Source organism: Semicossyphus pulcher, unplaced genomic scaffold (assembly GCF_022749685.1).
Source record: "Semicossyphus pulcher isolate SPU_LCO1_2020_fin unplaced genomic scaffold, fSemPul1.0.p SCAF_17, whole genome shotgun sequence".
Classification (NCBI taxonomy): domain Eukaryota; kingdom Metazoa; phylum Chordata; class Actinopteri; order Labriformes; family Labridae; genus Semicossyphus; species Semicossyphus pulcher.
Window position 1 is genome coordinate 24,965,719 of NW_027211681.1, and position 144,179 is coordinate 25,109,897.

The following is a 144,179-nucleotide window of genomic DNA, read 5'->3' on the forward strand; positions in this document are numbered from 1 at the left end:
CTCCACAACACTGGTGGGATTAAGAGCCTGTGTTGTTGTTGTCATGGAAACAGCTGTGCCTAATGCTGTTTGCCTCTGCCCAGTTCACTGTCACATTGTTAGCATAACAAAGAGCTGTGAAGGTTAAACTGCGTCTGTCATTCTTGTTATTAGGCTGCAGAATTACAGATTATGGGCTGTAAACGAGGCGATGCAACGACAGGGAAATTCTGTAAAGAGGGGAAATTCTGTAATGTGTAACAAGTTGCAAAGGGGGTCTAATTTAAGGTAACGCTAAATAAATCTAACACATTACTTTTCTCAGTTGGTAACACAGTAAAGTAACAAGTTACTTTTAAAAAGAACATTACCAAACACTGTTAATAAGACTTGAAACTAGTAATTCAGACCATAAACTAACTGACAAATTAACACTTTATCGTTTGTTTTTTTAATCTGCAAAAAAAAAAGTAGGTGTAGAATTGAAAGTTGTCTTGTCAGCACTGTAAAGTTGACAGGCAACCAAAGGTGAGTCCAAACTTCAAAGCCTTCTCCTGCTGTTGTCACACTGTTCAAACCAAGCAGTTACATTTGTATGAAGAAGTCCCACTCCAGCGAGTGTTACTTCCTTCTTTGGAGAAATTTCACAATACCAAAGCGGATTTCCTGCAGAATTCGGCTCCTCCCTCACTCTCACCCCTGTTGAGGTCTCTTGCTGTAGGCACTGACTGATACGTAACCTCCTCTCACGCTTCCCGCCTCTCTCGTCCCTGCCTGAACTCACTCTGTCTTTGTCGAATCACATGAAATACTCCGGCCAAGTGCCTTCTTGTGTAATGACCTAATAGTTACATCAGGTCATGAGAGTGCACCTGCACAAGCTCGGAGGAGGACATACGACTTGCAGCTTCTACTAAAGTCGTAGATTCCATTTTAACAACAGCTCATTTTTTCCTGCTAAAAATACACCCCATTATGTTTCCAAGGACATTTGTGAGCCTCAGATGTGTCACATTAACGCTCCACGGGATTCGGATCGATCTCATATCTGTGTCTTAACTGCTCAGAAGAGACTCAAAGCTGAGTGCCTGTTTGTCTGAAAGCTGTGAGATCCATAGACTGAAGCAGCGGCAGCGGTACATAATGTTCCACTCAGCCGCTCAATAAGAGAACATCATGTCCTTGTGCAGCACATGCACGCTCAAATCAAACAGTAAAAAACAGGTGTGATAAAAAGAGGCTCTCTGGGTGATTCTTTCAACATACTAAAAGGAGCTCAGAGAAAAGCTGTTTTTATTTTGTGTATCTATTTGCGCTGTTTTGTTGAAGGTGTGTTAATGGAGCCAGACGGGCAGACGAAGGTGTGTTTGTTTTGTTGCTTTTATCTCAGTGTTTTGCAGCTTTACCAGAAAAGAAAAGAGACCATTGATTATCTGCTCCGCCTTATTATACTGTTAATATCCTTGCTCTATTATATGTATGAATGCATGATGTTTAGCAGGTATAACGGTCACAACATCGACATCTTAGTTGAGTAAGCATTATGTGTTACTGAGTTTAATTAACACCAAACACATAATGCAGCTTAGGCTCTTGGAAATGTCGTCCGTGTTGCAGCTATTAGGTTAAAAACCAAAGTACCGGACCAAAGAAATGATGTCCTGATGATGGCGCTACATGCGAAGAAAAGGAATCAAAGCATTGATTACAATTTATCTTAAAGGGGGATGCATGAATCGAATAGTCGACTGTCTGTGACGCATATGAAGCGTGTGCAGAAGCTAATTACAGCTCATATTTAAGCTTCTAGATCGGCGGGGTACTTAAGTGGCCGTAGAAGTTATTATGGAAGAAAAGGTGTCCAAAAAAGTCGTGGAGTTTTTCACAGAGCGATAAAGTCCGTTTGGTGTGTCCGTGGAGGTGATGGATGGGTCAGACAAACAGGAGATCTGAGCTGAGAGACATTTGCTTCTTTAAAGTTTTGTTTGTAACATCCTGCACGTAATTTAGTTTTGTACACCTAGCCGAGAACTTTTTGTGGCTAAACCGAACCGTTTCACAACGTTAACCAGGTGTTTTATGTTTTCGCCCGATACAAATGTGTCTGAACTGCAAGCAACCGTTGGGGCACAAGGAAAAGTCAGGGGATGACTGAAGTCGTCAGGCAGGTCGGTGTCGTGTTCACCAGAGAATATAACAGACCGTCAGAGAGAGAAGAAGGGGGACAATTAAAGATGACCTGAAGGGGTGTATCCAGGTGACCACCTGTCCTCTCCATTTGCAAACGATGCCCCGACAACCCCCGCAAGGTTCTCCAAAATGACGAAAAACTGAAGGGTATCCACCGACAGCGGGTTGCAAACTGGAATCGCTCGCACAATTTGTCTCTCCAAAGTCAGAGAATTCCTCAACTGATGCGCAAATGCGCCTTATCGCATTAAATACTGACGGACTCGATACAAACAGGCGATGGACACGATACAGCTTGCGGATGTTTGGTGGGTTCCCGGTGGGGTTAGCGCTAGAAGGTTCTTGGTTCAAACTCCAGTTTGGACCTAGGAGGCCTTTCTGTGTGGAGTTTGCATGTTCTCTGTTCTCCCCGTGCATGCTTGGGTGCCCTCCGGGTATTCCAGTTTCCTCCCACAGTCCAAAGACTTGTTAGGTTCATTGGTGACTCTAAATTGCCTGTAGGTGTGTGTGTGAGTGTGAATGGTTGTCTGTCTCTGTGTGTCAGCCCTGTGATTGGCTGGCCAGGGTGTAACCACGCCTTTCCTCCAATGACAGCTGGGATAGGCTCCAGCTTCCTGCGACCCTGAACAGGATAAGAGATATACATAACGGATGGATGGACAAACGTGCCGGTAACAGAATGTGTTGCCTGCCAGCAGTAAAACCTCCTGTTATATCAGTGGGTAGGAACAATAGGAACCTATTTGGGTTGGAGGACTGCAAGCGACTGTTGGAGCAAGAGGAAAAGTCGAGGGATGACCAAAGTCATTAGGCTTCATCCTCTCGGGACCATGAATGTCTCATAGATGTTGAGATACTTCAAGTTAAGACTTAATTCCACCACCTGACATTAACATTAACATCACACAAACACAGCAAACACTTCCTGGTTCCGGCTTTTCAACCGACGTAGGGATTGTGAAAAACAACACCTGTTTTTTGAATTTGGAGCTGCCCCAAGTTGGCATGAATTTTACTACTTATAGTCATTTAAAGGATCTATTAGATGTTTCCCTGAAAGACCAAAACAAAAATGATAGAAACAGTAGTGGTGTATTTCCTCCAGTGAGGGTTTCAGCAGCAGGACGGTGAATGTGGGACTGGAAATAAACCAAAGTGTGTCTTCATGGTGATAAAGGAACGTGCCGTGCAGTGAAACAGAGCGGCTGATTGATGTGTTTTTTAGAGAACAATGCGGCTCTATGACAGAGGAAGAAGATAGTTGTTTGGAAGATCAGCTCCTTGTCTTGTGATGTTTTTGACAATAAAATAATCACTCCTCTCTCCTCTAAAATATAGTGGATTAAAAAACATAAAACACTCATACATATTTAAACAGCAGCTGCGTTCTCACTGATGGATTCCTGGTGGATTCGTGCACAGCGACAGCCGCACACTGTATATGCTGTTAGCCTGATTAAGATGCAGGGAGCAGAGGGCAGACAGTCACAGTGACGTGCAGCTCTAACAGCTCGCAGCTAAAAAAAGAACAGCAGAGCGAAACGTCTTCACACAGGATGCAGGCATGCATCGACCGCCGCTGCTGCTCCCTGTGATGGAGGCAGATAACACGGTGTGACCAATCAGGGGGAGGGAGACGTGTGCAGATGTGCGGGGGCCGATACGGGGTCCCTGATCATTGATTGCATGATGTGCGCGTCAATAATGATGAATGTACGTGGTTTAATGACATGTTTCTTTGAGATGTGACACTGTGAGTAATCACTGGCTGTTTTATTTAAATGAACTACTGTATATTTCTTTCTTTTTAAGATTATTTTTTAGTGTCTGTACTTGGATGGAAACCTGAAAAATTCAGAGCAGAAGCAGGATTGTTGTCCTCTGTCAACACGTCATGCTCACAGCGGTTCGTATGATGAGAGCAGACAGAGACACCCACCCTGCAAGAAGGACCGGCTACTGCAGGTCCTACATACCCGCTGCTTCAGACTCTTTAACACCAGCATCACATATTCTTTTTATATGACATATATAGTTTAATCGTGCTGTGCAATATTACACAACATTTTATCTCATTCTGGTAAATCATGATGAGCGTGTTGTGTGTTTAAAGTAATAATCTCAAAGATTTTCATGTAAATAAATGTCTGGTAAGTCTCTATCGCTGAATAAGGTAACACAATGGTGATTGAACCTGTGGCCCACTGCACTCATTATTATCATTATTTGCTACTGTTATGGTTTATATTGCTACCCTTTTTTCCTTTTATTGCCCACTTTATTTTTGTCTCTCTTTATCACTTGTTACTTGGTTATGTAATCTGTCTCTTTTTATGAGCTGCTGTAACAAGAACATTTCCCCTGTGGGGTTCAATAAAGCTGATCTCATCTTATAAAACATTACGCAGTAGATCTTGTGCATCTGTTTAGACTCAGGTACAAAAAGGACTTGGTAGCATTTAGTAAACACATTAAGGGCTGGGTTTGAATGTGGCCTTTATATCTCACACTGGACTCAGACTCTGGTCTCTGAAAGTCCTGCATTGTTTGAACGATGACTCTAAACCCCGACACTGAGCAGACTGTAACGGCCTTCCTATACGTCACCTGACTTCCCTCATGCTGGAGGAATGGAGAAGCTGCTCTGAAGGGTTTAATATTACAGCTCAAATATTTATTACAAATATTCCTCTTTTCTGCCCCAACACCCACGCGTATCATTTTCACACAGTCCCTAAGTGATGACCATTTGTTCATTGATTAAAGAACAAAATATTCCTCTGACAAAAACTAAATAATTTCAATTTAAAGCACAAATTACAAAAAAACAAACATTTAAAATTTATATCAAAGAAGATAAAAATCAATATTAGCGTGTGAGTGTTTGTTCCTGCGAACAGGAAGTAAGGCTCTGTCGAAATCTGCTCAGAAAGTACCTCATGTGTTTCTCTAGAAATGAAAGGGGGAAGTAATTATGTGTTATGTATCAGTGTGTGTGTGTGTGTGTGTGTGTGTTAGTGTGTGTGTGTGTGTGCGCATGCGCATGCAATCACTTGATGATCACATGTCAAGAAGCTGTAAACTCATGATGCCGTTCATCTCTCGGCGCTGACTGTGTGACTGACTGAGACGTCTGATTACAGCAGAGGACTGACTAACTAAGAGTGTGTGAGAATGCCTGCATTCATTACTGTGTGTGTGAGAGTGTGTGTGTGTGTGTGTGTGTGTCTGGCAGCAGCAGCAGTAGAGCTGGCAGAGACAGGAAGTGATGCGTCGATGCCGGCGGGCGACAGAATGTGTAGGAGGGGTCTATTTTTAGACTCAGCTGCAGGAGGACAGAGCACTCTGATACATCTGGCCTTGTGTGTGTGCAGCCTGTGTGTGTGTGCGTGTGTGTGTGTGTGCATGTGTGTTAATGATGCAGTAGGCAGACTAATGGCCAGAGGCGATGCTTTGAGTGTTTTTAAATGTCCTTATAGCACACAGATAATTGCATCTTCTTGCAAAAATCAAATTGGGACATCATTTTCTTGTGTTTTTAGCCTCTCTATGATTCAGACGAATGCCACCCAGTGTGTGTGTGTGTGTGCGTGTGTGTGTGTGTGTGTGTGCGTGTGTGTGTGTGTGTGGGAACCAGACAGACAGCGAGAAAGGGGAAGGACAGATGTGAGGAGAGGAAGGGCTGCAGGAAGAGCGGAAGATGGAGAGAAGAAAAAAAGAAAAAAGAGGAAGGATGTCAATAAAACGTGACTACACGGGGAGGGGGCCGTGTAGGACACAGCAAAGGGCTGCGTGTGTGTGTGTGTGTGTGTGTGTGTGTGTGTGTGTGTCTTCCACAGCCCACGGCAGTGACGTAGTGCCAGACGTAGACAGAGAGGAGGAGGAGGAAGACGAAGAGGAGGGGGAGGAGGGAGACGGTCTGAGGACACTCAATGAGGGGGCGTTTCATTTCAACACGTTTTAAATGCTGGAACAGAAAAAGAAGCAGCTGGTGTTCTGCAGGAGCGCCTCACCTGTGGTGTGTCGGCCGCCTCCGAGGGTTTCTAACTCTGCAATTCACTGCTTCTCGTTTCCATTCAGGCAGACGTGCTCATCTGAGAGGGAAAGAACTGTTGCAGGGTACAAGTTGAGAAAGTGTGTTCCACGCAACGATGAAAAAAAGACACAACAAAACAACCACTGTCTGCATCCTCATTCTCATCCTCATCCTTTGCATCATAAATCAGGAAATTCTGACCAGTTTTAAGATGAAATTTCAAAAGAGATGCACGCTCACATTTGATGTTCTCCTTTAATCTAAGATTTTAAACGATTCATGTCAAGCTTTGTTGTCGTCTTAATTTGATATGAACAGACTTTATGAAGATATTTCATGCTGATTTTAGCTGAGAGTTTCCTGTAGAATCAAAGACTTATTTACAGACTACAGCTTGTCAATCACATCATTACCTGAGTATGTCGTTAGATGTTACATTCAATGGATTAATGCACAGAATAGTCTTTAAGTTTTTACTGTCATCTGCACCTGCACCAAACACACACTGCTGTTGTACTTCGGGTATCACGCTGTTATCTTTAATAGTTGTATTAATGAAATCCTATTTTGAAAGTTTCCACTGCATTTAACAGCAGTAATTATCAATAAATTATACTTTTTTCGTCCTTGTTGCGCGTCTGAAAACTGTCAAAAATAAAAACAGTAATCTGCATCAAGTGTTCACATTCAACTCTCTGATTAGTGAAAGTTATACTTAAATAATCTGTTTAAAGTTTAATCTGAAAGAATAAATCTGGCTTTATGTCCATACTATGAAATGACTTTGTGTGTAAAAGTTGAAAGTTATTAATACAAAGAGATGTCACATTATTGTTGTTTATCTCCGACCATTTGTACTACTGTTGCACTGAAAACTTTAAGGCATCCGTGTGAATAAAGGAGAGTATTATTCACCTCTGGTGTTCCAACTACTCAAACCACAAGGCTGCGGGAGTTATGTCGTTCCTTAATCTCCACAGATTCCATGAAATTTCATTTTAAGACAACGTTGGGTTTTGTCTTTTCTTGGGATCTAAAGAAATAAAAATCTAGAATATCATAATCCCAACAATCACATATTTAAAACCATCAGTATAACCAACCCTCTCATCCGTGTTGCCTGGTTAGCAGCTGATTCTGCTTCTAAAAAGACCTCACTGCTGACTTTGGCATGAAAGTAATAGGCAAGTCTTTTCACAATAAAGCAACTGATATAACATTGTATCATGCTTAACAAACCTCTTGTGATAAGTTCTGTTTTTCAGTTCCTGCTGTGATTGATTAAATGTTAAATTCTGCACAATGTTGTACAGATGTTATCCACTTTATTTGTTGCTTCTTGCAGACTTGAAGCTACTGCTCGGCAAAGACTTTATGTAATATATTGAGTTAGACTCTTAAAATGAAGCCAAAGTTGAAATGCCTTCACCCTGCATCCCCTCTGCTGCTCCGAAAAAGTCTGGAGGTGGAGGTCTATGAGAGAATTTCCCTACTTCTGAGTTGATTTATCACCTCATTAAACATTTTTCTAATGAGTTCAATGTCTCGATCACTAGTTTAAAGTCTTCTTCAATTTAACATGATGTTCATTTTGTAAAGTAGTGTTTAATTTTAGAGCAAAATAGACGATAAAGCAGGGTACACTTAAAGGTGTGGCTACCTTGTGATTGACAAGTCGCGACACGGTGATATCTCAACCAGGATGGAAGTGAAGCAATGTTCCCCTGTCTCGTCCAAATATTGTTTATAATACATTGTCCACTTCTTAGCCCAGTGCTAGGAGAGAGAGTTAGCTTAGCATAAAGACTAGGAAGCAGTAAGTCTGACTCTGTCTGAAACCTAGAAAAACTTCCTAATTACCCCTCTAAAGCTCAATTATAAACATGCTTTTTATGTAATCTAAGTTAAGTCGTCACTGTGTGGCAGCCAGCAGAGACTCCAAACATAACAGCCTACTTTATGGACACACGAGAGTGGTATCAGTCCATAGACTTTATAAAAGATGGCCGACACGACAGCTCCCTACAAGTGAAGCCAAACCCTCTCTATCGCCCCCTGCTGACTGGCTGCAGTACAGCTCAAAAAGCCCGCCTCCTCCATGTTAACAGATGGGACATGAGTCAAACTATAAAATCAAAATACACGTCAAATACATTTTTCTCAAACATGGTTTCTGTCATTATAGTTAGTTCTTATCATGCTGATTTACGTCCAAGTGTTCATTTTTATGACAAGTTTACTTATAATTAGTTATTTAATGCTGTAAAAAGGGGGTGTGGCCTCATGATTGACAGCTCTGTTGACAAATGGGGCTCCTGCAGCGTTCTGTTCCCAAGTGGCAGAGTAGAGGATTATTAACATTAACACTACAGTCATCGAACCTTCCATAAGCGTGAATATCTGCTAACGTGATGGCTCCAACACGTTTTGCCTGGAGATTAAATATGTTTTGGGCAGAGGAAGGGGCGGGGCTTCTGTACTGCAGCTCCATCGGCCGATCTCTACTGCACAGACTCTGGAAACATATGAGCAAGATGGCAGCGCCCGCTCGGGGGGGGATAGGGGTTGTCTCAAAAATGTTGTAAACAATTTTACGCCGGAAATCAGACTATTAATATCTGTTCATTCTTAATGTGAATACTATAATACAGTGTGTTACTGTGTGTGTTGATGGATTCAGGATCAATAAAGCAGACAGGAAAATGGGTAGAATGCATTCTCTCTGGTTTATTCAGGTTCTTTAGGAAGAGTTCTGTTTGAAATTACAAAATGCACTGGTAGAAACAGCAGAGATAGATAGAGAAAGGAACAGAGGGAGAGAAAGAGATGGTCGGGTAAAGAGAGAGGGAGAGAGGGAGAGAGAAAGAAGGGATTTCATAGCCGGAATAAACGGGAATAACATCACCAGATTCAGGTTCAGGCAGCTCTTTACTCTCAAAGGGATTGTTTTTCATCAAGGAAAAGTTTCGTATTCCTTCTCCCCCTTTTTAAAATCATTTTTTCTTTTTTTTTTGTTATGTTAGTTAAAGTGTTATCTATCCTTGTTCCCCCACGGTTTATCCCCCCGTGAAATAACTGGCAAATATAACAAACAAACATTCTTTGATTTCATCACCAAAGTCATTTCCATTTTTTTTTTTTTAATCAGGATGATTTTTTTTTTTTTTCATTTTTGTTATTATTTTTTTTTGGTCAGGTTTTTTGGAATTTTTTGTTTTTAAAAATAGAAGAAAAAAAGAAACACATTGCTCTTAAAAACATCTATCTATATATATTTTTACATATATATACTTTTTTCTTTATATTTATTTTTTTTTTAATTCCTGAAGTTGACTTGTTACCCCACATAGTGGCATGCACATTGCACATGCAAATCTGTAATTAAATACTTCTCTTTTATCTTAAATTGCCATGTATGTTTATTTTTTCTCTTTTTTCCCCAACTTGCTGAGTGAATCCTGTATGGTTTTCTACTGTGGCACTGGTTCGGTTTCTACTGGGTCGAATGTTTCGATGGTTTGCATGGTGATGGGCGGTATGGATGGTAGTTGCTTCAGAGATATTCCCCAATGCATCTCTGCAATGACAACACTTTCATTCCTCTTATGAATGGATCCTTTGAAATATTTAACCCTTTGTAGCTACTTTTTTTTTTACCCCTAGATTGTGGCTGGTTCAGCTATCATTTTTTCAGCGGGAGGGTTTTGTTGCCGTTTATGTTCCAAACATTTTATGTTTTGGGATGCTTGCCCAGATTAAGCTACGCGAAAGTAGCAGATACTGATTACTGTAACTGTTAACTGACTTAAATGTTAGGTACAATTGGTTATAAATGAATACCAGTTTTAATACCAAAGAAGAAGAGACAAAAAATGGCCGCAATCTTTCACTAATGTTTTAAGAAATTGATCAATTTGGCTTTTGCTAACCTAAACCAATCGAGCAAAATAAACAAAATGTGTCTGTTTTCTTTGCCATGTTTGGTTCAAAGACCCAAAAATCTTCTGATTATTATCAATCATTAAAATAAATGGCTTGAGAATGATGATATCAGTGCTACAAAGGGTTAAAAAAAAGGACCCCACTTATTTAATCTCATTTGGCACCGCAAGATGATTTGGGAGGGGATCGGCCTCTGCATCGAGACATAAGGACAGATCTTCAGGAAGCAACTTGTCTCTATGGATGGAGATGGAAACTAACGGAGAGAGGGAGACGGTAAGCGAGAAATCAAAGAGTGATTGATGGAAACAGAGAGAGAGGGGCCTTGAGGTTTGCTATGGCGACAGCAGGAGACACTACACTCATGTCTCAGAGGAGTCAAGTTAAGCACAAAAGGACGAGCACGGCAAGTATCAGAGATTTAAGTTTTGATAACGTGCACAAAAACCATAGAGTCACATTAATGGTGTTAGCACAGGGCAGGGAGTGTTAGCTTCAGGTTAGCAGCTTTGTTTTACTAATTACTAAATTAGGCTAGGCTATTTAAGTTAGTACGTTGCTAGTAAACATCTATCAGCATGGGAACCTTCAATTTACTGTGGCAGGTGGGCACAAACACAGCTTCAAATTGATGTTGCATTGTCTGCTCTGTTAGTAGCTAACAGTTAGCTGGTTAACACCTTAGCAATCATCCCTCTGTAGCTAACAATAAGCTGATAAACTCTTTAGCTATCATGCGCCAGAGGCTAACAGTTAGCTGGTTAATACTGTAGCAATCATCCCTCTGTAGCTAATAGCTGATAAACTCTTTAGCTATCATGCACCAGTGGCTAACAGTAAACTGGTTAAAACTTTAGCCATCATGTCAGTAGTTTACTGTTAGCTGGTCAACACTGTAGCAATCATCCCTCTAGCTAACAGGGAGCTGATGCACTCTTAGCTCTCATGCGTCAGTGCCTAAAGGTTAGCTGGTTTAGCTATCATGCCTCGAAGCTAAAACTAAACTGGTTAACTCTTTCGCCATCATACTTCAAAAGTTAGCTAACACTCTAGCCATCAGCACTTTGTAAGGTAATAGTATATGGTTATTTTTCTCTGTTCTCTTGCAGTTGATCAGTGCACAGTTTAACATGCTTTATTAATAACCTGTTGTTAGTTTGGACACACTCTTTATACAGAAAAAAACAAGTATTTGAGATCAATCAAGTGAGTTCAAGTGATCTTAATTTTATGGAATAACAGTTTCTCTACTCTTTTTAAATAACCTTTCACTGAAAATGTTTAATGATTGAGATAAATGCTCCATTAAGATCAATTTAATGACAATTAAACAAGCTAACAGTTAGATGTTTAACAAATTAGCCATCAGCACTTTTTAAAGTGGCAATTATCGTCTTTTCTGGTGCCCTGGTTGTAGATTAGTGCAACTTTTAACTACTTTATTATATGGAAATGGAACGGTTAATTCTGTAGGATTGAACACAATCTTTCTCTTTCTCTGAAAAAAGAAAGGTAATTTCTGCTAACATATCAATTGAGGTGAATGAATTATAGATTTATGTGCAGAAATCATCAAAAATTCCACCCATAATACTTGCTGGATTCATAAAGAACTGAATGTGCGCACAATGACACACAAACGGTAGATTTCAGACTGATGCTTTCAGACAAAACACACCCACACAGCCTGGCATGAACTCATTCAACCTACACAGAGACATACAGTACACCTTGTATAAAGAGTGATAATGGTGAAAGCGCAATCCCACCACCTTGTGTTTATGAATGGTATTACATGAGGGAATGAGTGGAGAGAAGAAGAATGAAACACTGCTAGTCGAGACAGAATTAATGAAGATGAACACCGTGAGTTTTTCAGAAAGTTTATGGATTATATACACAAGAATTACAGAGCCAAAATATACAATAGACGGCACGGGAGAGAATGGGTGAGAGAAATGACATAAATATCTACCTGCCCTTCCACCCTCCACCCCAAACCTCACCCGTCCAGGCTCGATTTAATGATCCCAGAGGACGGCGAGGAGTGGGTGGGAGAAGGAGGGAGGAAGAAGATGGTGATGAGGACATTAAAATCGTAAGTGTGCGCGCTTTGATCCTCTCAGAGGGAGAAGTCATTGTGTCCTGTACAGTTTAAGGCACTGAGGGTTACCTACTGTAGCTGATGGTGTCAGGACATGTGCACACACACACACACACACACACACACACACACACGGCCACAAAATGAGCGCTGAAAAGATACAATGATTAATCGGCGGCTGGAAAATATTGCAATATTGATAAATCATTGAAGGTCATTTATTGATTAAAAATGCTGTGTTTTCAGAAGGATTTACTACTTCTGTCTTTATATCATTACAAATAATTAAATATATTCTAAGTATTCCTAAGGTCACCTTTCTTTGCAGCATTCCAACCTGCACTGTCATTTATACTTATTTTAAACTATAAACCATGTTTTTTCTTTATAATCTTGGGTACTTAAATTTCCTCCAAGATAAATTAAAATTTTATAGAAATTAAAAAACATTATTTGAATTATTTTGAACCATAAATGTGCAGGGTTGCAGCAACTAATGTGCACTAAAATTGAAACACAAAATGTTAAATTCATATGACTACTGGCATTTCTAAAACAACTGTTTATAAACTATTAGACTAAGTGCTTAATCATAATCACACGTGCCAAATTAATCAATAATAGCATCAGCCCTACATACACGCACACACCACTCAAACACTTGCAAACAAACGCACACGTAGTGAGTGTTTCCCTGTCGCAGCAGTAGCCCCGCCCCCCTCAAAGTGGGACCAAGCGTAGGTGACAGTGACAGAATGTCTTCTGAGCATGAGGATGAGCCTGAAAAGTGGTCCAGTGCCATTGTGAAATTGTGTGTTAACATCACTACAACCTCTGCTGCCCACCCTCCCAAGAAAATCCCCCCGTCCACCCGAAGCAGGACCCTCAACTTATTAAAATCTCTTTCATTGCCTTTTGCCCCGAACGCCCGCCCCCTCCCTCCCTCCTTGCTCCGCTCTTGACTCCCTACACACACACGCATGCACACATCTAGTGCTGTACAAAGGGGAGACCACAGCGTGGCTTCAGCTACATAAGCACAACTTTTGGCAGCACTACTGTACATTAAAACCCACTGTGTACTTTTTTTTAAAGAGAGCCCTTATTCGTGTTTTAGTCGACACATTGCCTCACGTCTGACCCACTGACACAATTTCACAGCCGACTGAGTGGATGGGTTGGTGCGTTGTGTTAGTTTTTCCTTCACCCCATAACAAAGAAGAAAAGAGAACAAAGGTTTGTCAGAGGTTAAGACTGATGGGTGAAGACGCAGAAAGCAGATGCAAAGTAAGAAAGATCAGATGTTCCCTTTTTTCCCCAAAGAATGGGATTTTTTTTCTCAGAAAAGCACACACAACATGTTTTCACACAAGTGCAGTGTTGTGTGTCGGCCATTTTGGATCTGCTGTTACAATTCTGGACGAGCGAGTGGTGTCGTGGAGCCCAAAATGGAGGTGGGGTTTTCCTGCCTGTCTGTCAACACGCGAGGCGTCGAGTGTTGGTGCGTCAGGAGGCTGCTCGTGGGGAGGTGGAGGGGGTTCGAGTGTGTGATGTGGGTTAGTGACAGGAGGCGGGAGGTAACGTCTGACGCCATGCCAGGTAAAACCATACAATTACTCAATCTGAGGCCTGCTAGATTTGTAGCTGACTCTTCCCTACCTTTCGCTAACTAGCTAGCTATCTAACTCTAGAGGGACCTGAGAAGTAAGCAAACCACTTTGCACCTCTGTAAACCTCTCACTACACCGCCTGAAACTGGACCAACGTTTTCTCTGGTGTGCACACAAAATGCCACACCTAACACCACCACCTAACTTTCAGCGAGCGATCGAATTACAACAGATGGAGTGCAAAAGATTGCCAGGATATACTGCAGCGATGCGACACTGCTGCAGAGGGGATGAGATTGCATTTTTTGTGTCGCTTGTGGATTTTCAAACAAGCAACACGTCAAATGGACTGTTCTCTGACAACCTCCTTGACTTGAGCTAGTTTGCTCGTTCACATCGCTTCCAGTTAGGGGTTGGTGTACTAGAGGGGAAGCCAAGAGGGCTAGCTTGCTAGCAGCATCCTTAATATCATCTATGACCTTTTCAGTCCGACCTATTCTGATTTAAAGTATTCAGATCTTTTTCTACCAAAAATCTACCACAAAAATCTGTGTACGCTTGCATGGGAGTTTTAACGATTTCAATCTAATACCGATTGCGATATTAATTCCCTACGTCAAGTCTAGCCTCTTGGCTATTACCTGAATGTGGCCCAGTCTCAAAGTCACTGCTCTGCTTGTTTCTATGCTAGCATGTGAGCTGGCGGGACTTGACTTTTAAGGCGTAGTTTGGTTGATCTCAACTACTACAGAGGGTACAGGGGGGACAGGCGGGAGCGGCCAGGGGCGAGGAGATTCGGGTAGTGATGAGCATGACTCTGATACAGAAGGCACTGTGGCTCTGTAGGGGGAAGCATCCCCACCTGCCATAACCTTTTTTTAATGGAGGTACGGGCAGAAGGGTTTTGGGTGTTCGCCCCCACGACTCCCGCCAAACGAATAAACAAAAGGCAAAAATAAACCCCCATTTCCCATTTTTACTACGCTATGCCTAACTGCTTCCTGGAGGCAACACATTTCAGGAGAGGAGAGAAATATGGAGAAGGAAACGGGATCAGCTGGAGGTACATGAAAGAAAAAGTTTCACCATGGGCGTGATGTCAAGTGACGTGTGCAAACGTGGTGTCGATCTTCACATTTTCACAGATCTGCGTGCTCCTGTATTATTATTCCCTTTTACAGCGTTGCAGTTTGTCCTCCGAAATAATACTGTGAGGATGCTTATGAGGTCTGCATAGAGTCAAAACACGTGGACTGGGGTTTGTTTTCTGGCTTCTGCGACTGCGAAGAAAACAGTGCGAGGTTTTCAAGAGTAGCTAGATCTTTGACCGTGTCATGAGCATGAACGGTATGCAAAATAAATAAATCTCTGAAACTCTAATTATTAAAAACTCTGTTATCTATAACTACATCTACTGTATCATATCTAGATTTATATGTAGTTTATCATCTATAGTTATCTATACTTTATCTCTGTGTCCTAGAGTTATTGAATATTCAATAATTGTTGTCCCTCATAACAATAAGGATGAAGTTATTATTCCTAAGTGTTTCTGTCCTGTAATGCCTTTTGAGTCTTTAGTGTCGCTTTCTGGCAAGCTGAAAGAACGGATGTCAAAGCAAATGGACAGAAAAAGAATAAGATAGATGAGGAGAGAGCGGTTGAATGGTGGATACTGGAGGTGGGTTTTGGCAGAGAAGGTTTCAGCTTTGCTACAACCTCATATGATTAGATCAGTGATTTGGTGACTGTTCTCTGGTTATCCAGACCTGAGAGAAGGGGCTGGAGGGGGGCAGGGGTGTCAGCATTGGCACAGACAGGCAGACAAAGGACAAACGGACAGATATGGCGTCTCCAAGGCTACATCCAGGCTTCCCGTCTAGGACTGGACTTCCATCTTACAAAGATATTCGAGACCCATATAAGCAGAGATTTCACTCCAGGTCTAGAAACCAGGATGTGGCCCAGAGGCTGTCCTGTCGAGGGGGGGAAGGCAGGCCGGATAATGTGTGCTGATAACTGCCCCCTGGTGGCAAAAGAAGAGAACAAAACCACCTAACACTGACTGACACCAACACTGTACCACCAATACTGTGCCGTCACTGTCGGCAAGCGATCTCACTACAAAGCTACAGAGCCCGACAGAGGGGAACATTGAGATTTGTTGTTTTTTTGGCTGCGAGTGGAAGAATTTCTTGGTAGAGCTTAAACCTCAGTCAAACAGGCTTCTGCCTTTTAAAACTCTTCCACATTCTCAATGCTCTGGTCTGCTCCTGCCTCTTGGCCTGAATTCTTGATCTTTGGGTTGGCTTGACAAGAGAACTGACCCCACGAATCCTTGCAAGTCAGGTACCAAAGCTCCCCTGACCTCCAACCTTCTGACTAGAGAGTGTATCTTAAGAGTTGCGTTACAACACGCAACACTGCTCAATGATTGTTCCCAAGCATTCATTGCCCCGAAAAGTTGCAAGAAGGCATCAGGAACCCGGTAAACGTCATCGAACGGAGGGGGAATCAAAACATAATGGATGTAAACAAGATGGACATAGCATACTTAAACTCCAAATAACATGACAACAAATCTACAACAACAGTTCTATCAATCAGTCAATCAATCAATCATCAGTATCATCATTGTCATCGTCATTTTGCATTGACATTGATATCATTATTCATAAGACTATCATCATTAACAATAATAAATCGAGTGTGGTAGAAGTCCGTCTTTCTCCTCACTCTTTCTCCCTCTTGTCTCTCAAGCACAACAGGAAACGTTAAAGTGGTCCTGCAGTGTTTCCTGTCTCAACAGGTTGTAGAAACTTTTGAACCGCGTCGGCAGAAAACAGACAAACAAAACAGCCGACAGTCGGAACCTGTTCAAGGTAAAAAGTTAAAGAAAATTTCATTTGAGATGTAAGAGAGAGAGAGAGTCTGAAAGAAGAGAACTTCTTTTGTAAACCTAAATTCAGAGTTTTCTATAAAGCCCCCAGGTCCCACCCACACCAGTTAGATTTCCTCTCTTCTAGTATGTATTTAATCAATCATGCAGGTTTCCATCAAATTTTGGACTCCGAAAAAGATCAAAGGAGGCTGAGCGAATGCAACAGAAGAACCAAGCTCCAATGTCCGAAGAAGAACAAGAAGGAGAAGTAATCAATAGAAGAAATACTGAAGAAATTAGTCTTTTTCCCCATCCCTCCTTTCCTCTCCTCCGCCCCATTCAACCTGTGTGATGTCATTTCCTGTCAGGTCATCCCTTGCCTTGCGCCGGGGTTGAGTAACCAAGCAGGAAGGAGCTTGACGTAGTGTCCGACTTCTTCTGTCTCAAGTCACCTTCATAGCGCAATGAACAGGAAGTAAAACCACACTGTGCCCCGCCCCTTCCACTACCACCACCATCCATGCCGGACAGGAAGTGATGCCACACCAGTTCCGTCAGCATTAAGTGAGTCTTTAACAGTAAACAGAGATGATAAAACTCATCAAATATCAGCCAGCGCTGTGATTGGCTGGTTTTTGCAGTATAGGCGGAGCTTCCTGGTTCTGTCCCTTGGAAAGGAAAAAGATTAAAGATAAAGTGGTTGTTCTCCCTTTTTTTTCTTTTCATTGTTTGTCATGTAAAGTTTCATTTTTGTTCTTCATTGTTCAAGTTTGATTTTCTGGAGGCATAGCTTGGCATGTAAGGGTTAGGGGGTCCTGGCTTTTTGTTAATTTATTTTCTTTAAACATATCTGTTAAAGGAGCTGAGTCCAAGCATTGGACTCCGTGTTCCAGCTCATTTTCAGGCTTTTACATTAGTAGACCGGCCAGCGACAGATAGCTCACATCTGACGGGGGCTAACTGGTCACAACGCAACAGTCTGAGAGAAGCGCTTTTAGGCCTCGTAAACTACGATCATCCCTGGCCGTTTAACATGCGCCTCCCTCACTTTTCCGTTCCCACACCTCTCTCTTCCCTCCTGCAGCCCGGCCTTGCTGGTCAAGCATAGAATTCTAAGAAGGTGTAGTTCTGAGACTGAGAGAGGCAGAGGTAAACTGGGCCCTGGCCCGCGCCCTGGTTGTCTTGGCTTTGTCTTTTTTCATTTTATCCATGTGCTGCACTGTCACTAATTTGAGTCTTACACAAAATCTGTAAAATTTGCAGCACCTTCACCCCCTCTCCCCTTTGCCCTTCCTCTAATTTAGAGTCTGAGGGGGGGAGGGTAGAGGGTTCAGGAGGGCATTCGATCACCCCCAACAAATTTCCCATCACTGCTTTATTAAAAGTCTACATATCCAAGGCCAGAGCACCGGAGGCTGCTATTCTTCTTCTCTTCTCCTGCCTGTATCCCTCGCTTCCTGTGGTTGCTAGCACCAGTCATCCTCGTCCGTCTCACTGTAAGGTTCATGCAGGCCCTTGCGAGGCCCACGGGCATGGGGAGGGCGGTGATGCGGATGGGGAGGTACCCCAGGTGGCCCCCGCCGATGTGGGGAAGGTGAGGATGAGCGGTAGCCATTGGGCACCCTACGTGGATGCGGGTGAGGGGGCGGAGGGGGCCCGTGGCGGGCAGTCCTAGGTGAGCGTGGGTGGGGGTGAGGATTTCCCCCATGGGGATGTGGGTTGCCATGGGAGAGGCTTTGCTCATAGGCCGGGGGCTCATGGTGCCGCTCGTACTCGTAGTCTCGTTCGTAGAAGGGTCCGTCACCCTCCAGGCTGTCCCCAGGCGGAGGCCCGCTCCAGCGTCCTCGGTGAGGGGACCTGGGAGAGCCGTGGAGGGGCGAGCGCGGGGACTGGTGCCTCGGGGAGCGCGGCGAACCGTGCCGGGAAGAGGAGCCCCCGTGGTGTGGAGAAGCTTGACGTGACGGGGGTCGGTGGTGGTAGCCTCTGTCGTGGTCTGGTGGGGAGAAGTGCCGGGGAGAGGGTGAGCGCAGTCGGCCCGGCCCAGGGGGGGCGTAACTGGGCTTGCGAACGGCGGGGGAGTAGGTGACATGTGGACGGGGCACAGCAGGGGTCTGGGGCAGCTGGCGACGGCCTCTCCTTGGAGTGCTGGTCCCCGAGGTGGAGGGGACCGGGCTGCCGCTCACCGAACTACTGCCCTACAGCAAAATGTAAACAAGGAAAATCAAACCGCACCACAACAACAACAACAGAGACCAGAGTAGAGCAGAGAGGTGGTGAACAGACAGAGATAGAGAACAGAGAGAGGAAGATAGAGAAGAGATTGATAGAAACACCATTGAAAATTATTTGAAAACATAGTGATGAGGCAAAAAATTTACACCAAGAAGCCACATGTCACATTGAAGAAAAATGGACAGAGAGAAACAGTGATAAAGGAAAAAGCATAAAACAAAAAAGAAAGATTGAAATCCATAAGTAGGAGTATGAATCTGTGTAAATTCCTACTGGGTAAAAGAACAGTAGTTGTGGAGGGGAAAAAAAGACATGGGTTATGGATCACTTCATAAGTAATGAACCAGTCCTTTACCTCTGTGAAAGCAGTCAAATATCTGGAATAATACCCGACAAAGCCTACTCCGCCGTGATTGAAAGATTGAGTATAATGTAGCTAGGTATGGTGTAAAGTACCATCGTCAGCACTGAAGTACCCATAATGACAGTAAAGAACACGGTCAAGTGTGATTTCCAGCCTGTATTCATCATATTCACATGGCGGCCATTTTCCTCTGACGTTATGCTCAGAGAGGATCAAATGTTAAAACAATGTTCTGCTGTATATCAGGTTTAAACCTCGTACAAACATCTGAATTACTGCCGGCCGTATTTTAAGATTAACAACATATTTGAAAACTTATTGGCGACTGAAGAACTTTAGTGTTCAGCTAACATAACCATTCCATTATGCTTTGACATCAAGAGAAAATAGCCACAGTGTGAAAATGTTGAATTGAGTAAAAGACTACATAATTGAAAATGAACAAAAGAAGGACAGGAAAGACAGTGCCTCTGTGTCTCTGAAGCCCACCTGTCTGTGTCCTCGCCCGTCAGGCCCCTCGCTAGGTGAGCGGGACCACTGGCGGTCCTGTGGATGCCTGTGGGAGTAGTCGTGGCGCTCAGGGCCGTAGCGCTCCTTGTCCATGGAGCTGTGATGGTGGTGGTGGTGATGGTGGTGACGACGGTCCTTGGTCCTGCCACGGTCCCGCTCACGCTCCTTAGGTGGAAGGTCGCCCGACTGCGTAGTGGTGCTGAGGTCTGTGCCCAGGCCTAGCAAGGAGATGTCTCAGTTTACATTTGTAGATGCAAGATGTCTCTTTATTATCTGAGGATTTAATCTACCCACGGTAAGGACGTACAAGTTAAGTCAAAAATCGACTACACCTGTGCAGTCAAACGTAGAGAAAAGAAAAGTAATTTAAAACACGGTCTTTACTACAGAGTCCGAGAAGCAGACAAGAGTCTTCTCAATCAGATAAGAGAGCTCTCCAATTATAAAGAGGATTTAGAGTTTAACTGTGCCAGCCTTGTTGCATTAGTTTAACAGCTGAAGCATGCAATTTGCACTCGCAATTAGTGATGAAGTGGGCTATCTGTTGGCACAATATCCTTTTGAAGGACTTCTCTGTGCCAAGACTCGACTCGTCGGGAATGAAGTGGATATGTTGATGCTCTGTTCACTCAAAAAAAGAACAGATTGTTCTTAATTGCCTCAACAACTGTTACGGTGTTACCCATGGCGATCATTAAAAGCTTGGATAATAGACTTGGTCACATCATCATCACATGCAAGATCTGAGAAGACGTGTCATCACCGAGTCTGCATTTGCCCCCAAATTGTGGCTATCAAACATATGCCAAGCTCAGGTACAGCTGCTGTATTCTTTAATTTCTTTAATGTTGAGTATTTCCCTTCAGACTAATGCTACAAAAAAATGAACAGGAACTTGTGTTTAGTGTGCAAATACAGCTCATTGTAAACGAGGACAAACTGTTCCTAACAGCAGCTGAAAGGCTTGCACCAAAACACGTTTTACTCACTGAACAAGAAACAAAGAAAACGGCATACAGATGTAAACTTAATGACGATGAGAATTACAGGTAACATGACACTATGAGTGACTCACCCGTGTCTGCGTCTGTGTATCTGGTCAGGGAGCGCTGCGAGGTACGGTGGCTCCTGTCCCTGTGTCTGCGTCCTCCTCCGTGTCTCCCCTCCTCGGACACCACCCTCTCCAGGGAGTAATCGTCCAGCCTCACGCCCCGGCCCGTCCGGCCGTGGACCAGGCTGGAGGTGGAGCGACGCATCGGACTGGTGTCGGTGATGGTCTGCGAGGTGGAAGGAGGGAGCAGACAAGGAAGTACAGAAAGGGAAGATGAGGAGAAAAGAGATAAAAAATAGAGGGGAAAAAGGGAGGAAAGAGAGAAGACAGGAAGTGAGATTTAATGCACTCACTTCACTGACTGTAGAGTGTGTGACACTATTACAGAGCTGCGAATGATAAATCAGATTGTGTTTTTTTGTGAGTGTATGCGCCTACTGAATGACAACACCTCACTTGGGTCAAACAGCAGATCATTCATGTGCTTTTTGTTTTAACAATCTGTAAATTTTGATAAAGCTTGACCCATAGCGCCTTAAATCCAAACTACTAAGCCGTTGACAAGCAAATGTCATACCATGCTTCTTCACCAAAACATGGAGGAATGAAACAGACAGAGATATAAACAGGTCACCGGCAGAAAGGAGAAGAAGAAGGGCAGAGAGACAGAGAGCAAGCATGAAGGAGGGTTATAGAAACCATGCCTCACATGCACAAGGCACAAGAGTCTACTGGCCTTTTCTAAATGGCAGCCATATTTAATTTAGGTCATACTCAGGTTGGAAAGCCACTTTAGTTCACCGCTTTAAATTTAAAACCGACGATTTTTGTTGGGAGAGTGACAAATGGATAAAGACCCTGACATGACTCATCGTATTTTTGTCTTTTTTTCTGACATTTTTTGTGGGTATAAAAATAATTTCATAATGTGTTGATGTAAAAAAACAAAAAGTAATAATGTAATGAGTTGTAACACACAACATTAACTTTAGAGTAAGTAGCTATTATTTAAATGAGGAATAAGAATAAGCTCATTGTTGCCCATTTGTACTGTGAAGTTTGTAATATAGAAGACATAACAATCATTGATTTGGGGGTAACATCAGGCTTAACTTTTTCTTAAAATATTAAGAAGTTTTAGTTCTTAATTTTTTTCTTCTGATCGTCTCGGTCATTTACATCTCAATACTGAAATTGTGTACCAACACGGAGTATTCTCCAGCATATGTATAGTGTTGGAATAATTAGAAAAGTTCAGACACAAAAAATTGGAGAACATGTTTGTACTAACGTACACTGACAGTTGGTGGACGGAAGTAAGAGTTAGTTTGAGGGTCAAAAACTTCTGAAACTGTGTGGCGTCCATTTTTATCCAAATTACCACTTAAAAACTCTCAGAGAAGAGGAACCACTTCCCAGCTTGGGAAACAGAACCATCTGAGGAGCACTCGAATGCAGGGTAAGACAAAAATCAAATATGGCCGCCATATGGAAAAGCTAAACATTCAGTAACCTTAGAGCCTGGTCAGAATGCTCTGCAGGAACCCAACAGAAAAATCCAGCTGGATTATGTTATTAGATACAATCTTTATGAACTGTAGGGATGTAATATTTCCACTTTTTAATTAAATTAATTAAATGAGGTCATTTTGATTAGTCTACATAATATCAGTGCAGGGAGGTCTTCACTGTTCCTCCTCCTGAGCTCCTCAGGGAAGTTTCTAAATAAGGTATTTATAATCAGTTTAAAGACAAAGCAGAATTTGTTATTTTGAGGCAAATTACTTTTGAAAGATCTGCTGTTGGCAATTAATTAAATGGCAGTTAGCCACTTCCGACTACTAGCGTATTGCTACTTCTGCTCTCAATAAATTACACCCATAATAGTTTATACAGTTGCATATAAGGTGGATAAAGTAATTGGCTCCAGTTAAAGAAGATACAAATACATTATTTGAAATTTTCTTGCTGGGTTCATTATATTGCTCTTCTGACCAGGACTGCAACCCGCTGACACTCCTACCCACAGAAACATCACCATGATAATAAAGCACACATCAGTCAGCAAGCAGCCGGCCGAAGAACACCAAGGATTCACCAACCTGAGAGAAGCTGTACCATAAACACAGACAGCCGTCTGTACACTCTCCAAGCAGCTAAACACAAGCCATGCACGCCCTCTGGGTAGCCGACAGCACGATGCTACATGTGTGCATACACTTAATATGCTCTCACACACATACGACTTTCTTTCCATCTTTCAGGCGACTACTAAGGCAAAACTTTCCCTTGTTGGTACACCACTTCCCCTCCATCAAATCCATGGCAAGTCTCAGCTCTGCCACGTCATGCATGACTAATGACATGCCGAAAACGCCGCCAACCCCCCTGTACAGGCCAACAGATGCACATCAGGGTGATCCATGCTTTCGTCATACACTGCTGACTCGGTCTGCAGCAATGCAACAGACTGAAATGCACATTAAACACACACAGGAACACACACGCACACGCAGACTGCATACAAGCTGAACTCCAAGGGAAAGTCGTCACAGAGAACAAACAATGAAGAGCAGAGCGACCTCAACACGAGCAGATACGAGAGGGAGGGAGAGAGAAGGAGGGGCTGACAGGATAGAGAGAGAGGGGAGAGGCGATCAAAGGTGATTTGAATTTTGATTTTAAAAAGCTCGGAGTACCAGGTGGGTGGGGTTAACTGCAGTTTCTCTTTTAAGTTGCAGAAGAGTACAGTAAGTTGACTTCAAAGGTATTTTATGTGACTGTCAAAACAAAAGTCCTCACAATGTTTTCTCTTCTTCCCTTGGGTCAAGTAGTTGTAAAATGAGATCAAAGGAAAGAGGGAAGAACTTGCTCTCAATGTACTTACACATGTAGTTAGAGGACTTCAAACACACTGGATGTGCAGTGTATAATAATATTATCACTGGGTTGCAGATACATAGGGCACTAATTGTGTAAGTACCCAGCTAGCAGGGAACATTCCCACAACATTGGCTAACATTACCTACTAGTTCTAATTACGTTTGAAAGAAAACGTTTTAATCTAATATTCACAGAACGTTTTAAGGATGTTTATCTTTTCAAATAAAGTTCTTGTAACGTTAAAACTTAAACTAAAGGCCAGTTCAGATCAACGAGTCGCAACGACACTGGATGCAGCTGCCAAAAGAATCCCCTGACATCTGATCGTAAACGTTCTAAAACTGGGCCATTCACAGCAAAGCAACGCAACGCAGCTGACCGTCTCCATAGCAACGATGCACTGACATAACGTTAATCAATACTATAATGTTAGTATTAGGCCCAGGTTAGATGAATTAACTAGCTGGATTTCTGTAAGCGTTATAAAAAGAAGTGGATGACAGTGACAGCGACATGCTCACAATGTTAGCTGTAACACTGATTTATAAACGTGGAAGACAGAGAGTTTGGAAAGAGAGGATCTGGAGCCGTCTTTGGCTGCTGCAGCGCCAGAGACGCCAATGTAAGCTGTTTCCTGATTGGCTGAAGTGAAATAACGACATCATTCCGTTCTAAAACTGCATTTGGAGATTTGATGAGTCAAATCTTCTGCAACTCCAGGCAACGACTTCAGACGCTCTGCAGCTAACCAGTTCACACGCTGCAATTTTCTCTGCAACATTCTAAAACTGTTTTGTTGCGTTGCGAATCATTGATCTGAACTGGGCTTCAGACATAACGTTTTAACTGCAACATCGTGAAGATCTTTAAACAAATGCATAATATGTCTGGCAGTCTTGAGTACTAAATAGCTGTCTAACTGCTGTTAAAACCCACCAATATGGTGCCTCACATGGGTCAAAACAACCACCAAACTACATTTTGGTGCAGTTCCAGTTTGGAAAATGATTGACAGAGAGACTAAAAGAATATAGAGGGGAAGGAGAGAGAGAGAGAGAGAGGTACATACACTGAGGTTATTTCCGCGAGGCCTGTGTCTCCTCCGCTGCAGAGCAGGCAAACACAGAGATGATACGTAGAGCAGAGCAGTGTAGCACACGCACGCACGCGCACACACACACATAGAGCATAGGCCATAGCATAGCCGCCAGGACCGAAAGAGGAAAGAGGCAGAAAGACAGAAGATGGACGGAGATATAAGGAGAAGAGGGAGGATAAGGGGATTATTTAAGAAGTAGATGGATGAAAAAAAGGTATATAAGGAAGAGGGATGATGAAGAAAGGAAACAAAAAGGGATTAAATGGGTGAAGAAAAAGTGTGATAAAGGAAGGACAGAGAGGAGAAAAAAGAGAACCCAGTTAATTTAAAGAAGGCCATCGCACACACACATAAGAGCGAGGTGGGTGCGCCAGTGAGCGAGAGGACAGAGGACAATATAAGATGCATGTGCATCCACTCACACTCATACACACACTTACCGAAACAGCATGAGCTCTCTGTAAGGCAGAGCAGTGTTAGAAGGCAGTAAGTAACAGCGTACAGACACACACATATATAGTGTATATGCAGCACACAAAAATATATAGACACACACACACACACACAGTCACACGAGGCATTTTCTACACTCCCAAAGCAGTCTGCATTTATTTATGTTACTTCAATTATATTAACAAATCACATCTACAATCTAATATATTAGCACCAGAACATGTACTGCATGTTCCAGGACTTGTTTGAACTTAGGCCTGGTAGTGTTTTTTTTAAATAAGCATAGGGTGCTGCAGGAATGAGTTTTCAAAAGCAGAAATAAGTCAGCATTATGCACCCGCAGTTCCCTCCTCTTGAAGTCAATACACCATACTCACTGGGCAGCCATTGTCCTCTGAAGTCACACTCAGGTTCGTTGGTGATATGCTGATATAATTTTGTACTGCTGTTTTCCAGGTTTGCAGGCCGTACAAACACAAGGAATCTTAGCTTTTGTAAGCCAACGGCTAACGTTAGCATTCAACCACTCCTAGCTAACAGATAAGATAAGCTTTGTTGATCACATTCCAATTTTCCATTGGGGGGAAATTTAGTTGTTACAACCGATCAACAGTTACAAATACAAACAATAAAAGCAAAGATAATAATACGAAATAAAGAAGTAATAATAAAAATAGCAAAAATATTAATAAAATATATATTTACATTATCTTACGTTCTGATAGAATTACATAATAGGGTGGAAAAAGGATAAATTGCTAGATAATAGTAATCAGGGAACCAGGAATTGGTTGAATGCTACGAAAGCTAGTTGTACCCTGACGTGTTCTTTTTATCTTCTGCTGATTCCATTTACACTTCTAAGATTAAAAAGTGGTGTTTTTTGTGATACCGGTCTATGATATCTACAAAATGAGTAGGTATCATAGACCGTATAAAAAGATGGCCGACACGACAGCTCCCTAAAAGTGAAGCCAAACCCTCTCTATCGCCCCCTGTTGACTGGCTGCAGTATAGCTCATAAAGCCCGCCTCCTCCATGTTAACAGATGGGACATGAGTCAGACTATAAAATCAAAATACATGTCAAATAAATTTTTCTCAAACATGGTTTCTGTCATTATAGTTAGTGCTTATCATGCTGATTTATGTCCAAGTGTTAATTTTTCTGACAAGTTTACTTTTAATTAGTTGTTTGATGCTATAAAAAGGGGTGTGGCCTCATGATTGACAGCTCTGTTGAAAAATACGGCTCCTGCAGCGTTCTGTTCCCGATGTTTCCGGTAAGTTAAGTGTGTGTTTTGGTTAGCTGAAGGGGCTCCACTCGCCGATCTCTACTGCGCAGTCTCTGGCTCCAAAATACATCAAGATACGCAAGATGGCAGCGCCCGTCTCGGGGGGTATTTTGGCTTCACTTTTGCCCAGTGAGAGTAGATGGAAACGTGCATACAGTCATTGATAGGTATCATGAACGTTTGTTTGCCACAGAACTTATTTTTCAAGGGAACCAGGGCGATAAGTTCCGTTTTTTCCCTACAAACATGTTTCATCCCTGCAGCACTCTATAGAGAGAACCAAACGGGTGAAACTTTCCAAAAATTAGGAGCAGCAAAGAGACCCGACTGTCTACGCTCCAAAGTGAGTTATACAAAGAGTGCGTTCATGCATACAAAAAATATCAGCAAATAGGATTTCATCAAAAATCTACCCTAAAACTATCTACCCTAAAAGCTACAGAGTTTACACTTACATATTAACCTGCTCACTTATCATCCCCTCCCATCATATGACATTCTCTCTTCTTCCTTCACACACCTCCGGTTAACTTCACATCACTTTCCTCTTATCCGACCTCGTCCTCTAAATGTTCACACACTCCATGGAGTAACCAACATACCAAAGTGAGAGCAACATGACTCGATGCAGTGACATGTAGGAGAATGGAAAAACTTCTATGCATGAATGTGTGTGTTAGTGTGTGTGCAACTGCAGCCAGAGGCTTCATAGTAAAGTGCACTTCTCATGCATCTCCAGAATCTTGCCGTTTTGGCAGCCATCGTTTTTAATTGGACAAATTAATTTAGAAGAGCAACACAGATTCAACTCTAGATTCTGTGAGGACATGTCATGCTAAGGTTAACCACAAAACTGTAGTTTGGTAGAGTGGGGTCAGTTGTAACAAGGGATGGTTCTCTTAATTCTCCAATCAGAAAAAGCAGATAGTTATGACACTCGTGTTGTATATGCGTAAGTTAGTTGCATCATGTTATTGATGTTTTTTTAATAAATGCATGTTAAATAAAGTTTGTCGCAATGCAAAATGTTCCAATCTTCCAGTCTAACACTCAAAGAAAAACTGAATAGCAGCTGTAAAATGAGCATATTCCTTCGAGGCAGGACTATGTGCCAGGCATGAAAAAACCCCATGATGTAAAACAATGGAAGAACATTATACTACTTATTGAGACCAAAGGCATTTTTTTTAATTTTCAAATTTGGCAACCATCCCTTGTTGCCGTAGCAACTGTCCCCAAAGTTGAGGTCAGTGGCAACATCTGACTTTCAAACAAATATTGTGAACAATATGTTAAACACAGATCAGAAATAACATTATGACCACCTGCCTAATATTGTGTAGCTCCAAAACAGCCCTGACTTGTCGAGGCATGGACTCAACTAGACCTCCGAATCTGTGCTGAGGTATCTGACACCAAGACGTGAGCAGCCGGGGTCAGCATGGGCACCCTGACCGGTCCGCAGCTACGCAGCCCCATGCACAACAAACTGTGAAGCACTGTGTGTTCATTATTAACTTTTTCAGCAGTTTAAACAACAGTTGGATTGGACCACCGGGGGGCCAGCATCAGTGAGCCTGCTCAGAACGAGGTTTATCAGAATCAGAACTGGTGTTTATTGCGAAGCTTACACACACAAGGAATTTGTTTTGGTGGTTTTGTTGTTTTTCTTGTTTTGGTGGCTCAGCGGTTTTCCTTCCTTGGACCACTTTTGGTCGGTACTGACCACGGCAGGCCAGGAAAACCCCACAAGAGCTGCAGTGGTCCAGCCATCACAATTTGGCCCGTGTCAAAGTCGCTCACATCCTCACGCTCGCCCATTTTTCCTCCTTCTGACACATCAGCTTTGAGGACAAACTGTTCACTTGCTGCCGAACATATCTCACCCACTGACAGGTGCCATGGCAACGAGATGTTTAACGTTATTTACTTTCCCTGTCAGTGGTCCTAATGTTATGGCTGATTGGTGTATGTTACTCACTATAAATGATAAATGATAAAATTTAGTTCAGTCCAAATATTCTCAGAGAAACCTGTAGTGTTCTCCTGTACTGTACAGATTTTCACCTGCATTGACATGCTGAAGAAAAGAAACCTGCTATCAGACCAGTTATCAGGATTTTACACATTTTCTTGCATCTATTTTCTGAACTTATCCAAGAAGTGAACTATGCTGTAACCCCGGCCAACTCAAAGGACCATAAAAGGATTTCTGATTCAAAACATTTGCAGCTTTCAGTTTATGCTCTTTTGGCCCGCATGTGGTTGAATTTGTTTTAAATGATTGCAATGATACAGAAAGCCTTTTGCGTCACACTTCATTATTGTTTTGTATTTTCTCCATTGAATTGCTGAAGAGAGACTCTAACTCTGGCCACAGTGTACACAGGACAGACACACCAAGGATTGAATGGAAATGGATTAGGGGATGGGATGAGGTTGAAAGCAACAAGTAGGTCTATATATATATATATAAAGCTCTTCTAGATATGTACACATATCTAGTACACTTATCCAGCCCTCCTTTAGCATGCGGCTCTCTCAGAGCTAAGCTGTGGTGGGTCGGCTGCTGGATAGGTGGAGGGTAAGCGGGAGGGAGGGAGGGAGGAAGGGGAGACAGAGGAGGCGGGTTCAACAAAAGTCTCACTGCTTATTTGCATCCTGTCAAAATATTTTGTTGGAGGTGAAATGTGTTTTCCATGCAGAGAAATAACCGCCAACACGTCTTTTTGAACATATCTGTACTTTTGTTTGGTAATCAAACAAGAAGCATTTTTTAATTAGTTCAGACGTCTTTGTTTGAGATGCAAATAGAGACTTTCATTAATCGCTTCAACTGTCTTGCTAACAGGCAAAGTGTTAATGGTGATGATGGTGGGATGAAGGTGCTCACTTGGTTGTCTGCCGAGAGGCGGGGCATGGAGAGGGTCCGCCCATGCCCATCCATTGGGTGATAGGGCTCAGTGTCGGAGTACCCGTCCCGCCCCATCTCCCTCATCTCTACCGTCTGTAAAACACAACGAGAGGGGGCGTGACCACTGCCTGCTGAGGGAGGGGCGTCGGCTAATCAAGGGAGGGGCTAACTGAAGCGGGAGGGGCATGAAATAATCTAATAATAATAACCAAGATTGTTAATCATGTTCCTTTTTTGTATATATTTTCAATTCCAGGCGTGAAAGACAAATATTTTGTGATCATAACACAACTTGTTGTTGGTTGAAAATATTGTCTTTGAGCCTCTGGAACATTGACAGGTATTAGATTTATAAGCTTTAAAATCATAACCTAATACTCTATCATCAGCTTATGGGTGAAGGTAAATAAGAGCAAGACTGATATATTGGTCGACCAATATTATTGGCTACAAAAATTCATACTGGTCGGGCTCTAATCTATAATGCTGCCCTCGATTAGAATGCTGATCCTGGATTATGGTACAAAACCAAACCTTGACCAGCTTCTTTGGAGACTTTTGGACCTGTGAGGCATTAAGATGCAAACCCGAGGATCTAATCGTTTTTTCTTTCCAAAGAGTACATGAGACAATTCCCATCTTTGGTCATGGGATAGAGGAGAGAGATGAGGGGCTGGGGAGAAGGGACATCCCAACAGACAAGTCAGAGGAAGGGGCAGTGAGGAGGTGTAACATCACAAAACACATCCCCCAACTCCGAGCCAGTGGCTCGAGGGGGGGTAGAAGAGGGACAGGAGGATGGTAGGACTCAGAGAGTACGATAGATGTGTGCTTTGAGCAGGAAGATGAAGAAAGAGACAGAAAGGCAACAAAGAAAAGAGCGTCTTGTGACGCAGGAGTATTAGCAGCAACATTCAGCACTTCAGGTAGATCATAAATCTGTTACTAAGAACGGGATGTTAGAGATGATGACATGGACAAAGACACTTAAACAGGACATTAAGGTAGAGCTCTACAAATATTTTGCAGCTGAGTAAAATAACATCGTATCAGAAACAGGAAACTGGATAAGGTCCGATGATTTGGTGAGGACGGATCGCCTTTTATCTCTGAACTTCCCATCCAACCACTCCTGAGGTTAGAAATAAAACACTTACCTGATGGAGAAAGGAAAATAAGAGTTCCACTCATTCACTTGCCTTAAAGCGCTGCCTTCAAGTAGTCTTAATTCTCCAGAGAAAGGCTGTGTTTGTACATGTACTCCCTGCTCTATGGAGATGTCTTCACATGTGTCAATCTTAATATTTGCACAGCATCTCAAGGAACATTCCAACAAGCATCTTTAACATTTCTAGCTGATAAATATGGAGACCTCACTGAGTATTGGTTATAATCCTCTACTCTTACTAGTCCAGAACTTAACGAGTATCGCAGGGGACATGGTTGGGTTCGATTTGACGCATTATGACCGCATGTGAGTTTGTGCTCATCATACCTGCGGGTTGTGACGGTTGTCGTGGAGTTCATCGGGGTAGGGTCTGTCGGGGCTCCAGTTACCCGTCTTCTGGAACATTTCCTGGGCTTTGGCCGTCACCCACGACTGGCTCTCAGTCATGCCCCCCTCAGGAGGTCTGGCACCCGCACATACACACAAGTCAGGGGATTAATAACCAAGAAGGTCTTCAAGTAACAGCCGAATAGAAGTCATGCAACTTAATGGAAAAGAAAGCAACTTATCAATTCTGGAATGTGGTTAAATCCCTCATAGCTCTCTTAAAATCTAGTATTTATAAAAAACTTAAAGCATGCATCTGAGTGAGTAAAAAAGTAACTGTACACCATATCCTGATATTACAGATCTCTTTTTATCTACTGCATCCTGCTCTCTTTGATGATGTAATATTCCCATGTGTGACTGATGGCTGTCTCCCACAGAGGTGTTCTGGAGTTTCGCAGGAAATCAAACAAAACATTCAGCCTGAGGGGGTGGACGTGCACCACAAAAACCGCTGCAACTACAAAATAAAAGCTTTAACAACAGATTCCAAAAGGTCAGGAGGTCTGGAATTTCAAAATAAAATGTCTTTGCCAAGTTACTTGATTTATCATGTGGTGCAACATTCAAAAAAGATGCTGCAAAAGAAATCTAGCCTCTACGACAAAATTGTAATAATTGTGTTCATATGTTCATATGTGCTACATGCAGAGATGTAGAACTACAGGGAACTAAAGGAAACATATTTATAAACATACTGGTTTCCCATTTGTTTCCAACTGACTCTTATAGGTACCCGCTCCGCCACTGCCCAATCTACTCACATGCTGTTAAGGTTGTCCGGCTGGGTGCTGGGGAGGCCGTTCAGACCTTGACCCCCCTGGCCGTCCGTGCCCCCTCCCTCAGAGGGTGGCTCCATGCGCTGAAACATTAATGGCGTTCGGTTCTGTGTGAGATACACGACATGGCCTGCAGGCTGGTATCAGGCACACTCAGGGGGCAGACACAGGACACAAACACAGGATGCACTCGCAGCATGCACCCACATGGGGGCGCCATCGGCAAGCACATGGCTGTGGGTATCCAAGGTAAAGCTCCCTGAAGAGCACTGATCTGAGATCTGCCAGCCACACTGAACACGTGTTTAAGAGCAGACTTTAACACGATCTGCCTCTGCCTTTGTTTGGGTGGATGTTCAGGGAAGGGTTGCTGATCTCAGATCTGTGTCAGTCGGGATCTTCTACCTTAGGCATTATAGGTCTTAAATCACAGGTCTTAGACCAGACTACCATACTCATGAATCATCAAAAAAGACATTCTACTCAAAAATCATCGCTAAACAATCTCCTTAAAACCAGATGTTTTGAGTAATATGCCATTTTGTGAGAAGAAAACATCTGATCCTGAACCAGATACATGAAAAAACAACTTCTGCTTCCATCAGGTCAGAGGTCAGGCAGCTTTCCTCCCCTGGGATCCTGGGTAATGGAGTCCTCTCAAGGGTGGCTTAAAGGGTGATGGATCATGACTGCTACGGCCAGTGTCACGTCCCTCCACAGCCTGGAAGCTAAAGGCTGAATACTGAATGAGCTCAGAGGGCTGCTCAGAAACACTTACACGTCCGAACCTGCTCGTACACATCAGGCCGAACTGCTGGACAGGAGGCTCGTCTGGCTACAGTGTTCATTAAAAAAACCAAAGACAGTCCGACCAATCAAACAGGTCTTTAGAAGGACTGCTTATTATGGAGGTGGGAATAGAGGCTAAAGTAGGCAAAAGGTTCTTAGAGATTTATTTTCTAATGTAAGTAAATGTTCAGTATGATGTAGCCACATTCTACTAGGGCTAACCTAACCCTAACCCTAAGCACAGCACAGCTGAGAGTGATGCTGTAATTGCATGGATTCAGGCAGGCGTCAAATCTGATATCATCTATTATTTTTAGGCAACAACAGGAGGGTTAAATTTGGTGTGGCTGGCAAAGAATACTGGAAACAGTAGACGGCATTGTTGTCCAAAATAAAAAGTTCTGCAAAACAGATTCCAGAACAAACGTTTCGTCTTGTTTTCAGAATAGTTGAGAGCCAAATTCAATTAGTCGACGTTTCCTCCGTAGATCTGCTTTGCACATGAAATAAGCTCATCAATAGATAATCTTTTTGTAGGGAAACAAACCTGAAACTGGCATGTTTATGTTGTTAAACATGTTGTCCCTAATCTAAAAAGTATAAAGAAAAAAAGCATGGCAAAACTCTTCGTTTTAATGCAACTATTTGGTGGTTGTGATGAGTCTATAAAATATAAATTCCTGGTCAATAAAGCTGAGATATTCGCCACTATTGTTGCTCATGAGCTGTAATCCTGTGATATGGCTGTGAGATAACATGATGCCAACTGAAAGCCTTCTATTCCCTCGTTTCAAATAGTGAAGAACGATCGGAGAGAGATGCAACCAAATGCTGCCTTTAAAGATTTGTCTAATCCTGTCCAGACATCATCTCCTGTGCTACAGAGGTCAGTAACTCAACTTCATCTCTGGACAGTTTGGTTTGGAAAGTACCGACATTCAGATGGAATATGGTGAAAACATGGACACCAAACACCTCACATGGACAACGTTTTCAATGGAGTATGTTTCAGCAGTGGCATATGTATCGCCGAGTCGTCCTGTGATTGACTGATTACATACTGAGCCACTCGTCACAGGACCCTCCACTCAACATCCCAGCAACCACACGGCAGACAGACGGATACATGAACACACAGATTGGAGAGAATGGGTCTTGGTTAGAAAGACTTGGTAACAATCAGCCTGGATTGACCAAATAGCAAGAGCTTGATGAGTCAAGGTCTCATCTCCTCCTGGAAGGATAAAAGGGAGAGCATCAAAAAGGACAGAGACGACATGGAGAGACAGGAACGAGGGAGGACAGACAGACAGATGACAGACAAAATATCTGAGACACAACGACAGCTCGACAGACACTGAGGAGGACAGTTGAGAAACAAGTAGGCGTGAGGAACGGAGGAGGAGAGAGACGAGCACAACACATGAGGAGTTAAAGAAAAAATCCACCTTCTGGTGCTCTCACACTGTCATGTGGAAGAGGAACTATTTTCTGTTTAAAAGTGGTTTCTTACGTGTCGACTTTTCTTAAACTGACCTTTTCCATTAAGTATGGGAGGTGCCAGTTCGAAAATTGGAAACTAACGTGATTAAAGTTATCAACCATTCTGGGGCATAGCAAATCAGTTGTTAAACTTATAAAAAACAGGGAAAAGCAAAGAACTAAATTTGCACTCCAAAATAATACAGCTTTAAAACGTGCTGCATTAGTGGTTGCGGTTAGTTAATGAGTGTTAGTGGGAACGAACAAGCTACCAGTGACTTGCTGGATTCCTTGTTGCACTGCTGCTTTGTTAATGCTACATTTATGCCAAGCAAGTTAAAACTCTGCCAAGTGATGGACTGACGCAAAGGGCGACTGTAGTTAAGCTTTGAGACATTATTTAGCAGTGCCATTAAAAAAATCTGCTCAGTATTGTTCGCTGACATTTTGCAAGCCTTGACTAACATTACACGATCTGCTTGCACCACACTATTGTTGTTTGTTACTGTCATACATTAATTCACCTGATTAGAATTTTTAACCCACTAAAAACATCCTGATTACACAGTTCATTGGCTGGATAAAATGGCAACCAACAGCTTCTTGAGGGCGCCAATCTAATGATTAGAAACCCAAGGTTCACTGTGATATTAAACTGTAGCTTTAGTGTAAATATCTCATGGCTATGATTTGGGTGGATCCTTCCTTTGCAGTGGTATGAATGGGACAAAGTAAAGTGACAGAGTGACACACAGACTGGTAAGTCCCTGCGTACAGCTGATGTTGAGAGAGCCTGTGTGGACCTGTCCATTCAGTCCAATGGGATGGCTGCATTCAGGAACATACCAACACATACTGTGGGGCGTTTTGTTGGGAAGAATAAAAACTAACATGCTCTCCATCCACCAATGCACTCCTTTGTTCTTTAAGGTGAAAATCCTATCCTAGGAATTACGTCAATAAGGACGAGGCTGAGACAATTTGGACGTTACTGTAACACTTGAAATTACGGATTGAGTGCTGCGAACAGGAGGCATTGCATGAATGGAGAGATGCTTGCACACGTCCACAGAGTGGACTTCAAAATACAAAGACAGCGGGAGCGAGTGCATCTCAAAGGCATTCATCAACAGGAGGGGAACAAAAGGTCAAAGGCCATGTGGTATCATCATCATTGCTCAGAACATTACCGACAACAAAAACCATCCTCGTAAATCCTTGAAACCACGTCAAACAGCCCACGGTGAAGACAAAGAAAAGTCGAAGCAGCAGGAAAGAGAACGGTTGCTAACTAGCTAGAGAAAGTAAATAGCTAGATAGATACCTCTGATAGCAAGCATAGTAAAAAATACAAGGCTGGCCAAGGGAGCAACAAGGTGCTAGAAACAGGACGCAGATCTCAGAGAGCATGCTTTGAAAGGGTGTAGCGCAGGCTGAGAGGGAGGTAGGGGAATTGTTTGGTTCTGTAGCTAGGAGTTTATATTGGATTTAAATGTATAAGACATGGTTCTTATGCTTTTAAATCCTGAAAAAAGGCTAATTCACTTCAAAACCTAGTGGATATCAATAAAGGGCCAAGAGTAAGAAGAAGAGGAAATGAGGGAGAAAGGTATTGTTGCATTCCGGGGATTTCTCTGGGGTGGAGTCTACCTGTTCCTCTCGCAGGGCCTGCATCTTTTTCGTCTTGCTCTGCCGGTAGTATTCCATGATCATCATGGCGGCGTAGATTTTGCCCACTGTCAAGTCTGTGGCTGCTGAAAAAATGACAAGTTACCCTGCAAGATTAGACCGGGGTGGGATGGGACCCTGAGCCGTGGGGGGGGGATGGGAGTGGGGGGACAAGACACAGAGAGAAACACAAACCACTGACACAGAGAAATTCACAACAGCATGCAAGAATACACCAGCAGTGACTTCTGTTTCATATCCATCCATATAGGAGAAGACATTCGCTTCTCAGCTGTTAATTTGGTTGGTCCATTTGTTTCCATCTGGAGTGGACTGAGATAAATTTAGTCACAGAATATGTGATCAGTGGTGACCAATAATGGTGAGTCATTAGCTCTTTCTCAATCACAGAGGCATACTTTGAGGGACATATTCACTTTAAAGTATACCTCCATTTCACATGCAATGACCCCGCCCTTTGAACTTTCTACTGTTTCATGTAAACCTAATTTTAAACATGCAGAATATGCAAAGGTGCAAACATTCTTACTTTGGTGACAGAGCACCGCTGGAGACGCATGCTTTCAACACATGGCATTCGATGGTTATGTGACGAACACATTTCCAGATAATCTCCAAGAAAATATGGGAATTGCAAAATTTGGGAACTGCAATAAGGCATTCACATTTTAAAATACAAAAAGAAACAAGTAACATTTTGAAAAATACTTCCTTCAACATAGCAATTCCCATAACGAGACTTGCGTATTGGCCGATACTGAGATACCAGTAAAATAATCTACATATTATTGGAGGAAGATCCTCGATAGCTTGATCGGCTTGTACCACACTGTTGTTGTTTGTTGTTGTCACAAGATAATTCACCTGAAACCAGTCGATTTTTGGGGGCTAATTGGTCAAAGTTTGGGATCAAACCCTCAAGACCCAATACTGCATTTCAGGCCGATACCAATACCAGTATCGGTATCAGAAGAACTCTAATATAGGCATATTGGTAACCACTGTCCAAACATTTCTAATGACGCATCATATGAAACAGGGCTGAGCTCACATGCTGCTGCATACCTGACAAATACAACATAACACTGTACAAACTCTTAACTCAACAAAGCCATTAGTCTTTTCACAGGCAGATGCTTCACTTATATCAATCAACATTCTCTTACTCTATATCTAACCCTCTTAAACTGGAGAAATAAATGCACTTGTAATACAAAGTCTTTATGGACGAGTTAGCCACACCACTAGGAAGCCACTGACACCTCAAATAAATGATCCCTGGAAAACAGGAGCTCAATTTTTTTCTAAAAACTCCGGACGTGTCCCCAGAGTTTGGATGAAAAACAGCGAACATTAAGAATCAGAAAAATACTGAGCTTTGTTTTGTTTGTCAAATTACTTCACTGTGTGGGTAACGTTACTAAATGAGTGGTGTCCTTTTCAAAGTGGCGTGGCTACAAGTTTTCTTGCATCAAATCCAATCTTGACGTGATAAGATATGACCAAACATATCTTATTCTTGTGTTTTATCATTGGGCAATAAGACATGTCAATGCATATCTTATACCTTACTGACTGCCATGCGTTTAGCCAAACAACTTGCCATTATCGCTAAACATGCATCATTACACTAGCTCATAAATCATTGAAATACCCTCCTATACATATTTACTAAACCGTAGTAGCCTAAATCTATATCACTAGTTTATTTGGTCTATCCTTCCTGTAGTGAAAAGACTTCTATAGAGGATCTTCTATAGCAGGCACCCCCTGATACCAGGACTAACTGAAGTGGTGGACAGATCAGCAGCGCAGGCGTGTGTGCTACAGTGTCCATGTACGTATGCTACGGTGAATTTGTGCATGGATGGTATCGGTTTATCTAAAATGTGTTTAGCACTGTTTAGGCATTGTTGTACACAACAAAGATGGCTGTCGCAAGTAAGGGTTGGTTTCTGAATGATATCATTTCAAATTTCTGTGTACTATGTTAAACTAGAGGCTGTATCAAATGGATAGCTAGCTACTAGCTTACACATGTTTTATTTCTTCCGGTTGGTTGTAGCATCCAGATTAGAGCATCCAAATTTTGTTTAATTGGTGGTGTAAAGACAGGTAGGCCACATCCTTTCTGAGGTTGGTCACAAAGGCATTAACCCTTTTATCAGTGGCGGCTGGCCAATAGAGGGCGCTAGGGCGCTGCCCTCCCTAGTGGAGAGTGTGTTTTTATTTCTATTTATTTTATTTTAAAAAACTAATATAAACAAAATTACGTATTTAAATATATAATATATATATATATATATATATATACAAAAAAATATATACATTAATTAATGTTCATTGGAAATGTGGGAAACAAGCGTTAGGCTACTCGTCTCTGCTTTATGTGCGCTGGAAAAAGCGCCCATAAAGCAGAGACGAGTAGCCAATCAGGGACTGTTGCTTGGGCAAGATACGCGCATATCAACGTGAATTTGGCCAATCAGCGTCGTAGAAAATAATCCTGAAGGGCGATTCAGCTCTCTTCTTATATATATATATATATATATATATATATATATAAATATATATAAATATGTCGAGAGGAGAAGTTTAACTGAAAAATTACGGATTAAAGAAACTGGACCGGATCAGCCAGATATTAAAATCAACCAACAAGCGAGTGAAAAAGGTCAAACCTACTACAGAGGATTTTCTTGCAACTGGTACACCAGAAAGGCTCGGCTAGCTGGACGTAGCCATGTAAATGCACTATTTTGCTTCCCGTGTTTACTTTTTAAAACTGCTGGCACGGATACAGCATGGACTGAAAACTGAGTATGGCACAGCACAGCCCCACCTAGAATATGTTTCACCAGCCGCCACTGCCTTTTATGTTGCCTGTAAGTGGCTGGTTTAGCCTTAGATGCTCGTGGTGATTAATTACCCTTGACTTAAGAACAAATAAGGTGACCAACCTCGGCTTCAGCAGTACTCATTACCTGAAAGGCCTTCCAAAAAACACAAATTATTGTGTTAATGGGGGAGCCCAGTGAGGGATCATGTCTTTGTAGCTTCACTAGTGAATTCTACGCGTTGGTCAGAGCAGTGAGTACTTCATCATTTGGGTAGCACGATACAATACGATGCGATAGCCCAGGGAGTCGTCAATATTTATTAAATCCCCTGCAGATGAATCTTGATGCACAATTTCAGCAGAATTGGGCCGATAGTTTGTTTTAGACAACTTTATCGGAAGGATGTCTGACATAGAGAATCTGCGTTGGTGTTTGTTTGTGTATGTTTGTTCTGTATGTGTTTGTGCTGTAGTGGCCGGATCAGGAGATGCTAAGCAGTGAATGACACTGGTTGGTGGAAGCTGTCCTCTTGGTGAGTTGGTGATCGGACACAGAAACACCACTATGCACCGTTTTTCCTGCAACTTACCCTTGTGCGGAGTAACCAGCAGGTCCAGTGTCTTCTGCGACAAGTTTGGCCATATAGCCATCATCTCCTTTCTCAGCTCGGCATCCATCTGGTGCTTGTCTGCACCGCCTGGGTGAATCCGCAACCCAGAGTGCCCACACACACACAACCATCAAACATTTTGGACAGTCCAAGTGCATACATATGCAAACACCCCACACACATAAACACAGGGCATAGAAGGTACAGACCAAAATAAATAGATTCATTCAAGCATGTACACAGTCACACAAAACAAAAAGTAATATGTTAGTGTCAGAATTATAAACAGAGTTTTGTCACATTTGCTACCAAAAGTATTCTTGTTGAAGAGAAACTGAGAGGTGAAACTCGTACCCGGGACATACCCAGGAATACCCCAAAGTTTCAGACAGCAAAGGAACTCAGATAAACAGGAAGAGTAAAGGGATTATAGTACTTCTCGGGCGTACCCTTGGCAATCTTTATATCCAGTGCTGTCCTGATCAGAGCCATGAGGGTGGAGTTAAAATGCACCGTGTTGTCATCCGCAACCGGTAGATCCATGCGTAGCAGCCTCTGTGGAGAGCCAGTCAGGATGAGAGGATGAGAAAGGTACGTGTCCTAGACAAAGTGTGGCGTGCCTGAACCTCCGGGAAGGGGATAGGGTGAGGGATTGGGGACGGGGTTGAGAGAGCTCCATAGACAACAGCCAATGAGAGTTGGACTGGAATGGTCCAGGTTTTATTTGATGTTGCCTGAGACAGACTAGAGTCGAGGCAAGAGCGATGTGATTCTTTCAGGTTCAGATCTGATCAATGTAACTTAATAAGTCGAGTAAGTGAATTAACACTTCAGACACTCTTTAAGTCCTTTGATAAATGTGTGCTTTTTGACGTGACTTTTGAAGTTCATATGTAAAGTCTGCAGCACAGTTTTGATTATTTTTATTAGTTTATGTGCATTTTTGCAAGTGCTACAGCTTGAGAAAAGAAACTTGAATAGGCGAGTCCTTATGTCTCCTGTTTTTCCAATGATACTCTACAAGACAGCACAGCTATCCAATGAGGGCCATCTGCTGCTAAGCAACTGTGAGAGCCGAGAACCACAAGGAAGAACAATCGGAGGCAAAATGGCCTCCGACCCAACCTGTGCCCATGTTCCCTAAATGTGTGAATGCACTGGCGCATTTACACATCTCTGTTGTTACACACATATAGATATCAATATATAACAGTACACATACACCAACTACCCACCCCCCTACAACCCCAACACCCCTCCCCGTCCCCACTTACACACAGTTATTTGCAGACTGCAATTAAGGGTGCTTAATTGCAGTCCTTTGGAGACAAAATAGGTCGACTGGAGAACAATAACAGTATCACTGGAGTAATTGTGCCATTTTTCAGGAGACTGCTGTTGTTTTGTCACCACCATGGCATCTGCTATAGAGCTCCCCCTACCCATAAGGAGGTTCCCTGTCTTTACATTTCTCTACTAGGTAAAACCAATGGAGAAACCTGCGGATAGAACAAAACAAGGTGGGCCAGCTGGCACCACTTGCCGTTCTTATCCTGACCAGTTGGCATCCTTGGGTTTACCTACGAACATGAGCGTTGGGCACTAACAATGGCAAGCACGGCAAGTACAATGACGGTGGGGTTGTGTTCGTGCTCGTGTGTTCCTGAGTGTGTGCGAGTGTCGGGCATGCCCAAAGCCAAGGGTGCGGCAGGCGGAGGGCATCGGCCAACATCCACAGCGCTCGGCAGGCAGACAGGCAGGCTTAATGTCGCCCATAGCCATGCGACAGAGTGCGAGTAAGGCATGCGACATCACACAACTCCCCCATTGAAAAGTCCCACGAACCCAGACACACGGAGCATGCAACATGCCTTAACTTCACTCCCAAAATCTAAGCCCGAAATCTTCCCATCCACCCAGCCCACTAGCCCACGACTACCCTCAAAATCCACTTCCACAATACAAGCAGCCGTGCAGCCGCGCAAAGAGAGTATCCTCAATCCAACTGGATTGATCCTAGAGATTCAATTCTTATCTTTATTTTGCTTGACACAATTTCATATAAATGTTTCCCTTAATCAAAGTCAAATTTGTCAGCAATGGTAGTATTCATATCAAGTCAAGATCTCTCTCAATGCCAAACGGGTGCAGTGTCTTAAGGGGTTGTCAGAGTTAGAGAGGATTAGAGTTGTGGTATTCCCTGAAAGAAGAAAAATCATAAAGAAGATCAAAAAGAGATGATTGACGTTTCTTTCTGTTTTTGTTTTGAACCAAACAGACGGTTTAGTACTTAAGGGTAAGGGGAGGGGAGTCAATTAAGGGGGACACATGGTAGGGACAGCAGTTAGTTGAGCTAAAAAAGGCAACTCTAGGCTCGGTCATGAGATGTAGTTACAGATAAAAAGGGGAGGGCGGAGAATGAGGAGGGAGAGGAGGGTTGTGAAAACACTGAGAGAGTAAAGAAGAAGCAAGAGATTGTGGGTCAGTTGATAAAGAGAGGAAGCTACGTGTGTCTGTGTAAGATAGAAAGAAAAGAGAAGAGAGGCTGAAAACTACAGAACAAGACAAGAGATAAAGACAAGGACTAAGAACAACACTGACAGAACTTTGCTAAGAAGAGGTCAGTTCTGAAAACAAGGTTTCGTAGCGTAAACTACTTTTTTTCCCAGGAAGGGTGAGGCATTGTGTCCACCAAAGGGATGGTCAAAAACTTTGCCTATGTGTCAAGACTGGTCAGCGTCTTAAAGGTTAAAGGTGTCTAACCATTCCCTCTCCATTCTGACCAAAACAAAACAAAACACTGATCTTAAGAAAATCCTTTTTCTGTGAAATTGTATCGATGAGAACTGGAAGGCTTTGATGACTGAAGTATGTGATGGGGGCCACTGCCAATACACTCTGGAGGAAAAGAAGAAGACAGAACTGAAAAGAGCAATACGGTAGAGACAGAGTTGGCTGGGATGGACAGAGGGATGATATGAAGGAGTGAAGATGGATGCTGATTGCTGACGGACGAGTGGACGTAGAGGAATGACAAGATAGTGAGAAAGTTGACAGGGAGGAAATAAGAGAACAAAAATGAGGAGATAAAGGGGTGAGGCTTAGGGAGAGACAGAGAAAGAGATTCAAACAGGAGGAGAAAGAGTGATAAGGAAGAGAAAGAAGAGAGCTGACATCCAAATTCAATTAAAGTTTAGCAAAATGATAAATATTTATGTGTTAAATGTTCACTTTCCCCCCATTTTTATCCTATTTCTGCAGCAGTAGCTGCTCCTAAGCTTTCCTATCCACAGGTCATCCTAGGTGACCTTGGGTGACCTGAAAGGCGCCATCAAATAAAATGTATTTATAAAAACTGCCCAGTCACTTGAAATATTTTAGTCCCGGTTAAAGACCCATCTTTTCTCGATGGCCTTCAACTCTAGTTGAGCTTGACCCTTCCTATTTTATCTTGTACCGTTCAGCAAGTCTTTCATATTTATTTTGTTTTTTGGTTTTATCACTGCTTTTCATAAAATGAATAAAATAGGAGAATAAAACAATTATTTGTAATATATCGTATTGTTATATTATGTGGATCCTCTTTGTTGAAGAGCACTTTGGTCAACATGAGTTGTTTTCAAATGAGCTCTATAAATAAACTTGACTTGACTTAAGAGCCAGAATGTTTCGCTAATGCTAGCGTGAAGAACGCAGGATGTTTGTCGGACGTAACGGTGCATTGGCTAAGGCTCGCAGTAGAGTATCTGTGTGGCCACTGGCCATCAGGGCATGGTTAGTGTCAAACCCTGATGAAATTAAAAGGTTAATTATAGAGGCTCTTTGGCTGCAAAGATGTTAGCTTAGCCAGATTAGCATTTCTGCCGCATTTGTGGTGCTACAATTCAGAGCTGCTTGGCACCACAAACATGATCTGCAGAGTTACTCTTTGTTGAAACAGCTCAGGCACTGAATAAAATGTTTAATGTGAATCTGGATGTCAATAAGAAAGAGAATGAGAGAGAGGATACAAAGATTGTGACACTGATTGATGGTGACTCTGAAGTGGACAAGACAAAACGACAGCTGATGCTGAAGTACTCGACTCAAATCTTTACCCTGGTGGTCTGAGGCGCTAAGAGAAGCCAGAGACACGTCTGTATCCCTGGACGTCAAAAAAGGCCAGAACATTTCGATGCAAATTGTTATGCATTCTTATCATTTGTGTTTTCACAGCGTGATTGTGCGTGGTAATGTCGGCATGTGTATGTGTGCACTAAAGTGCCATCCACAGGATTAAGAGACGCAGAGGACTGAAGACAGACAACCTTACCGGTCCTTCTGTACCCGCATCGTAAGCAAAGGTGCACGGTGTGGACTGAACCCTGGTGAATATAATCTCATTTAAGTCTGTATGTTGGCCTCTGCACTACAGATGTTCACAAATTATTGGGAAACACAAAGAAGATCAGTCGTAACCACAAGTAAGGGGTCGACCTCGGGCCTTTACAGAAGGATAGACATGAGATTATGTGGCCCGATAATGTTTTACTCATACGAGTTTAGTTCATTTACAGAAGAATATCTTTAGAGTTCAAGGTGATTGAATACCACGCAGCGTGGTAAAATATGGGAATACGTTTTAAACTACCAAAAATATTCCTTCATATGTTATGAAAAATTGGAATTTCTTTGTCAGATCTGTGAAGGGTTTTCTGACTGGATCATTGGTGTGTCTGTGTGTTGCATGTGCGTGCGTCCGTGCAGGTTGCAGAAGGACGGGCAAAGCCTCCTCCGTTCCCTTACTCCTGCGGCCTGACGGGAGGAAATAAAAGAAAGAGGATTGACTACCACTCCACTATCACTTCACTTCACTGCACGACAAAAGCCCATCCCTCCATCCCCGCGGTCGGAGAGAGAGAAGAGAGGACAGCGCTCACCACCACCACAACCACCACTAACAGACAATGAGGAGAACACCGCTGGGAGGAAGGGAGGGATGGGAGGATACGTGGGAGGTGGAAAGGGTGAGGAGAAGGAGGTGACAGAGGAGAGGTTCTCGTCCCCAGCGATGGGGAGGTTTAAGGACGAAGATGGGAGTGGGAAAAGTAGGCAAGAAAGGAATGATGGGAGAAGGGTGGGACAGGAGGAGGTGGGGGTGGTGGTCGAGGAGGGTGGAGGGGTAAGGTGGGGGGCGAGTCTACCTTATAGGCGACCCGGGCGGGACACCTCTTCCCGAGGCCTAGCGGCGGACACATGTGTCTTAGCATCTGATACATGTCTGTGTAACTGATCCGGCCGCTGGGGTGGCCACACAAACACACAAACACACACACCACATGCACACATGCATTCACACATTCAACCCATACACACGCGACAGACAGAACAAACGAAGACGGACGACGTGAAAACGAACAAAAGAAAAACAATGAGGGGCAGGGAGGGGGAGGACGCACAGAGGTGTGTTTGGAAGAGGAGACATGAGGAGAAAAAAGAAAGAAACCAACAAAGGAAAGGAAGAGGGAGGGAAACAAATACACAGAGGTTATTGTTTGATCACTGTGGATAAGTGGTTGCTGTGGTGAGAGAAAGAAAGACATAGAGAGAGAACGAGGGAGTGTGTAACATGGCTTCTAGTCTGGTTTATCATAAAGTAAGGGAGAGGAGAGGAAGGAAGGAAGGAAGGGAGGGAGAAAGGTTGAGGAAGAAGAGGGTTGGAGGAGGTGTTATTTAGTTTAGTTAGTTGTTGTCGAGATACCGTTCTATGCGAGGTGAAAAGGGGATTTGGGATTTTTCTCCGCTCGGATAGAACTGGCAGCGGGGCTTCTAGCAGGCAAAGAAAAGCACCGCTGCAGAGATCGGAGTGAGTCACAATGATAAGTCAATGCAGTCCTTTACTGAGGCTGCGTGTCCACCAGGAACCTCTGCTCACAGCTGCGCCTCCAGGTGCTCATGGGAAGGGTTGGGATGCCCCAACAGCGCTAACAGATGCAAGTCAAGTAATCTGTTATTTAGTTACTTTTTCATAAAAATAATCTGTTACTGGAAAATAAAAATGCTGTTTCTTTTTTTCTTTTGTCGTCACAAAAAAAAGAAAATCCCCGAAGCTCTGTTTCTGTTTGGCAGATAGCTGCAACCCAGCAGAAGGTAAACATAGCTGTGCATGCGTAGCTAGCTAATTCATCTAGCGAGATGGCAGAGAGGACAGCGTGGAAAATATTCACATTGTTTTGAATGTTTAGGTGAAAGGGACGAGAACAGCCTGACGGTGAAATGTAAGCTGTGTCTGGAGGGTACGTGCACGTCAGCTGTGAACAGCTTGAAGCATCTGCAGCTAAACACAGCTCCACAACACTGGTGGGATTAAGAGCCTGTGTTGTACTGCTAATACTGTATGCCTCTGCCCAGTTCACTGTCACATTGTTAGCATAATAAAGAGCTGTAACGGTTATACTGTGTCTGTCATTCCTGTTATTAGGCTGCACAGTTACAGATTATGGGTCGTAAACGAGGCGATGCAACGACGGTAGAGTTGATGCACTCAAAGGTAGATGTACAGCAGGCGACACGCCGTCCTGAGAATATAACACACATCGCAAAGAGGGTTTACTTTTTGGTAAGGCAAAAGTAATCTAATGCGATACCTGTCTCAGGAGGTAATGTATCTGACAATGGTGCAATGGACACCTTTAAACACATATTTGAGTTGATGAAGGATTTTAATCATCAGATATCAGGATCTAAGGAGCTGAGTTTAAGTTAAACCTAACCTGGAAACAAGCTCGGCTTCTAGAAACAACTTATATTAAGCAAAGGACTTCATGTGTCCACCAAACATAGTCTGAGAAGTAATTTGGGTGAACTGACCCTTTAACTCTTCTAAGCCAAAGCACTACAGCGCCTTTTAAAAGGTAAGCACAGACATTATGAGTAACGCTTCTTCCCATGAGCATCTGACGACACAGGAAGTGATTAAGAGGTACCTGATGGACACAAGACCTTTTTATATCCAGAGTCCCTGCCCCAAACCACACACACACCCTGCCCCTTTCATCTTTTCCCCGTACACCAGAGACACAAACAGAGCAGGTTTGGCCTTATTATTATTATGGGTACTTTAGGTAACAGAGACTATGAACTGTTACCAAAGAGCCTGTTACATTCTCCACTCAAGGTGTGCTGACACAAGCATGGGCAAGTAATGTCACTGTGATCTGGGACAGAAGTATTAAATGAAAGAGGGAACACTGGTTTTAATCGAAAAGGAGGCCTAAGCTACAGTAACTTCCTGTGTTGAGAGTCTAAGATAATTTTATTTTACAGAAAATATCTTCCCCTCTTGAAGTTGCTCGTATTATAACCTTGATAATGCTGCAAGATGTAGCAAATGTGTCACAAACTCTGGACATACTGTAACGTGTAAGGGACACCCTGTGCATTGCCTTTTACATTTCTGTGAGCATTCTTTAAGAAGAGCTTGTAACAGACCCAACAAAGTGTTGATACCTGAAATATTTAAAGCCACTATGTGTAGAATAAAAAAGGTTATATTTAAAGCTTCTTGACGTTTGTTTTAAAATTGTAAAAAATGTATGAATGATCTCACAGTTGAGAGTCTCATTTAAGTGCTAATCTCAAAGATCTGGCGCCACCTATGGTGATAAACGGTAATTGCGGGAGCACACCTCCAGATATCCAGACAGTGCTGCATGTGTGACGTCCACGGTTGGCTCCGGTTGTAACTCTTGATTTTCCTCGCTGACGGTCGCTTTCCTTTTCAGACTGTTTGCTTCATCTGAGCGTCGAGTTTGTTTTTTTTTCTTTGGATTTTCACTTATTTTTGAAGTTGTATCTGTAGTCATCCATCTTTTCTTTGTTTGTTCAGCCATAGTAGATTACTGTTTACTCGCAACACTTGCAGAGAGCGGAAAAGCAGCCGCTTAGCTCCGCCTACCCTCTCTGGCCGACCAACCACTGCTGGCTGATGGAAAACGCTTCACTAACTGGGCGCCGCTTGTGATTTCTTCCGCTAAAGTCGCCACAGACACCCAGTATACTGCAAATGCTATTCTCAACAGCCAGTGTCATCAATACCGACAGGGGCGCAGACGATGCTAACACTTGCTTGACTTATCCTATCATTGGTTTGCGCCAGTAACTGCGTAATCTTTGTAAGAAACATCCAAGCTTAACCACTGTCTATTTAAGGCCGACATCAGGAAACTTTACAGAAATTAAAAAACAATATTTCGAATTTTAAATGACATCATTTTTAATACTTTAAAAGCTGAGCTGAAATGGCATTTCAAGAGTACCTAGCTTCCGTATCGTGACGTATTTCCGAGTGAAACAGGACGTGCAGGTGGGACATATCATCAGATGGATTTGATTTAATCGTTGATAAGTGGGCGTAGACAGACGTTCTCCACAGCGCAGTAGCTAGCTAACTGACAGAACGTTCTTGGTGCTCTGCGGCTAAATGTTGCAGATTGATTGGTTGAAATTGTTTGGTGCTAACTTACGTAAGCACACGTGAAATTTAGTTTTACTGGAATAAAAATGATCGGATTTTGATATAAGAATACAAAGAAATTGATTTTCTGTATTTTTTTTGGCCTATATTGTCAAATAAAAGCACAATATTACCGGGGATGTGATCTAAAATCATTTTTCATTTCACCTCGACTTTAAGATGCTAATTGTGTATATGAGGCCCACAATGACATTATTATTATTATTATTGATCATTTGTGTTTCAACTGGCATGAAGTGTTTAACAAGCATAGCTTTTTAAACGAGCCATCAGAGTAACATTATAAAACAACAGAAAAATCTGCACATAGTGGCTTTAAACTGCAAAGTAAACGTTGCAGACTGCTCAGCACAGTGTTTCACCAGCATTTGCCAGGGAAGCACAAGAATCTGCAGTTTTTCATTGCAACCAACCAGAACAGCAGCTGAAATCAGCAGTTTACATTTGTGTTTATCAGCAGATCAGCTGAATGAGCGCCTCCAATCAAAACCTGCAGACTCTCGAGCCTTGTCGACACATGGCTGGGAAACACTGGCCTATGGCTAACAGCTACTAAGGTTAGCATGGTGACAGTATTCAGACCAAGCCCTCTCTGCGTACGTCTCGGTACTAAAGTAACCCGACCTCCCTCACCAAAAACCCAACTCAAACAAGAACAATGCACATTGCTCGACCATTTTCTGCCCAGGCAAAAATTAGACAGCAAGCAGAAAAAAACAACAATGGCTGACTGGAGTCTAGACTCTACTGATTACATGTAATACTGAGCTAACAGTGAACACATCAGTGTCATTTTCCCAGCGTTCAGTCAGAAGACAATAGCGAGTGCAGTGCACCACCTCATGCTTCACACACCGCTACTGGTGTGCGTGTGTGTGTGAGAGTGCGTACAAGAGTGTGTGTGTGCATTTCTGCATTGTCCCAAACATTCTCATTGTCATGTCAGAATGCATTTACAACAAAAACCCCAAAATATGACTCAATGGAATGAGATTAAAACAGGTGAATAATGCAAACCCAAACAGAAAACAAAATTGGAGGTAAGAAAGAATTTGTCTTAAAAGTGATAAAGAGCGACATTCATTCCAGTCTCTTAAAGGCGAGCAGGTTGCGTTTAAAGTTTGTGCTTTAGGGGTTTGGTCCAAACCTTGCAGGCCACCCTATGTGGGCATTTCTTGCCAAGGCCCAGGGGAGGGGAGATAACTCGCAATAAACTGTACATATCCTTATAATGTATGCGCCCGCTGCAAGAAAAATACAAGGAGGGGAGGTTAGGTGAGGGAACACACAGAATACAGAGAGAGAGAAAGAAGAGAGACGAGATAAGATGATAGAAAGGAGAGCAATCAGAGGTGTAACACACACTCTTTACAGAGGGAAGAAGAGGAGAGGGATACATTCATCACAGCTGTGCACAACTTGAGAGAAAAGGAGAAAGCTTTGCCCAAACAGGCCAGCTTTAACTTTTAACTTCATCTATGATGTCGAGCATCACTTGATTTTGTTTCATTATGACACTTCTCGGATGACATCAGCCTTTGCCCCGTATAGGGACGGAAGAGAAAGTCAGGGGTTAAAAGTGATGTTACATTCAGAATGAGACTGTGTGTAGTGCAGACACATGTAACACATCAAAGCTGTGTGTGCCATCTTTTACATCATTCTGTTTGTTTCTACTTCCAGTGTGTATTTCTGCCTTTGCATTGCTTTCTGAGTGTCTGTGTGTGTGTATGCGCCACTCACCAGGCAGCAGGGTCGTACTCAGCCCATATCCTTACATACTCGTCCAGGTGGTGCGGCCCCAGGATGGACGAGTCTCTGGTCAGGTACTCAAAGTTGTCCATGATGACGGCCACGAACAGATTCAGCATCTAGAATATGCATCAGGTGATCAAACTCATTGCAGAGTTCAAAACCACCGGCTCGACGGGAAAGTCAATTTTACTTACCAGGAAAGAGCAAAGGAAAATGAAGGAGACAAAGTAGGTGTAGGCGAAGGTGCTGCCACATTCGGGTTCTGTGTTCCCTGAGTCTGGGTCGCAATCTTTACCCCCCAGGCACGACAACATGATATCATGCCATGCCTCGCCCGTGGCGCTCCTGCATGAGGGGCAACACCAAGTAAAACATGAAGGAGTGGGCATGCACCTGAGAGCGCTTTAAATGGTCTACTCTTCTTGAAAAGGAGACAGCCCGTGTGAAGGTGAAGCTCAAAGACTCACCTGAACAGCAGCATGAGGGCCATGATGAAGGTTCTGAAGTTATTGTGCTCGGTGATGGCACTCTCTTTCTCGTCTACTGATAGATTCCCAAACAACTAGTCGCACAGACAGCGGGAAAAACAAAGCTAAAGTTCTGTACCAGCTTTACGATGAATCCTAAACCTGACATTTATTTTACAACAAGTAAGAACTGAAACGGGCAGGTCGGCTGCTCTCACCTGCATGCCGATGATGGCGTAGATGAAGAAGAGCATGGCAATGAGCAGGCACACGTATGGCAGAGCCTATCGGGGTGAGAAAGAGGGAATATTTGTCAGGCATATTCTTTTTATGTGACTATTATTACAAACTTTATTATGTATAAGCGACTGATGATACCTTGAAGGACTGGACGAAGGTCCACAGTAGGATGCGGATGGTTTCTCCCTGTCTCAGGAGCTTGATGAGGCGAGCTGCTCTGAACAGCCTCAGGAAGCTCAGGTTGATGAAGTTATTCTACAGCACAGAGGGAGAACACAGTGAGTTTGACCGGACACGGTGAAAAACCTGCACAACCTCCCTCTACCAAACACAAGAATCAAAATGAACAGCGGTAGAAAGAGAACGGGGGGGGAGGGGGATCAAACCCAAGAAAACGTAACAAATTGCAAACATAACGGCTCGTATGAGATACCAGTATAAACGAGAGGAAGACAGAGAGAGGTTCAAAAGACAAAGAAAAGAAGGAAAAGGAGAAGAAATCAGAGAAATCATAATTCAAAGAGTCTAAAGGTCATCATCCAATCTGGTACAGAAGAACGCTTTTTTTGTTTTTTTAAAGAGAACCAAATGCACTGATCTCAGGGGGGCAAGCAGGCCACACAGGATGGAGCACAGTGCGCTGTGCCTGTCAACCACACACACACACTCTCACACGCACATACACACATTTTCTGATGCCCGTAGAGCATGGCTTAGGGTTGTCTGTGACACTTTACTCTTCAGTCAAATTTGGTGTCTCATCTCCAGAGAACAGCAAAAAACTTTTCAAGCTGGAGTCGAAGTTTGGAGGTTTTTTTATGCTCCACCGTAAAACCATGTTTGCTTAAAGCAGAAGCCGCTTAAAGCTCGGTCGCATCAACAATGTTTTGGAGCAAAGGAAAACGTGTAAGAAAAAAAACAAAACTGTAATATTTCGGATATGTGAATCATTATTATGTACCTTGTTTGGAATTGCTAATGGACTGTAACATGCCACACATCAATGATTAGTACCAGCCTGTTTATGCTGTGGTCTAACGAATTGATTTCTTTTTGACAGTGTCACAGAGAAAATAATATAATGTACGACAGCCAGACTCCCTGGTAAGACCCTGGCATTGTGTGGCTGACAGGCAAGGCGAGAAGAGGAGCATGAAGAGGGCGAGGAGGGAGGACAGGGAGGAGGGACTAGCGAGCAGCCTCGGTGCAGGCATGGTTTGGCATTGCAGCATACTTTTAGAAGAAATAACTGGCCCACATGCAGACCAGTAGGGGCCAGTGGGGGCCGAGCACATCATGAGCTGGTTTTGCACATTCACTTATTTAGTTGCACCAAGAGCTTTTATCAATTTGCATCAGATGTGTTAAGAAAAAACAGAGTGCTGGTAAATACTAGCTGCTAATGTTGTCATGATAACCTCTATTAGTGCCCCTATCATATTCCCCTTTCCCACCAAAATTAGCTGGTTAAAGCACGTTTTTCAGACCTGGGAAGACCCGCTTACAGATGCCAATTATCTCTTTTCCCATTGCCAGTGAAGTATACTCCTGTCGGTCTCTTCTGCGGTGTCAACGTGTGACGTCACAAACACACTGGAAACAGGGTTAGTAAAGAGTGAAGATGTTACGGTGGTCAGGTCTTTATTGTATCTATAGCCTTTTTACACTGCCAGTTCAAGGTGGAATTATTAGGCCTCTGTTACGTTACGTCTTCTGTGTACTGTGTGCCAGTTTAGCTCAGCGACCATGTACAGAGGCTACAGTCCTCGATGCGGCAGCCCCGGGTTCAACTCCCACCCTCGGCCCTTTGCCGCGTGTCATCCCCCACTCTCTCTTCCCCTGCCTCTGACACTATCCACTGTCGTCTCCGTCAATAAAGGCATAAAAGGCCAATAGAAATAAGTCCACACTGACTTTTGGTTTCATGTGGAACATGAACCCTGGTGTCCTCCACACCTCCATCCCAAACTGACTTTATTGTTCTTTTCACTACATCCCCTGTCTTCCGTCTTGATAGACATCGCGGTCTAACAATTTGGCTTGAAAACAATTCTGGACGTTCTGCTCACTGAACGTGTTTTTAATCATGAATCCACCTCGCTGAAAAGTTTGTTGTACGACGTCGTCTGCAAAACTCAAAGATTGTTCTGAAGTGTTCTGTCATGTAAAAATGACTCAGGAATAAACCAGGAAGCGCATGCACTGGGGTCAAAGGTTAAGAGTGGTAGTGGGGGAAATGGGTGACAGGGGTAAGGGATGGGTGGGGGGGTACGCATGACCAATGAGGATGCAGCAGAAAGCTTTGAGAGATAAATTACAAACCAACCAGATTCTACATGTTTGAAGATGTAGAAGGATGAATGGGGAGGGAGTGTTTACACATTTTTTTGGTTAAGTTGAAGAGCATTGTGAGTGAGTGAAAGACATTTTTTCAGGAGGGGGTTGGTCGTGTGTTTTATTGGGCAGGGGCATGGGGCGAAACGCACACCATCACCATCATCACAGCACCACCACCACATGTCATGGCGCAGCAGGGATGGAGAACACGATGAAGGATTTCATAGTGCATTTTGATTGGATGGATTTTATCAGAGGAGGAAGGGAAGTGGGCGAAGTGCGCCAACAAAGTAGAGAGGGTTAAAGAAAGCATGTAAAGAGATAGAAGAGGAAGACGGAATCATTATGTGTGTCATTAGAAAGGCAGTGAAACAACAACAACACATACACTTTATTCAGCCCCTCTTTGAAGCCGAGGAACCAGACTCTTATTCTGTGCAAGGATCAGATCTGCTCAGCCAGCAGGTTAGCTGCTCCACGCCGACAGAGAATCAATCAGGTGTCTGAAATGATCACTTCACTGCCGAACGCAGCACTGGTGTCATTTACCGTCTGCTCAGGAAGCTAAGACGTAAACTGAAGGTGACTCTAATCGTCTAAAAATAGAGCTTTTGCAGTAATTAGCAAAACAACTGCTCATTTGGTCCGTGTGAATTAGAGGAAGACTTGAGGACGAGTCGGAGACGTTTTGTGCGTTCGCCGCTAAAACCTGGACGCCGAATATTAAACACGGTAAAACAACACGCGGCAGCTGGACGTCACAGAGGGGCTGAAACTCTGAGTCCACAAATGTTCTATTAACAATCTTATAAACACACAAACATGCTGATGTACAAACAAAAAAATCACAGTCAACATTAAGGTAAGAGGAAACTGTTGGCACACAAAATCACATTAAAGGCACAATCTGTCATTGATACACATCCCCATTTAACCCAAAACATCAGACACTTCATGCCTGTTCTACAGTGACTACAGGAGCTGTAATAAGACAGTAGACTATTTGGACTGTTTGAAGTGTACGGCTCAGTGACTGCTGCACCCATCCACACATGACCATTTGGGCTCTGTGGCAGGTTTCCCTTCACAAAGATTTGTTCTGGTTTTTTGAAGTGGGGTTGTATGAGGCGTTTATCAATACTAAGTGTACTATGTAGAGTAGATAACAGTCAGCACGGCCCCTGTCAGGAGAAGCTGGCTGGAGGTCCTACACAGAAGCTAAGCTAAGCACCGCTGCAGACGGGGTCAGGAGCACCACATCCTTCGGCCACTTAAAAGAGTCCTACATATAAAACAAAATTTCAGTTTAAGTGTACGCTGGATTTTTATATTTTCCGGCACTATGTCTCACTCCTCACAACGGCCCTGTATAACTATGCATGCAGCACAAGGTAGCAGATCGGATCTTTAAAGGGGGTGGGTATTATGCTAAATTTAAGCTTCATATTTCACTCAGTGATACCTGAGTACCCTCATACAGCCTCTGCTCAAAAAAGACTCAGCCAGCTCTGTCCCTTTAAGAAACCCCGCCCCTACAAGCCCTCTTTCTCCTGATTGGCCAGCTCTCCGAAGCCTGCTGAGGCTGCACTTTGTGACGTCACAAAGTGCGGAGTGTAGAAAAAACTGTGTGAAACCTGAGCTGAGAAGCCTGGGGATTACTCCAACATACTTTGACCTACAGATGTGAAACTTCACCCACATTTAGTGTGGACATCCAACACTGTAAAGTTATATATATACAGTATGTCTTAAAATGTGTGAAATGTGACTAATTAACAAATCAATAGAAATGTTGTTGTTTGAAAGTTTTGCATGTTTGTCCTCTCAGGAAGAGATTTGAGTATTTATTACGAGTTGTGCGCCAGAAAAAAACCCTTTGTGTTACTATATTACTCTAATGGAAGGGTGGGGAAGTTTACAAGAATAATAACATTGGGTGACTTCTCTAAATAATAATAAAAACACTATATTTACTAAGGAAAGATAAAAAATTTACATCATTCAAACACTGATTTAGACATTGTCAACAAGGCTCTTTTTTTTCTTAATTTCCAACAAACCATTTTTAAGTGACAAGCCTTCAAGTGTAATTTGGTCCAAACACTCTCCAGCACTTACCCCTAGTTCTGTCACTAAAATGTCAGTGATGCTTCCAAGGACGGACACAAAATCAAAAATGTTCCAGGCATCTCTGAAGAAATTCTGTCGAGAAAAAGGGACAGGAAGGAGGAGACGTTAGAGTAAGACAGATCTGCTCCGGGGAGCTGATTCCAGTGGACGACAGTAAGGCCCCTGTCCAGTGGTGGTGTTGTTACCTTGCAGACAGACTGGAAGGAGGCTATAGCGTGACTGCGGTGCGACACGGTATGCTCCGGGTTGTTCGGGGACAGGAAGAACATGCTCTAGATCTGTCTACCAAAATAACCCGCCTTATAAATGAATAATAGGATGACGTTTCCAGCCTTACCAGAGGGCCAAAAGCGATGACCTTGAGGATTGATTCCATGAAGAAGAAGGTGGTAAACACGATGTTGAGGTTCTTCAGGACTTCATCGTACGTTTCTGAAGCACCTTCATACTGGAGACGGAAGAACATAGATGGAAAAGTGTGTAAACAGTGCAAGTACATGCAAAGTGTGCCTTCAAACACACCTTTCTTGGTTTGAAAGAAGGGCATGTGCTTCCATCACAGGGTTTGTATCTCTTTCATTACTGAGATTTATTAGTGAGCACAGTATCCAATTAAAGCCTCCTTAAACTGAAGGTAATATAAGAATGCGTCTTCGGGAAGTGGCCTGGAAAGATTACGTTATGAGAGCACAGCACCGCGCAGCAGAGAGTGGAGGTGCAGACAGCTCCTCGTTACAATCAGACGCAAAACGGATCTGTGAAACTTTAAACGCACGTTTGCGCTTGAATATCATCGGTGCAATTTGCTTTGTGAATCGGACCTTGAGATGGAGCAGATAGCAGGGCACGTGATGCTCAGTTTATGGAGCTGTCAGCGGCCGCAATTCATTCTGATTTTTAAAAGTAAGTCCAATATGGACTCTCTTTGTGGCTCTGTTTTGGTCTCCCCCACGTTCTGAGACAAATATCAGCCTCTTTACCTCGTAAGCTCTAATATGTTCACCAGCTAAAGAACTCTTTTGGTCTCATTTGGTGCTCTGCAAGTAGTATACTGTGAGTTAACTTACAAATAGGGTTTATGAAAGTGAATTAAAACAGTAGAATTAGAAGCCATAAAACCAAAACAATGAGCTGAAAGATGTAAAAAATCTAAACTTTAAGAATGTGTTCAGGGCTGGATTAGGCGGCACCGCGTGAAGTTGAACAGTTACTGCTTTTTGTTTCACACTGCAGTGATGGTGTTAAATATTTCCCCGGTGATTGCATCTACTCTAGTTGTTACATGATACATGTTGACTTAATAAATGCAAAGCAAAATAATTTTTATATTAAGGAAATAGAAGACGACACTGTTAGACACACGAATAGACAGGCTTGTACCTTCATCATGAGGACGATGGTGTTGAGTGCGATCAGAGCCATGATGCTGTACTCAAAGGGCGGGGATACCACAAACTGCCACATGCGATACTGGAAGCTGAGTTTATTCTTCGGCATGTGGCGAGTCAGAGGTCGGGCGTTGATGGCAAAATCTATACACGCTCTCTGCAGGAAGGAAGGAAAGGAGAGATTAACTTCTGTCATATAAACTCTTGCAGACGCTTTTAAGTGAACACTGAACTCTGACTCTTCCCCTACCTCGTTCTTTTCTAAGCTGTAATCCTCCATCATTTTATCCCCCTGTTCCTGGAAGGTGATGATGATGAGAGCCACAAAGATGTTTACGAAGAAGAAGGGAAAGACAACGAAGTACACCACGTAAAAGATGGACATTTCCATCCGGTAACCTGGGCTAGGGCCCTGATTCTCATAGGTGGAGTCCACTGAGTGTTTCAACACCCTGTGAGAGAAGGACAGAATTCAATTAGGAAAAAATGTTTAAGACTTTGTGTGAGTGTGTGTGTGTGTGTGAGAGAGAGTGCATCCTACTCACGTTGGCCACCCCTCTCCAGTGGAGACAGTGAAGAGGGTGAGCAGGGCCCAAGCCACGTTGTCGTAGTGAAAATCGTACTTCTTCCACTCCCGCTTCTGAGCTGTGACCTCATCTCTTTCATACACCAAGTACTCGCCCCTGAAGGGAACACACACACACACACACACACAGTTTGTCATGAAAAATACACCAGTATCAATCTGTTAAAACATACAGAAATAGGTATTTAGAAAGCACAGATACACCCTGAGAAATTAGGGTTAATCTAGAGTCGCGGAGCAGCTGTTTCTCATTACATAACAATATATGCAAATACATTACATTTTCCAGTAACTCCTCTAGGTGGCAGCATCTGCACAGCTGTGATTTATTATTTTGCATCAGAACAAGTATCTGTAGACGTAAATGAGCACCAAAAGACAGTTCTTTAAAGCATTAGGGTACTTTCTTTACTTTTAACCCTTTACCCCAAACTAGCATGAGCACATGGGTTGTCATTTGAAACATGCTGAAGCTGTGAACACTACATCAGCTCAAACTGGAACACAGTAGCTCAACTTTGCTTAGCATTAGCAAGGCTATGTTTAATATTACAACTATGAAAATTACAACATATCTTTTTCTTCATGTCATCTCCATTTGTGTGAAATTTTATTATTGTGGGTGAAACTTTGTGAGAGCTACCCAGCTTTAAGTTTTTGGTGTCAATAGTGTCTCCAACCCTCGACCCTGATCTGCTGCACAGCAGAACTGACGTATTTTAACTAGTGAACAAATAAGTAGTTGGTTTGGGGGTCACAAATAGATAAATGCATTAAATATGAATTAAAAAATATGTTCACTACTACTAATACTTTCAGCCACACTGTATTCATCATGTTTTTCTCTGTACTAAAAACAGAACAGAGATCACTTTTAGTGCCCAACATGTATCAGAAACAAAGAGCACGTGCTGGAGATGTTCCCGAACCAACCTGCAGTCGCGCTCAAACTCTTTGGATTCGTCAGAGCAGAAGAAGAATCGGCCTTTAAAGAGCTGCACGGCCACCACAGCGAAGATGAACATGAAGAGCATGTACACAATCAAGATGTTCAGCACATTCTTCAGAGAGTTGACCACACAGTCAAACACAGCCTGCAAGGCAGAGATGGAAAAACAGTTTAGATGTATTGTAAGTAGGGATGCACAATAATGGATTTTTTGCTGATATGCCGATATTTCCCAACCCTTTTTGCCAATTTCAATACCGATATATTAGGCACGTTTTTTTCCACCTAATTGCAGAGAACATCAAGTTCTTGTACAAAAGGTCAAGTGTCTGATCACTCACATTTCTGAGTGCACCTGAATGCAGCATCCCCCCGAAACACGGCAGTGAGGGAGACATGCCCGGACTTGTTTACTGCACCTACTACGGAGACATCAGTGATCGCCGACGGACTCTTTTTATCACGTGTGCGTCCTTGAATATGTGAGTTAGTTTTGCACTGATGTTTATGCTACACCCTGTTAGTGTTGGCTGCGGCTGCAAGCGTATTTTCGGCGTGTTCGATGTTAAGTCCGGTAAAATGACGAGAATGTGAGCTAACTGTTAGCTCGTTAAGAGTTCTCAAAGTTGTTTAACTTCTATTCATTGGCTTGAGTTTCTGTGACTTTAGTTTTTATTTGTAAATTGTTTATAACTTTGCATCGAGCATTTAGGCAGAATTAAAGCTTTTTAAAATATCAGCAGAGAAATGACATATTTGCCGATGCCGAGATGTCATTTTCAAGCCATAATCTACAGATAGCGCTAACGTGCCGATAACAACGTGCATCCCTAATTGTAAGTCTTATTAACCAACGCACGAAAAGCAAAGGTCACTTGTCAGAGCTGTAGTGTTCTGATTATGTGACCCTTAATAAGCTGTAAGAAAAGTATACAGCTTATTGTGATGTTGATAGAGTTAGAAAGGTTTTTGACATAAGAGACTGTTACATCTTTCAAGCACGAATCCTTACAGGTAAAATGCATTCAAATATAATGAATTTGAAATGTTGAGTTGTGTTTTTTCCCTGCCCTTGTCTATTTAACTATTTATGATGGCTGGAAGCTTTTTATCAAGCTCCAGAGAAATGCTGGTTTTATGTGCTAAAGGTTTAAAGAAAAACTGCGGTTTAGCACAAGAAGTTTGACTTCAAACTGTAGTGGATGTTTGCCATAGACCGTTTTGTTCTCAGTCATCCAGGTCATGGTAATTCGAAGCTTAATCCAAAAGGAGCTAGAAACATGAGCCTCTGTAGCATACGAATTACCTACAGAGGCTTAGATTTCTAGCTCCATCCACCAGTAAGGTTTGAACTGAAGAAGTCTTTAGGAAGAGAGGTCAAAAACCCTAACCAAGTTATCCAGTTGCCTTTTGGATTAAGCTTCAAGCAGTTTTGGTAATATTTTTACAGTTTGAATTATGTGTTTTCTTTGTTAGGGTGACTGCAACTTTATATAAAACCAGTCATAAGTCTGGTACTTTGCATTTTTGTCCCTTTTTTCTGCATTGTCTCCATATTTTAGGATCCCAGCAATAACTTTGGCAAAAATTAAAGATATAATGTGTCCAAATAATGTCCAAATATTGGATCAATCTGTACTTTTTCCTTAATGCCAAAACAACCATTGAATCAAAATAGAAATTCTTGCAGAATGGCTTCATTTCTGTTCCACACTTAGAAAAGTCTTACCTTTAACTTGGGGAGTCGTTTGATGGTCTTTAGAGGACGCAGCACCCTCAGCACACGGAGGGACTTGATTGTACTTATGTCTTTGCCCTTGCTGCTCCCCCTGGAGGAGCCGAAGAACAACAACAATTGACAATTAGAGAGGAGATCGGAAAAATTCACCATTTTCACATGGCGGCCATTTTCCTCTGATGAAACACTTAGGGTGGGAAGCTCAAATGCTGTTGTAATGTTGCGCTGCATGCTAGTTTCCTGGTTTGCAAATCATATGAACAGATGAGCAACTGAATGAAAATTAACACTGACAATCTTGAGGGACATTGAGGCCATATTTCGTTAGACAGCAGCCAAGAGGAGCATTCAACCAACTAGCTAACTAGCTAACATGGCTGTTTGGTACTGAAACATGACACAAAACGAAAGGCTTGAATTTGTAGCTGACGGTAATGTTTGCTGGCTAACATTAAACTTAGCTAGCTAACAGTAAAGTTAGCTAAAGTTAGCCAACAGTAAAGTTAGCTAGAAAGTAGTTAAATGCTAATATTAGCTGTTGTGACTTAGCTGTCAGTCCCTTATAAGTTATCAAATTTGATAACTCATCAGCCACCATAAACAACAGTCATTGTTTGCACTTAACTTCCTTGGTAACAATACTGTTTGATTGTGTTAAATAGCCTACCTTACTAACGGCATTGTTAGCTAGGAAGTGGCTGTATGCTAGCATTAGCTGTTGTGACTTAGCTTTGGTACCTAATAAAAATGTTGTTTTAGCTTGAAATATTACCTCACGTCCCACCGGAATTTGACTATCCATTATCTTTCCAATAGCTGATTGATTAATAAGCTGTTAAATGTTAATTATTTTGGGTGCTGGCTACAGTCCTCGACGCGCTGATCGCAGGCCCGACTCCTGGTCTGCTGATCATTTGGTGCATGTCATCCCCCCCCTCTCTGCTCCCCCACATTTCCTTCCAAAAACGCCTAAAAAATAACCTTAAAAATGTAAATGATTAATTTCAGATTCTCTACATTTATACTATTTTTAAACCAGATATACAGCAGCACAACATTATTACAGCTTTTGAGCATCCCACCCTCAATGCTACATTAGAGGAAAATGGCCGCCGTGTAAAAATGGTGAATGAAAAGATGAAACAATCATAAAGGGCTCCTACCACGCCCTTTGCTTTTATCATCAACCATGTTTTAAAAAGGGTGTGAGGGGTATGTACTTAAACTTCTATAGTGACATCTGATGTAAAGCAACACATGGTATGACACTTTCAGTTTGACTTGTATACAGAAAACATTGCATCAGTGTGGACAATCAAAGCTCTTTACAGTCTCTTCTTCTGCAGAAAAAAGAAACTTTTGAGTGCACGTCAAACATGAAACCGGTGGGAGGGGAGGCGATCAGTTGCCTGACCGTTTGGTTTCATGGACTTCAAGAAGCAGCATCATCATTTCTTACAACTTTCGACATCATACAATAGACATTCACTCATTCGACAGGCATCTCCCGGCAGAGTGCCCAGCCAAACCTCTTTCTTTCTTTTTCAGTGAAACGCTGTTTTCGGTTCTTCGGAGAAAATGGGAGTTTTCGATGTGGACACATGACGTTTCAAGTATATGGCTAGGATTATGTTGATATAATCCTGAATCTGTAAAACGGTAAATGTTTCACATAGCTTCCTTTCATTTAAATCCAGATTTCAGAAAATGTATTTCAGTACTGCAACCTTATCGAAGGGTGCAAGTACAGGAAATGGAGGCTATGTGAGACTCTTGGGACATGTGATGTCGTTTGCAGAACACGATATCGCATGTCAAACAACACCAACAAACACGTTGCACCAATAGCGTCAAATGAGCCATGAGAGCGACGGCAGGAAGCGATAACGGGCGGGAAGACAAACTCCCTCGGCTGTGAATTTTAATGCGCTTGTTTCCGCCCCGCACCCATAACTGAACATTGTGCTCATGATTTGTTCGGCCATAAACCAATATCAGAGAGGAAAAATTGGGGTGTCAAGGGAGTAAATAGCCGAGTTGATCTTTACTGTAAGTGGACGGGCAATTTTCACAAATAAAAAATAAAAAAAAGTGAAGGAAGGAGGCGCCTGGACGCCGGCCAAAGCTGAGCAGGAGCGAGGTCGTCCATCAAGGCTCGCTCTTTAACTATGAACTCAGTTGCAGTGGCAGAAAACGTAAGACAATTCAATTCCAGGCTGATTGATTGAGTCTGAGCCTTGGAAGTACTATGTGTATGTGTGTATCTATGTGTGTGTGTGTGTGTGTGTGAGACTCGATCGATAATCAATCGGCCTTCCTCCTTTGAAGCTGAGTAGGACTGAGGTCTCTCTATCAGAGCAGCTGGAGAGTATTACAGTAAAGCCCAGTAAGGCCAGAGGTGTTAGGAATTAAAGACACACACGCACACTCACACACACACGCACACACTTTACATTAATAAGGGCAGCAGCTCTTTGACTCTCGCGATTGATGTATGAGTATATTGCACTGTTTAGCAACGTGTCACTCCTGCTTTAAAAAGAAATGGTGTGTTCCTTCAATGAGCATCAAACACTCGACACCTGTACGACTAAACGGTGGCTGTAAAAGGCTTCAGTGCTTTTGTCCTTCGTTGAGTGCAGCAGCTGCACAAAGCTTGAATTCATATTAACAAAGACGCACAACAGTGGCGGCTTTTAAGGCTTTTAATGTAGCATGTGCATAGTTTGTATATAACACAGACACACTGAAACAATTTTGCCCTCTGTACGATCAATAATACCAAAAAAGGCCAAATGTACGATAATTTTGCCCTTTCAAAGAAACCCAAAATAACAGTTGCATCACTCATTGCATCTTTGTGCGAGCATGGCTAGTATCCTGCGCATGTGCAGGTACTTGGGCTGTGCAGCTCTGACTATGAAGGCAGGACGACCCCTGGATGCTGGCGTAGTTCATTAATACCTGACGGACACACTGGCAGCCGACGGGGGATCGAATCCAGCTCAACCCGTTGTGATGCACTGCTCATTTAAACCATTTTAGCCGCACGAGACCTGAAAATCACCATTGATATGTGTGTGAATGTGTGACGAATCTTGTGACAGCAGCAGGTGAAATCTGGTGTAAACATAAACGTATAATCACTTTGGAACCAGTTTTGAACATCTTTTCAATGGAAAACTGAGCGCTGGGATGGACGAACATACGGCAGGTGTTTGCACCTGCTTAGAGGGTTGATGGCATCATGAAGGAGGACCGGGGTGCACGCAGTAGAGAAGCTTGATTTTGGTGGGATAAGTGTGGTACAGTCAGTTTAGTAATCCTTTGAAGCACAAAGAAACGTTTTTTACAGCCACCTTTTGAGCCTTCATGGTGCGACTGTTTGATAACCAAATGATGAAAAAGACGAAACATTTACGGATCTGGGAAGGCTGAAGAATTCCCGAATCACACACTTTAAAACAAACCTATTTGGAATCTATTGAGCTACTTGTATGGTTTCTTGTGGCATGTGAAGTATAAGGGACGGTACAGTACGGCGACAATGAGTACGAACGATCAGAAGAACAAAGAAAGAAAGAGAGTGAAGCCAATTTGATCCGGTTTGTGGAGAGCAGGGGGCAGAGCGGAGGAGGAGGGAGGGGAGGACAGAGGAAGAACTTTACCGGGTGCTGCTCCTGTCGAGTTTCACCGAAGGTGGAGACAGCGAGAGTCAGTGACAGCGACAGAAAGAAAGACAGTGACAGAGACAGAAGAAGAGGAGGAGGAGGAAGGGAAGGAAGGAAGGAAAAGGAAAAACACATAGAAAGACAGACACACACATACATAAACAGAGACACACATTGATAAAGAGAGACACACACAAAGACAGACACGACACAAGAGAGAGAGAGAAGGAGAGAGAGAGAGAGAGAGAGGGGGTTTGGCAGAAACAGGAAAAAAAGTACATCCATATGAGAGACAGACAAAGAAGGAAGGACAGCAAGATGGACATACCTGCTTAGAAACTCCCCCCCAGGTACACACTACCTCTCATTAAACTCCCCCCTCCCATCCCACCCGTCTCTCGTCTCCATGGCGACTGGACAAGATGCCTACAAAGCTGACTCCGAAGGTTTTTCCTCAGATCTACACACTGCACAACTTCCCTCTCACTGCACATTACATTCAATTTCCCAAATCTTTATTTATAAGAAAAGATGTCAATTGATTTTATTAGATTTTCAAAAGCAGTTTGAAGTATTGATTCAAAAAAGGACTAAAATATATTTAACTGTCACTAAACTTACTTTTTTCATTTTATTCATCTGATCTGACAACTCATTGTTTGCTGATATTCTGAAAGCAAAATAAACTATTACACATATCCAGAGGTGTAGAAAAGTAAAAAGATAAAACGTCCAGAAATTGTATTTTAGGTTGCATCTTGCATCTAAATGTTATTAAAAGGATTGTCTTTTTATTTTAAGTTTTAAGTTCTCAGGTTTTAAACGACAGGCCTTATCAAAAAGGTTAACATGAGCTGCAGTTTTTAAACCTTAAAAGGTATAATGTCGAAGATTTTCATGTAAATAAATGTCTGTTAAGTCTCTATCTATCGCCAAATCTATCGCCATAAAGGTGATTGCACCGATGGCCCACTGATGAAAGCCTTTGCATTTACAGTATTACAGACCGGGTGTCTGTGGCGACTTTCGCAGAAAAAATCCCAAGCGCCGCCCAGTTAGTGACGCGTTTTCCATCAGCCAGCAGTGGTTGGTCTGTCAGAGAGGGTAGGCGGAGCTAAGCGGCTGCTTTTCCCGTCTCTGCAAGTGTTGCGAGTAAACAGTAATCTACTATGGCTGAACAAAGTACAAATTATTGCCAGTGGGTGGCGGTCAAGAGCATCAAAGGGAAATCTTTGAGATTATATGTTTAAGCATAGATTATATTATAGTTAGTTTTAAGATAGCAATTTAATATGCTCATGTTACAATCCAGTAAAGGTCTAGGGTAAGGGAAGCAACTTATTGCTTAAGTGATGAATTCTTTGATAACTAATGATCGTAAGATTATTAATCTGAACTAAGATCAACTAATTAATTTACCTGAAATATGATGTCATATCAAATACATTTTATTTGGTGGGCTCCCACTTCCTGCCTCATTCTTTCCCCTTGGACTATAACATGTAAGGATGTGCGTTGTTACAGAATCCCAACAATAATTCTCAGGTAACTTCTCGACACCTATGATAAGTGCAATTGAATGAATCTGGCCTCTGGTTCAGACTCTGGATGTACAAACCCACCGTCCCTCCAGGCTGTCCTCTGCAGTGCTACACCAGCTCTATGAAGAATTACCTTCACGGTTGGAAGAGGAAACTCGATTGCTGCATCCATTTACACCGATTCTTATCTTATCACACTGTAATGATCAATTAGACCAGGCCTACAGCACAAATCGCCCTCATTAGATGTGCAATCATCTAGTGGGATTTTATCAAAGCTCTTTTGCATGCACATCCGCACAGGGGACGGAAAAAGGCTGGTTCCAGGTTTTCTTGACGTGTTTGAGCACAGAGGCACACACTCAGGACTTATCATCATGAGTGGAGACTCAAGAAACCAGGATTTGTGTGTATCATCCCATACACACACACCATCAGTAGAATGAAAATGCATTTTCATAGAGTACTGCGCCTGCATGCAGTTCTCAGTTTTTCATTCAGAGTTTATCTGGAGGATGAAGGGAGCCAGAAGCACAATTTGTCGTCTTTAAAACCCATAAAATATGAAGCCATTGCACTCTGACCATGCTAACACTCTTCTCCGCACAATGGTTCTGTCATGTACCTGCGTTGGAACAATGTCATGCGTCAAAGTGAAATTTTATAGGTGTGTGTGGAGCACATCTGTACTGAAGCTCAGCCTTGGAGCGGATGGTGGGAGCGAGGAGGAAAGGGAGGAAAGATGATGGAGAGATTTCGGAAGGTTTGGGAGATAACGTAGGTGAGGGGGGGGGGGGCAGTAGTGGGAGAGCACCCTAAGGAGGGAATGGAAAGGGTGATTAAGAGAGGGAGAGGGTGAAGGAGGGGAGGAGAGACGAGAAGGGAAGGGGACCAGCAGAGGAGGGGAGGAGGCATCTCTGTTTGGGCGGGGAGTCATGCTGTGGAGGGTGCAGCAGTGGAGTGATTTTCAACTTCTTGGAGTGATATTTAACTTTGATTAAACAATTTCACTCGTTGCTGATTGTTTCAGGAGGTCGGGGGCTGTTCACTATCAGTGTTTCTCTTTCTGGCAGCATACGGCTGCTGCTGCTGCTGCTGCTGCTGCTGCTTTTAACTTGTACTTTCCAGAGCAATCTCACAGACACACATGAGATGACCTTGATTACTTAACAGAGCATTACGTGTCGGCACCGTAGAAACAACGTCAATGTGCCCAGACATAATGAAACCGCAAACTTTTTTGTGTTGCAAAGGCCTCCGTCGTCCCCCTCGTGCAACCTCCATTGGTAATCATTCAGTAGTGCCATCAAGTACCTGTAACACGTTACAGTACAACCACCATGTAATGGAGTGTTAAGAGGTCTTGGTCATATCAGGTATTTCTGAAAGATCAGGTTGGAAAATCCCATTTTTTACTGTCTAATAGGATCTCATTTCTTCTTGTCTGCAAACATCAGTACAGGTAGATCTAAGTACCATAAGAGCAACGGATCACTCTTGCTTGTACACAGACGTGAAATGTTTAATCCCAGTAAAACATCACTTACATATCACATTCTTACCACCTGTCTCCTGAAAGCTGCACCTTTAAATAACTTGTATGTGCACCTTCCCCACCCTGCTCGATGTCTGATTCACTTTTGCTGCTGTTGGTCGCCTTGAACACTGTTCACTGTATTCAGACTGCCACCAACCACATCGCTTTTATACAATCACAACTTATACCTAGGACAAGTACGATGAAGCTGGCTGAGGGTTCTAGTTTCTGGCAGTGTGAAATTATGGTGACAATGACAAACAGAGCAGAACGATAACTTACGTTTGCTACTAAAAAACAGGTGTTCAGACTGAGTGCGACATGAGGTCTTTTCAGGCATTGCAGGGGGAAAAATGGCAACAAAAGACATGTTCCTGAAATGTTAATAAATAAAGGGGTCAAAAGCTGAATATTTCTGACTTTACGCTGATACGCTAATCACACAAGGGTTGCTTTGGTCCCCGGTGACAAGCCATAAGTGAGGGTCGCTGCCATGGCGGCCTGTTAACCGGAATAGATGCTTAAACACCATGTGGTGAAAAATGGTCAAAAAAACCAAGATGGCGGCTGCCGTAATGCCAAAATTGAGGCTTCAAAATGGTAGTTTACAAACCAAGGTTGACATTATGTTGGTTACCTCCAACCATTGGTTATGTATGTACATATACAGTCTAAAGCAGGGGTCTCCAACAGGCGAGCTACTGGTCACGAAGAGGTTCACAGACTCACAAAATCAGACGACAAAAAATGCACCTTCCCACTTCAATTCAATCAAATACACAGATGTCCCGCCCCCTCCAATACAACATAATATGATAGGCCTATCAGCTGTCAATAAAAAACGGTGATGCTCCCGGCAAGTTTGTCAACGTCTGAACCTAACCAATCGCAGCAATGTTGCTGCAACCTCCATCGACAGGTCGGGTCAGTTACGCTGTACGCTAGTTGAGCTTAAGTGAGGAGTTCGATGCTCTTAGCCTGTTTAGCCAGATTTATGATGGACGATGAAGGTGGCCAAGAAAAAGCAGAAAACATACTATTTCCACGGGAAGAGGGAAAGCAAGTTTTTGTTCACAAAGTGAAGGTCAAGTGTGTGTGCCAGCCTGTGTCTGTTGTACCAACATTTCAGTCGACAAAAGACTCAACATGGGGCGCCACCAGCGATTACAACGATGTAATGCAAGTCGCCCTTGGCCACTTTCATTTTTTCAACGTAGCTCTCAGATGAAAAAAGGTTGGAGACCCCTGGTCTATAGTCTGCACATTGAAGTTTAGTCAAACAACGCTGGGAAGATCATTGTTAAGGAGAGCAATACGCCTCTCAGTCCTTCAAACCTGCGAGGAAAACCTAACCAACTGACATGCAACAGATGTACAGATCCATCATACACTGGCCTGTAGCTCCAAAAACTCACTTGATCACCAAATGAGTAAAAATGTTCAGTTGAAAATAGTATTGAGCCTTATCAAAGTAAAGCTATACACTTTGAAAGATTTACTTTTTAAGTAGAATTAATGGTGACACCTCTAAACTAGCTTTGCATTCAGTCTGAACACACTTTTACTGCAGCTGTTAGCTCTAAAACCCACAGAACATCTTTAACCGCTGCACATTCTCTACCTGTGACTGACTCTGAACATCATTAAATCAGTTCTGAGTGATGCCATTTAATGCATCACATGTTGTGTTCAGGTTCATGCAGTCACCAGGACAGTCATGCACTGGACATCCACGGAGCTGAGGAGGATGCACACACAAGCTTCTTTCTTTCTTTCTGTCTCACTCACTCTTCTGTTATTTTTCCACACACAGACATTCAGTCCCTCTGGTTGCATTTATCATACATATTTAATCCATATGTATTTATCTATATAGTACCTTAGAATGATGATGAATCATTCCACCCACCACATCCTGCCCCAACATGCCTCCCTCCTTCCCCCCCTCGTTCAGTCTGACTTCCCCGGGTCGTGCAGAGAAGGAGAGTTAAATACCTGAGCCTCCGGGCACGTTAACATGGTTGGAACGACGGGTGAGTATGTGTGTTTGTGTTTGAGTGTGTGTGGGTAAAAGAGAGAGAGAGAAAAGGGGGGGAGAGGCGAAGAGCTGTGGTGGTGTTCCTCCCTGTGATGAACAGATAGCCTGGGCACTTAAAGGGTTAAAGGTGTCTGGGGCGCCCTCACCAACACGGGCTGACTGACAGGGGATTCCGAAGGACTCGAGAGGATGAAGAGGCAGGTGGGAGGGGTGTGGCTGATTGGGAGGCAGGATGTTGACTTTAATGGCTTTTGGAGACGTTTGGGTTTAAAGACGTGTGCGGACAGTGGGATTAGTTACGGACTATGGAGGTTATATTAAGACAAGGGTGGAGGCTGTGGTCGGGTGGGGGTAAATGCGAGCTATGGAGCAATAGGTTACACTTGTTCCCAACAAATAGCACGTCAATTTAAAGCTAGCATGCTAAAAAGCTAAAGTAGGAGAGGGGATCTTGATTAGCTTAAACCTGAAGTAAAGTTAGCTCACATCGTTTTAGAAAGCCAGATTTAGCTTTTAGCTCAAAGCACTATTGCGCCAAAGTACAGCCTCATAGCATGGCCTTAAGCTGTTTTCAGACCAAAGGGAAAGCCAGTTGTCGTAACATCACCCAGTTGATTTCACAGCCTTCTCCAGGGACTGTCCGGATTAACCTGACTGCTGCTTCCAGCTACTTGACCTGTGCCCAGATTGATGACCTGTTAACAAGGTCAGGCTGCAGGGATTTCTTGGATGGCTTACGACAGGGGTAGGTACTCGGTTGAAAGAAAATATCTACATATTGATGCAGATTTGTAAAAATTCTGAATTCACACTTGGGTCTGTCAGCCAGACGTAGCACGATGGAAAGTTTGTGTGTATTTGCATCTTGGCATTCTCTCTGGATGTGATTACCCTCTTTTGGTCTGAACACACCTTTAGTCTTGCTAGAGCATTGGAAAAGTGGAAATAAAGCACTGGAAGCTTTTCAATATTCCCTTATTATCGCTAGGCTGTGTGTTAGGAATAAGTGTTTTTTAAGGTAGCAAAATGTCAAAGATATCATGAAAAGATATCATGAAAAAGTGAAGGCAAGATCCTCTGCTGTGGAGGCCCCCGGAGAGGGGGAGGGGAGGATGTTGGTAAGAAAATGTTAGGGGGATCAGGGCTTTAGATGCAAGAAAAGAGGAAGGGATGACTCACGGTCTGGTTGGTGGAAATATCAGAGCGGCATGGATTTGTAAGTAGGGGACACAAAGGGAACAGGAGCAAGGAACATTGGGAAAAGAAAATGTTGAGAAGGAGCAGGTGGTTAGGTCAGACGACTAGGGGAATGATGGTTGGGATAGGTTTTGAGGTAATATATTCAGGTTTGGGGTTTGTGGGGGGTGAAAGTCGGGTGAAGACAGTATAACTACACTCTAAAAACGAATTGAACTTTCAGCACTTTAGGGATCCATACTTGGAGATATGAAAGAACTACATTTAAGGTTGTTTTGTGGAGGGGAATACTGTTACAATCATTTTGAAGGAGGGGTACCTCAGGGTACCTCCTTAGGTCCCATACAGATTGCAGCATCAAGAAAAAGCAAAACAATAAGAGGAGCTCTTTTCCTTTTCAGAGTGTAGGTCAAAGGTTGATGATCATTTATAACATTAAAGAAATAATTATGTTTAGCGACAGGACTGTTTTTCAAGATGAAGGTGTGAATGAAACATAGAGAGGGTTGGTGAGAAGAGGTTCAGGGGATCAGGGCTTGTGATGCAAGAAAAGAGGAAGGGAGGACTCACGGTCTGGTTGGTGGAAATATCAGAGCGACATGGATTGGTAAGTAGGGGACACAAAGGGAACAGCAGCAAGGGAGATTGGGAAAAGAAAATGTTGAGAAGGAGCAGGTGGTGCTTTATATTGTATTAGGTCAGACAGTAAAGGGGGACGACGGTCGGGATAGGTTTTGAGGTGATTTTTTTCAGGTTTGGGGTCTGAGGGGGTGAAAGGTGAGTAAATACAGTGTAACTACACTCCAAAACCTAATCTAACTGTCAGCACTTTAGGGTTCCCCACTTGGTGCTATGAAAGAATTATATTAAAAGTAAAGCTTTTGTGAAGTTCTCTTACTATTGTTTTGAAGGAGTACCTCAGGGTACTCCCTGAGGTCTCCTTCAGATTGCAGCATCAAGAACTCGGCAATCAGAGGAGATCTTTTTCTTATTAGTGATTAGGTCAAAGGTTGATGATCACCAGAACATTAGGGGAAAGAATTTAGTTAAGGATTACGATTACGGTTTTCCCGACTAAGGTGTGAATGAAACATGGAGTGTTGTTAGGAAACGGTTGGGGGCTTTAGATGCAAGAAAAGAGGAAGGGATGACTCACGGCCTGGTTGGTGGAAATATCAGAGCGGCATGGAGTGGTAAGTAGGGGAGACAAGGGGAACAGGAGCAAGGGAGATTGGGAAAAGAAAATGTTGATAAGGAGCAGGTGGTGCTTTATATTGTATTAGTTCAGACAGTCAACGGGAATGACGGTCGGGATAGGTTTTGAGGTGATTGATTCAGGCAACGTTTTGGGTTTGTGGGGAGTGAAAGGTGGGTGAAGACAGTGTAACTACACTCTAAAAACTGATTTAACCTCTGCACTTTAGAGTTCATCACTTAGATTTGAATCTTGAAGTTTTTTGTGAAAGTACTGTTATCATCATTTTAGAAGAGGAGTACCTCAGGGTACTCCCTGAGGTCCCATTCAGATTGCAAGAAAAAGCAAAACAATAACATGACCTCTTTTCCTTTTTAGAGTGTAGGTCAAAGGTTGATGATCATTCAGACAATTAGGGAAAATAATTCAGTTAAGGATCATGATTGGTTTCCCAGATGAAGGTGTGGGTGGAACATAGAGAAAGACCTGCTGATGTGATGCCAGATGACATTATGACGAACCATGAGGGAACAGAGATGGAAATGGAGATAGGGTAGACTTCAGGAGGAATGGATGTAAAGTGATAATGACAGGAGCGCAGAAAAAGGTTTGAGAGAGAAAGGGAGGGTCAGGACAGACAAAACAACTAGCTAAAAGAACAAAGCAGGAGAAGAGCCAAGAACGAAAGCAGAAAAGAGCAAAGAAGTTAAAAAGGGAGAGAGCCATAAGAAAGAAGTAAGAGTTTCAAGACATAAAGGAGATAAAGAAGGGATAGAGTAAGAGGAAGACAGGAAGAGTAAACAGTAGAAAGAGACAAGGACAGGAGGTGATGATTTCTGATCTTACGGAAGGCTGAGAAGATAGAAGAGAAAGATCAGCATTGCCTGGTGTATCGGGCGCACAAGGCTGGGCGACGAGGGTCTTTCTGCTGATGGAGGAATGTGTGTGTGTGTGTGTGTGTGTGTGTGTGTGTGTGTGTGTGTGTGTGTGCGGGTGGTGGTTGGTGGATATGATGGAGAGGAGGGTGGAAGGGACACTTACGTGAAGGCGAAGGCCACCAGAGCACCACTAACCACTATAAAGTCCAGAATGTTCCACAAGTCGCGGAAGTAGGAGCCCTGGTGGAGAAACAAGCCCAGCACCACCATCTGGAAGACACGGATCACACTCAGTACAACACAAATACATAGATGCACATAATACACATACAAGGGATGTCATAATTCTCTGAATCCGCAATTGGATTTGACTTTTCAAATTAAAGTCACGACAATAGACTGTATAAAAGAAGCGAACATGACCACCATGGCATCACCCATTGGTTTGTGGACAACTGTTTTGAAGCCTGGCATTTTGGTGGTTGCCATCTTAGCTTTTTCGACAGTTCGCCACAGTAGTGACTTGTCAGGTAGCCACGCCTTAAAGCATACCGTTCTTTATCGTCAAATATGGTCTAAATGGGACCATTGCTTACAAAGTGAACGTCATGCTAGATTGAAAAAGACCGAGACCATAAACTCATCAGTCGTCATTTTCCCATCAGACTACTTCTTGTGACCAGTGCATAAGGCATTCAGTCCACGTGTACTTCTTATATACAGTTTGTCGTCTCAATTTGTTCAGTTCTGTTGAACTAATTTTGTATTATTTATCAGACATCGACTACAGCAGTGACCATGGTGTTAGAGAATCACCTGTCCTGCTTTTGATTTCGATGTACTAAAAACTAATTTTGGTCAATTTTTGATTAAGAATCTAAACCATGACACACCTAACACAGACACAAGTTGGCACCATTATTTACTTTCTAATCACACATTTGCCCAACAGAAAATACAGACAATAATCATATAAATATTCAAACACAGAAGCAAAAAAAAAAAAGTGTCACTACACACACTCAGAGACACAGTGATACTTTGTTACCTTGATCAACATTTCAAACGTGAAGACGCCTGTGAAAACGTAGTCAAAATACCGCAGCACCTGCAGAGCAACATGACACCATGAGATATAATTATCATATTAGAGCGAAAGGGAGAGAAGAAGGAAGATGAATCAGTGAGGACAAAAAAAAAAACAAGGAACACAGCAGGAGAGATTAACAAAGATGGAGAGAGAGACAAACAATCAGGCACCAAGCAGAGCCTCATCCTAATCTTAATCTTCTTCTCATTTTCTATTTTCAAACTGACATTTCACAACATCTATTTGTCATATCAAATTCCCCTCCTCAGTGTTCTTCTTTGACTAAAATCAGAACCAAGTCTTGATCACATTATCAATATCACTTCACTTACGTGCTCCTGAAGAAACTTTTCTTGACTTAATCCTACATCTTTTCTTTTTTTAAATGTAGACCACAGGCGGAGAGAACGACACACACGCACACACAGTGATGTCTCACATTGTTTCGGGGTGACTCAGGCCAGACGGGGTCCTCCGCAGCGAGGGCAATGCTGCTCATAGCGATGACAGACAGGATGCTGAACTCAAAATACTTCAGAGTCAGGATGTAGTGGCAGCACTTCCGAAACCTGACGCACACACAGGACAGTTGTTCCAACATTTCCAGGCCCAAAGAGAAAATATTCAGTAACAGCTGTTTGTCCTCAGTAAGGACAACACACACAAACACTCACGGGTTGGTGGTGGACATTATGAAGCAGGAGCTGTAGGGAGGCATGGGTTTGGGGCCGTCTTCATCGCCTCCCTCGTCCTCCTCCTCCTTCTTCTCCTCGTTCTTCTTCTGGTCTGTGTTGGCGTTCTTGTTTACTGAGTAAAAGAGAGAAGGAACCGATGGACAGAAAGAGGTCAGCTTCAGCAGAGTGAGACAATAAAACATCTAAAATACATCCAACAGAATTGTTTCAAGAATAAAGCTGAATGAGACTGGATTTACACCAATCCCCTGAGACGCTTCAGTTAGTTGATAACGAGCAGATCATTCAGGTGTGTTAGAGTACGGAGAAACCTAAAACAAGCAGGAAGGTAGCTCTCCGGGAACAGGGTTGGAGACCAATTTTAAAGCTTCAAAACATCAGTTCACACATGCACCGTTGACGTCACAATGCCCGCATCCACTTCTTTTATACACATTTGGGTAGGACAGGATTGCAGTACACCAAAGTAAGCCCTCATATACATAATGATGCTCACCTTGCAGGATGGCGTTGGTGGAGGGGTAGGGGTAGACAGGTGGCATGTCTATCTTTGTATACTCGGGTTTGGCCATGCTGGTAAGGATCAGGCTGTCCATGCTGTGGAGCAGCGTGTGGGTGTCAGCGTCACGGCAGTTCAGCAGGTTGTTGACGTGGTCGGGATGGTCCGGGTGGTCCGGTGGGAGGGCGTACGGGTGTTCGTGGGCAATGGCCAGCTTGCTGTTGTTGCGGAAGTTGTCCAGGTCCTCATTGTACTGCTGTATGGGTCTTGTAGTGGAGAGGCTGGGGCAGGTGCTGTGGTGCTCCCTGAGGAGAGAAGGAGGAGATGGGGAAGGACAGAGGACAGAGAGAAATGTGGAATCAGGGGCAGAAGGAATGACGCCAGGATGAGGATGGCAAGGATAAGGCGATGGAAGGAGCATGCAAGACCAGAGGTAGCAACGTATGCCACAAGGTTTGTGCACCATCTCCTGTACTGTTAGTACCCACACAAACAGAAATACCTTATCAATGTTATGTGATTCCTTTTGGTATATTCAAATGCTTCATATCAAGGCTTACTTGATTATGCCTTGGTCTTGGTTAAGGTGGTCTTGACTACAACACATGTCTGCACACAGTGTTCTTTGAAAGTTACTGGTCTGAGTGTCAGGTTGCTTCCTGATTTCTTAGACAAACACCAACTTAACACGCCTTTAATTCTTGTCAGGCTGTAATTTGAGACAAACACACACAGAGAAAATAGACCCTTCCTTCACTCACTTTCTGCTGCGATGTCCTCTGCTCTTCTCCTGGTTGCAGTGGCGATGCCGTCTCGTCTTCCTTCCCTCCACTTCCTCAGCTTTCTCCCCCTCTCCCTCCGTCCCCCTGGATCTGTGTCTCCTGCCCTCCTCCCCTTCCTTGGCTGCCCTGCGGTGCTGCCTGGACCTCCTGTGTTCGTGGCTGCCTTCTCCGCCGGCGCTCTGGTGGTGAGGAGACACACTGCGAGCCTCGCGGCCTTCCCGGTTCCTGTGCCGGTGGCCCCGGTGGCTCTTGTGGCCGTGCCTCTCCTCCCCCGGTTGGCCTTCCACATTGCCTAAAGAGGTGCAGCTTAAACCTCGCTCCATGCGGGTCTCCCCCGGCTGGCTTGTCTCCACACCGTCTGTCCCAGTGGCTCTCTGATGATGATGATGGTGGTGGTGGTAGTGATGAGCTGTGCGGCGGTGGTGGTCGAGGTCCTGCTGCCTGTACTCTTGGTCCAGAGGCAGCTCACCTGGTTGGGTCTTGTTGGTGTTGTTGTTGCGGTTGTCCTGAGGGTTGACCACCAGCGGCCGGTCCAGGTGGGTCTTCATATCACCCCGTGCTTTCCGTGGATAGGACACCTGGGTGGAGGTAGCACATTGGATAAGTGGGTGGTTTAAAACGTCAGATACATATTGAGGGCCCCAATTACAACCCTTCATTTCACAGGTGCGATCGAGCCATGTAAGATAGTCTTGGTTTCACAGGTTATGAGATATCGGCTTCTAAATCTTGTGTAACATTTTTAGATAAGATATATATTCCTAAAAGAAAAGGGAAGAATTTTGTACTTTAAATGAGTCCTTATTTCCTCACTAACTCTCATGCATGTTTGTATCTGTATAGCCGGGCTGGATCAGTGTAGAATGAGCTCATCAAGAATATACGTTACTGTTGCATTTACATGTGCATGTTTTAAATCTGGCACAAGGGACACGTTATGGGTCAACTTTGACCTGCAGTCAGGCAAACTTTACACACTCTTTGAACCCACAATCTGCTGTCCTTGCACCACCTCCCCTCCCGGTTTCCTCCCCTGAGCCACAGATATACACAGTGCGGCAAACATTGCTCCACATGAGTGATCGGATACGGACTTGTCATTGTATTTCCCTCAAAAAAGACTCCAGCTGTGAGTATAAAGTTTGCCGAGCCACATCCAGACGACTCCTGATCGCCTTCTTGTTTGTGAAGTGCGTTACACTTCGCCCGCTCCACTTTTTAGTCCGCTGCCTTCTTTGGGTACACAGCTCTGAATTTCTCTGCATGCCCCACTTTAATAATGCATCGCTCCCAAGCACGCAGCTACAAGCCGTCCCATATAGCAGCGGCTAGCGCAATAACAACACTTCTTCACTGACTTAAAGGGACATTACACCCTTAAAACAAAACATCTGTGAGGATGCAGAATGACCCAGAATGCACGGTGATAAAGCACCTTTGTGTCTCCTCTGTCGATCACAGCACATTACATAATTACAATTTTATTAAAGAGTAATTTAACACCAGAAACTCAGTACTCAACTGACCTACACCTCTACATCACTGCAGTGAAGTGAGAAGTTTGTATCTCTTTGTTCTGATGCTTCACAACAACATAGAAAAGCTGTAACAACATGGCAGGCAACCGGTTTTTAATACAGGAACACGTCTACTCATAGAAAAGCTAAGAAATAACACGCAATGAGTGATTAACTGCCATGTTGTAAGGGCGCAAACTTCACAAAGAAACTTTAATGTCATTGTCAAAACCATTAACGAGCATCAGAATTTTACTGATCTTAAATGGTAGAAGTATTTTTATATCTGACCCTATTCCTTACAAATTTTGGAAGCTTATAAACAGAAAGTTTTGGATCCAGACTTTTTTGACTGCGGTGGCCCGACTGGGGCACTGAGTAACGCAGGGGTGGCATGAAGTATGTGTCCACACACACACACACACACACACACACACAAATTAATAGAATTTAATTAACCCTTCCTTCTAGGCTTAATTCTTTAAGCCCTCAAACAGAAGATGTGGTCAGAGTAACATTTTAAAGTGCTAAAGGAAACGTGCCACACTGAAATGGAAAGAAAGCTACGAGCAGCCTGCTGCAACACAGCCCAATTAGTTGACTTTAAAGTCCCGCCTCTGACAAGGCAAACAGCCAATCCTAGTTCAGGATTTTGGGGTGGCACTTGGGGCCTAGCCCCCCCCGGCCACCCCTCTGGATCCGCCCCTGCTTTGAAGTATCTGACACATTACCCAGTGGATCCCAACAGAGATCAGTAAAATACTAAAATAATCAGAAACAGTGGTTACATCACTCTTGTCAAAGCAGCCAGAGTCCATTGACAAAAACAGTAATTTTAGCATGCAGAGTTTGTGGTCTACCGCTGCCTGGATTGATACGTTTGCTTGGGTGATTATTTGACTTTGGTTGTTTTAAATGATCAGTTTAACTTTGTGTAACATACTAATATTAGTAACACACAAAAACGAACCAACCAAGGCAGTGGTAGAGAAACAACTCGATTGTTTTGGGAGCTAAAATCAGACTTTGTGTTAATGGAGTCTGGTGGCTTTGAAGAGAGTGATGTGACAGCTGTTTCTGGTTTCAAAACGAGCATCTTACTCTTTAAGAAAAAGGCTTATTTTCATAGCGGCCTTTCTGTAATGTTGTTTGACATATTGGGACCAGTGAGTGACGCTGAGGAGCACGAATCTGAAATCTTTGAGGTCTTTAAATCTTTTGTTTAATTTAAAGCTTGACGTTGACATCAAAGACTTCTGCATTTGCTGACAAAGTAAGTGAGGTGAAATGATTTATTGAGCCCAACATGGGTGATAATGTCCCTTTGTGCGGTTAAAATAAATGATATCATTCGAAACACATCACAACATATATTAACCATATATATATCAGGAGTAGGCTGCATATATATGTGTATTAGTGTGACTTTTCTTCGGGGGGGATCCTCACCTCCTCTCCCTCCCCAACCTTCCAGTCCTCCTGCTCCAGCTCATTGTAGAGCGCCTCGCGGCTCGTCATCAGGTTCTGCCGCCGGATCTCGCTCGTCCTCTGCTCCCACACCGACTTGTTGCCCTTGATGTGGTTCTTCTGCTGCTCCTTGCTGTTGGAGGGTGTTAGGAGGGGGTGATAAGGGGCAGGAGAAGGGAATTTGAGGGGATGTAAAGGGAGAAAGGAGAGTGAGGAAATTGTGGAGTTGATTCTAAGCTTAATCCACTGGTTGAAGTTCTTGAAGACGTTTCAGCTCTCATACGAAAAACTTCAGTTCAGTGAAACGTGCTTATAAATAAAAACGTGAAATAAATGAACTAAAAGGCGAGGTAGCAAAATAGACGTTAATACAGTGGTTTTTCAAAGTGTGAGGCGCACCTCCACCGGGGGGTGCCAGAGGATTTCAGGGGTAAAGCAATGTCTGCTTTGCGGCAGGTGAACGATAGGGCCCTGCGTCTATGATGCGCACAAGTGGTTGATGCAGAATGCGCTGTAGAGCGAAATAAACGCAGATCATCTTCCTCCTGCAGCCTTGGCGGTACACAGAACCAACATGTGACCTCTCTCAAATCGATCCATTTTGCCCCACACATCGCAGAATGTTAGCTAATCAGATGTTTACAGTTCTGGTTTATTTTGTCTCACGCTGCGCCTCCCCTGAAATCCTCTGGCGCCCCCCAGGGGAACCATGTGGGTTTTCCGCATCAACAGTGATCAAATGCATGTACCGCCAAGGCTGCAGGTAGAGGATGATCTGTGTTTATTCACAGTGCATTCTGCATCAACCACTTGTGCGCATCATAGATGCAGGGCCCTATCGTTCACCTGGCGCAAAGCAGACTTTGCTTTTCCACCCAACGCAGCTGTCATCTTGTGGTCTTAAATGAGGTGTGGTCAGGCAAACAGGTGGCGCTGAAAGCGATTGTGCCATAGACCAACAAACTCTAACGTCTAAGGCGCAATATGTCCCTGCTATTTAAAAAGTGCTTTAGCAAGATTGGCATACATCGGCCAGCTCACAACACGAAGTGTCTGCACGTTACTGACACAGGGACGCGCTGAGCATTTCCCGCCCACAGATATTAATACACTGACCGGTGTCCATTACGCACGCACTGGAGAATCGAGCCATGTGATCCAGCAGCAAAAGTTAATAAATAAACTGCTGCGCTGCTTTTATGTTCTTTCAGGGGAGGCTCACTTTCCCACACTTTGAAAACCACGGTAAGATATTTCTATCACAAATAATTTATGCAAACAAGCCGAAGAAAACTAAACCATCTTCATATCTTCCATCTCCTATCTTGCTAACCCGAACACAAAAGTAACGATACAAGCTGTTGACAAAAGGAGTTTATGAGTGTGTGACCAAAGATCCAGTGCAGGGCTGTCACCATTTCACTGTAAACACATGTAAAAGACGTAAAATCACTGTCATGTGCTACACTTTGATTTCCTCATGTTGTCTTTTGTGATTGAAAGGAAACTTCTGATTGACTTCTGCAGACGAACAAACACTGTATTCTTACACACCACCGTGACTTTAAGTGATTGACAAGGTGGGCTCCAACTGACGAGCAAAAAAATCCTCAGTGATTTCTAATCTAGCCCTCAAAGGCTCGCCACGGCGACAGAAGAGTCCGGTGACTTCTAAAAGAGCAGCAGGGTTTTTGTGAGGATCTTTTTGATGTGTCCTTTTGTCGGCGTTTCTGCTGCCAGGAGCAGATTTTACAGACTGTCCGCCTCTCGCTCTTTTTCACTTCACAAAGCCCCGAATCTGTTCCTTTCACTCCCAGAACAATCGCTTAATCATGTTTTAGAGGAGGAGGACGGGGAGAGTGTGAGGGTGTGTGTGTGTGTCTGTGTGAGCGTGTGAATCACGTGTACACGAACACCTGCCAATCATTAGAGCTAGAAAGACAGATTAGAGAAAGACACAGCTCATTGTCTGTGCAATTCTACTGAAGACTTTTATGTGTAAGACACAACCAGCGTTTGCATGTGCACATTTGTCCTCATGTGTGCTTATTTCTTTTCAGTAAATTAATTTGTATGCATTGATTTTTGAGACGATTGCATATTTCTGTTTGTGTGTGTGTGTGCACTCACGCAGCAATAGACAGGTTGGCGGCTGACAGCGGGCTGACCTCCGCCACTTCCTTAGCCTTCTGCATAGCTGTCTTCTGATTGGCTGCCTCCTCCTGTTCCTCCTCATCCTATTGGAGGAGAAGAGAAGAGCCATATCAGTCACTAGATCCTGGTTGCAATCTCACTTTATTAATAGTCAAGTAGGAAAAAACTTAGACATATTCATAGTTTGATCTCCAGTGTTTTAAAGCTAAATTCAGAGTCTACAATTACAGGTCAAAACAAGATAGAAAGTGCATTTTCTGATTTGATCCGGTACCTTTGTGAGCTCCTGTGCGTTGGCCAGATTGTCCACAGCGATGGCCAAGAATACGTTAAGCAGGGTGTCTGAGGTGGTTGAATTTAAGGAGAAACATTGATGTAAGGACAATAAGAGAGGATGCTCTCTGAGGACGGACTGAGTGAAGAGGGAGAGAGAGACGTTGGGTTGCAGATATTTAAACGTTGAAGAGAAGGGAGGAAGCCATCATCATCGACATTTCATTATTACGTACATGGCTGCAGGCTAAGCTCATGCATATTTCTGGTTATTATGCACATGTCTGTATTTGTGTGTATGTGTATGTGAGCGTGCAGGCAGGATACAGTTGCCAAAGAGTGTGAGGACGATGAAGAAGATGCAGAAGATCATCCCTTTGTCGTTGACCCCTCCCTGGGACTTGATGCCGTCGTACATCACCATGTTCCAGTCCTCTCCTGTCAGGATCTACAGGGTACGGGATGAAAGGAGATACTCTTCATAAAGACAAGGTAAAGGATCAAACTTGTACTCAGGGATTATTTAAAAAAAGGAAAACCAGGTCTGTCTTGTCAAAAGTATGATTTGTTCTGTATCCTTCAGTAGTCTCATTTTCTCTGCACTTGTACCAAAAAGAAGCACGTTCAGGATAAAATGAGGTTAACTTGTTATTTTAAAATGTCGCAAGCAGAAATAAATTCTCTGACATTGTTATGAGCATCAACATGTACAAACCTCTGAGTCACTCAGACACCGTAAATCAACACAAAAAGCTTTTGACAAAAGCTGTCTCTCTGAGAGGAGACAAAGCAGAAACAGTCAGGCCTGATGACATGACGACAAAGGCCATTGTTTAATTTCTCTCTCTAAAAGGGCTTCAGCTGTGCAGAAACAGTACTTGAGTGTGCTTACAGTCATGTTGGAAGGTACAGTAACTCGCTGGTGCCTCATTTGGACCTCAAGGTCAGAACTTAAAACAACGCTGGAGCGTTCATTCTGATAAATACGTCTATTTTTGCAGTTTTCAAATCAAATGTCACAAATTCGTCCTTGTGTTGAATGAATGTATTTACACTAAGGGGGGGGAAGTCACTGACAATGAATTGCAGCCGCTGATAGCTCCATAAATTGCGCATCATTTGCACCCACTATCTGCCTCGTCTAAAGGTCCGATTCACAAAGCAAATTTGCGCTGATGATATTCAAGCGCAATCCATGCAGTTTGCTCTTGTTTAGTGCCTGACTGACCGCGCTGCTGTGCGCACACTGACGGAGCTTAACTCCACCCACAGATCGATGATGAGCAGGAAAATGTCTATTGTAAAGTCCAGACTCAACAAGTGTTTACTAGTTTCGCTCTCTGTAACAAACTTTTTAAACAAGCGTGCAACAGCAGCTCGTCCATATAATAATCCCCGTGATGCGTAAAGGCTCCAGACCTCCCAGTGTTTCTGCTACATACATTGCCGCCGCCTGCTTCAGACTTCTATAACGTGTCCCGAAGTTGGAATTCAATGAGCGAAGTCATTCGCCCGCTCTCCTCGTTGAGGAAGAGCACTGAAACAGCGACAGGCGTCACAGAAGGTCAGTCACACGTGAGGTTGTGGCAACCAAATAAACAACGGCGGGACTGAGCGGCAAAAGAGGGTCCGACATCGTGCTGTTTTGAAATGCCAGAGAAAATATTTTACTTTTGTAACTTAATTAGCCGCTGATGAAGACAGTCAACACAGCAGACAGACAGACAGACAGAAAGAGAGGGCGGGGCCAGCAGCTGTGCAGAGAGCAGAGGTGCAGGTGTGTTGTGGGACTGAAACCTCCACTGAAAAAGATTTACTGTATGATATTAAACACTGCTCTCTCATAGGACGCTCCCTTGCCTCAAGTCAGTTTGTGAAATTTCTGCCCCACCAGATCTGCCCCGGTCAGCTGGAAGCGCCTGGGAGCAACAACCGCTCAGGCGCAAAGTTATAGACCTTATGGACTCACAAAATGGAGCCAATGAGCGTACAGAGCACAGAGCCCTGACCTCAACCCCAGCGAACTCTTTTGGGAGGATTCAGTAGGCAGAGTGGGAGCGAGGCCTTCTGGTATAATAACACTGTCTGACCTTACAAACACTCTTTGTCTGGAACAGCACAAATTCCCACAGACGCTCTAAAGTCTTGTGGAAAGACTTCCCAGTAGACCAGCGAACCAGCTGCGTATTAATGCATGTGGTTTTAAATAGGGATGTCCTGTATGCCCATACAGGTGTGTTTAGGACAGGTATGTAGAGGGGAAGACACAACCATGACAACATTTAGAAGTGTCTCTTTCCTACCTGAAACACTGTCATGATCGCTGCAGCAAAAGTGTCAAAGTTAGTAGGAGGCGTCCCCTCCTCAAAGTTGAATCTGAGAAGACGAGAAGAATAAAGTGAACAATCACAAACACACAGAACAAGAGAAATATAAAGTTAATACAGTATTATGTTTAGGTTTGTGTTGATACTGACTGTCCTCCAAACAGCTGCATCCCCAACAAGGCAAAGACCACGATGAAGAGGAAGAGCAGGAAGAGCAAACTGACGATGGACTTCATGGAGTTCAGCAGAGAAACCACCAGGTTTCGTAGGGGAGCCCAGTACCTGAGGAGGAGGAGGAGGAGGATGACGGGGATGAGGACGAGGACGAGGAGGACAAAGACAAGGACAAGGAGGAGGAAGAGGAGGAGGAGGAGGAGGACGACGACGAGGACGAGGACGAGGAGAAAGAGGAGGACGAGGAGGATCAATGAGGGAAGGGTAAAAGTAGGTGAAAAAGAGATGAAGGAAACACAAAGAGGAGAGACAAGACAGAGGGAAGAAGAGAAGGAGACAGAAAGAAGGGAAGGAAAGAGGAAAGAAGGGAAGGAGAAAGAGGAAAGGAAAGGGAAGAGGGAAGAAGGGAAGGAGAAAGAGAGAAGGAAAGGAAATAGGGAAGAAGTGAGAGAGAAAGAGAACAGGGAAGGAAAGAAGAAGGTAGGGAAGTAGAACAAGAGAAGGAAAGGAAAGAGGGAAGAAGTGAAGGAGATAGAGAGAAGGAAAGAAAAGAAGAAGGTGGGAATTAGATGGAGAGATACAAAAGAAAGGAAGGGAAGGGAAGGGACGAGAAAGAGACGAGGAAAGGAAAGAAGGAGGACGGAGAAAGAAAAAAGTAAAGAGAAGAGGGAGGAAGGAACAGACAGGACAGAGTAAAGTGGATGAAAAAATAGAAGAGGAAGAAAGTTAAATGAAAGAAGAGACGAGAACAGGAAAGAGGGCAGGGAGAGAAAAAGCATTAAACAATGGACTCACAAACTTTGTACTCAGCATCTATTAAGTTTGATAAAATCTATAAGTAGGATTTTATTATTGTCAGATTTAATCCCACGTTTATTTATCATTAGACACTACTTTGATTTCACACGTTCGGCCTAAATTAAAATAAACAAAGAGCCAAATCCAGATGAACAGTTTAAATAGTACTAACTTACTGCACAGCTTTAAGTGTTAAGGGCATTTGCCCCTGGTGGAAATCACCCAAGAAATACAGTTCTTGTTCAGTTATTGTATCAGTCCACTCATGGTTAAAGACACATTTCTAAGTGAGATTTGTCCAAACGAGCAGCGTCGTGACAAACAGGGAAGCCAAATCCAATTAAAATGTATCCTAAAAAGCAGCATCAAAGTGCCAGAAGCCCAAAACTGTTTGGATGTTACAACAGTGAAAGTATTTTCAAATTAAAACACAAAAAAAATCTCTTTTATATTAGTACAACAACCTCCGTTTCTCACCATGATCATCGTTATCATCATTGTTCAACGTGTGAAAGCAGTTGGCCATGCAAACATAAAGTAACTAAGAGTGTGTGTGTGTGTGTGCCTGTGTGTGTGTGAGAGAGAGAGAGAGACTTACTTGGTGACTTTGAATATGCGGAGCAGTCTCAGAGCTCGTAACACACTGATCCCAAACGATGTTCCTGGTTTGATGGTGGCCCACACCACCTCGAAGATGCTGCCCACGATCACCTGCACGTGCACACATTCAAATGTATCAGTCAACAGATCCTTTTGAGTCCGTGCAGGGTTTCTGTAGACTGTAAAGTATTTTCAATTTAGATTCATTCACTTGTTTATTTAATAAATTCTCCCTTGCCATGGGCAGATTAGTGATGTGTTGTCCATGTGAGACCATGTGTTGATCTACATATTTCATGGATACTAGGGATGCACGATACTGGATTTTTTGCCGATATGCCGATATTTTCAAACCCTTCTTGCCGATTGCTGATTTCGATACCTATATATTACACCTAATTGTAGAGAACGTCTCCCTTGTTGCTGAATTGATATCATGCCTACTCTTATTGTGGTGGCCAAAAACTGCCATACTGCAGACATCTTGCACCCTTCTTCACGCTTGACGGAAGAGGTGTTGTACAAAAGGTCACGTGTCGTTGGAACCAGAGATGTGCACTCGAGTCATGGTGACTTGCGATTTAACTTGACAAAAAATAAATCACTTGAGACTCGACTTGGACTCGCAAGTTAATGACTTGAGGCCTGATGACTCCGTTGACTTCCGTTCATAAGTTTGAATATTAGCTGATAAATATAAAACACCTACTCCTGCTAACACCTTGTCTTTTCTCTTTATAAAGACCGGATACTACAGGTAAGAGAGCTGGATCTTGGGTGGAAAAAAAGTGGCTGCATATGGTGCAGCCCAGTGCAGGTTTTTGCACATTGAATTCAAATTAGCAATATTATGATAATACTCTGTCCACTTCTCAAAGGAAACAACAGAGGAAAGTGATGACAGATTTGATAGTTTACGTGGTTCCTTCTCTCCATCTTTGACAGCAACAACTGATAAATCAGAGCGTTCTGCAGCTGTCCAGAGTCTAACATAAGTTTGTTAATTTTTCATGAATAATGATGAAAGTCAATCCGGACACAAACAAAAGGCAAAGCTAGAACACTGCACAAATGTAAGTCCCAAACTCTGCTTCCATGTGACTGAACACAGAACAACACGCTCTGTATGTCAGCATATAATATGACGAAGCCTGTCAATAAGCCTCTGCAACAATGTCAGTGTGACGAATGAATGCGCAGTTATGGCACACGTATCGCTGACAAACAGGAAGCTGGATCTGCTCGCTGCTCGTTTGTCGCAGAGCAACATGAGAAAAATCTATTTCTCACATCTGTTGATTAAATGGAGTGTTGGGTTTGTCATCCAAACCTGAGAGCTGTGAGCCCTGCGCGTGTGTGTGTGCGTGTGTGTGTACTCACCACACAGTCAAAGCAGTTGAATGAGGAGTGGAAGTAGGGCTGGATGCCCAGACCGTACATCTTGATCAGCATCTCAGACATGAACAGACCCAGGAAGATAAACTCTGCATAGACTGGAGGGAGGAAGGAGAGAAAGGAAAAGGAAGGAGGGAGAGCGGGAGGGAGAAAGAAAGAAGGGAAGGAGAAGGAGAAAGTAGAGAGAGAGAGAGAGAGAGAGCGGGTGGGAAGGGAAGGAGACGAAAGTGAGAGAGAGAAGGAGAAGAAAAATGGAGGAAGAGAAAGAGAAGGAGACAAGGAAAGGAAAGAGGGAGGAAGGGAAGTAGGCATAGAGAGGGAAAGAAAAGAGGGAGGAAGGGAAGGAGAAAGAGAGAAGGTAAGGGAAGAGGAAGCAAGGGAAGGAGAAAAGGAGAAGGAACAGAAAGAGATAGCAAGGGAAGGAGAAACAGAGAAGGAAAGGAAAAAAAAGGTGGGAATGTAAAAGAGAGAAGCAAAAGAAAGGAGAGGGAGGGGAAGGAACGGGAGGGAAATAAAGGAAAGATTGAAAGAGGGAAGGAGAGAAGGAAAGGAAGATGGAGGGAGAAAAAGAGAAAGAGACAAGCAAATACAAGAGGGAGGGAGGGAAGGAGAAAGAGAGAAGGGAAGAAAGGAGGGAGGAAGGAGCAGGGTGGGTTAAACATGTGACAGAGGAAGGTTAAATAGACGGAGGATAAGGTCATGGAGAGTTAGAGAGTGGATTAAGGGAGGAAGAAACGTAGATGAAGGAAATACGGAATAAAAGAGAGGCGAAGAAGATGGATAACAAGACGAAAGTGAGAGAGTATAGGAAGGGAGGAAAAAAGGGCAAGAAAGAGAAGAGGGAGAGAGTGAGATGAGTGGAAGTCAATAGTGGTGTGAGCTCAGTGTATGACAGTGTGGTGATGAATGGACTCCATCAGCGGCTACAGCTCCATATGCTAATGACACTGGACACAGGCCAGGGACACAGAGCAGACTCTACTGAGGGCCCTGAGAGTGAGTGTGTGTGTGTGTGTGTGTGTGTGTGTGTGTGTGTGTCCGGTCAGGTCATGTAAGCAGAACGAAGTGTAGAACTACAATAAACAATAATAACTCAATAATAATAACTCAGGTTTCCATGTTTGCTCGTCTGGTTATCTGCACAATCCTGGAAAAACTACAGTCCCAATTTACTTGGTGGGACAATGTGATGACTTTTTATTGACTAAAATGTTTTGGGTTGTCATAGACTCAAACTAGACTCAAACTATAAAGGGTAACAATGACTAATGTGACTAACACTAAGAAGATTAACAGTGGTATATCAAGTGTAACTGAGAGATATGACCAAAACCAGAAGGTGAGGATGGACTCTATACTGGGTTGTAGAGAACTTTGCAACATCCTTCTGCTATTTAAAGGAGTTAAAATTGTAAATGTGTTGTTTGCATGTGTAGGAGGAAACAGTTTGAAGTGTAAGAACATGATTCTGGTTGGGACGAGGTGTGCGTGTGGACGGCGGTGGTGATTTATTCAAGTAACACAACAGAGAAACTAAAACTGGAGGACAAAAAAAGCACGTATATATCTTGAGTTGGTGTGATGATTCCTGTGGAATGATTCCTGTCGTCTGCAGGTGTTTTTGTTCGTACACTTTACATCATGTTTTCTTGTATAGTAGCTGTGTCCCAATTCAGGGGCTGCATCCTTTCGGCGGATGTATTTGAAGGTCGGTTGCGTCACAGCGGCGCGTCAAATGCTCCTTCAGATGCGGGCGACAAATGCGTCTTCCTTTTCCCAGGTCACAAAGGATCCATCGGGTGCATCCTTCGCGGCTCAACGTATCCTGAGATTCACTGTCCGCCAATTCAAACGAGATGGCGGCCGAGGAATACACTTTTAAATGTCAACTCAATTGACCCTTCGCTACGTCCCGCCCCCTTGGTTACTGTTGCTACACGTGTGAAGCTTTCGTACTGGCATGTAAATAGTGTAGCGTTTTCAGCTACAACAGTGAGAGATATTCCGAGGGAAATAATGGAAAAATAGTTCCCAAATATCAGAGAAAGAAAACAGAAAGGACGACTATACGCATATACAGGAACAGCAATGTTCTAGCACAGCAGGGTAAATCAATATATTGTTTTATTTTAAGCTAATGTTTAGTTATGACTCCTGACTTTCACTATCTAATATGTTTGAGCCCACTGATAGCAAAACTAAAATATCCCACTTTTTCATTTTGTTTAAAGTGCGTCAGGATATTACTCGCATATCGTTGGCTTGATCCAAACACTGGATCTGGATTAACTCCTCATCAACATTCAACCATCTTTGTTTGCTAACATGCTAACCTAGCCAAGTTAGTTAGCATGTCGACATCTCTCCTCTCGAGTTTTTGGCTTCGGTACAGCGGAAAAAGAAAATGACACCCATCTCTAAACTTTGAGGATATCTGCTGTCAGACTTGCAGATTCCATATGCACACCGTTAATCAGTCCTGAAAGCTTGACAGGCCTCCCGCGCCTAGTTACGGTTGCTAACGTAGGATTGGACAGTAGCCGTTCAAGGGAGGGGCTTAGCCAAGGGTCAGTTGAATAGCCAGCGACACAAATGTTAAAATAAGGGGCTTTAAAATAAATTTTCTATATAATAGTAGGTTAAGTTACGCAATGTTAGTTATGCTAGCTAGTTAGCCGTCTAGCCTGGCAACAGGAGTCGCGTTTGTGACGCAAGGTTAAGGGCGGGAACAGCTGGTGACGCAAATAGGAAATCCTCCGTAGACCAGTCTCATTTCAGTTCGGCCTTTTCGTGGTCTACACTCATCCTCAGTAGACCCGTCCTTTGTAGGGTGCAGCCCCTGAATTGAGACACAGCGACTGAGTGTTTCATGTGTGTATTTACTCACAGAGGAAGTCAGAGAGCAGCTCCGGCTGGTCGTAGTGCACCGCAGCCACACACATGGTGTTGAGGCCGACCAGGCAGAGCACCGTCCAATAGAAAGCCTGCGTCTTCACTATCTTACGGATGAAGAACCGCATTCGTCGCTCCTTCTTGCTGTAGTTGGCGCCGTCCTTACCGCTCTTTATGCTGGAGCGGGCGAAACCTGGAGGCAGGAAGTGTGACATGACGGTTTTTATTTTTAGTGTGACTTATTTTTTTCACTTTTTGCTCGACTATTTTACACCAACAAATTAACCTGGATCATCTCCGTCGACTATACACGCCTGTGTTCTCTTACCTACTGCGTCCCCCATGTTGTCCTCTCCCTCCTCGGGGTTCAGCAGCTCTGTCTTGTTGTTTTTGGTTTTGATGGTCGGCCTTCGTCTTGTACCTAGCGTGAGTAAAAGAAAGGTTTTTTTGTCTCTGAAACGTTGCTGTCTCATTCTTCCCACCGTCTGTCACTTGTAGGTGTATTGAGCTAAAACCCACAATCACACATTTAGCTGAGCAATGCTGTAGACGCATATAGCATCGAGATAAAACCAAAGCAGCACACCGGATGCATCATTTTAAGTATTCTGCTTCTGCCTCAACATTATTTATCCTCTAGGAACAGAAGACAAGACATACATTTCATCATATTTTCACAAATCGTATGTTCACTAGCCAGACTCTTCTCCTCTCTTTCTTATACCGTACAAACACACAATTCAAGAGAGAAGAAGTTACCATCAAAGTTCCCTGTGGCGTCATCCTCCGCCAAGATCACCTCCTCTGCACGAGGAAAAGGGAGAGCAACATGTTAGCTCACCGCGTCAGGATTTAGTTGGTTTTTCCCGCATACAGTACATGTCTATAAAAAGGAACAAGCAGTGTGTGTGTGTGTTAGCGTGTATCTCGGGTGTGTTTGTCCGTGTGCACTGACCGGCTTTGCAGATCCACTCCAGGTATCCGTTGAGCTCTCTCTCGATCTGCTGCTGCCGCCTCAGCTTGAGGAACTCGCTCCGGTTCTCCACTCGCTCCCTCTCTTTGGCAAATTCACTGTGGGAACATTTGGCAGTTATTTCTTATCTTATTTACCATCAAATAAATACAAAACATAGAAAGAAAACAGGAGTATATTCTAAGGCTGAGTATTATTTTTTCTCCTATGGCCCTTATGCCCTTCCATGACATCGCTCTCTATTACTAAGAAGGTGTGTTAAGAGGCAGACAGACATCAGGCCTCACCCTGAGAGCACACCCAGCACCAGGTTGAGCATGAAGAAGGAGCCGATGATGATGAGGGGGATGTAGTACATCCAGTTCCAGGCGCTGCCCTCCACGTCGTTGCTCTGTTGGACACAGACACACAAACAGACGTGTTATTTCTTAGCGCCCGATACTTAATAATGTTGTGTTACTCTGTTTCGGATGAAGATGTAAAACCGGAAACGTAAGAACTTTTGGATGCACATTTGTGCACGGCTTTTATCTCCAAAAGGCAGTGACTACTATGTTTATTTTTCTCACCACATGGAGGGTATCCTTGAGTCCTTACAAAGGTGTTGAGTGCTTTTCCTTCCTGGTGAAACATTTGCAAAAACGACTCTGAATATTTTAACTGGTACATTATTTAAATCCTTGTTTGTTTGCTGGCAGTCTTCTTCTTCGCTGCCTCTGTTGGCACATTACCACCACCAGGAACAGTGTGAAACCATCAACGGGACATGAAATGCACCGCCGGTGTTCGTGTTCTAAGTCCATATGCATCTTTGTATGTGCACAACACAAAGAAAGAAGGGACACACACCTAAAACACTCTACAGCTGCTATTCCCTACTAGTGCTCAGAAACTCTTATAGAGTACTGCTTAGAGAGCAACACGTTCCTCGTAAGGATGTGATTGTGTCTGCTTTAAGCTCCTGCACCTCTTTTAGTTGGTGTGTTTTTTTGAACTATGATTGATTTGAACTCGGTTTGACTCCGTATCTCAGCTATCGCAAAGGAGATCTGTACGTAATCAAGAAGCTGTCGCTGTGACCCTCACTCTCACAGACAACTTTCCATAGGTCAGAAATTGGTCAGAAAACTGTTTCATGTCAGAGTTTTTAGGGTCTTGACTCCCTGACTTACTTCCTCCTTCTACATGCAAATAGTGAAGTTAAATGACCTGAACATTGTCAACAACCAGTCGGAGCACTCTCTCTCAGCAAACAGGAAGCAGCGAACCAGGGAGAAAGTAAACATGGAGAACGCTGCTGTCCAACCTGAATTTGATGCTGTAGTCGGGTCTTAGTATATCGATGCCTACCGAAGATGGGCAGATAAAAATAGCTCGTAATGCCATCTCATTTGAATTGGCGCACAATGCATCTTGGGATATGTTGGGGGAAAAGGGGGGGCGCATTTCTCGGCTGCATCTGAAGGAGCCTTCGAATTGGGACAGACGCGCTTCTGTGACGGCCTTCGAAGGCTGCAGCCCCTGGATTGGGACACAGCTATAATCACTGCTGATAACACAAACCGCTGCACACACACAGGGGCAACACTTAAAAGCTGCTTCTGTCTCTGCTCCATTGTCTGTTTTCCTCTTAAAAATACAACTATAGTCCTCTAGATATAATCAAGAGGACTATAGTTGTAGTTTTGTAAATTGTGACCCTTCTAAATACCTCAGCGTCTTTGGAAAGTCTTATAGCCTGTGACTTAAATGCCCTTAGATCTGAGAGGCTGACAGACAGTCTTTTGAAAGTCTCTTCAAAGTCTTCAGACTATGGCAGGCATTACTGAAGGAACAAAGATCGCCTGACAGATGTTGGCAACTGTCTCTGCACGAGAAGCAAGGAGACCTGAAGAAGATCTTTTATGCTGGCTCAGGAGTGACCCATTTTCTATCCTACAGCCTGACCTTAAAGCGGAGACATTGTGTTTGCGTGCAGGGACACACGCCATGCGCTGTGACGTTACAGCTTCTTCTGCTTTCCCAAACATTCACGGCGCTGTCGTGACGGCTCTGAATACTTCTCCTTTCGCTTCACACACCCAGCGGACAATCAGAGAAATCAGGTTACAGGAGGATATCTGGATTCTGCGACCCGTGTCAGATCTAAATGGAACGATCAGCTGATTATTATCTGCTGCTGAAGTGCTTAGTGCGTTTGTTAGGTTTTATGCGGCGCGGTACAGTGCGAGCAGCCCGATCTCTATTAAACTTTCATTGGTTTCCTCCTGACTGCCTGTGTGAGAGAAGAAGTCAGCCTCCATCCATCAGAAAAGATGTTAAATATAGAGCGAGACAGACCAGAATAGAGAGTGGAAGAGAAGGAGGCGGAGAGAGAAGGAGAGGCAAGGAAAAGACAGATGAGGAGACGGATAAAGAAAGCCAAAGACAGAAAGATAAAGAGAGAGGACGGGGGATGGAGGAACGCTTTTAAATGAAGAAAAGGTGTTTGGAATCAAACTATTTTATGCCTCATTTAGCTGAATGAAATTTAAGCCAATCACCGACCTACAAACCCACACACCCTAGCGAGTGCTTCAGTGTGCTATACAAACATACAGTACAAACACATCACAAAGAACAGAGAGATCACTGCTGCTAAGATGAGTTGATACGTTTTCAACTGCTAGAAGTTAGACAAGACTTGTGGTGTATGAGGGCAAATTCTGCGTGGGCATGGATTGCACAAATAGCCAGTCCCTCCAGGACTTCGCTGGGTTTTTTCTGTGATTGTTGCAGCCAAAAAATGCTCGATTTTGCAGCTCGATTTTTAGGATTTTGTGTAAAACATGACACATCCACTGTGAGCATCAGCAGTAATGCAGGCGTTGTACTGCACCGACCAGGAGCTGAGCCTTAGGATAAAGCTTTCGATCTACCAGTCGATCTACGTTCCAGCCCTCACCTGTGGTCACGAGCTTTGGGTAGTGACTGAAAGAATGAGATTGCGGACACAATCTCTCTCTGTTTCAAGTTTGCAGAGCATGTGTGACTTTCAGTAAGGCTAGGTGAAACCTCCCCGCGATATCAGAACGAACATGCAGGGAGGGGCTAGAGGGAGGGAGATTGCCCAGTGCCACTAGTTAATCGATTGCGGAGGGCGGAAATGGGTCGCCAAATATCCTATCCATCGGCGCCGATCCGGTGCTTTGGGCCCCGAGCATGTGTGGGAAACCCTGGTAGAGTTTGGCGCCGATGGGTGCTCGGCAATCTCTGTGGGTGCTCGGGCCACAAAGCACTCCCTGTGGAGATTTTCCAGGCATGTCCAACTGGGAGGAGACCCTGGGGTGGACCCAAAGCTCACTGGAGGGATTATATATCCCATTTGGCCCGGGATCGCCTCGGGATCCCCCAGAAGGAGCTGGAAAACTTTGCAGGGGAGAGGGACATCCATCACCTGGACCGATGGATGTGAGCAAGTGGGTCAAACGCTCCAATAGCGCCATCTATAGGCTGAGTGAGCTGTTGCCACATCTGACATCACTTGTGGTCGATTTCTGTGTGAATGAACTGAATGACGCGAAAGCCACAAAATGCTAATTTTGCAGTACACATGCACATTCAATGCACATTCAATGCTATCCATACAGTATGTGCAAAGGAGAACCTACATGTCGAACTGTTTTCAACACGCGAACATGAACAAATGATCACAAGAAGACTTCAAGAATCGGATGTATGATCATAAACTCACTATATAACCCTTCGAAACATATTAAGGACACAGTAAAAGTTAGGGGATCAATATTTTAAATATCAAAGAAGCAAGTTTAGTGACGTAAATGTGTGGAAGTGGATGATTGGTCAAATTTTTTGCGTGAATTCGCAGGAACGCATCATCACAACTTCTGTAAGATGCTGAATAGCAACCGCTCTCTATTTTTGTACATAGAAAGTTCAAATCTGTTTCCGTCTATCAGTAATATTGCATCAAAAGGCACAGACTCCTGGTTGATTCAATGAGGCCACTGCTGTGGCACAGTGGGTGTCTTGATGTAGAAGGCCCAGGCTGAAATTGCGAGGTCTTCTGGCAACAAGGAGAACTGACTCAGTTTTTGCTGAAATAGAATATCCCATTTCTACATCCTGTTCAAGGCAGGAATGTCTTTCTTCTGCCTTGCTCATCTTGTTTATAAGTTTATGACACAAAGTAGAGGGGCAATGTTTTTCCACCTGCGGCAAAGGTCATGACAACCCCTCTCCCAACCCCTCTCTTGAAGAGCGTTGCAAAGTTTTGCAAGTCTCAAACTATGTTTTATCTGCAACCTACCTGCAGTTAACAGCTAACTCAAAGGAGGAAAATAAAAAAATGGCCGCTATCCTGCAGCAGCTAATTACATGCAACTGCTTTTACTGTTTTAATGTTGTACTCGTGAGTGAAATGCTGCACAGTGTAGGGCACGGGCTAACGTACGTGGTAGAGCATGTCTGTCCATCCCTCCATGGTGATGCACTGGAAGACTGTGAGCACGGCGAACAGGATGTTGTCGAACTGGGTGATGCCGTAGTTTGGTCCGAGCCAGCCGCCTCTGCACACGCTGCCGTTCGGACACAACCGGGACGGCTCCGCCGTGCCGCATGGTGATCCGCCCACTATGTCTCCTGGTCAGAGATAGAGACGGGAAGAGAGAAATATCTGCCGTTACTATACAGTAACACACCCAAAAGCTTATCTTTGCCCCCTGTGTCAAGCTTTGCTGCAGTGTTTTTAACGTCAGACACAAAGGTCGAGCCACACGTGAAACAACAGTCCAATCTTTCACATTTCTCTTACGTGTGACTTCGTCGTAACACGTCGTGTGGAACTTTCCCATGTAGAACTCCAGGCCGATGATGGCGAACATGAGGATGGCCACAAACAACAGCAGGCCGATCTGCAGCAGGGGGATCATAGCCTTCATGATGGACTTGAGAACCACCTGCAGGCCTGGAGGGCGTGAAAAAAACAGTCAGAGGAGGGGCTTGCAAAATCAATCAACAATGCATCTCAAAGCAAACTGCTATTTTATTGTAAAGTGATTTGATTTCTTGTCAGCCACTGGATGGAAATTGTTGCATTCAAAGCGCACATTATTTATAAAGCACATTTAAAACAACCACATTTGACCACAGAGCTGGACAGGCTTTAAATTCTTCTATGAGTCATTTCGACGCCCAAATTTGTAAAAGAAATACGGCCCAAGTTTAAAAATACCGAACTTCTCCTTAAAGGTATTGTAGATGAATGCCACAGGGTAGTATGCACACAATGAAACACGCAGCACAGCACTTACTGGGAATCCCAGACACCAGTTTCAGTGGTCGCAGCACTCTGACGGCTCGTAGCGTCCTCAGGTCAAACTGAGACCCCAATGACGACAAAAGACTGCAGAGAGAGAAAGAGAGAGGAGAGGGAGAGAAAACAGAGGTCAGTTTGATGGAATATGTCTTTTAAACAGTCTGAGCAAATCCAGTCCGCTGATTATGACGATTAGATTATCGCCTGATGCTGTCGAAAGCTCTAAAACAAGTGCAAAAGAGGACTTTGAGAGGAGATCGCTTGGTCAAAACCTTCTGAACAACTGCCGTGATAAAATATGTGTCTTAAATAAAAAATAAAAACACCTCGACCACCTAATATAAAATCGTTAAATGTGTACCTTATATAACGTATAAAGTTAAAATGCACAATAACAACATGAAGTCTGAAACTCTTTGGCAGTACAGTGGCTCTGACAGCCTCGTTCTCTGTCTTTGTCATGACTCGTCTTCATCCCCATAGACACCATGTGTCTCGTGTGTGTGTGTGTGTGTGTGTGTGTGTGTGTGAAGCTCTGGTGTAAAGTCAGCCAGAGACAGGTTGGAAAATTCCATGCTCCGCTCTGCTCGGTCTGGTACGGGGGCGGAAGGCAGGGTCTGTCCAACAGGAGGGGGAGGGGGGAGTGCGGAGGCGTACAGAGGGGATGCTCTGAGTGGGAGGAGAGAGAGAAGCGAAGGGGAGGAGCACAGCAGGTGGTCAGACCTTAAGACACAGATCTTAGAAGACTAGAAATACCACTGATATTAATATAAAAACTAACTTCTGAACTAAAGCTGAGTCAGCAGTTCAGTACGCACCGACCAGGTGTATATGAGAGACATCACACACACCTGAATGTGGCTGGGTTTGGTAACTAGTATCAGCTCTCTGCAAATCCTCAAACATGTGCATCAACACTGAGAAAGACAGAAGGTCAGGCTCCTGTTTAAAGTCATAATCTCAAAGATTTTCATGTAAACAAATGTCTGTTAAGTCACTATCACTGAATGAGGTAACACAATGGTGATTGAGCCTATGGCCCACTGATTACAGACTGGGTGACTGTGGCGACATACGCGGAAAAAATCACAAGCGGCGCCCAGTTAGTGACGCGTTTTCCATCAGCCAGCAGTGGTTGGTCTGCCAGAGAGTGTTGCGAGTAAACAGTAATCCACTATGGCTGAACAAACAAAGAAAAGATGGATGACTACAGATACAACTTCAACAAGAAGTGAAAATCCAAAGAAAAAGAAACAAACTTGACGCTAAAAAACGCTCTAAAAAGGAAAGCGACCGTCAGCCAGGAAAATCAAGAGTTACAACCGAAGCCAACCGTCGACGTCACACATGCAGCACTGTCTGGATATCTGGGAAGTGTGCTCCTGCAGTTACCGTTTATCGCCATAGTTGGCGCCAAAGAGATCTTCAAGATTACAACTTCACTTTAACCGTATTTATAGCATGCAAAGCAACAATGCAAATTTGAGCTGTGCTTTTCATTAAGTTTGCTGTTGCAATGTGCAAATACTTAGTGCTGGGCTTTGTGGGGGCAGTAGCTTTCGGATCATTTGATCACTTGTTTGTTTAATTTGGGGCCTTTTCCCAAGCGTGGATTTTCTAAGGTGCTCTTTAATTAAAGGTTATTATTTTTTCTTTAATAGACAGTAATTGTTTGGAACTATGTCGATGTTTATTCAAGTAAACAAGACCTCAGTATGTGCAATACAATGTTTGTAATTATGACTGTTCCACCATGAAAACCTCTCATGTTAAGACACTTTTGATATACGTGCATCGGCTCTGCAGTCAGGAGAAAAGTTTAATACAAAACTTGAACATTCATCAGAATGTGTCATCAGTCACAGCCCACAAATAAGTTTGCAAAGAGGTGCAGCCTCAGTGCTGTCAAACAGTGTTCGTCAGACGCTGCACTTTCAGGCTTCTGCACACGTTTCATGGAATAAAACAAACAGTTAGACAATCACAGAGAGGACAAACAGTCCCTTAAATAGTGATAGTTCCTGATTTATTCCACGAAAAGAAAGAAAATGAACAAGAAACAGAGATTCAATTCAACAAGAAGTAGACATGAATTGAGCTAAACTCCAATTTAGCATTCCTTCCTCTCCTCATTCCTCTTTTGTCTACCCTCCCCCGTCTACACCCCCCCTCCTCCCTCCTCCATCTCTCTCCAGGTTGGTTGCTAATTCCAGTAAGAGGTCATTTATTAACAGACACTGTACCGGCAGCCAAGCCCCTCATTCCCTCAATGGCTTTTTAACTGCCCCGGCTAAAGGCCACGATGCAGACCTGGAGAAAAAACACCGAAGCTCAGCAAAATGAGCCTCAAACAGCCTCGGGTCCAGCAAAGATCCAACACGCACAGATGAAAGTGTTACACGGCCTCTGTGTGAGCGAGAGACACAACAGGGAGCGTAACCAGATCTGCATGACATGTCAGGGTGTGGTTTTATTTGATGTATATGTCCGTTTGACTTCAGGGACCTTTTTAAATATGATGTTTACTCTTTCAGATTTCACAGCTTATTTTCTCAGTGTTGAAATTTGTATTTTGGCCTCAGTTTTTAATATGTTTTATGGATTTCCCTCCTGTTTTTTCCTTTTACTTGCAGCTCCGACTGCTACATTCACATTTGACTCTTTAAATTGTCAGCTTCAGAGAGTTAGACGTATTCACGGATGAGTAAACGGATGAAGAAAAAGAGCAAAGTGTGTTTTGACATCTTGAATCTAAATTCTGACTTGTTCTGTCTCCCTGTCAATCATTTTCTCCGTGTTTATTTCTGCTCCTTCTTTTTTTTCTGCAGAGCTTCAATATTCATCCGTGCGAGACGGCAACCTCCAGCTTCTGCCAGACAACCCAAACCTCCGGGATGCAGTCACCCCTGGCAACGGCTGAACCTGGACCCGCAGTGCACTGAGGCAGCCGGTAGAGGGAGCAGCGAGTGTGCTGCCTGGTGTGATGAGGATGGAGGGATAGAGAGGAGGAGGAGGAGGGGTGTTTGGAGAGAGGGAAGCATCATGAGTGTAAAGGAGGAATAGGAAGGAGTTAATTTGAAGGAAGGAAGCATTGAAGGAAAGATGGCAGGAGAGAGAGGCTAAATGAGGATGTGGAACGACTTATTGTTTAACTATTTTCATGCCTATTTTCGTGACTTTTTCTTAAATCTAAGTGACAAAATGAAAGCGTTAATCAAAACAGACTCATTATCTTAAACTGAAAAGTCTTACAACAGCATCAGTTACCTTTAATAAACTGTCGTGAGACATGAAGATTGACTACAGGTTTAACAACCCATGCTAAAAACAGCATCGCCTCTTTCTAACCGTAGAGACAATGATGGTAATGTTGAATAAATGTACCAAATAGTAGAAGAAGACAGAAATGGAAGAGGCTAAAAACGCACTTAGCTTCATTCACATTAGCGTTCCTCTAAGGTTGTTACAGTTTGATATTTAAATGCACGCTTTTCAAAATCTCCCAAATGATACATGCTTAACATTCAACCTAGCATCGTATGCTAATGCTAATTAATGTCTAAATGAAAAGTCACTGACTTATTTTAATTGCATGCTCAAATGAATTTATGTAACATACTGAACTTAAATCACATACAAAATGTAATTTATGCACATTTCATGTAAAAAGTTTATTACCTATTCTATACTTAACCATTACTTTTCCTTAACTTAACCAAGTAGTTTGGTTCTTAAGCCTAACCAGCCTGCAACCATCTCAGTGTTCACAACCAACACACAAAGTGTTTGTCCAGTAACGGTCATGTAGGTTTGGAGAACAGATGTTCTTTTAGGAGTCATTGGCAGTTGAGGACCTTTAAAAACTGATATTTCAGTTTAGATCCCAACCCTTGTCTTGACCTGCCGACCACAAATCCCTTCTTCTGTCATTTCACAAGAGTTCAAAAAACGTACAAAATCCTCCTCTAAATGACAAATACAGAGGTTCCTGCTCATGATACTGTCTGGATTTCCCTGATGAAATACTGAAAGAAAAGAGTGGGAACGCCCCTCGAGAATCAGAGAGTGACAGAAAGAGTGAGCAGATTGAAAGAGAGTGATAGTCCTGTGTGTCAAAAGTGTGAGATTCAACTGCAGAGAGAGAGAGAGAGAGAGAGAGAGAGAGGGAGAGGGAGAGAGAAACGGAGGGAGTTAGACTGACAGAGAGACTCCAGGGAGAGAGGGAGGGAGCTTTCTCAGCGGAGGGAGGAGGTGTTTGGACAGTGATGACAGAGGCTCTCACTGCTGGGAAACACCTAACAATCAACCTGTAAAGCGCGCACGCACGCACACACACACACACACACACACACAAACACACACACACACACACACACAAACACACACACGAATGAAGCTGTGCTACATTATGCAAAACAGCGCATTCACTTTTCCTGTGCTGCAACCGAGCTCTCGCGCTGTACGATGCAAATCAACTAAGATGTAATATAAAAGGAGGTTTCTTAATACAATAAAATATGGAGGACAAGGTGGAGATGAAGAGTGAAGAGTGGTGATTCCTTGTTGAGTCTACCTGTCAGTCTGAATCTGCAAATCTCTTATTTCCCTGAGAGGTAACGTTTGCGCCGTTACAGCCCGTCTACGGGGCCCAGTTGTTCAAAGCTAATCTGATCAGATTGCGGCTGACAGATTCAATCAAATCTTGAGAATCTTGAGGGTTGTTCAAAAGGAAAATAAAAATCTGAAACCAAGTTTTTGTTGTCCAAAACTTCTCAGTAGGATTAAGATAACTTTGATCCTAAACATCAGGATTATCTTGATCCCAGCAGAAAGGAGGATTCAGGCTGGAACAACATGTGACAAAACTTTTAAACGGCTCAAACAACACAACTTTTGTATGATGTGGTTGGTCGCAGGGCGGCTGGAGCCGATCCCAGCTGTCACTGGGCGAGAGGCGGGGTTACACCCTGGACTGATCGCCAGTCACTCACAGGGCTGACACATAGAGACAGGCAACCTTTCACACTCACTCCTAGAGCCACCAATGAACCTCACGAGCCTGTCTTTGGACTGTGGGAGAAAGCCGGAGGAGCCGGAGGGAACCCACGCATGCACGGGCAGAACATGCAAACTCCACACGGAAAGTCCCGCTACGTCTGAACCGGGATTCAAACCTTCTAGCTGTGAGGTGACAGCGCTAACCACTGCACCACCAAGCAGCCCCAGGCTCAACATCAAACATTAAATATTTAATTTAAAGCACCTGTGAGGAACTTTTGGCGCCTCCTGTGGAGATTTCATGTTTTGAACAGCTGGGAGGATATCTAAAACTTTTTGGAAGTAGTTTTTAAACGTCCGAAATCTTCTCCCAGTTGAATGTTGCAGGCGTGAAGGTTTTTGTAACAGGAGCTGAAACAGATCTACGAACACTGCAGTGATGATGATGACGATGATGATGATGATTGACAGCCCTGATGAAGACGAACACCTCTCGGGTCACTCTGCACCTTCACTCCCGCCCCGGTCTTTCCCCCGTTCATGCCGTCGCCATGGCAACCAGCGATTCCTCTCTCTCTCTCTCTCTCTCTCTCTCTCTCTCGCTCCTCGCCGAGTCTCCACGGTTACCGACCTGCTCTCATTCATAAGCGTTTCCAGGGCAACGCGGGCCCCTCGCTCATTGATGGAATCTCGGCATTGCCGCAGCAACGGGGATGGGAAGTGGGTCTCCTAACGATTGATTTTCAACCCCTCCAAACCCCCCCTGCACCCCCCCTCCTCCCTCCTCCTCCCCCCTCACACACATTATCCTCACCTACCCCCTCACACCCTCTCCTTACAGCAGCTCCTGTTCCTGCTGCAGGCGTACAGTATGCGCACACACACATACACACACACACACTGACCAAGCGAATGGAAGTGCATCATTTTACCGCATACAAACACTTGAATAAAAAACACACACACACACAGAGTACGATCTGATGACAGTGACGAATGCAGCGCAGCTCAGGTAGTATGGATGACCCAGTTTCTCTGCTGCAGCGTGGTGGTGAACACTAAGATTTTGTGTTTTACAGCTCGTACACAGAGGCGCAAATCCCACATACACACACAAACACACAGAGATCAGATCACAAGTGTGTGACGCTATATAAGTAGTCTTTATAAAACCCTTAACCAGGCTGCTGTTCAACCAGAAACTTAACTCCAAATGACTCTGACTAGTCAGTTTAATCGTCAGTAATTGACATTTCCAATCAGTAATCTGTGCATTCGATACATTCCATTTTAAACTTAAAATTCAGATCTGAATTTCCTCATTTCAGCATCTCTGCTCCGGCTGCTGGTGCGTTTTGATGATTTTAAGGATTGCTCATCTCCTTAAGGGTTATTCTGTGTCGGTGAATTGTTAAACAGAGGTTCAGACTGAGGACTAAAATAAGTTGCTTTATGCATCAGGACTCCGAGGACTTGGAACAATCTGCCTGATGGGCAAAGCTACAAGAATAAGACTCAAGTTGTTATAAAGAGTGCAGCTTTATATGCTGCCAGCTTATGTAGTGCTAATTAACAGAGGACGGGTAGTCACAACGAGATTTATCTAACTGTATGAATATTAAAGTCGAGCTGAAACGGCATTTCGAGAGTATCTAGCTTCCGTATCGTGACGTATTTCCGAGTGAAACAGGACGTGCAGGCGGGACATATCATTAGAGGGATTTGATTTGATCGTTGAGAAGTGGGCGAAGACAGACGTTCTCCACAGCGCAGTAGCTAGCTAACTGACCGAGCGTTCTTGGTGTTCTGCGGCTAAATGTTGCAGACTGATTGGTTCATGATTGGTCATTTTCTGTATTTGTTTTTGGCCTATATTGTCAAGTAGATGCACAATATTACCGGGGATGTGATCTAAAAGGATTAAAATGAAATTTTTCGACTTTAATGTCACACCTGTAGTGTCATGATTACAGAAGCACTAAGCGGACATGCATCCATACATCGTATTTACTCCATTTTCCTTAGACTTATTTATCTCGAGATAACAACGCTGCACCGCCGTAACGTAGGATAACTTGTACCCTCAGAAGAATGACCAGCTTTGTTTTCTCGAGATAACGAGAAATAAGTCGAAATCTCCAGAAAACAACCGGACTTTACTCATTATCACGGGAAAACAGAGGAAATAAAATGCATGTCCGCTTTGGGCTTCAGTACATGATGGTGCTGTAGCATTTATGTGGCAGTACACTACAGGCCACGATAAAGGGGATAAGATTCAATATGTTAGGATACTGCATGCAAGGCTAGTTAAACTACTTTAAGGAAAACTGTCAGAATATAAAAAACATGCAACCATTTCCTGTAAAACCTGAGTAAGAAAAGGGCTTAACTTTTGTATGCAATCAGAAGAGTGGGATCTGCATACTTAATCACAGAGCTAGCAATCTTTGAACACACCAGCTTTTATACAACGATAATAGGCTGCTAATATTTCAGGCTACCAGTGTAGCAATCAGGTGTCCAAATGTCTGTGCCAATAGTTCCTTAACTGTGAGATCGTCATTGCTTATTCTGGCTGGGAACTTGAGATGCAGAAGAATTAAGTCGCTACAGAGATACGACCACTACAACGCGATTGTTAGCTCCACTAATAAACATACATCTGTTCCTACAGATCATTAAGAGCATCATTTTTGTTGGACAATAGCCAGTGGGTTCAGGGACACGATGAGGCTGGCAGCAGAGGGGAAGAAACTGTTCCTGTGCCGGGAGGTTTTGGTCCTGACAAAGAGACTGTGTCCGGGGTGAGAGGGGTCGGCCTCGATCTTACCTGCACGCCTCAGCGTCCTGGAGGTGTACAGGTCCTCGAGAGAGGGCAGATTGCAGCCAATCACCCTCTCTACAGAGTGGATGATACGCTGCAGCCTGCGCTTGCCCCTGGCAGTGGCAGCAGCGTACCAGACGGTGATGGAGCAGGTGAGGATGGACTCAATGATGGCGGTGTAGAAGTGATTGGTCAATACTACTCTACAACAAACAGACTATAAACAGAAACCAGAAGGCCTCTGACCCTACAGTCTCCATATGACATAGAGAAATTGACTTTTTGTACATACTTCGGATTAATAACAAATTATTTCTCATACAAATACTACTAAGAATAAAATTCATTGTGTTTTGGAGAATCAGCAATATCACAAAACATTTTACCAACACGCAAGTGGATTGATATTTTCCTACATCCTGCATATAGCCTGATGTTTAATGATAATGAAGCTTTCAAATTGTGTGTGTCTGTGTCTGTGTGTTTGTGTGTGTTGTATGTAATCCACGCTGTCACAGTGTCGCTTCTTTGGCAAAAATAGTAACAAACTTGCAACATGCAAAGACTGGGACGAGCTCCAGACAGTGTCATGTGCATGAGCTGTACATGTGTGTGTTTGTGCGCATACGTGCACATGGATAATGTGTGTATTATGTGGAAGTAAGTGTGGGAGTGCCATGTGTCATCACAGTGTGAGCTCCTGTCCCCTCAGCGGCTCCCACTGAGCCCTCATCCCCCTCACACACACACACACACAACGGACAATGTTCCTGTGTGACACGGTGGTGCACAGTAAAGGAATTCGTACAATATGTTCGAACATGGTGTAAGGAATAAACAAAAATATATGGAGCAATTGATTCACTATCACCAATGTCAGTGTGGATATTTAGAGATGTCTGCCATTTCAGAGTTTGCAAGATAGATTAGACATTTAGACATTTAAATAAAACAATACTGGTACTTTCCAACTTTTTCACTGTCAATAAAAGTTTTCCAACGATGGAATAAAATCATGTGTTTTACATCTCGATCGTTTGCTGTAAGGTGGTCATATAAATCCGTCCAAGTTGCTCTTAAGTCTTAATTAGTCTCTTGATAAAATAAAACATGTATGATACTATTAAGAGTTTTTGATTGGCTCGAGTAAATATTGAAGATGGCGTAAGAAATGTCAGCAATGATCTCTCACCAGCTCCAAACAGGAAGCAGCTAATGGGGTTGACATTAAACACAGAGGCGACTCAATGGAGACACACAAGGGCTGCTATTAGAGTGCCCTGACAGACAGCGATGTTATATTTGGACACTCGCTTGCTGGTAGGACACAAGCTGCGTCTTAATTCTTGGGCTGCATCCTTGGAAGGACGCGGGCTTCAGAGGGTGAGTCATTCGTAGCCTGCGTGAACCGCCGAGACCGAAGTGCAATGAGACGGTCTGGTCTGCGGAGGACTTCCTGTTTGCGTCACTAGCTGTTCCCGCCCTTATGCTGCATTCCAGACGACTGGGAGAACTCCCAGTAGAAATGTCCTACTTCGACCTCAGAGCCAGGTGCATGGCGCCAGCGTAAATAAAAAACATGGCCGACCATAACAAAGTGATGATTGTTTCTTTCAGAGATTATTTATAGTCACCAGCTAGCTTATCACATTAGCCACATTTCTTATGTAGTTGTCTGTACTTATGTAGTTATTTCAATTAAATGCAGGCAAATATATATGACGTTGCTTTTCAGTTGATAGTTTACCATTAACGATGTGCCTCTCCATGGGTGCGGCCATTTTTGTGTGACGTCAGACATATGATTCTCTGTGAAGTCGGGGTAGATGAATCTGCTCCGAGTTCACAAGTAGGAACTCCGACTTTGAATGGCGTTCCAGAGCAATTTTTCTAGTCGGAGGTTGGAAAAACTCGACTTCCGAGTTATCTGGAATGCAGCATTACCCTTGCATCACCAAACATGTCTTCTGTTGCCTGGCAACAGGTAGCTAGCTGGTTAACTTAACTAACTTCACGTAACTTAACCTGTGATTTTAAAGATAAGTTTTTTCAAGGCCTTTTTCATTATTTTTAACACTTGTATCGCTAGCTGTTCGCTTGAGTTGAAACCAGAATTTTTTACATTTAAAGTGTTGTCCTCGGCCACTTGGGAGTCCGCCATCTTGTTCGAATTGGCGTGCAATGAATCTCAAGATACGTTGGGGCACGAAGGACGCACTCGATGGATCCTTCGTGGCCCGCAAAAAGGAGGACGCATTTGTCGGTTGCATCGCAGTCAACCTTCAAATACATCCTTCAAAGGCTGCAGCCCCTGAACTGGTTGGTGCAGCAGCAGCTAGCTCTGGTAAACGGAATGCCTCGCTAGTGACCTGCTAGTGAAGTCTCGATCACTACACCACTGCATATACAACAATGGCAGCTGTGGCCAAAAGCTGCTTCTGCTCCATCGTTCCCTTTTTTTGTAAATTTAGACCTGGAGCATGATGGGAAATAGTGTCAACAGAAATCGAGTTATAGTCTTGTACCCTGCTTCTTGGACTTTTGGAGCCAGTTAGCACGGTAGCGATTTGTCAATCACAAGGCAGCCATGGCCTCCAGCACACCCCTCTTTATCTATTTTAGTCTAAATGGGATCAAAATTCAAGAAGTGAATATCATGCTGTATTGAGGGATATTGGAAAGTACTAGTAGGACTGTACTGCTCAGTAACGCTTTACTTTCTGCCTTCTCTTCAAATGTTTACGGAGCAGCATGGGTGTAGGGAAAGTAAACCCTCTCGCACCGGCCCTGCTCTCTCTGTCAATAGATACGGGACGTTAGGCAGCACTTTACGACCGTTATGTCACAGCTCGCCCCGACCCCCGCTACCAAGGTGGTACGCCCCACTCACTTTCGCTTATTGGGAGAGACCATTCGGTAGATGCAGAGGGGTGTCAGGAGAGGAAACAGTGGTAGGGTTGGAGGTGACGGGGGGTTGCTGTGATGACTCAATCATCTCGGGGTTTGGGAATCATTTCCACCAGCTCACATCCTCAGACTCCTCCCTCTCACCTCATCAAAGACAGTTTTCTTTCTTTTCTTTCCATCCAAACATCTCTTCCCATCTCTCTGCTGTTTATCAGGTCTCTTTCACCGTGTTGCCGAAGCTTTCATTGGCAGAGGCAGAATGGAAGCACTCTCATTCTGACCACATTCTCCATCCTCATCCCCCCCTTCCTCTTCCCTTCCCTCTCTTCATTTTCTCGCTCTCACATTATTGCTGATCTCAGCAGAGTGCTAACACTCAGCTGATGGACTCTCTCGCTACCTCCCCCCCCAACCAAACTCCCTTATTTTCTCTCCATGCCTTTTCTTTCATCCCCCTTTTTTCTCTTCCTATCTTTGTGCTTCTTCTTCTTCTCTTTAAACTTCATATGATCAGGTGAATGAATGAATTAATCTCGTCTTTCCTTCCTTCTCTCCTTCCCTGCTTCCATCCACCCGTCTGTCTTCTAATCACATATATGTTTTATTAACCTTTATTTATTTTGGGGAAGGTTTGCTGAGTGTGCAGGCTTTTCTGCAAACACCCTGAGGCCACTGGAGGGTTCACAAGCGTCGGTCTTTTGCAAAATAGCGGCTTGATTGCTGGATTCAGAGTAGCAATGCGGAAATTGTCTGTTTTTGAAAATGTGAAACGATGCAGAGATGTATTTTTTTTTTTTACCCTCTAGACCTCATGGCAGCCAGAAGAGCCAAAAGAGCCCACTTTATATTGCACAATAGAGCATGGGAACATTTTTATATGATTCCCAGTGTATTAAAACTAATACCATAAATACCTGAAGTAATGTTCAATAACCAAAGTGAGAAATATGCAGATATGTGGGTTTTTGTTCAAAGGTGTCCACCAAACTTCCAGTATAAAATCTACAAATGGCTCTGCAGCTAAGCGTCCCCGCCTTCATACACTCATGGAAGCCGAAAGATACATTTAAGAGAGATTCAGCTCCAAATTTCAAATATTTCTCATAAAATTAAAGATTAAATTGTGTTTTTAAATGATTTAAACTTATTGTTTAATTTGTTTTCTGTTTTTGTTGTTGAGTAAAATGGATTGGCTAACTGAGGGAAGTTTCTCCATCTGCAGAAACATTTTTAAATGCTGCTGGTGTCTAAAGGGTTAATGACATGAATAATTCGTTCCTGAGGATATTTGCTCCTCTTCCTGGTCAACAGCAGTAACAAAGCCGGACTTTCTCGGCTAAATTAAAACTAGTTACATAACTGTCGGGTACAGTAGCTGTTTGTCAGGACGGCTCCATCCTGCCGTCCGTCCCTGTCTTTTAATTAAATTGACACTCATCTTTTTCCTCTCTCCTGTTCTCCCACGTCATTCTTTCCTGTCTCTTTAATCCTCCTCCACTTTTTCCGTTCACCTCTCTTCCTGTTCTCTCTCTCTGTACCGGGCCGCCTGATTGGCCCACCTGTCCCCCCGTCTCCTGCCAGCATGAGTCTTGGACCTCACAAGGACAGAACGTCTGGACCTGCGTCCTTGTTGTGTCTTTACTGTGAAAATGTTTGCAGGCATACAACACGTCTTAAAGTTGTTTGTTTTAGGCTCCAAATTACACAACATCTTTAACCGTTATTTATTCACCCGTCCACATGGTTATGTTTTTATGCTGTTTTTCTCTTGGTTTATGTTTTAGATCTAATTCTGGTGTTTCCTCCCTGTAAATTGAAATGCAGTATATGGTTTGGTTTCATTAAATGCTGCTCTTGTTGTGTGCGGTTGTTTGCATCTTACATGAAAAGTGCTGCACAAATCGAGTCTGATTGATTGATGCACTGCAGATTGATTTACCAACATTACTCTCACGCTGTGATGACACATGGCACTCCCACACTGTTTCAACATAATACACACATAATCCATGTGCACGTATGCGCACAAATACACACATGTGCAGCTCATGCACATGACACCGTCTGGAGCTCGTCCCAGTCTTTGCATGTTGTGAGTTTGTTACTATATTTGCCAAAGGAGCCGAACTGTGACAGCGTGGATTACATGCTTATAAATACACACGCATTGACTGACACACACACACACACACACGTACATGTTATGTATCTTATGACCTCATGCACGTTTAAAGCACCATTAGCTTGAGTAATCAGTATTAATAAATGAAAAATTAAACATTAATTTTCACAACATCGCGGTAAATATAGAGAAGCAAAAGTTTTCTTCAAAAACAGGTGAAATGTGAACATGCCGTGATGCGCTAGTGCTAATAAAAGTGACGAGTTTGTTCCCAACAAAAGGCTCCTCAGTCGTCCAGAAGAGGTTTGATTTTGCAGCATTTATCCTGGAACATTGTCTGCTGTAAAGTTTGTCTACATGCTGAGTGACCTACAAGCAGCAGTACAACTTAGTTATAATTATTACAGCATCTCAAATAAAAGTAGGCAGCTTAAGAGAGGAAGTTTGAAAGTGCGCACATGACAACAGCACCCCTAAAACACTCGCAGTTAAAATAGTGCCATCATAGCCATGACAATATGTCTTTCAAGATTTGATTCTAAGGTCATATATCACCCTTAAAACATCCATCCATCCATCCATCCATCCATCATCTATACTGCTTATCCTGTTCAGTGCCGGGGGGTGGGGGTGGGGGGGCTTGAGCCTCTCTCATTGGGCGAGAGGCGGGGTTACTCGTTTTTCTCACGAACTGGTGGAGACCAAAAACAGGTGACAAGTGTAATTTTACTAACATTCACTGGGCAGCCGGGAATATGACCCCATTGCTGCTTAATGCAGATTCATTATCAGTCAAACTCAATCAAAGTGAGTCCTACTTGTTCTGAGGTTACAGTGAATTATCAATAAATAGATCAGGTCTCAAACCAAATGAGCCAAACCTGCCGATGTCCGCTGAGACGTCTCTAGATGACACGTTATTCAATCATGAGTGTGACTGCCAGTGGGGATGTTACGTAACCAAAAAGGTAAATAGTATTGATCCCTGCAGGAGAAACCTTGTTATGGTATCATTTCTTCCTTCGCTGCCAGAGGTCAGACCCGGGTAGCGAGCAGCAGTGATGCTAGATAAGATATCTTGCTAAAGGACACTTCAGCAGGCAGATGCCCATCCACACTGTGGGTGTGATGATGCACCGGCTTAATGCCTAACTTTACCACCCTGCTGCTCTCGCACTGTGTGTCTGTAGGTGTGTGTTTGTGTCTGTGGCTCTATTTCTGTTCACAAGGGTGTGTGGGTGTGCACAGAGCACCACACACAGAGGCAGGCTTTTAGCAGCAAAATGTTTGGTTTAAAGGGACATGGCACCTATTTAATTTAATAAAGTATGAAGTTACAAACAGGAAACACAGTCAATAATCTTCATATTTACCAGTTCAGTTTTTAAAAGCACCCCAACACATGACGGCTTCTATACAACCATTGAAATATACAATAGATAAGATGTAACTACCCATGCTTTAAATCGCCAACAGCAACAGCATCAGGCCTCTTCCTGCTCACAGATATGACCTGCTTTACACTGGATGCTAAGTTCTGTTTATAGTCTAACAAACACCTACAGTGTGGAGCCAAAAGAATAAGCACTGTTCTCAGTAGGTGCTTGAGGTATATTTAACTGTTGGTCGACAAACTCGTGCTGTGCTCTACTTTTCCACACAACTCTCACCGGACACGTACTCAGAACTTCTTGATAAAATATGCAATTTGTCCTCCAAAAGTTGCCATCACGGTGGTAACGTTTTTATGTTGGCTTAGGTTAAAACATTACTTGTTTAATGTCGTATAAAAAGGATAGCAGAAATGCAGGATATGTCGGACCAACATGTTTAACTATAACGTCTCCGTCTGCGCCGCGGTTCTGGTCCGTCATACGGTGCGAGCCCTCGCCCACAGGAAGCGTGTCTGATCCGCAGAGCAGCGAGATCGCGCAAGAATTGCGAAATCATGCGATAACATCAACGTTAAACAGAGCAACACACAAACAGCAGTTCAGTTTGCACCTCCGAGGTCGATTATCTGCTCATCTGGAGATTATCTGATCGACTCCGGAGGTTGCGGCGCACACAGAACGCGCCAGAAACGAATCCTGTGGAATTTGAGGGTCAGACATGCTCTTCAAACCGGTTACGGCTACATGTTCCTCTTGGAAAGACAGCTGTTAGTTACAGTGCACCTGACTCCTGGAACAAACTACAACAACTCCTTCAAGTTAATGCACTTTTACCTTTTGGACATTTTAGAAACTGGATTTTAAACATCCCAAACTCTATTTGTATTTGTTTTTTTTTTTTTTAATTAATACACAGTCTTATATATTTTAGCCCTCCTTTCAATCGTCTTATTTTTGTGTTAAAATCCCTCTCATCTGGTTCTTTTAACACTTTGTTATCTGTCTTTTAATGCTTCTGCAATAGACCTGATATCATTGTAGATCAGGGTTGCCCCTCAGTGATCTCTCAAGTATAAATAAAGGTTGGTTGATTGTGTCGGGAAACATGTAGTCAAAAATCACATGAATTAACTAAAAACCGGCACTCGATAACAGATATGAAACAGTTTGACTTCCTGACGAAGGCTTGATGCCAAAATGCAAAGGTTTGTTTTTAATGCCTTCCATGACAATAAAGCCATTTTAATTGGTTAATTGGCCCTCCGCCCTTTGCTGCAGTTCATTTCCCAACCTCTTCTCCAAATATTTCCTGTCTCTGTCTTATCGATAAAGGCAAAAAATGGCCCAAAAATAATGTTTAAAAAAAGTGCCATGGTGTTTTTTCTTTTGATTTATGTTTGCCGTAATAAAAACCCTTATCTCCCGTGTGTGTGTACGGTAAATCTCCGCCAGTGTCGAGCTGCAATGCCCTGTGTTGTGCGCAAATTCACAGTGATTGAGGTGGTTTCATACTGCTGCTTTTCTCCTACCAATGGTAAAACCAACCTAACAATGGCTGTAACATGTCTACAAATAAACTTGGCGTCTGTTTGAACGCAGCCTACCTTCGCTTCCTTTATGGACAAAAAAAGTTAAACCTCTATCCATCTCTCTTTCTGCCGCTCACTGGTTTGGTGAGTCTAGTTCTTCTGGAGGTTTCTGCCTGTTAGAAGTACTTGCTCACTGATCGATTGATTCCTATCCTGGCGATCTTCAGCTCCACCCTCTCCTTTACTTTGGTATATCAGAGCAGCTCATTGAGTATCATCAAACATGGAGCCATTACAATGCATGTGCAACGTAACATCCTTCACATGAGTGTGTGTGTCCACGTGCAGCAGGCAGACAGCCTGCAGGGCACAGAGTTGGAGGGTATAGGAGAACATACAGGAGAGTGATGAGCCTGTAAATGACTGCAGAGCAATAATGATAATGGAAGTGATGGCAAAGGGACAATTTTCAGCCAGGTACTCTCCTGCTCTCTCTCAGTGTGACCTCATTTCTCTCTCCCTGCTGGACTTCATTTACCCGCTCTGTTTCTCACAGGACCTACTGTACTTACTGTACCACCTGTGTGTACAAATGCCCATCAATATACAAAATTTTTAGTCGGTGTTAGAGAGGGACCTGGTGCAGACTAAAGTTAGCTGATGATTTAGCAGAGTGAAGATGTATTTCTTAACCCTGACAGCCTGAGACGATGTACCTCGATAAACATCTTTATGACGACCCGTTTCATTTTCTCTGTCCTGCTTCTGACGCAAATTCAGCTGTTATTGGTCCCTGCAGTGAGTCAGAGGTCCCTGTGTCCCCTTGTGTTGGGTTCTGATGTCAGTCGGTACCTTTGCTAGAAACACGAGTGACTCAGTACGCCATCTTTTTTCCCCGACAGCCGGCGAGATGTTTTTCTTGGCCCTTGGGGTCTTTTCTGTCTCACCTGCACAGTTTGTTCTTTCTCTTCTTTAAGAGATATAAAAAGACACTTTTAGTCTTTTAGTCTCCATGTGTATAAAGGAAATCCAGTTTTTACAGGAGGTGGCCAGTTTGATGGCAGAGCGAAGGTTTCTGTGCATCTCGGTGCCCTCAGCCGGACATTGATTGTCAAAGGTAAATCCCTGACGTCCTCAGAAAGCTCTTTAACAGTGTTTTGGTGCTTTGAAACCTGAATAAAAATAATCCATCGTGTGCACAATATAAAAACCCTGTGACCCTAGACTGTACATAAGAAGTGGACAAAGTAACGTTAGCCTGTGGACTAGCATTTGGAAGCCTAAATAAGGCCTGGTTTATTGGACTATGGGGGGATAACCCAGATAAGTTTAGTTAATTAAATTATCTGGGGTGACACCCAACAGACCCCAGTTTGACCAACCTTGATTTAAAGAAATAATACAATTTAGGGCTGCACGGTGGTGCAGTGGTTAGCGCTGTCCAGGGTGTAACCCCGCCTCTCGTCCGATGACAGCTGGGATAGGCTCCACCCCCCCGCAACCCTGAACATGATAAGCTGTATAGATAATGGATAAACGGATGTATAATACAATTTAAAAAGAAAAATGATAAATACAGTATGTCTCTAAATTCACACCTTATACATGAATAAGGGAAACGAGCTACAGAGACCAACACATTTTTAGGACCAGTCTGTAAGCATGTTTAATTCTGTCTTAAAGTCGTGCATTTCAGCACAGGGCTCTCTGAGGAGTGACTCCCTCTGATCCACATGCAGGATGCAGGCTCAAGCGGCCATTTGAAAAAATGCTTTTTTAAGCATTTCTGTGTTGGCTAAATCAAAACTGCAAGTTGCAGCTAAATGCAGTATGTTTGCATGTCGGCAAACTTCAGCTGCACCCTTCAAGAAAAAAGCAAACAGCCACCTTTTAAAGGAGCAGTTCTCCTCTGAAAAAAGTCCCTGTCAGACAAAGCTGGTGTTCTCTGTCATCGATAGAGGCAATAATATTGGAAACAGGTGCCATAGCTGTGGAGAAAGTTGTACAAACTTTCTACATTCCTACAACACCCAGCATGCATGGCACCCCTCCCTCTTTAAAGGAACAGCCCAGCGAGAGACGCTGGAGTGAAATACTACCGTTTTCCAGTCAAGGAAGCGGATAGCGTCCTCCAAAGACACAGAGTGAAACTGCTTCTTTTCTTACCATAATGGCATTAGCTCCCCATAATAGCATGATAGGACTGAGGTTGAAAATCGTCGAACTGGCCCTTTAAGTCTGGTGTATTTAAAGCTCAGCGTCACCAATTCAGAGCAGAACTTTCTTGCAAAATATCCTTCAAATAATCTCAGTCAGTGCCACAGCTCCTCCCATCCTGGCACATACCAGTGTACAGTACGCTGTTTAAAAATATATGTTCTGCACATGTAAAGTGAGAGAGGTCTATTTTTGAACACTGTCTCTGTGAACATCCATTAGAAGAGTCGCAGGGACGTGTATGGTGTCCTCTCATTGACTGACTGGCCCAGAGTCTGCCGTAAATGATTAAATTACTGAGTGACGTCACGGCAAGGCACTCAAGATCAATGAACTGTTATCCCTGAATACTAAATACACTAGTCACTCTGTGTGTGTGTGTGTGTGTGTGTGTGTGTGTCCTCTCTCTCATTAAGTCTTATCCTCATCAAGTATCTCTCTCTCCAGTGTGTTTGCCAAGAATGAAGTCAGCATACGTGCATGCACGCATTCATGCACACTTCACGACCCAGTGGCAGAAGCCTCCTCAGTCACGACTCGCACAGCACACGCACACACACACACACACACACACACACACACACACACACACACACACACACAGGGACCAAGAGAGGAGAGGAGAGCAAGAGAGGCTGACACTGTTAACGCTTAAGATAAAACTGAAGTAAAAGTCTGTCTCAGTGATGACGCTGAAATGTTTGTTACATACTGCATTAAGATACATGTTGCACCAAACATGAGGATTTTGTTATTGTTGGAGCCCTCCCAGTAATGGGGCAAAAGCGTCCTCACTTTAAACTCATTAAATACAGCAGCACTTCAGCCCAGCTCTTTAAGATGTGATGCTTGAGGTACCCCACTAGCTTCATTTCTGTTTTGATGCTCTGTTGAAGTCATGTGACCAAGTATAAAGAGAGCAAAAATCAGCTTGGGGTGAAGTTTGGGGTCAAAAAGGCTTTCATTAAGGAGGGCCACATTTGCCTATTATGAGAAACTAATGGTCAGTGTTACATCAGTTACCAAAAGTTACGTTACTTATGTCCCCTTCATACCTTGGTTAATCTTCTTAAACTTGAAGAGTAGTTTTTGGTCCCTAAAAATACCTGAACTGCAACCGTTTCACAACATTAAGCACGTGCAAACTGAGTCCAAAAAGGAAACAAGGTTTTTATTAAGTCTAACAAGACTTCTTTTTTTATTAATAAACTCGATAACTTGACTGCTTCATTTCGAAAGTCCTACTGTGTGAGGAGAGAGCCCTGCAAGTGAAAATCACATGCAAGAGTAGTACTTACATCATCATATTAAGAAAGCAAGGGGCCACTGACCAGAGACGTGGACTTGAGACGTGGACTCGAGTCACTGACTTGCGTGTGTTCATAAGTTTGAATGTTAGCTGTTAAATATAAAATGATCAAATTCAGTGCTGTCAAGTTTCTGTCTAAATATCAGGTACGTACACAGCACAAACTGGGAATCATGATTGGACGACTCAAAAAGCTCCCCGGTATGTGATTTTCATGATTGGATGACTGGCTGTCAGTCAAACTCCTCGCTATGGCAACACGCAACATCAAAGCCCCCAAAGAGACGCCTCATCAGTCGTACTCGTTACTACTCAATACGTTCTCAGAGCAGACCATCATCATGGCTGCGTCTGTGCCAAGATAACACAGATACAATTCACTGTCATACTTTTTGAACAGGTTATATAAATTGGCCAATAATATCATTATTAGACGAGCTGCTAACACCTTGTCTTTTCTCTTAATAAAGACCGGATACTACAGGTAAGAGTGCTGGATCTTGGGTGGAAAAAAAGCGACTTGACTCGGGACTTGACTTGCCTTAACTAAGGACTCGACCTGACTTGACATAACCTGTGAGTTGACTTGACTTGCCCAAGAAAAAATGACTCGAGACTTGCTTGGGACTTGAGCAAAGATGACTTGGTCACAACACTGCCATTGACAAAGCTGCCTTATTTGACCAGTTGGGATGGAGAACGTGTTGGGCGAAACACAGAGGCACTTTACAGTAAAGATCAAGATGTCATTAGAATTGTGATACTATCGTTACCGTGGGCCACGTTTCGCACATCCTATCGTATCGTGAGTTACCCTGAAACTCCCACCCCTAATCTTCTGTGCAAACCATAAATGACATATGTTTGTTTTGTGCTGTCGCAGCTCGGGGGATACGAGTTATGATCATCTGACGTTACAGTGGTGCAGCGCTGTTATCTCGAGATAACAAGATAAATACGTTGATTGTTTCTGATTAGTTTAAGGACAATTTGACATTCAAGCAACTTTCCAAAAGCGTTGCATAACTATTATCAGGTGTCCAACATTGCTTCGGTCTTAAGGCTGCACAAGGAGAAACCCTTTTGGTGCATGCTTTGTAAAGTAAATTAGCTGTAATGAATTTAGGAACTTCCAGACAAGGAAGTTAGGAAATGCAGTAAGGCAGCAGGATGTCCTACTTTGCAGAAGAGATGCAACCTTAAACTAAGTCCTAATGCTCAAAGCAGAAGTTTTGTCTTAAATTGGTCCTCGCATAGATAGGAACACAAGATCACACACGCACACACACACACACACACACACACACTGTGAGGAAACATGGTAACATATGCTAGCTTCTTGCAGCATGTGTTCACCAGGACCTTGTATTCAATTTAAAATGTTTTATATGAATAAACATGAACACTTAAAATATGACTATAATCAGCAATATAGGCCATGCATGGTAATTATGTGTGTGTGCAGCTATACAGCATGAGTTTGTGAGTGTGTGTGTGTGTGTGTGTGTGTGTGTGTGCAGCACAGGGTACAAGCAGTGTGTGTGTTATATAGGCTGTGCTGAGTGATTGATCATAGGGAGCAGGGAAAAGCAGGTTACTGCAGCGCTCACACACAAACACACACACACACACACACACACACACACACACACACACACACACACACACACACACACACATTCCCTCTCTGAGCGTGCTCCTTTCTGCATTTGCTCTCTCTTTCCCCTCCTTCTTTCTCCTCCTCCAAACCTCCCTCTCTCTCTCTTTCACTCTCACATACATCACTCTCACCTCCCCCGCCCCCCCCCCCCACCCATCACTCTTCCCTCCTTCCTGTGGTCTTCCTCCTCTCTGTCCCTCTCACGCCTTCTGTAACAGCCAAACCCATCTTGGATTCTCTCTCTCTCTGTCCTGTTATCCAGAGCCCAGGGGAACGGAGAGACATCGTCACGTGTCCTCCTCTTCTTCCACCTCCTCCTTTTTCCTCCCTCTGCTATCTGGCTGCAGTAGTACAGCTCCACTCTGCCGCTGCGCTCTCACAGGGCTCTATCTATCCATCTATATATCTATCCTCCTCCATGTTAACAGATGGGACATGGGTCAAACTGTCTGTCATTATAGTTAGCTCTTATCATGCTGATTTATGTCCAAGTGTTTAGTTTACTTGTAATCAGTTATTTGATGCTATAAAAAGGGGGTGTGACCTCACGATTGACAGCTCTGTTGACAAATGGGGCTCCTGCAGCGTTCTGTTCCCGAGTAGCAGAGTAGAGGAGGAACGGTGAGAGGAGACGTCACTAACACTAACACTACAGTCATTGAACTTTCCATCAGCGTGAATATCTACTTCAGACCGACACGAGAAGCTGTTCTGCTGCAGACTGAGCCAACCTGTCGGACGTTAAATGTGTGTCTTACGCTGCGGTTCGGCCTCAGCGCCGTAACGAAGCTCCGTCCTCGTGCCACCTTTGTCATTTTACATTGGACCAAGCAACGCTGGCGTAATGCCGCGTCAGTGTGTGTTTGTGTTCTGGCGTTCAAAACGTACTTGAGGTGTAAACAAACAGCGCGTGCTTCACATACACACACACGGCCCTGTTCCGCCCTGCTGGCTCCGGAGTTTACACTGACGCCGTTACGCCTCTGTCACTACCTCCGATGCCGGCTCAGAGATGGAACGAATACGCCCCACCATTCCGCCTCCGTGCGTTCTACATAGAAGATGGATTGAACAGAGACGTAACAATCCCGCCTTGAACTGGCAGTGTAAAAAGGGCTTTAGGTAGAGGAAGGGGCGGGACGTCAAGACCGTGGCTCCATCAGACGATCTCTACTGCTCATTTCTTCGCCAGTACCTGAATTCAGCTGAGCTCATGTTGTATATTTGATGTACAGTTAAACTAAAGAGGAGAGAGAGAGAGAGAGAGAGAGAGAGGGAGAGAGGGGGGGGGGGGGGGGGGGGGATGCTACCACTCTCTCAGTTATCGCCATAACAACAAACCAGCTCCCCCGTCTCTCGCGGAAGTGACATTTCACTTTGCCCTGGTTGCTGCTCCCTGCAGTGCTGCTCTGATCCAGCCTGTGTGTGTGTGTGTGTGTGCGTGAGTGTGTGTGTCCTCATTAAAGGAGTGTACCGACTGAGGGGGAGTGGCCCTGATCACACACGTACACGTTGTCAAACCAGGCCTCTGCTGTGTGTCTGTGTGAGTGTGTTTGAGTTCAGAAGAGTGGCACTCATGCTACTATAAGATGCACACACACCGGACACACACACACACACACACACACACACACACACACACACACACACACACACACACTGATTTAGAATAAGGACCTTTTATCTTAAGGCTTTTGTAATATATTTATCAGCATCGTCGCTAATAAAACACACTTTTTTTTAACTGACACTAAAATGAGTGTGTGTGTGTGTGTGTGTGTGTGTGTGTGTGTGTGTGTGTGTGTGTGTGTGTGCGTGTGTGTGTGTGTGCGTGTGTGTGTGTGTGCGTGTTGTGTGTATGTATTCCCCCTTGACAAACACTGTATCTTGTTACCATCTCCACCCATCCCCCCTCTCTCACTAAGGCAGCCATATTTAGATCACACAACACACACATACGCGCACACACACACACCAATCTAATGTGTAAGGTAATAAGAAAGAAAGCAACATGCATCAGTTAACCATATTAAGCTTAACATACAATGAGAGGGGAAACAGTGAGTTTGTTTGCATTGTTATGTGCTGTCATAAAGGGTCACAATGCGAGGCTGCGGTGAGCCTGCAACTCCCGTATTCTGCAAGGTAAAATGACCACCAGACCACCAGAGCCACCAGACTCCGTTTTTGCCAACGGAGTCTGGTGGCTCTGGTGGTTTCTGCAATGCTGAAATAACAATTCTTGCCAGTCTGTGGAGACAACAGGCCCTTTAAGTGGAGCTTTGCCCTTCAGCTCATGTGAGCATTACAGCCTTTTTTGCAGCTGCTGGCCGAAGGGATCTACTGAAGCAGTTACGAGACTTTTATTACTTGTTTGAGCAGTGGTTCTCAACCTTTCATAGTCACGGCCTAAGTCTGTGTTCGCGACCCAAAACACACTCGATGAATAATCAAGGGACTCGAACCATTTGTGCCTCACTTTGCACCCAGATTGTGCGCAATGTAACCAGCAAAGTGGGTCGGACATGCTTTAAATCACTGTGTAAATATATCACAAAAACTCTTAATAAAATCTGTTCCTGAGCAAATATCACTGTCAGAGGTGATGTTAGTGTTGTAGTCAAGACCACATTAACCGAGACCAAGTCATGTTCTAAACCAGAGTGTGCCGAGACCAAGACATTAAGGGATCGAGACCAATCAAGACCAAGACCGTATCTAAAAATGAAAAATCATCTTGAGTGTGAACACAATACAAGGCTTTTCTCTTTTTTTAATTGAAGTTTGCCTTTAAATAAATGTGTCAGCATTCAATCGTCCCAGCCGTTTCTGTGAGCTGTGCCCTGTAGAATTTGCACACTGACATGCAAGGGCCTAGTTTTTGTTCTAACCCTGGTGGGGAGAACAATTTCTTAAATGGATTTAAAATGAATCAGTGGTGGTCTCGACCGGACTTGATTAAAAATCCGGAGTCCTCTTTGTCCCAGGCCGAGACAAGACCGAGTAAAAATGTGTTCAATTCCGAGACGAGACCAATACCGATCTCGAGTACTACGACACCAGCTGATGTAATGTAAAAAACAATATCCAAGTCTAAAGTATGTTATTTTATATGAAATATATTATTTAATTTTTTCTCCAAAACCATATTGGCGACCTCCCGAAATTATCTCGGGACCCCCAGGTTGAGAACCCCTGTGTTAGAGCACAATACATGGCCAATGTTTCAAAATACTGGGATCCCATTTAAATGCACTTTGATAGTCTGATAACCTTCTGTCCTTTTGCTGCAACATTAAATCATAAAATGTCTGTAGAAACTGGAAATCTTCCTCCGTCTCTCACAAGCTTGAGGAGAAACCTGGTTGTGAACTCTTTGCTGTGATTGTTTCACAAGGGAAGTAACGACGTAGAAGAACAAAAGCTTGTGTAAAGCTGAGTGATGCTGTGTCCAAAACACTCAGGGGAAAGTCTGAGAGGAAATTTTTAAAATGCTTTAACCTGATTGCCCTAATTAGCAGGTAACAAAAAAAACCACTGCTTTCAGTATCCAGAGGGAGGTGCACATGAGGCACAATATGGTCAACAACAAGTACAAACACAGAAACAAATATAAAACGCTGAACCGAAAAACATTAAAATAAACTTGTAGACAGAAAGAAAGGCAGAAAACAGCATCTAAAAGGTTTGTAAAATTGTAGGAGGTTTTTCTGAGGACTCACCCGGTGAGCACGACCACAAAGTCCATGACGTTCCAGCCGTTCCTCAGGTAGGAGCCCTTATGTAACGCAAAACCCAGAGCCAGGATCTTTATCCCCGACTCAAAACAGAAGATGGCTATGAAGTAGGGCTCTGTCTCCTCCTGCAAGGGGGGAAGTAAGAGAGGAGAGGAGAGGAGAGGAGAGGAAAGGGGAAAGTTGTTGGCTGTATTAGACTAAAAACAGTTTGTAAGATAAAATACTGTTGTTACTTTTTGATTGTATATACATTTTTGTGCATGTGTGTTTGAAAGCTTTTGTGTATATTTCTGTGCATGTGTATGTGTGTTTGTATACTGTCTGCGTGTCTGCGTGTGTGTGTTTTCGCGTTACCAGTCGCTCAGACAGAGGCGTCTTGTCTCCGTCAGGAAGATGCTGCTCCAGAGCCAGGACGATGCAGTTTGCAATGATGGTGGTGAGGATCATCCATTCAAACGGAGTGCAGCTGGAGTTAAGGCCAACATCAGCAACAAGGAGAACACCAAATACACTCATACACAACACATAAAAACTCAGGTCATTAGAAACGACTTCAAGAACTTCAACCAAGTCCAGTTGCCTTTTGGAGTAAGCTTAGAGTTACCTTCATAGACAAAAACTCACACTGTAATCATTCACACTGAATCACACATCATCATCCATACATGACATGTATTCTCTTGACATGTGTCATTCTCCAGAATCACCTGACAGACACTTCCTCCCAACATGGCATCCTTTGAAGCTGCAAGATTTCCGCGCTCTCCCTCTGCTCTGTCGTTGCCACCGCTGCCCTGCACCAGTACTGCGCTCAAACTTCCAGCCCCACCACCACCCCAGCATCCACCTGCACGCTCCGGCTGGTGGGGGGTTAAGATATCATCTCATCACTCCTCAAGTGTCTGCATGTAAAATAAAACTGCGAGGAATGATGAGGTCGGAGCAGAGACGCAGAACACAAGTTGTGTTCTGCTGCTGTAGTAAACATGTCAAACTATCTGTATTGCACATCTTGACAGTTTGCGATCGCGTAATGGCATAAAAGCTAACTTGTAATACAATGTAATACAATCAGCCTGCGTGGTTGGGCCTTAGGCTCTGTCCATGGTGCTGAAATGTGCGGCAAACTTTAAAGGAGGTTTCCACTGCTCTGTAGAAGTCTCTACAGACCTTTTTTTCAGGCTCCCTCCTGGAGCCTGAAAAAAAGACGCAACCGAAGCGCAGCGATGATGGAATTATTACACTTAAACTGAGAGTGGTCAGTCTGTCACAGCTGTGTTAATGAGAGTGGAATTCCTGCACGCACACACACACGCACACACACCCACACACACACACACACACACACACACACACACACACACACACAGGCTGAGTCACAGAGGTCGCCTGGTGGAGCAGCCAGCTTTTCACAGCGCTCCATCCAGTCAAGTGCGTTTGTATGTGTTGTGGTGTGTGTGTGTGTGTGTGTGTGTGTGTGTGTGTGTGTGTGTATGTGTGTGTGTGTGTGTGTGTGCGTGTGTGTGTGTGTGTGAGTGTGTGTGTGTCCATGCCTGAGTAATGGCCGCTGGAGGGTCTAAGATGACTGGATACATCCAGACAGATCAAGCCTGTGCCTAATTGGCCAGTCATTATCCTGTTAGCCTGTATGTGTGTGTGTGTCCGTCTGTGTGTGTGTTTGTCTGTCTGTGTGCGTGTGTCTGTCTGTGTGCGTGTGCATGTGGGAGTACGTGTCTGTTTTCGTGTTTACCAGATGCAACGTTGACATTGACACTATGGCCGGAGGACGGCCTCTGTGAGCGTGTGTGTGTGTGTGTGTGTGTGTGTGTGTGTGTGTGTGTGAGGGATAAGAGGCTGCTGGTTGATGTGAGAGGATCAGACAGGTCGGTCTGAGGAGTACACACTAACAAGACAAAGCTGAACTACACTGCACATGCTGGCTGACACACACACACACACACACACACACACACAGGGGTGGAAGCTGCAGGAAAGGAGCATACCGGAGTGTCGTTTAGGAGTAGAATTTGGGACCGTTTATCAGGTTTTTTTACTCTAATATTATTGATAAAAACTGTTTTAAGTCATGATTTTACACAGTATGTTGAGTGATGTATATCTGAGCTGTCAAACTGTATCTAACCAATACAGCCAATAAAAAGTCCTGTTAATGCAGCAGCTTCTGCTCTAAGGTGACAGCAGAGCAATCTGTTCGTTTGTACTGTTTGTTAGAATCATAGATGGGATTTTCTTCATTTAAGTTGTAATCTCGAAGATCTCAGTTTTGTTTTCTTTGGCGGCACCTGTGGTGATAAACGGTAACTGCAGGAGCACACTTCCCAGATATCCAGACACATCTCACCAGTCCTCTGCACTGGTTAAACGCTGTTTTCAGTCTGAATCCCAAGTCAGACTTCGTGTGAAGTCTCAACTGTTACTTGCTCCTTAAACATCTGTGATTGCAGGTGTTATAAGAACGATTAAATCAGTCAATGGCTCATCTTATATTTAGGGGGGGGGGGGGGGGGGAGAGTGGATAGTGTCGGAAACACGTGAAGAGAGAGTGCGGATGACAGGCGGCAAAGCCCAAGGATGAGCGTAACCCAGGACCACTGCATCGTGGACTGTAGCCTCTGTATGTGGGACGAGAAATTTTACCTAAGCTGACGTAAACCGCTGCTCCTGCTCTGTCATTTTAATGTATTTTAAATATTAGACAACTTTGTCCCCTCTGGAGTTTACTCTCTCCTCCAAACTGTGAACCACCCTGACTCTTCTTTAAACATTTGGCAGATATTCCTACATGCATCTTTTCAGCTTAAAAAACAAAGATGACCTTTGGGTTGAGGATGCAAGAGAAGAGAGGGGAAGCTGAATGGTCTTAAAGGGCCAGTTCGCCAATTTTCAACCTCAGTCCTATCATGCTATTATGAGGAGCTAATGCCATTATGGTATCAAAAATGTGCCTTTGGAGGACACTATCCACTTCTGCAATGGGCCCTGGAAAACCTCCGCGGAGGCCAGGGAGCTCGCTAGACGCCCGCCTCCGATGTCATGTCTCACTCAAAATCGCCACGTTCGAAATGTAGACTGCAGACCTGAAGATTTTTAGGACGATCCACCGGGATATTCTCGTTGTATTTCAGATTTTGTACCGCTCTGAGCCGTCGCCTGCAGCCTAAACTGTTGTATTTCACTCCAGCGTGTCTCACTGGGCTGTTCCTTTCAGAGGGAGGGGCGCAATGCATGCTGGGTGTTGTAGGAATGTAGAATGGGCGAAACCACGAGCTGTTTGTACAACTTCTTCCACAGCTATGGCGCCAATTTCAAAGATGATTGCTTCTATCGATTACAGAGAACACCAGCTTTCACTGACAGCGGCTTTTAATCCACTAAATGAGCCACATTTTAGGCTCTTCCTTTTTGATACCTGCAGAGAGTTGCAGGCTGCTAACATGCTGCCATGTTTCTGTGGGCAGACACATGACGTGCTCCTTCCTGCAGGATAAGTGTTACTGTACATACAACAGTGAAATGTGATCAACATGGTATTTTTTTATTGAAACTACAGGCTGGATTTTGTTTCAAATCAATTTACAGTAACCTTACGCAGCCCTCTGATGCTCTGTGTGCGTGTGTGTGTGTGTGTGCGTGTGTGTGCGTGTGCGTGTGTGTCTTCAGACTACATGCTAGCTACAACATCTATTATTCAGCAGACACACACTCTGCTGGCCTAACAACCTGCTGAAAGCAGGAGGTAACACTCCCTGTGTGTGTGTGTGTGTGTGTGTGTGTGTCCCTCTATCTCGTTTCCTGCCACTTCTTCACCTCCCTGCAGTCTGTCTCTCTTTATCTGTTGATATCTATCGCTCTCTCTGTTTTGCTTGTCTGTCTCATTCTGTTTCATCTTCTCCTTCTTCACCTTATCTTTGATTTGACTTTCTTCTTCTCTTCTCTTTTTTTACCCCCCTCCCTTCTCCCTTTCTTCCTACAGCTGTCCTCCCTCCCTTCCTCCTCTCCTTCTTTACCTCCTTCCACCCCTCACAGGCCTCCTCCAAGTTTATTATCTTCCTCTCTTTCCTCTCTTTTCATCTCCCTCTTCACCCTCTTCCTTCTTCTGGTGAGAGAAAGAAGGATGGGGTGAATCGGAAGTAATTAGAGAGCAGAAATTTTTGGCAACAGAAATACTGTTGAGAACCGCAAAAAAAAAAAGTGTGTGTGTTCCTCTCCCGTTAATTAAAATGGCTTTCTGATGGCCACAAACAGGCCCTGCCCTGCCAAATACACTGACCTCACACACACACACACACACACACACACACACACACACGGTCTCTCCTCCTTTCACTCTTTATCTCTTCTTTCCACAGCAGGCGGCTACTCAAGGCTAACAATTAAACACACACACACACACACACCACACAAACACACACAAAGCAAGTAGACAAACAGAATGAACACACACACACACGCAAGCAGACAGACTAATGCATTGATATGGACAGGTAACACACACACAGGGAGAAAGGGAATACCCACATCAGCAATATTTTGTGTCTCCACTGCCCATTATTGTGCACACACACACACACACACACTATCATTCTGCCAGCAAGTGTATTAACTTATTACATTGGGAGAGATGATTGGTATTTATGCACCAGCTCCAGTTTTCAGGCAAAATTTCAAAATGTCTGCGTACAGCGAGGAGTAAGTGAGCAAAGGCGGTGATTTACGATGACGGAGGACCGACCCTTTTAAAGATGAAGGCTCCGTCCTTTCACAGCAAAACTCAAAGTTACACAGAGTTACTCTGTCAAAGTTACTCCTCCGAGCAGGGACAAGAGCTTTGGGACGCTCCTCAATGTGGCGGGTCTGGGACTACTTCCAGTTCGAGCGAGGAAACATCGAATAAGAGACTTGAGAATTACGTCAGATTTTCAACAACAACTCCCATGATCCTAAGGACCTTTACACCTTCATCAAACTAGATCTCCTGGTGGTAGAAATAACACACCGTGCATTTAAAGGTACAAGCATCTTGCACGCCTTCGTGCTTCTAATGTACTTCCTCAAATTCTAAATAAAGAGCAGCATCGAAGAGCTCAAATCCTGGCTTCATTTTTCTGAACAAAGACCTCACACCAGTCCAGCAAATCATCAGGGGAATACATTTATTCTAACGGCTGCTCATTTTCCTCCCAGTATTGTAGTTACACTGTCCTATAGAAGGTTTCGGGGGTTGATTTTGCCTCTCAGGTGGTAACACAAGACACCAAATTCCTGCTAAAAATCTCCTCACGTAAACGTCCTTTTCTCCTACCCCCTTACGAAACTATCTTTCCCAGCATTCCCTGCTTAATGTCGCATGTTTATCCTCTGTGGTGAAGAATTTCCTCCATGAAGACAATAAACTGTACCTGTTAAAATCCCTCCTCCTGTCTACACACTACAAGCCCGAGCCTCCACAAATCTACCCACACCTATTTAAATATGCCTCCGTCTCAGGCATCCTGTGAAAAATGTCCTTGTGTACCAGCTTGCTTGTGTGTGTGTGTGTGTGTGTGTGTGTGTGTGTGTGCGTGTGTGTTTTGAGCTGATGAGGCATTTTGGCGTGGCGCTGAGGCTGTGCTTTAGGGGAGCCGAGCCTGATGAGGGGGAGATTTTAAATCACACCAAATGAAGCTTTATCAAATAAATGAAACTGTGTAGCACTCGACTCAGCAAGAGTCAGGTCCTTTATGGCGGTGACGCAAGCACTCGCTCGCTCTCTCCCTCCCTCCCTCCATTCTGCCTCACAAACGTGCAGGAAACAGGTAGAAACACAGTGACATTTTTTACCTTATTAAAACACTTCAGTTGGCACGTTTACTTGCATTGTCCTCACTCATGTTCTCAGAGTGTGTTGGGACTGAATGCAAAGTGAAAAGTAGAGAACACTCTGGCTGCCACTTTCCCCAAAAATCAAGTTCGAACGTGATACAGAATTTGCTCGAATCATATCTAAACGTCAACCCCAAAGTTGGTCGGGGACGTAGTGATACCTTACATATTGTTGTACATGCAGCGCTTCTGAGGTGCGTTGGTGTTGGGATAATCTGTAGCACGGTCTTACACAAGAAGCGTAGCTCTGTTTTGGGAAGTGCGTGATAGTGGGGTGGTAGAGCGAGTGAGAGAGAGAGAGAACGGAAGTGTGTGTGCATGAGTTACATGTGTGGGGGACCGGAGCAGAGATCAGAGTGATTGGTAGCTGTATAAACAACAGAGCGAATGTGTCTGTGCATAATAAAGCCTTCGACTCCTCAAGACTCAAGCCGCGCTCCCGTGTCTTGCTTCCTGCATGCTGCTGGCGCATTAAAGTGACGTGAGTTAGCCTAAAGCTAGCTACAGCTTCAGCCCTGGAGCAGAGCAACAATGAGTCTCCCCTGTGCTTTCTCACTACGGTCGGGACGCTGGAGCAAGAAAGGTTAACAACAGCTTGGCTCGTTAGTTTCCTCCATTGGTTTGCAGCAGGCAGCGTGTTATCGCCACCTGTTGGAATACAAGGCGCACTACTTTAAACGTGAAGCATGCTGGGACTCTGGATTTGACTCAGGTTTGAACGATATATATCGAATTTCGACTGAACAGTGGCAGCCCTAGAGCCTACACATGAGGTGACAGTAAAGAGGGGAACTTTCATTAACAGCTGCGAATTCCATGCAAGACGAGGCAACGACCATACGAGTGTTTTTGTACACGTTTCTGATGCTGAACGAAGGAGCCGGTGAGGAGGTGCTCTTTCTAATATCGCAGCAAATGTCTGCAGCATCATCCTGTTTGCATGTTGAAACGTAACCTTTGACCTGAGTCAGACCGAGTACAGGTTATATTTTATAGTCTAACAGCAGTCTGATCAGACTTTTGCATGAGGTTTGGGTTGTCTTTGCTTCGGTTGTGAACAGGACCAAAGTTTTACTACCTCTAGTATTAAATGATGCCTCCAAGAAAACTGTGAATGCATTGAAGTTAGTGGGGAAACGTCTCTGTCATCACTTTATTCTGCATCATGTCTCAATGAATGTGAAGTGGCAAAAAGCTTAAAGATCAGGTTACAGGTTTGACCACGTGCAGAGAGGGGGAGCAGTTTGTCAGACGTGCAGACTACCTCTAAAATAAATGCAGTGAGGGACGGTTGTTCACAGTTGCTTGGAGTTTATTGCTACATATTAACAATATGCAACACCTTAAATTATTGTAAACTAGAATACTGCAGGGACCATTCATTCACAGTCACTGACGATATCTGCTGTGACCCGTCATTTTGCAACATGCACACAAACTTGTATGCACAAATTCACAGATGTTTGTACGTATATTTCAGTCAGAGATACAGGAACAGACCATCTACAGTAAATAACAACAGTTTGTGTTGTGTTTGCAGGTTGCAGAAATGGAGGGACACCTCGCTGCCTTTTTTAAGCCTATAATTTAAAAAAAAAAGAGCAGCTCTCACCAATTCTTTCATTGTTGCTAGGCAACCCCAGAATCACTTGTCCTCATGCTAACCCTGATTTTGCTGTGGAGTGAACGGAGAGATCCGTTCCTCTTCATCCGATTGGACAACGAGGAGAAAACACGAATGACGTCAGGAGCTTTTCTGCTCCGAGTTTAAAGTGCTTCCTTTAAAACGAGAAGAGCTCGGGGCTTTTAAACACAAGGCGCCAAGAGGAGATTAGCAGCAGGCGTTAAGCTAACTGTTCTCCCTTTACAAACTCACATGAACATAAATCTTAGTTAAATCAACAGTATGAAGTGCAGCAGAAGATGGGGCATGGGGGCAAAGATTTTGAGCTCACAAAATAATGTCGCACTTCACCTTCTTCGTGCATGTGAAAAGAAATTGCATTCAGGTATCTGAATGTGTGAATGCTTCAAAAAAAATGTCCCCACACATTCAAGTTTGTGAATTTGTAAATAAGTTTTACAGGTGTAGAATTAATTTGTGCTCACAGATAAGATTTGCAAGTAACACTTTTTATAGCAGTAGAAACTATTCAGCCCCTCCAGGGAGTTGCGTTCCCACAAATTCCCATAAATATAAGACATTGCTGCAACTTTTCCGCAAATTTGACCAATCATGATGTTTTCCCTCACACGTGAAGTCATTTACATCACTTTTCTGATATTCAAAATATTGCGGCCCTAAGGTCTGCAATGTTCTATAAACATTGGGGGCATCTTTAACTGGATTACTTACTACTGATGTTCGTGTGAGCGCTGACTTTCACTGAGATAGTGACAGCCGAAATAACGAGAGGAACAGCATGAATATATTTAATAATATGTAGATTCTGACTAATGCATATGGATAGCATTGAATGTGCACATGCAGTGCAAAATGATCATTCATGACCATTGACTTTGGCATTTTGACACAGAAATGAACCGGAAGTGATATCAGAAGACAAACAGCTCTCTCAGCCAATTGATGGCTTTGTGTGTTCGTCCCAGTCGCTCACAGTGGATGTGCAATGTGTTCAACAGAATAAAAAAAAGCCTCAAAACGTTGCAAAGTGCATTACAACTTTTTAAAAAAGCTCCTACGAAAAAGGCATTTTAGGCAGCACAGAAAAAGCCCGCAAATTCCCTGAGGGACTGACTATTTGTGTAGGTGTATTTAAAATTTCACTGACTTACTTTAAGGTTTCAGAGTTACACACACAAATGGTCCTTTCTGCGTGCTACAAACTCTTTGACTGTGTGAAGAAAATATTTTGCACATTCATAAATTGATATTCTTCCATGCAAACATTTATAATGCGGGCTGTAAAATTATTTGAGAACATTATTATGCATGATCTTTTTGACCTTTATTAGAGGGGGTTTGGAAACAGCATGTGCATGAGTGTAATCAGCAGATGTCTGTCCTGCACGTCTGCATTAGTGTGAATGTAACTGCCACACAGCTGTGAGTGAGACAACGACTATGATCATCCAACACGAGCACAACTTCAGATTTCAGCCTGAACTTATGCAAAGCTTTATTTAAATTCATTTCAGTCTTTCCTGCTGTAATTTGCAGCTTTTGCAGCTGCGGCAGAAACCCACTTTCCCCCCACATGCTTAAAGTTTCATCTTCTCCTCTCCTTCCTCTCTGACTCCTTTCATCTCTCCCTCCTGTTTATCCCTCCACTCGCTCCTCTTCCTCTCTGGTCCTGGCAGCAGTCACTCTCAGCAGGTTGAACTCTCCTCAAAATCCTTCTACATCTCTTTCTTTCGTCTTATTCGGCCATCTTGCCTTTTCTCTTCCTTTACCTCCACTTCCCCTCCTTCCTCCCTCCCTCCCTCCCTCCTCTCCGGCTCCACTCCTCTCCTCTATGAAACGCTAAATATAGACACGTGAGAGATAAAAGGGTGCGTCTCTCGCTCCCTCTCTTTCCCCTGACCCCAGCTCTTTCTGATTTGTGGAAGAAGCTTGTTTTTTCGCCGAATATCTGCTGTGCCACTTTGCAAGCTGGTAATGAGAACTGCATACACACTCTCTCTCTCTCTCACTTCCTCTACAGCACACACACACACACACACACACACAGACACACACGGCGTTCATCACTCTGTCCTTTCTTACTGAACCTATCCTCCATTTTCAGTGAATGGAAACGGCACACTAACACGCCTGCTGACACACAAATTAAAATTCATGCACACACGCAAATGCATGCACAAGAACTCAAACAAATTATCCACACACACACACACACACACACACACACACACACACACACATGGTAACAGCATCTTGCAGCATCTTCCTGATGCAACGCAAGGAAAGACACTCATCTCTAGAGTGTGACAGCTGTACGCACACACACACACACACACACACACACATTTTAGTAATGCTGAACCAGCTACCATCACGGTTTCAGACGTTCTGGTTAAAACAACACGTCTAAAAATAACAAAAAGCCTCAAAAGCGTTGATTAAAGTTTGATCTCCCTCCAGGAAACGATGAAGTCATATTAAACCAGTTCTCACTTTGTCTTTAGTTAATTTAATAAAGGCCAGAAATGACATTAGGTTACATTATGTTTCATTAGAGCAGATCAGATTTTAATTATAGGCAGGAGGGGAATATGATCATTTGGGCAGCAAAGACAGAACAAAGATACACTTTAGGACTAAAACATGAACGTAAAGACACAAATAAGTGTATGAAAAATACAAAATATGTCTAAAAATATAAGATTACAACATATGTTCCAAAACAAAGTATTAAAACGTGTATATACAACAGGTTAAGTGCAGCTGTATATACTTTAATTACCATGTGAGTCTCCCAGCAGTCACTGGTGTTCTGCTGATTCTGACTCTGGCAGGTAAGTGTGCTCGAGCAGCCTCTTTGTAGGTCAGCCATCATCTGGAGTCCTGTTCTATTTTAACAATCTAGTCTTCTTCTGAATTATTAACCGTGGTGGCTGCTGAGTTTACCGGCTGCAGAGGACGGAAAGTTTACTTTCTTATCTCCACTTTTGTTTGTTTATTTCTCTCACGTCTGTCATATTCTGAGTTGTGTTTTTGGCATCCATCAACCAACAACAACAAATAAGTGATGCTTCCTGTTGGTGGACTTTAAAGATCAGTCTTTATTAAAGTAATAATCTCGAAGATTTTCATGTAAATAAATGTCTGTCAAGTCACTATCTGTCCCCGAATGAGTGTCTCAGTGACAGACCAGTTAGTGACGCGTTCTCCATCAGCCAGCAGTGGTTGGTCTGCCAGAGAGGGTAGGCGGAGCTAAGCGGCTGCTTTTCCGCTCTCTGCAAGTGTTGCGAGTAAACAGTAATCTACTATGGCTGAACAAACAAAGAAAAGATGGATGACTACAGATACAACTTCAACAAGAAGTGAAAATCCAAAGAAGAAGAAACAAACTCGACGCTCAGATGAAGCAAACAGTCTGAAAAGGAAAGCGACCGTCAGCCAGGAAAATCAAGAGTTACAACCGGAGCCAACCGTGGACGTCACACACGCAGCACTGTCTGGATATCTGGGAAGTGTGCTCCTGCAATTACCGTTTATCGCCAGAGGTGCCGCCAAAGAGAACGAAACAGATTTAAGAGATTAGCACTTTAAAGATGTAAGTGACACTCTTCTTAAAACAATGTGAACCTTCATTATGACGCACTTGAATTGTTGCTCCTGTCACAGTTTGAAATGTTGAATATCAGATCTTAAATCCCCAAAATCCATCCTTCACATAAGTCTTACATTAAAAACACTCTATGTCTCCTCTCCAGCCAGAGGCATCGCATCTCTCCACCGTCCCTTCCTCTTAATCTCCCTCTCTCGCACGATATCCTGAGTTAAGGCCTCTTTCTCTTTCTTTCTCTTTCCTCTTCATCTGGACCACTTGTGCCGGAAGAAACTCCATCCCTACCTGCTTTCTTTCTCCCATCCCTCTCTCTCTCTCTCCCTCCATCATGCAACCTTAACTCAGCCTGGCCGACGGCTGCAGCATCAGCATCAACTCTCCGAGATGGAAAGTGAAGAGGAGAAAAAAAAGAGGAATAGAAAAGAAGTAAATGAGAAGAGGGAGGAACCAGAAAAAAAGACATGGGTGTAGAATTAAGGACAAGGGAAGGGAAGGAGGGAGAAAAAGTAGGGGATGAAAAGAAAAAAGCAAGGAATCAGGAGGAAGAAAGGTTTGAAAACAGAGAAAAGGAGAGAGGAATTAAGCAGAGGGATCAGAAGAGAGAAAACAGAAGAGACAGTGGTGAAATAAAGGGAGGAAGAGAAGGAGAAACAGGGGGAGCAGGGGGTAAAGTTAGGGGGAAAGGGCAATACAAGGTAATGCACAAAGGGAAGATGGAAAAGTGACGAGTAATTAAAGATGAAAAGATGGAAGGTGACAAAGGATAAAAAGAGGTAAAGAGAAAGGGAAGTAAAGAGGGAAAGAAAGAGGGAGTGAAGTAAAAGAGGAAGGAAAGAAGAAGACGAAAAATAGAGTTAATGGAGGTTCAGATAATAATGGAGGAGAGATGGAGAGATGCAGAAATAGACGGTGAAAAAGGGATGTAAAGAGGAGGAAAAGGGAGGGAGGGGTGGGGTAAAATGGATGAGAGGAGGGGTGGAAAAGGGGGAGGCAGAGACAGGTGGAGGAGGAGATATAAGTAACGATAGACAGACAGAAAAAGGAGGGAGAGGAGGGAGAAATGCAGTATTTTTATCATTCTGAGTGAGTGGGCTCCATAAAAGTAGGTTACTGTCAGCAGACAAGGAGAGGCTCACACACACACACACACACACACACACACACACACACACACACACACACTCACGGCTACATGTACCATCTCCATTTTAGTTCTGCTGAAGCAGCTGCAGAGTGTGTGTGCTTGTGTGTGTGTGTGTAAGAGAAAGAGAGAGAGAGAGAGAGGGAGGGGGAGCCTGGAGCATGCTCAGTGAGCCACCAGCTAAACTGCTGGTTCCAACATGAAAATACCAAGTGGACTGTGTAAATGGCAGCATGAGAAACACATCGGCCCATAAAGGCTCCGATCAAATACACTCTGAAAACAGGTCAGCTTTCTGTAGCGCACACGTGACTGTTACCGATCACACCTCCTATATTTATTTCACCTGATCGCCAATGATGCTGAATGTCTGCAGAGCGCAGATGCTGCGTTCATACTGACTCAGGCAGACTGCTGCCTGAGGGGAATGTGGAAGAATATTTTAGCGTCCTGCAAATCTGTTGAAGAAATGTATTTGTTATTCCTGTGTCGTCTACAAGGTGTTGTCTGTCTGCATGAATCGATGTGGAGGCGTCATGACTTTAATCATTGTTAACACTCTTTTAAAGAAGAAACGAAAAAACTAAAAATAGTCCGTTCAGAAAAAAAAACATTTCCCATAATGCCTTTAACAAAACCAGTATACTATGGGTGGCCTCAACGATGGGAACATTCATGTTGTTCTTACGTTATGGGATTACATCCGATGGTCCATGACGTCCTGTCATTACAACCTATTGCACACGAGGTGTAGCAGGTTCTGCTGTGCTGCAAGTGCACATCAGGCGGTGGTGTCATTGATTTTCTGAGGAATTGTTGCAGCAGTATCACAGAGGAACTACAGCGATAACGTGGTGGAATGAGACATGATGCTGACGTAGCATGTGAGTCTTAATGTCTGGCATTAAGCCGTAGAGTCGGAGCGTATGTTGGCGTTATTGCATTTGAGTCGATGGCACCGACTGCAGGTAGAGAGGATGGTGGATGATAGTACTGAATTAACAGTTCATGTTTAAGAGGGATGAAATAAAAAATACTCCTAGCTAAAATGTCCTAATCGCTTATAAGATGGGTTTAGATGAGAGCTTGATGTTTATTCCCACAGGTACGGCTACCTTTAAAGACTCGGGTACGATTGAAGGTAAATATCCAATCCTGGTTGAATCCACTTTATGACCTCATAAACAAACACTATTGATGCACACACACGTGCACACACACGTGCACAGTACACAGGAACATGTTCGGGGCTACAGGTTGCCCAGGCCGAGTCAAAGTCAATGAGTTCGGATGGAACGTCAATGGAGCTGCAGTCAGAGGGTTCAGCCTCCAACATGGTGAAGTATACACACACATGCGCGCACACACACACACACACACACAGGTCTGATGTGTGAAGAGGTGGGCTAACTAACATCCCACAGCAGCCTGCTAGCTCAGCAGCCGTAAAACTGTCAGGAGAACTGATGACCGAGGATTCTGTCTTCTCGCTCACACACACACACACACACACACACACACACTAAACGTTCACCTTAGCCACAAATCTCCGAACATCCCCTCCTCCCCTCTTTTCACTTGCTGAACACACACACACACAAAAATGCACTTACACATGCTAACACGTTTAGCTCTGCAGAGGATGATGCACGCTCTGAGAGCGGAGGAGCTCTTGTGCACGTTTAAGGACCTTTAATAAGAGGGCAAAACACACACACTCACACACTCTTTATCATCGGTCTGAGAATCACAAGTAGAAATACTAGATTTATAGTGAAACAACTCCTCCAACGAAGAGTCAAACAATGACCTAACATGAGACAGAGATAATGTGATTTAGTCGATTCTAGCAAGCTGGCATATGACCACGTCGCCTGAAACATCACAATGGATTGATATATCTTTTGTTTTTATTGTGTAAGACACTATTTTTTTCAGCTCAGATGTTTCTGTGTGTTTCTCTGTTTGTACAGTAACCAAGACCAGTAACCGCCATGACCAATCATGTATCAGCAGGCTGCGGCGTATACATGATTGTACTTGTGGCCTACTACACTCAGCCAAGATGTTGCCATTTCCATGTCCAACTCCACCCTGAAAAGCCCGACTATGCACTCAATTTCTATTTTTTTCTGGCTAATGAAACAGTCAGGATAGCGTTAAACAATCGGCAGGAGTCCATCTGCATCCATTCAGAGTGAAAAGAGAGAAAGTTGGGCGAATGAGAACATATTTTCCTCTGATGCCTCAGGTTTGTGTCCCGTCTCACAGCAGCTGTTCCTGTTCTTTTTATAACCTTGACAACAATTTTCCCCAAACAAAGAAGCTTCATTCCTCTAAACGTAACCAAACCTTTTCCTTTGCATAATTAATGAAGAACATTCAAAAATTATGTCAATGGTTGTAAACTGGGGGTTTTGCAGAATGGTCCAATATTAATGTTCTGTTTGTGAGTCATTCTTGAAAACGGCTCTGAGAAACTTCTCGCAGATGCTGAATACATGTCAAATGGCAGGAAATCAACAGAATGCTTTGCAATAAACAACTGAATTTACAGTTACTGGGCTAAATCAAGACTAAGACACTAATGTTGTAATATAATCTGATCAGAATCAGACATTCATCAAGCTGTGATGTGTATCCTACATGTGGAGAACTAAAGCTTGACCAATATATCAGTCAACGGATGTTTTCAGCCAAAACGTGCCGATCACGGACACATCCGTATCGGCGTATTCGTTTCCAAATATTCCCTGATTTGAAAACTTTGTTAAAGAACATATAACGCAGAAAACAAAGCTCGGGCTGACTTTGAAATGGTGTCATCACATGGATTGTCCAGCAGAGCGCAAACAGTCTGTTTATGATATCTCAGCACTGTCGGCAACACGTGTTAATGTTGCATATTCTTAATTAGGTTGTTTGTTAAAAGAAGCAGCCTTCTGAGAACCTTTGCGTAGTCGTATTATTCCACATTTTATCCAGAATCTACACTGACAGGTTTATCTTTATACCAGCTCAAAAATGACCCTTATCAGAAGCCATGTTGGTAATCAGACGGATTTTCCCCTCTCAAATCAGTTCTGGTATTGGTCTGAAAAATACCATATCTGTCGGGCTCTAAACACTATGGAAGCCCTAAGCGGACATGCATCCATATTTTGAATTTACTGTTCATAACGAGTCATTTCCGGTTGTTTTCTCGAGATCTCGACTTATTAATCTGGTTATTTCAAGTTAACAAACTGGTTTCCTCGTAATGAAATAATTTTCCAAGGATCTAGAAAACAAAACAGGCTGGTCAGTGTGATATTACAGATGATCCCCACAGACGTTTATGTCACTCCGGTTATACGAGGAGAGAAAACAGACGGAATTTCAGTCCGTTACGTGTGTTTTTAAATGGACGTTAGAAACCGTAATCGTATCCTGAAAACATTTTAAACATTTTGTCACTGCAAAAACCAATAAACATATGTTTACAAAAAAATAAACCGTAATCGTGCGTACCGGACACATCGTCACTACGGCACAACAAACAATCATTAATGTTTATCCCAAAGAAGACCGGAGACGGAGTCACTTCCTGTAATTCGTCACGTGAGCTACACAAGCCACGGCATCGTTGCCAACTATTTTAATTGAATTGAAATCGATTTAATAGATTTGTTGTTGCAGCCCTAAAATATAAACATTTAAGGCAAAGGCCAGACATTCACTGGTATTTCAGAGCTTTATTATCTTGAGATAAATACGTTTCTTCACTGAGCACTTAGCACAGGAAAACGGAGTAAATAAAATGTATGGATGCATGTCCGCTTAGGGCTTCCGTAAAAAAAATACAAAAAAATGAATGAGGTTAAAAGTTGTATTGTAGGAGTCCATATACACTGTAGTAGTAGTACAGTCGTAGTCAATAGAATGGATGGGACGCTCATTGCTCTGCAGCTTGGGCTGATAAAGTGTATTTCTGCCTTTAAAGCACTTTTACTTCATTACATTCACTCTCACTACACATGTACTGAACTGCAGCTCGTTGCAGGATCCATGTTCGTCTGATCATGTGACTGATATGATCCATTTCCACGCAGCTGTCTGAGCAGATGGAGGTTACACAACGTAACTAGAAGCATTACTACTGTTACTAGTTTGACTTCACACGTTCTCACTCACTTCTGTGTTTGCTCTTTTGTTCCATCACACTTTAATCCCGAGTCGTCTCCTTCCCTTTCCCCCTCGCTTCCTTAAATAAAAGCCGCTTGTCAGAATATGTCAATAGCTTATATCCTGTTCATTGTCCTGCCTGTGACTATGAGCTCGTATAGATAATGAGTGTACACAAGCTCGTGTGTGTGCGTGCGTGCGTGTGTGTGTGATTAGCTGATAAATGATGAATGCCCAGGAAATGAGGAGTTCAGCAGCGAGGAGAAGCAAACACATGACATCAGCAGCTTCTACATTAGTCACCAAATCACATCTGCAGAACGGAGCGCTATCCCATTATTTAGCACACACACACACACCTGCACATACACAGCATCTATACACAGAAACACACGTCACATACATGTACAGTTGAAAGACAGGAAGCCATAGCTGCAGGGCGCTAAATGTGTGTGCACGTGTTGGGGGGGTGTACTGAAGACAAGGCTGGTTGTGCTCGTGCTGCTGTGGTGACTCATCAACCCAGTGAATCACACAGGGATCTGATTTAGAAACAGACTGCATCCACCTGACTGCTGCTTCCACCGGCAAACACACACACACACACACACACACACACACAAATATATGCATACACACACAAATATATGCATACACACACCTGCACAGACACATTTATGCACAATCAAACGTGTAAAACAGACACTTAAGCAGATGCAGTGATGAGGAGCGATATCTGATGCTTGCTGGACTACATGTGATATTCAGTATCTTCACACATATCTTATATTTTCTGCTGCCTAAAAAGCTGTTTTTCATTTCTCATCTCGTTTAATCATCAACTATTTATCATTTAAACAGCGATCACACAGTAAGACATTAAAACTCTCCAGTTTAACCCGGAATAATGAAGTTCTGCAGTTCTGTAAGACTAAAACAAAGATCTGAAGGCCAACAAAACAAACTTACTGGGGTCTAAGGCCTCAAAATGTCATCATATCCCAACACATACACGTAAGCTTGATTGATCTTTATCGCAATATCAGCTATAATAATCAAGTCTCTTCCGGATAACTGTGTTGCAAACACTGACATGCGAAATAAAAAATGATAATGTGTGGCACAACTGCACTTTTTATATTGTACAATGTTACAGTTTCATTTAGCAGACGAACATCTGAGAGTTAATACAACACAAGCAACGATCAAGACAGGAGGGAACGAACACTGCTGCCAACAGGCAGTGTACCTCTATTGTAAACCTTTTCTGCAAACCAAATCCCTCTTAGTATTCCACCGTGTTAAAATTGAGCTTAATTGTGACCGCAGATGAAGTTCGGGAGCCTTAAACACGTCTAATAAAGGAGACGACAGCCGGTTCCTCTGCCTCCTTGTCCTCCTTTAACACTAAATCCGCATTACACTGTGGATAAGTCTGCAGCAGAAAAGAAGCCTAACTTTAGCTCGCCCGCTCCCCGATGATTCTGACTTCAGCTTCAAGGATTTCAGACTGAACCGATCTACGCGCACAAACCTTTCAATTACCATGTGAGCTCAGAGCGAGGACTACCTGTCTGTCCTCAGAGCGAGGACTACCTGTCTGCCTCTCTGGAAGCGTTTCAGAGGAGACGACGAGTGCAGGGATGTGCGGTTCAAATAATTAGCCCAATACCAGAATCCCCTGTCGCCAAATAGTTAATTAAAAGCTTGCTCCGCGTGTGTGTGTGTGTACACGAGTGTGTGTGTCCAGAGGATTAAAGACTGTAATTATAATTATGTCCTCTCCTCTCCGTCTCTTTTCTCCACCTTCTCCTGACACGTTCTCTCTTGGTATTCTTTACATGCACACACATTTCTCTCCACAGATTCCTTCACACACACTCCGGACCACCGGGGTCAAAATCAGCGATGGTTTTCTTCCAATTCTCCGCACCAGATTCTAAGTAGTCACACTAACAGAAGGCGAGGTCTCCCCGTCACCGTGATGAGTCAAGTTTCGCTCTGCAGCTTTCACTGCTCATCTTCTGAGTCGACTGCAGAACTGAAAAGTTTTGCTCAGTAGAAAAGTAGTATGGAAATAGTTTTTAAGTTATTATGTTATTAAGAGGATACTTTGTGTGATTATTATGGAATCAGATTGAATGGTTTTTAAAGCAAAACAATATGCACGGCAATTAAAAATGTAATAAATATATATTTGTTTTGGTTAAATTTACTTTTGTACGGAAGCCCTAAGCAGACATGCATCCGTACATTTGATTTATTCAATTTTCCTGTGATAACGAGTCATTTCTGGTTGATTTCTTGAGATCTCTTATTTATCTCGATAACAACGCTGCACCACCGTAACATCATAACTCGTATCCTCAGAGCTGCAAAAGCACAAAACAAACAGGCTTAACTTCATCTCAACCTCTTTAACCTCATCAGTGTGAGCAATGGCAGCACGGCATGCCCTGCTCTGTAACAGTGACCAGCCTGTTGTTCTGTTTTCTAGATCGACAGAAAATTATCCTGTGATCAAGAGAAAACCAGCTTTGTTATCTCGAGATAAAAATAATTAAATATCTCGAGGAATAAAACGTAAATGAGTCGTTATCACAGGAAAACAGAGAAATCAAAATGTATGGATGCATGACCGCTGAGGGCTTCGGTACTTTTGTTTGCAAATAAAAGCTTTTGAATCATAAAGTTCTGCTTTTCTGAATCTCTGAAACTTTTTGTGACATCCAGGGCAAATGCGCAACATTTTGGATTCCAAAGCGAATGTTCCAGATTTTCAAATGTAACATTTGAACTTGCGAACGAATCTCATGGATTTGCACAACTTTCAAATGTTTTGATTACAGTGTATAAAGGTTAACCCTTTAACCTTTTCTATTTAAATGCCTAATAAAGACACAAACGTAACCTCATCATAATAATCTTGTTTTAGTTTTAGGCTGCGCTGGTTTGGCTCAGTTGGTAGAGCAGGCGGTCCATATACAGAGGCTACAGTCCTCGACGCACTGATCGCAGGTTCGCCTCCTGGTCAGCCGATCATTTGGTGCATGTCGTCCCCCACGCTCTCCTCCCCACACTGTCTCACCTCAGCTGTCCTATCAAATACATTTTTTCATTTAGTTTGAGGTTATCAGAATTCTTCATCACTCAAATGTTGACTTTTTCTCAAGTTTATTTATCCTTACAAAGTCATTCTTTTGGTTTGCAAACATGTTGTAGGGAAGCTCTGAAACAGTCTCCAATAAGAGTCCTTCCTGCAGGAAGTAGCAATAGAAACAACGTTCTTGGTCCAGGTTGATCAAATGTTGATTGCAATCCAAACTGTTGGTGTTGTTGTTTTTAGAAATGTTTACTTAAAATCAGAGGAAAAAACAGAAGAGGAAGAAAAAACTACGAGACAACAACGTAACTACAGCCTGACTCACGCCGTCTAAAGCTCCACATGCTGCAAGAATATTTAAAGGACAAAATAAAGTCACTCACACGTCATTCATTCAACTGAAAAGAGACATTAAGTGAACTCTCAAAAGCTCCAAATTATTCATTTCAATCCATTTTTCAAGCTAATTCGTCCTCCGGGGGAATATTAAAGGAATTCAATATTTTCCTGAGATATTGCTGCTTTTAAAGGCTGAGCGGAGGCTGAGTGACACTTTCAGGAATACTTTTCACTCTTCTATCTGAATGAAAACAACCATCTTAAGTTTTGATTTAATACTGCATGAGAGGGCCCGTATCCCCTCCGTACAGGAACAACACGCCCCACTGAGCATTGTTAGGTTACAATATCCATCCACCTCTCCATCCGTCCTCTCTACTGTACCACCTGGATCACACAGATGCTCCGTGATTGGATGAGCCCTTCGGAGGCTTTACAACATCGACGTCTCGCCCTCTCCGGTTCAAACATACGACCTTTGACCCCGAGATCTGAGGCAGTATTGACGTTGTGACCCTGGCTAATGTCGGAGGCCCGCTGATAGACTGCGATAAGAGTCTGCGTGAGGACACGGCTGAGACGGGCCGGTCCTCCAGGCTGATGCTGATGAGCTCGTAACAAAATCCTCACACAGCATTTATCTACGAGGAACATACTGATAGTTTATTTCCTTCGGGGGTACATTTAAGATGCCCGGACACTCTAATGTTGCAGGATGTCTTGTCTTGTTGGTTATTTAAGCGTTTACAGACATAGTTTAGTTGCAACAAAATAAAACCAAGTGCAAATTGGACACGTCCGTGTGTGTAATGCAGACACGATCAATGTGACCTCACGAGACGTCAAATGACTTCGTAAAGGTCGGGGGCACTTAATGTGTTTAAAAAGTTTTCTCTACTTTGAAGCTGTGTCAGAAAGGCTTTATTCTTCTCTCACTTGCGCTTTGCATTTGCATTTTTTAAAACATTTAAAGAATGACTTTCTTCTCTTATCATTTTGTCTGAAACTGTTTTTGAATAACGTTTGTCTTCTGATATTTTTACGTATTCTTACAACACAAAACGTGGCTGGATTACCACCTCGGACTGTACTGGAAGAATGCATTAATTGCTGTCCGTTAATATCTTTGTAAGAATCACTGTTTTAAAAATATTCTAGAGGAACAAATTGGTCTCATCTACTGATGAGACCAATTTGTAGCTGATAAGGAAGAACACTGTGTTGCTATTGTCACTCTGAGATGTGGATGAAGAGGTCAGACGGTCATTTGTTTGACCTCTCAGCTGCCGGGGTCAGGGGGGAGGAGCTGACAAACAGCTGCTGATGCCGAACCTCCTCCTCTTCTTCCTCCTCCTTTGTCTCTGTCAGGCTCCCACCCACTTCTGACCGGACTAATAGAGATAAATTGCCGACCAATCCTCGCTCCTCATGTCACTAATAAACACGTGGACACATTCGAGGGTTTGAGCCCTGGGTAGGTGGATGTGAGGACAATGTTTGATGAAAGGACCTGCATTATTTTTACATTTCTGTTCTTGACGGGACTGAGACAAGAGTTACACTATTAAAGAGAATAAAGCAACATCTTTAGATATTGTTGGACGTCAGCGTGTCGTGAACGAAGGGTGACCGACCCATTTCATGGTAGAGACAGCTTTAGGGTTGCAAGTAAAATATATTTGGTCTATTAAGGCACAATTTAATTTATCGATTAAGTAATAATTTAGTCAAAAACCATCAGAATTAGAAGCCTAAACCAAAATATGTTCTATTTATAGCAAGGAAATAAGAAGAGAAGCAGTAAATCATGACATTTTTAAACTTAAAGAGCCCGTGTCGAGCATTTCTGTTCTGCTGTTGTGATAAAAGAAAACACCAACACCGCCCAGTATTTAACTAAAAGCCTAAATCAGCCGCCATATTGGCAAACCATTATATTGGCCTAACCCGTCACACTCCATATAATCCACCCTGAAAGCCTCCACCAGCCTTTACCTAATTAAACCATCATGTCACTTATCCATCTGCCCCCCCTCGCTCGTGCCTCTCCTCCGCCGCAGCACGACTCTCCTCCGCTCACTTATCCACTCATCCTCCTCAGCATCTTTGCTTCGGGGGCTCCGTTGATTGACAGCCGCGAGTGACCTCAGGGCCCACCCTCTCGGAGTGACAGGACCAATCCCCTGGCTTGGCCAAGTGACACACTAAGGTGGCAGACTGGTTGTCGGGCTGATTGGCAGGCTGCTGAGTCCGCAGCGTCTCAGTCAGCTCGAAAAGACTCTCCGCTGGCACCTGAACAACGCTGACCAAACGCCCACTCCCAACAAAAGAGCAAAAGGGTTTTTTTTCCGCAACTTCTCCAGATTAAAGGTTCATGTGAAGAAGGACTCTTTCTTGGTTTCACAACTTGTGCAGTCAGGCATTCTGGGTGTGCACCGTTACCTCAAAACTGCAGGGACGTGAAGAGATGAAAAGTAATGTGTAGATGCTGTGTCTTCATCCTTCTTTTACTGTACGGAGGATCTGCGGAAGTAGAGTGTTAAGAGACTGGAGGGGGGTCATATTTCCTCAAGAGAGAAAAGTTTTTGACTAAAAATAATGACTTAAATGCGACGACTTTTTATGACTAAGACTGTTTTGAGTTGTCGTGAAACTAATAAGCATTTCAGTCTAAAGACAGCTGCCAAAATTAACAGTGGTCTCCTGGGTAAAAAACGTTCCTTTGTTTGACTCATCCATCACCTCATCTGACCTGCCACTTGCTGGACAGCGGTAGCAGCTGCATTTTGGGTTTAAAGGGCCAGTTCGCAGATTTTCAACCTCAGACCTATCATGCTATTATGGTAGATATTTCACTCTGTACCTTTGGAGGACGCTATCTGCTTCTCCAGTGGGTCCTGAAAAACCTCCTTGCTAAACTGCACTTCCTCAATCTAGCACGCCCACCTCCGACGTCATGAAATTTAGACTGCAGACCTGAAGATTTTTTTAGACGATCCGCCGGTATATTCTCGTTGTAGTTCGAGCCATTGCCTGCAACAAAACGGTAGTATTTCAGTCCAGCGTCTCTCACTCGGCTGTTCCTTTCAGAGGGAGGGGCACAATGCATGCTGGGTGTTGTAGGAATGTAGAATGGGCGAAACCACGAGCTGTTCGTATGAGTTTCTCCACAGCTATGGCGCCAATTTTAAATGTTATTGCTTCTATCGATTACAGAGAACACCAGCTTTGAGTGACAGTGGCTTTTTACAGGGGCGAACTGCTCCTTTAATATTGTTGCAAATTGGTGTAACTGTAAAGCCCGCATGCAGATGCTAAAGGAACTCTAACTTGGTCCATGATTACGTGTTTTATATAAGACACATACAGAGAATTATTTCATATATATAAGTATCAAAAGTGAATGCAAACAGCAAAGATGGATGGATGTTTTAGTTTAGGGAAGGGACACACAATCACACATCTTTTCCACTACTTAGCCACAGCAGTGAATGCTGGGTAATGGAAAGAATAGCCTATAGCAGCTGGGGACTTGACTGCAAAACAAAATCATGCTGCAAATTAGCTTTTTATAACACTCGCTCGCCAAGCTCTCACACAAACACAAACAGGAGCGCATACATTACACACACACACACACACACACACACACACACACACACACACACACAGACAGAAATGCCAAGAACACACGAGAGCAGCAATCACACCTACGCACACACACATGCCCACGCGGACTATAGCGTACACACACACACACTTTCAGATGCCTGCACTTGGCCCTGTTTGTGGGGAGAGGCGCTCCGGGCTGCAGGGAGGAGGAAACCAGCTCAGATCAACACACACTGAGCCCGTCACTTCTCTTTCATTCCTCTCTCTCTCCTTCTCTGTTTTCTCCTCCTCTCCACTCCGCTGCATGTTCCTCTTTCTTCCCTCTCCTGCCTCTCTCTCTCTCTCTCTCTGCTCCGATCTGCTCTCCACACACTGCAGTCGACAGAGTAAAATGGAGGGGGGCAGCAAAACAGAAGAGAGCTGAGAGGGGTGTAAGAGGAGGAAGAGATGGAGGAGGAAAGAGGGAGGGGAGAGCGGCTCAGTCAGGAAGAGCAGGAGAGAAAAAGAAATGAAAGGAAGACGAGCAGCTGTGAGCACCGACACTGCTTTTTTTTGGTAATATTCCCGCTCTCCACGTCGTCTCCTCGTGTCCTCACACAACCTCACACACCCCTCACATCACAAACACTCCTCTCGTTATCTGTCTGAAACCTCCAATAATGTTCTATTGCAGCTCAATTACAATAATTACGATCATTAAGGTGATCATTTCCCGACACCACCGTTCATTACGGTGGCAAAATAACTATTAGAAGCAGACTGAGGGGGGGGCTCGTGTTCCTCCCCCCCTCTTGTTCCTCCCTGCATTACTCCCCAGTTCCTTAGATCCCCTTGGGACTGTAAAGGTCGCCGGTTCAAATCCTGCACGGTTCGGTTTAAAATGTGTGATTGGAACTAGTTTTATAAGGGCCTCAGTTACTGACTAATTCATTATCAGGTCAATTATTTTTCTTAAACCATCGATTGATTGTTCGATGTGAATCTTTTCTAGTCTTTGCGATCACTCAAAGCTGCTTTTACACTACATGTCACATTCACACACACATTCACACACTGATGGCAGAGGCTGCTACGTAAAGTGCGTAAAGTTATCACATTCCTACCCGTTGGCTATGCCACCGGGAGCAATTTGGGGTTCAGTGTCTTGCCCAAGGACACTTCGACATGTAGCCTGAGGGAGCTGGGGATCGAACCAACCTTCTGATTGGAAGATTTCCGACTCTACCACTGAGCCACAGCCGCCCTTTGTGCACAATGCAATGCTAAAAAACAGAGCCGGTAAGTGACCACTGAAAAAAACAGTTTCAAGTCAAATATCAGTGACATTATATGATTAAAACTAATGCCCCATTTAGATCTTTGATCCATTGATTTGTCGTTTCATGTGGATAACAATTCACGACCAGTCAACTTTTAAACGCAACTCGTTACGTTACTGCGTTACCAACTGAGATGTCGTGTAGCCTGCTGTACGTCTACCTTTGAACGTATCGACTCTACCATCGTTGCAGAGCCTCGTTTATGGCCCATAATCTGTAACTGTGCAGCCTGATAACAGGGATGACAGAAGCAGTATAACCT

The 144,179-nt window shown here is 43.5% G+C and overlaps 1 protein-coding gene across 3 annotated transcripts; it reads right to left on the reverse strand.

The window, feature by feature from the left end:
- Positions 1–8,912: 8,912 nt before the first annotated feature.
- On the reverse strand, positions 8,913–119,557 carry cacna1ab (calcium channel, voltage-dependent, P/Q type, alpha 1A subunit, b). 3 transcript variants are annotated; one of them, XM_069665178.1, is made up of 46 exons: positions 119,456–119,557; positions 119,087–119,226; positions 94,397–94,488; positions 93,898–94,050; positions 93,538–93,725; positions 89,372–89,475; positions 89,067–89,182; positions 88,871–88,915; positions 88,440–88,532; positions 88,107–88,304; positions 85,205–85,317; positions 83,823–83,935; positions 82,403–82,534; positions 82,229–82,301; positions 80,253–80,373; positions 79,927–79,994; positions 79,629–79,735; positions 77,481–77,631; positions 74,494–75,092; positions 73,730–74,037; positions 73,213–73,345; positions 72,978–73,107; positions 72,497–72,556; positions 71,612–71,718; positions 59,383–59,482; positions 57,638–57,798; positions 56,664–56,801; positions 56,369–56,570; positions 56,111–56,275; positions 55,068–55,178; positions 54,719–54,802; positions 50,402–50,518; positions 50,242–50,307; positions 50,024–50,118; positions 49,751–49,901; positions 49,545–49,672; positions 48,949–49,045; positions 39,736–39,841; positions 39,266–39,373; positions 35,798–35,898; positions 31,862–31,983; positions 31,038–31,173; positions 24,852–24,887; positions 20,924–21,125; positions 19,828–20,066; positions 8,913–18,937 (listed from the first exon to the last, which is right to left on the reverse strand). In XM_069665178.1, the coding sequence occupies exons 1-46, from the start codon at positions 119,546–119,548 to the stop codon at positions 18,209–18,211; spliced, it is 6,831 nt and encodes a 2,276-aa protein (XP_069521279.1). In that variant the 5' UTR covers positions 119,549–119,557; the 3' UTR covers positions 8,913–18,208. The 3 variants fall into 3 exon arrangements, with proteins under 3 accessions (XP_069521279.1, XP_069521277.1, XP_069521278.1); XM_069665176.1 differs by having other exon boundaries at positions 19,828–20,054; positions 119,456–119,554; XM_069665177.1 differs by lacking the exon at positions 24,852–24,887 and having other exon boundaries at positions 119,456–119,554.
- Positions 119,558–144,179: the final 24,622 nt, after the last annotated feature.

Coding starts and splice junctions, on each gene's coding strand:
- cacna1ab (XM_069665178.1), bottom strand. CDS start 119,548: ATGATCCTCACCACCATCATTGCAAACTGCATCGTCCTGGCTCTGGAG. Junction 93,726..93,897: donor GTGTTACGACGAAGTCACAC/GTAAGAGAAATG, acceptor ATCTCTGACCAG/GAGACATAGTGGGCGGATCA. Junction 74,038..74,493: donor AGAGGACATCGCAGCAGAAA/GTGAGTGAAGGA, acceptor TTCTCTCCTCAG/GGAGCACCACAGCACCTGCC.